At 35.3% G+C, this 142037-nt stretch overlaps 13 protein-coding genes, 1 non-coding gene and 1 pseudogene across 20 annotated transcripts; 9 read left to right on the top strand and 6 right to left on the bottom strand.

The window, feature by feature from the left end:
* Positions 1–4750: 4750 nt before the first annotated feature.
* On the top strand, positions 4751–10559 carry LOC133817138 (AUGMIN subunit 6). Its single transcript, XM_062249548.1, has 13 exons — positions 4751–5110; positions 5270–5326; positions 5445–5539; positions 6028–6178; positions 6584–6709; positions 6821–6977; positions 7172–7232; positions 7311–7632; positions 8067–8192; positions 8437–8595; positions 8720–8969; positions 9126–9617; positions 9863–10559. The coding sequence occupies exons 1-13, from the start codon at positions 4895–4897 to the stop codon at positions 9901–9903; spliced, it is 2253 nt and encodes a 750-aa protein (XP_062105532.1). The 5' UTR covers positions 4751–4894; the 3' UTR covers positions 9904–10559.
* Positions 10560–11952: 1393 nt separating this feature from the next.
* Positions 11953–16246, top strand: LOC133817139 (serine/threonine protein phosphatase 2A 57 kDa regulatory subunit B' theta isoform-like). Its single transcript, XM_062249549.1, has 4 exons — positions 11953–12203; positions 12854–14291; positions 15482–15882; positions 15984–16246. The coding sequence occupies exons 2-3, from the start codon at positions 13074–13076 to the stop codon at positions 15836–15838; spliced, it is 1575 nt and encodes a 524-aa protein (XP_062105533.1). The 5' UTR covers positions 11953–12203; positions 12854–13073; the 3' UTR covers positions 15839–15882; positions 15984–16246.
* An 8351-nt stretch (positions 16247–24597) lies between these two features.
* LOC133813876 (uncharacterized) lies at positions 24598–31886 on the top strand (annotated as a pseudogene).
* Positions 31887–34518: 2632 nt separating this feature from the next.
* LOC133817140 (sucrose synthase 7-like) lies at positions 34519–38993 on the top strand. The gene is made up of 14 exons (XM_062249550.1): positions 34519–34810; positions 34917–35071; positions 35179–35371; positions 35489–35607; positions 35687–35903; positions 35991–36260; positions 36361–36477; positions 36574–36740; positions 36881–37105; positions 37186–37752; positions 37883–38021; positions 38132–38214; positions 38522–38551; positions 38654–38993. Exons 1-14 carry the CDS (start codon positions 34577–34579, stop codon positions 38667–38669), a joined length of 2532 nt encoding a protein of 843 aa, XP_062105534.1. The 5' UTR covers positions 34519–34576; the 3' UTR covers positions 38670–38993.
* A 143-nt stretch (positions 38994–39136) lies between these two features.
* LOC133817141 (uncharacterized) lies at positions 39137–41607 on the bottom strand. Its single transcript, XM_062249551.1, has 10 exons — positions 41414–41607; positions 41261–41319; positions 41132–41172; positions 40993–41024; positions 40871–40899; positions 40538–40574; positions 40273–40329; positions 39950–40026; positions 39611–39684; positions 39137–39477 (listed from the first exon to the last, which is right to left on the bottom strand). Exons 1-10 carry the CDS (start codon positions 41495–41497, stop codon positions 39458–39460), a joined length of 510 nt encoding a protein of 169 aa, XP_062105535.1. The 5' UTR covers positions 41498–41607; the 3' UTR covers positions 39137–39457.
* Positions 41608–62775: 21168 nt separating this feature from the next.
* LOC133815814 (uncharacterized) lies at positions 62776–64134 on the bottom strand. Its single transcript, XM_062248607.1, has 2 exons — positions 63099–64134; positions 62776–63015 (listed from the first exon to the last, which is right to left on the bottom strand). Exons 1-2 carry the CDS (start codon positions 63593–63595, stop codon positions 62877–62879), a joined length of 636 nt encoding a protein of 211 aa, XP_062104591.1. The 5' UTR covers positions 63596–64134; the 3' UTR covers positions 62776–62876.
* A 4477-nt stretch (positions 64135–68611) lies between these two features.
* Positions 68612–71092, bottom strand: LOC133817143 (uncharacterized). Its single transcript, XM_062249552.1, has 5 exons — positions 70901–71092; positions 70354–70544; positions 70104–70226; positions 69547–69765; positions 68612–69249 (listed from the first exon to the last, which is right to left on the bottom strand). Exons 2-5 carry the CDS (start codon positions 70504–70506, stop codon positions 68830–68832), a joined length of 915 nt encoding a protein of 304 aa, XP_062105536.1. The 5' UTR covers positions 70507–70544; positions 70901–71092; the 3' UTR covers positions 68612–68829.
* A 9300-nt stretch (positions 71093–80392) lies between these two features.
* On the top strand, positions 80393–83072 carry LOC133817144 (probable carboxylesterase 11). The gene is made up of 2 exons (XM_062249553.1): positions 80393–81600; positions 82141–83072. The coding sequence occupies exons 1-2, from the start codon at positions 80687–80689 to the stop codon at positions 82676–82678; spliced, it is 1452 nt and encodes a 483-aa protein (XP_062105537.1). The 5' UTR covers positions 80393–80686; the 3' UTR covers positions 82679–83072.
* A 624-nt stretch (positions 83073–83696) lies between these two features.
* LOC133817145 (uncharacterized) lies at positions 83697–92833 on the top strand. Of its 3 annotated transcripts, none has more exons than XM_062249554.1 (19): positions 83697–83816; positions 84316–84688; positions 84880–85122; positions 85460–85650; positions 85737–85908; positions 86332–86469; positions 86554–86728; positions 87098–87243; positions 87487–87663; positions 87868–87978; positions 88339–88458; positions 88540–88690; positions 89273–89436; positions 89545–89631; positions 90209–90537; positions 90812–90893; positions 91060–91199; positions 91428–91695; positions 92126–92833. In XM_062249554.1, exons 2-19 carry the CDS (start codon positions 84398–84400, stop codon positions 92456–92458), a joined length of 3318 nt encoding a protein of 1105 aa, XP_062105538.1. In that variant the 5' UTR covers positions 83697–83816; positions 84316–84397; the 3' UTR covers positions 92459–92833. The 3 variants fall into 3 exon arrangements, with proteins under 3 accessions (XP_062105538.1, XP_062105540.1, XP_062105541.1); XM_062249556.1 differs by having other exon boundaries at positions 91452–91695; XM_062249557.1 differs by lacking the exons at positions 83697–83816; positions 84316–84688 and having other exon boundaries at positions 84966–85122; positions 85455–85650.
* Positions 92834–93387: 554 nt separating this feature from the next.
* On the top strand, positions 93388–95345 carry LOC133813877 (F-box protein At3g08750-like). The gene is made up of 3 exons (XM_062246911.1): positions 93388–93394; positions 93488–94595; positions 95183–95345. The coding sequence occupies exons 1-3, from the start codon at positions 93388–93390 to the stop codon at positions 95343–95345; spliced, it is 1278 nt and encodes a 425-aa protein (XP_062102895.1).
* Positions 95185–99267, top strand: LOC133817146 (mediator of RNA polymerase II transcription subunit 15a-like). Of its 4 annotated transcripts, none has more exons than XM_062249561.1 (7): positions 95192–95405; positions 96256–96325; positions 96573–96661; positions 97624–97745; positions 98189–98300; positions 98718–98835; positions 99144–99267. In XM_062249561.1, exons 4-7 carry the CDS (start codon positions 97636–97638, stop codon positions 99185–99187), a joined length of 384 nt encoding a protein of 127 aa, XP_062105545.1. In that variant the 5' UTR covers positions 95192–95405; positions 96256–96325; positions 96573–96661; positions 97624–97635; the 3' UTR covers positions 99188–99267. The 4 variants fall into 4 exon arrangements, with proteins under 4 accessions (XP_062105543.1, XP_062105545.1, XP_062105544.1 ...); XM_062249560.1 differs by lacking the exon at positions 95192–95405 and adding an exon at positions 95978–96111; XM_062249559.1 differs by lacking the exon at positions 96573–96661 and having other exon boundaries at positions 95185–95405.
* Positions 99268–106234: 6967 nt separating this feature from the next.
* On the bottom strand, positions 106235–106341 carry LOC133820596 (small nucleolar RNA R71). The gene has a single exon (XR_009887002.1). It is a non-coding gene; the product is annotated as a small nucleolar RNA R71 (small nucleolar RNA).
* A 6637-nt stretch (positions 106342–112978) lies between these two features.
* LOC133817149 (uncharacterized) lies at positions 112979–115196 on the bottom strand. The gene is made up of 6 exons (XM_062249564.1): positions 114804–115196; positions 114637–114716; positions 114381–114535; positions 114230–114279; positions 114023–114097; positions 112979–113938 (listed from the first exon to the last, which is right to left on the bottom strand). Exons 1-6 carry the CDS (start codon positions 115046–115048, stop codon positions 113245–113247), a joined length of 1299 nt encoding a protein of 432 aa, XP_062105548.1. The 5' UTR covers positions 115049–115196; the 3' UTR covers positions 112979–113244.
* A 3709-nt stretch (positions 115197–118905) lies between these two features.
* On the bottom strand, positions 118906–121193 carry LOC133817148 (glycosyltransferase family 92 protein RCOM_0530710-like). 2 transcript variants are annotated; one of them, XM_062249563.1, is made up of 2 exons: positions 120795–121193; positions 118906–120674 (listed from the first exon to the last, which is right to left on the bottom strand). In XM_062249563.1, exons 1-2 carry the CDS (start codon positions 120925–120927, stop codon positions 119074–119076), a joined length of 1734 nt encoding a protein of 577 aa, XP_062105547.1. In that variant the 5' UTR covers positions 120928–121193; the 3' UTR covers positions 118906–119073. The 2 variants fall into 2 exon arrangements, with proteins under 2 accessions (XP_062105547.1, XP_062105546.1); XM_062249562.1 differs by having other exon boundaries at positions 118906–120677.
* An 8571-nt stretch (positions 121194–129764) lies between these two features.
* On the top strand, positions 129765–131243 carry LOC133815815 (transcription factor MYB8). Its single transcript, XM_062248608.1, has 3 exons — positions 129765–130107; positions 130201–130330; positions 130435–131243. The coding sequence occupies exons 1-3, from the start codon at positions 129975–129977 to the stop codon at positions 131078–131080; spliced, it is 909 nt and encodes a 302-aa protein (XP_062104592.1). The 5' UTR covers positions 129765–129974; the 3' UTR covers positions 131081–131243.
* Positions 131244–142037: the final 10794 nt, after the last annotated feature.

Raw genomic sequence — 142037 nt, forward strand, 5'->3', positions numbered from 1 at the left:
AGTCTCAAACGACCATCGATTGATGAATGTTGAACATCTATATTATAACGGAGATTATCAAAAGTTATTTCTTTCATCGTGTCCCAGTTCGATACAATCTATATTGTATACGGTACCTCTATCTTTTTGTGTCGCTACACTTAACAATCTAGATAAACTGTTATGTCTTAAATAGAAGATAGACCATACTCATAATCTTTATTAAATAAAACCTCCACTTTATTTAGCGATTACAGACAATTTTTATATTATTACCTAGAATTAAATCCTTTTTTTTTTATATATGTATATATAAGAGCACTCTTAATGCTTACTAACCATGAATGATTGCTTTAATATTAACTATTAGATTTAGATCAATAATCCATATTTATAGTTATTAATTAATATTTCTAAAAATAAATTTTAATTTTTTTAAATTTTTGAAAAGGCTACCTGATTATGGCGGTCACATATTTATTAAATTAAAAAATTAAAAAAATTCTTATTTTAGCATTATATATGAAAATTCAGAATTAATGTAGAAAAAAAATATTTAGTAACCATTAAAAAATCTTCCATATATATATTATTATACATAATAATATTGGATCTTCATAATAAATGATATGTATAATTAAATATAAATATTAGTGTAAAATATTAACTTTATTTAATTAACAGTAATCATTCGACATGAACTCATTATCTAACTCTAAGGCTTTTCTTGCTAAATTATGAGCTAAAGCATTAATCTCTCTAGGAACATAAGATGAAGAAAGGCTAATAAAGACAATAAGGTATCAATATTCCTTAAAATGTTACAAAAATCAGACAAATAAATTTTTTACTCTTTAGCCTATCAATTACAACTTTACAATCCATTTCCACAACTGAAATAGGAAGTAGCACCATTGTACAACCAAGTAAAGAGCTTTTGCCCCCGTAATTAATGAACTACAATCTGACTTGCATTATTCCGAGCCACAACTCCAACACTCATTTTAAAATCAGAGCCAGACATAGCTGTATCTATATTAACCTTGAGACAGTGGAGGGGTCCAAGAGGCCACAATATATAATAATATTGAGGCTAAGGCCTTTAGACACAATTTTGGTCCCCTTATACCTACTATTCGACCTAATAGCACTTTCAATAGAGCATCAATTTGATGATGCACGGCTAAAATATAACACATTCTATAGAAAAAGTTACTTCAATAATATGCTAAAAGTTGTATCAATTCTTCTATATAATATAGATATATATTTAAAGTAACATTAATTAATTATTTTTATTTACTTTTATGTCATTTTTAATATTTACTATTACTTTTAGTGTAACATTAAATGTAAATGAAGATTATATATATAATTAGATTTTTAGAAAATAATAAACTAAAAAAAATAAAATTATTACTTTTTTTTATAATATTAATAAATTTAAACGAATATTAGTAAAATATTCAGCATCAACTTTTATAATTGTGTATTGAAATATATTTATAAAAATGGTTTATATCTTTTTGGACTCTATGTTTTTTCTTATTACTTGTTTGGACCCTGTGTTTTGACAAATTATTTTTTGGATCTTATGATTTGTAAAATGATTAAAATAGAACATTAAACTCGATTTTGATCAATGTTTTTTTTTAACTAAAATCACAAATAATTTACCAAACTAACAATTCAGAACAAAAATAAAATTATTTTGCTTAAAAACTGTGTTGTTATATTCAATTTTTTCTTCATCAAAATTGAGTTTAGGGTTCTATTTTAGCTATTTTACAAAACATAGGGTCCAAAAAATAATTTGTCAAAATACAGAATCCAAACAGATAATGAAAAAAATACAGGATTCAAAAAAGTATAAATCCTTATAAAAATTGTGCAAAATATATCACTTATTGACATTTTGTGTCAAATATATCACATTATTTGTATTTCTGATTAGAAATAGTCAGTACTCAGCATACCTAAGTCACTGTTGTAAATGTGAAGTATAATATAGAATAAAATTAAAATGGATAAATTACATAACAAATCTTTTGCTAATAATTTATTAAGAGACACAAATCTAAAAAGTTTTGCCATGTATTCACTAATTCACTTCAAAATAATATTAAAATAAGAAAATGATTGGTAAACACATGAATTAGGTTAAAAAAATAATACACTTCCCCACTGTCTTTCTTTTAACGGTAAATTTAAATACGATTAATTATGTAAATATATTACCTTATTGAGTATTTTTTCTTCAAAAAAAAAAGTATTGTGATTTGTTGTGTTCTATTAATCTTAAAGTGAACTATAAACAAAATTATCACTACCCCACCACAACAACAAGTGTGTCCTCTTACCATCATTTCCCTGCCCTCATCACTAGGTTATTATCACATCATTATAATAACTTCAAATAAACATAATAATAATAAAAAATTTATATTTTAAAAAAAATTCCAAAATTTGGACCCAAAAAAATAAATATTATTTGGCATGTGGCACCATCCTCACCAAACTTCCTTTTTTTCCTCTTATGTACAACATAATAGTCTACTATGATTTAGTGATGAGTTTACCTTTTTTAATGAGTTGGTTTGGCACTTAAGCTAAGCAAAACTACTATACTTATTAAGTCACTCATTGCCATTTCAAGCATCATATCCAACTCTCTCACTCATCAATATTATATATACAATACTCATTGGCACATTAATTAGTTTTTTTCAAAAAAAAAAAAACTTATTAATACATTTCCTTTAAAAACTCTTTTAAACTAACCAAATATATCGTAGTTTATTTCGACTATAAAATAATCCATTTTTTCATATTTTTCTAAAATAAAAATAACCCCAATGTTCATATTTTTATTTATTTCTCTATAATATATAATAACACAACATTTATTTTTAATTATTAGTATATTATATATGTTTTTTTTAATTTTTTTTTTATATTAATACAATTAGACTCACATGTCAATTGATAATATATAAAGGACATGTTATTTCAATTATTTTTCTTGACAATTTATAAAATACTAATAACCTACTGTTATACTCAAAAATTGGAGAATGCATCTTAGGAGGCTAATGAGAATGCATCTAGGAGACCCCAAGGAGGATGTGGTCCTAGGAGACCCCAAGGGTGTGTAGGAGGCAAGCCTCCCAAGGTTTTCTAAGTGTTGGCTCGAACGTGTCCAAGGTAAATAGCTAAGGAGGAGGAGTCTCATGCAAAAGAATGGAGACTTAGACTTTCATAAGGAAAGTCTATACAATGTTCGATCGGACATGTTTGGGAGATGCTAAAGAAGGTTGCCTCAATGTTGTCCAAGGTGAGGTTGCCTCAATGTTGTCCAAGGTGAGGTTCCCTCAGTGTTGTCTAAGGTGAGGTTGCCTCAATGTTGTTCAAGGTGAGGTGCCAAGGAGGTTGTCTCGGACCACCTTGGTCCGAGGAGAAGCCAAGGAGATTGGTTCAAGGAGGAACATGGCATGCTAGAGGAGAGTGCATGTTAGAGGAGAGAAGTGCATCTCCTACCACCATGCACGTTCAACCCACCAAAAAACATGTCCTACCACCATGCATGTTCAACCAGCACTTGCATGGGTAGTGAGTAGGAGGTGGACCAACTAGCTAGAGGAGACTAAGTCAGACACAACTTCAACAACATGCGCGAGAATCTCTCATTCTTCCCACAAATGGGGAGTTTGTTACATTTCGAATTTTGAATGTTTATTTGTAATATAAATGTAATAAATATAATAAAATATCCCTATTATAAGAGGATATCAGTTGAGGATACCAGGCCTATAAATAGAGAGCTTATGGGATGAGAGAATGGTCCTTCTGCTTCTTCTTTCTAGAGAGAGAAAATTGGGACTGTCTATTCTAGAGAGAGAAAGTGCTGAAATTAGAAAGAATTCTTGTATTTTCACAATCTGTACTGAAGAAACTCAGTTGGCACAATCCATCTGATCTTAAGTATAGATTTATAAATCACAACTCTAAGTGGATTAGGCTATTACCGACAATAGGGGCTGAACCACTATAAAAATCTCCTGTGTTATTTACTTTTCTTGTTTATACCGTCTGTTGTCGTTTTTATTTCTCTTGAAGGCTTGTCGTAATTGATATTCTCACGTCGTTGGCTAAAAACGCAGTCAACACCTACCATTTAATAAAACATTAAAATGAAAGTGTTCTTGTTGTAAAATTGTCAAATATTCAACCCTTAATTATCTTAATTATTTAAAAAATGTTTTCATTTTGATCTTAATATGACAAGGTTTGCCAAGAAGGTTATTAACCTCAAACAAACAACTAGATAGTGACACCCAACGACTCAAGCTCGATCAAAACAATGAAAATTCAATTATTTTTTTTTATAAATATTTTATTCTAATCAATTGTATTTATAATTATAAATTAATTTTTTTTTTAAAAAAAAAAGACAAGCTGGCCGGCGACGTCAAAACGGGGACACGTTTAGCGTCGTTTAGTTTTTAAGTCTTTTACTTTTCAAAAATCTTGAATCGGCTAAGTGGGCCAAATTCAAAGCCCTTTTATCATCCACGTGGGGGCCCACCAAACGAAACTAAAAACGGGAAATTTCAACTAAGCTACTCGTAGTTTTCAAAATTTCAAATTAAGCCCCAAATTGTTCAAATTTATGCCGTTTTCGTAATTTTAAAGAATCGTTTTTTTTTTAAAAATATTATATAAAAAATATCGGTATACAACCAGATAAAATTAAAAAATAATTTAAAAAAAATTAAAAAATAATTGAACGAACAACCGGAATAATCAGAGTCTCTCCGAGAGAAGCAAAGAGAGAAAGAAGAAAAGAACTCTATTACAGTAGAGAGAGAGAGAGAGAAAGAGAAGAGGCGAGAGAGAGAGAGAGCTCTGATTGGTGATGACGATGGACAGAGAGAAGGAGAGAGAGATAGAGCTCGAGAGTGCAATGTACACTAACTGTTTGCTCTTAGGGCTCGATCCGGCCGTAATCGGAGTCGGAGGTTCCAACGGTACACCTCGGGTCGGACTGTTTCGTCACTCTAACCCTAAGTTGGGAGAACAGCTTCTTTACTTCATTCTATCGTCTCTAAGAGGACCAATTCAATCTGCAAAAGTACAATCTCTATTCTGCTTTCTCTGTTTTCACTTTTCATATTAATATAATCGAAGCTCTATATGTACATTTCTATGGTTGTGCGGTTATATGTGTTTATGTTTGCTGTCTGCTTTGATCTGCTTCTTTCTGTTACCTAAATGTTTTGGGATCTTTCAGGATTTCGATAAGGTTTGGCCAATCTTCGATTCGGCGCAATCGCGGGATTTTCGTAAGGTATAATTTGATGTTGTATCATGATTTTACTTTTATTGATGAATAATGGAATGTTGGGATTGTGGTTGTGGGCTGAATTCTTTTTTTAGTTGAATTTACTTTGGAATTTGTTGATTAGGTCGTCCAAGGGATCATTAGTGAGCTTGAATCGCAAGGGGCGCTTCCGAGGAGCAATTCGAGGGTTTCATCCCTTGCTACGTGCTGTGGACCGAGGTTAGTGGATTGGATTCTGCCTTCTTCTCTTATGTTTTCATGATTTGGTTTTTTGACATAGAACTGCATTTGCTGGGAGAAATAGTTTTAGAAAATTTCATTTAAAGGAAATGCAGATTCTTATATAAGGTTGAATGTTTTAGTTTTTGGGTAGAGTTAATAATTTGCATTTCTGCTTAGTTAAGTGGGGTTTTTTCCTTCTTTTTTTTTTTTTTTTTTTTTCTTTTTGTGTTTAAAATAAGAAAATGCGGAATTGGATGCAAAAAAGTGTATAGTCAAAGTGAATTTTGAAAAACACAATTTCTAAGAAGTTTATTTTATTTTTATTAGAATATTTGAGTTGCTACATTATGCTTGGATTGTGATAACGTATGTTAATTATACAGTTTGTTTGTTGTACATTTATGTGTTTTCATAAAAACGGTGATTTTCTGTTCCAAGAATATTTGTAGTTGTGATGATTCATAAGCCCTGAGTGTTGACTGCAGGTTTGTAGAGCTCTTGTGGCAACTTTCCTTGCATGCTTTGAGAGAGGTCCATAGACGAACATTTTCATCTGATGTGGCTTCTAACCCACTACCGGCTTCGTTGACTGATGTGGCCTTTTCTCATGCTGCAACCCTACTTCCCGTGACAAAGGTGATATAGATTGTGCAGTTATTTTACCTGTGAATACTAATATCTAAACACATACTCAACGCAGTTGACATCAGTGTGTAATTTTGGCCAATTGTGCTAATTTGAGAAATTGCGAAAATCACCTTTGAGAGTGCCTTTTAGTAAAGGACTGAAAGACCTTAGTTTTGTAGCATTTGGTAAAATGGCATTTCTTAAAACTATATTTTGGCTCTTGAGTGTGGTCGAGTAATAACATAAAAAGACTATATTCTGCAGTGGATCTTTAAATGTTGGACCTTCTGTGTATTTAGGTGTTCTTTTTTTTTTTTAAATGTTAAGTTCATTATATATCTATATTTTTAAATTTAAAAAACTATTCGTTTTCGTCAACGCTTGTCAGTGATATGATACTCTTTTTATAAACAGGCTAGAATAGCCCTTGAACGAAGGAGGTTTCTTAAGAATGCAGAAACAGCAGTACAACGGCAGGCCATGTGGTCAAATTTGGCTCACGAAATGACTGCAGAGTTTCGTGGTCTCTGTGCTGAAGAGGTAATGAGGGCTACATTTAGATTCTATTGAATTTATTGGATTCTAGTAAATTTATTATGTTTGATACGTCTTTGGTAATAAAGCACTTTTTTTTGGAAACTTGTACTATAGGCTTATCTGCAGCAAGAACTGGAAAAATTACATGATTTAAGGAACAAAGTGAAGTTGGAAGGAGAACATTGGGATGATCTTGTATCTAGTTCCAGTCAAAATTCTCATTTAGTTTCGAAAGCTACTCGTTTGTGGGAGTCTATATTATCACGCAAAAGTGAGTAATGAGTTTTTTTTTTCTCCCTTCTTTTCTAATAGATTTTGATTAATATGGTGTGTATGTGTCTGTTGTAAATACAGGCTATAATCATGACAATAATGTTTATTGAAATTTTTTGTACTCATTTCTATATCACTATTTTTGTGATTAAAATTGGTTTATAACCTCGATAATATCACTAATATGTGCAGGTCAACATGAAGTTCTTGCTTCTGGCCCTATTGAGGACTTAATTGCTCACCGGGAGCATAGGTAATTCTGTATTCAATTTTATTATGACTTTCTATGGATGTTAGTGGCTGCCTATAATATTGTAATTTTTGTTTTTAGGTACCGCATATCTGGATCTTCTTTACTTGCAGCTATGGATCAGAGTTCTCAGGTTCCCTATCCAGATGGGTCAACTGCCCAATCTAGTGAGCTCACTTCATCACATTTGGATGAAGTAGACCAAAGTGATGGATCATATATCAATATGAATGGAGAAAGGATGAACAATGGTTTAGATTCACCTGCTTCACAAGTAAATGATGAAACACTTTCTCGAGCAGATGAGAGAAGTGGAAGAGTCCACACAACTGTTGATGTAGCAGAAATTATCAGGCGTTGGACACATGCCTTGCAGCGCATTCATAAACAATCACTTCATTTGGTACGTGATTGCGTTTGTGACTGTATTTATTATTTCTCACCTAATCTTAGATATGTATTGGACATTTTTTTCTTGCTTGTAGGTCTTGTAGTAAATAATAGTTCACTTTATTCTACTTTTTGGTCGAAAGGCAGTCTTACTGGATGTATGTCAACTAAATTTTCACTATAAATTTACAATTTTTTTTCCTTTTACATTGAGCTTACTCCTTGACTTGAGTTATTTGTGATTTTAGACCTCCTAAAGTTATTTAAATTTACTCCTTGACTGAAATGAATGTGGCTGAAGTGAATGACACTGAGTAGTTTGATGTTATTAGATAGACGTTTAGGACAAAGATTTGTTTCTATATTTCTATTTTTATGACCTAATGTGTCAGTTTTTGTTTGTGGTTTCTGACATAGTGTAGTGTTATTACAAAACAATTTTTTTAGGCAAAAGCTAATGAGGGAGAGGGTCCTGAAATTTTACGAAGTCCCCATGATGGTGGTTCGAGCGGCCATGCAGAATCTTTAGCTACGACTCTTGCTGAACATCAGCAACACTTGGCTAGCTTTCAGGTAATGCCTTCAATAGCTACTCACCTGGACTGGAGTTCTCTAATTGAGAACTGACCATTTAAATATCCACATTCCAAGTTGGGACCAGTTATTCAGTTCAATTTGTTTTTGTGGGAAACAATCATCAGTCAGAAGCTTTTTTTTATTTTTTATTTTGTTTTGATAAATGTTGTAATAATTATTTCTTCTTTGCCCAATTTCCAAATTTTCTATTGAAATGTTTTCTTGTTGTGTGTTCATGTAGGTTCTCATTAATCAACTAAAAGAAGTTGCTCCGACAATTCAGAATTCAATATCAGAGTGTACAGAGAAAGTAAATAGTATTTCCTCCAATCTGCCACCTATGGTTAAACGTCCTGGTCGTTCAACCTCACCTAGTCAAGCACATAGTAGCAGGACTATGGTAATTTGGTCTTTTTTCTACACCAAATGCTTACTTCTGGGATGTATATAGCAATGTTTACACATTATATGTTATGTTCGTCACTGCCTTTTCACGAAAAAAAAAAAATGTAAATTTTATGCAGGAAAGTACGGATGATATTGCTGAGGTGACTTCAAAAATGTCCAATGTTCAGATTGAGAAGATTTCGGCCAGTCCTCCTGCTTTAAAGCTCCCACAATTATTTACTTTGACACCAAATTCTTCTGGAAAGAGTGGATATACGCAAAAGCGTTTCACTTCAACTCCTCAAACTAACCAAGTAGAAAACCAGTCAGAAAGAAAATCTTTGGAGCAGCCTTTGTCAAACAATCATTTAGATAATTTACCACAAGGTTTTCTACTGGCATCCGTGCCCCCACTTCCTTTTTTTTGTAGGGTGATTGATTGCTTGAAAAAGGAAATTTATTTCTTCTCTAAAAAATTATGAATTCTTCTAACAACTTGCATTTTTTTTTGTTTTTTATTATTTCTTGTTTCATATTTTGCAGATAATGATAATTTTTATGTCCAAAATTTAAAAAGATCTGTTAGAGAAGCTGCTTTGTCAACTCAATCTTTCAATTCAGAAACACCAGGGGACAATCTTTCTGAAGAGAGTTCTGAGCACTTCTTTTTACCTCTATCATCATCTGGTTTTTCACGTATTAGCCCTGAATTAAAAGGACCTTCAATGAGGAGTCAAACAACCAGGAGCAAAAGGTTGTTTGCAACTCAGAAAGATTCTTCCTTGCATGAAAATCGTGTCTCTGATGCACATACGGAAAGCAATTATGACGAATTTTCGGACGTCTTAAGTGGTTTGGATTCACTTCGTGATTTTGACCAAGTAAATGGATTTTTCTCGGTTGCTGGCTCAAATGGTTCTGCTTCTGATGGACAAAGATCGTTTTATGACATTAATGAAGCTCACGATCAGGTCTTTTCACCTCCTCTGCTAATGGACTCATCACTGCTAGCAGATACTTATGAGGACTTACTTGGTATGTTGCCTTGGCCACAAAATTGTTTAACTAATGGGCATATATCTGTTAAGTTAGTACTAGATAACTATATAAATATACACGGTTGATGAATAAGTTTGTTTTAGGAGTTTATTTATCCATGTGGGTAAGATCATTAGATTAATCGTAATTACAAAGCGAGGATGATAAGAGAGCTTGGAATATAATATAATCGGAGATATTACTTCCAATGTCTGCTGACAGTTCTGTTGATTGTTTTGCAGCCCCACTCTCAGAAACTGAAACAGCCCTGATGGAGCATTGAAATAATATTTTTTTGAGCAAACTTGGTCAGGGTTTGTTGAAGAGATGATTTTGGTCACCTACATGATAGTCTCTCGGTTCCCCTTGCTCGGAATATTCACTTGTTACTCGTGTTTGTCAGCTGACATGGTCTGCCATCGGTGTGCGCCTTTTCTGATCCTTCTTGACATATGTACATTTGGTCCTCATACTTGCATGGTTGGTATGAGTAAATATGAACCAACTAGAAGTGACTTTACACATTCTTCATAGAATTTTTGGTAAACCCACTAGAGTATTCTGCATTTGCAAGTTGGACCCGAAGTCTTGGAAGTCAAAATTCAAACTCCAACCAGCACAGGCAGCCGAGCGCGGTAAGAGGAAAATTCCTTGGGATGTTTGTAGGTGTTATAAGTTAAAAGAATACGGTGATTGTAATTTCTTAGCTTTGATTGGTATCAGGTTAGCACATCTGGTTTCCCTAGCTCGCTCCTTGTTTTTATGAACTGCCCAATTTGATTATTGGACTGATTTTCATATTATATATCCCATAACTTGTGTATTACATATGCATCTGAACTGAAATTTCTTTTTGCTCATACGGAGAGAGTGATTTGAAAATTGTTGTTCTGCAAGGTTGAATTATCTGTATTTATTGATATTCCTTTATGTTGTGTATTTTTTTCCCAATCAATTGACCAACTCGCTAAGTTGATTCCTCACCAAGTCAATTTTTCGTGTCTTTGACTTTCACTCCCTACTTCATAATTAGAATTTCTGAGGTCAATCTGTCACAATTTTTAATACAACCCTTGAACAGCTGGTCAGTTTTAACTTTTCAATTTAGCTTGGTTGAAATAATTTCTAGTCAGATTGATGTGGCTGAAAGAATAGAGCCATGACTACGCTTCAAGTCTACAATTTCCACCATTTTTAGTGAAGTATTTTTTTCTTTTTGACCAAAGTTGTCAAAACTATAGTGACTTTCAGAATGTTTTGGTCTGAAACAAGTGAAATGTTATGCGAAATTTCCTTTCTGCACTTGGATTTTGTTTTAGAAAAATTTAATGCGAGAAATTACTCATTATAATTATGATTGTCTAGTTAGAATTCACAAGTTTTAAGATTGTTATGAGAACATTTTTGTGCCTTTAATATTAAAAGATTTTCCTTTTTTAAGAGCAAATTATATTTGTACACTTTCAATATCTTCTACTTCGTCTACACGGTACACCCAGTTTGACTTTCTTTGCTGACCAATCATTTTATTAAACCAAATAATAAATTACCCATTATAAATAAAAACAGTGGCCCTATGAAAAGAAAACGTAGAACACCATTAAATCTTTTTTTAAACCCAATTGGAAATTCATTTAATAATCTCATCGGTCTTGAATTTTAAAAATAAACTGAAAATGGATATATAAACTAATTATGTATTTTTTGGGGATAATTGTTTTTGAAAAAAAGTTTTTATGGTTAGTAGAGGCATCATTTGGTCACTATTCTTGCCAAAAAAAAATTGATTGCATTATCATCATTATTATCATTAGATTTTCATAATTTAGTGCTTTAATATTTATATTTTAGTTTTAAAAAAATATTATCGTGTCAGACACAGTTAATCCAATCTTATGAAACTTATCCAAAGTAACTGCTTAAGTAAAAAACAATTTTAATTATACTATTGTTAATTAATACAAATTATTGTCTTTACCTTTTCTTTAAAAAAAAAAATAGAAACCGTGCAATACACGCGCCGCAGAAAAGCGTTATGGGTTTTGAACTTTGTACTCTTTTAGCGCAAAATTGCAGAGAAAGGCAACCCCTTCTTCGGTGACTAAAATAATCCCACTCTCACTCAATGAGCGCGTGGAACCTCCATTTAATTTGTTAACACATTTCCGATTTTACCCTTTTCCTTTAATCACAGCAAAAAGAAAAAAAGCAATTGCTGAGGGCTAAAGTGAAATGAAAACATGTAAGGGTAGGTTGGTCATTTATCAAAAGGAACGGTTTTTGAGGGGCTGGAAATTGAAATGGGGAGAGAGTTGTAGAAAAGGAGAGTTCAGAAAGAAGAGGGCATATATGAAAAGAAATTATTAATTTTGGGGTTACAAATTCACAAAAAAATATAAATTACAATACACAATCATCAACAACAGCTACGGTTTGCTGTTCTTCAACACCCACCTTTTCTTTCTTTCTTTTTTATTTTTGTTTTATTTATTTATTTTTCTTCATTCTTCATCTTTTTGGCTACTTGGGTCGATTCAATCTCTCTCTTTCCCGTAGAAGAAGGAGCCAAGATTGTATTTTTATGTAAGTTATTTTTTATTTTTAGCATTTCTATTTGCTTTTCTTTGTCTTAATCTCCTTAATTGAGCCAATCCATTTCTTTCGCTATGTTTATTTGTTCCAAAATTTGAACTTGATATTGTAAGGTGGTTAATATTTGCTTGCATGTTACTGTTGGTGGAGAATGCTATCTGGGTTTTGTAGATCGTGCCCAGATCTTTTCATCTTTTGATCCAGTCGAATAGTTTATTAATCTTTATTTAGCAGGAAAAAGTGGATAAAAAGAGAGAGAGAAAGAAAGAGAGGAGGAAAATTTATCATGCTTGTATTTTTTTATTGCTAAGCACAAGTCAAACTTGTAAAGATTTATCTTTTTAAACGAATTTTGAATTTTTGTTTGGGGTCTTATTTGATTTGGGATGTTTTTGTTCAACTGGGTTTTGAAATATAAGTCAAAATGTCGAGGTTTTCTTTTTTACTTTAAAAAGTTTTAATACTATTATTTCCATTTTCTTTGTGGGAATAAGGGGAGGGGTGAGTAGACTATGGATTTTGTTGTAGTTAATTGATGTTGGTGGTTAGATATAAGATTTTAAATTCAAGTTTTAGCGTAGAATTATTTTGTATGGTATACTTCTTATCATTTAAAATGGGTTTGATGCCTCTTTTCTCAGATTTCCCATCTTGGGTTGCGACATTTGTTTTTCTTCTGGTAAAGGTGACTGGGAAGAAGATAAGAGATTTGAAGGGTGGTGATTCTTAAGTAATCTTAAGCTGGTTTGAGCTTTGCATTTAATGCTTCTAGATTTTCCTCCATTATTTATGCTTTGAAAGAGTTTGATAAGAGCTGGATTATTAACACAAGAAGGAGCTTTTGCTTTGCCGTTTTCAGTTATGATCAAACAATTTCTTAACAAACTTCCAAAGAAGCCTTCTAAGTCTTCTGAAAATCGTGAAGGAGGTGGAACTTCTACCTCTTCTTCAAATGCTAACAACAGTTCAAGAAGTGGTGAGTTAGCGAGCAATAGACATGGGAACCTGGGTAACGCACCTCTATCAGGCCCTAATTCTGCTCCAAATTATGGAGCCAGTTTTGGGAATAGGCTTAACCAGGCTGTGAATTCAAGGCTAAATGGAAATTCACTGGCTTCTTCATACGAGGCATTGCCTAGTTTTAGAGATGTTCCGAATTCGGAGAAGCAGAATTTATTCATAAAAAAGCTGAACATGTGTTGTGTTGTATTTGACTTCACTGACCCAACAAAGCACCTGAAAGAAAAGGACATTAAGCGACAGACATTGGTAGAACTTGTGGATTATGTTGCATCTGCTAATGGAAAATTCTCAGAAACTGTCTTGCAAGAGATTGTAAAAATGGTGTCTGCGAATTTGTTCAGAGTACTTACATCTCCTCCTCGTGAAAACAAAGTCTTAGAAGCCTTTGATGTAGAGGATGAGGAGCCCTCAATGGACCCGGCATGGCCACACCTGCAAGTTGTGTATGAATTCTTTCTAAGGTTCGTGGCATCAGCTGAGACAGATGCAAAATTGGCTAAGAGGTACATTGACCACTCCTTTGTTCTCAGGTTGTTAGACCTTTTTGATTCAGAAGATCCCAGGGAGAGGGATTACTTGAAAACAGTTCTTCACCGTATTTATGGAAAATTCATGGTGCACCGGCCATTCATCAGGAAATCAATCAATAATATCTTCTATCGTTTTATTTTTGAGACTGAGAAGCATAATGGGATTGCTGAATTATTGGAGATTTTGGGAAGTATCATTAATGGATTTGCTCTGCCATTGAAAGAAGAACATAAGCTTTTTCTTGTTCGAGCTCTTATTCCACTTCATAAGCCAAAATGTATACCCATGTACCACCAGCAGTTATCTTATTGTATCACACAATTCGTGGAGAAAGATTGCAAACTTGCTGATACAATTATTCGGGGTTTGCTAAAATATTGGCCTGTAACAAATAGTTCTAAGGAGGTCATGTTCTTAGGTGAGCTGGAGGAAGTCTTAGAAGCAACTCAGCCTGCCGAATTCCAGCGCTGTATGGTACCCTTGTTTCGCCAGATTGCTCGTTGCTTGAGCAGTTCACACTTTCAGGTGGGTAATTTTACTGGTTGCTTGCTAAAGTTTCTCCTTTCTTTTGTTTTTGTGATGATTTCTGAACTTCAGTCGAAATTGTTGCAACCTCAATAATTCATTTTAATACGAGGTTCTGTTATTCGTTTAGTTTCGCTTGTCAACCATAAAATAAAATTAGACAACTTTTGAATTTGAATTATGTTGAAAATATCTTGTACTGGGCATGACTATATCATATAATTCAGTAAATAAACATTCTGCTGACAAAATAAAGTGTGTATTTATCTATAAAATGACTGCTTTGTAGGAGTTTCCATTAACAGGTTGGCACCAAAAGGCCAAAGAAAACAATATATTTCATTGGGTCATTTCTGTGTGTTTGTCTGCGTATGCAACTTCCTCAAATTTTAAGTTGGTTTAGAGTTTGCCCCAAGAGTAAAATCAGATTCCATGGATTAATTAGATTCAGGTGTTTGTTCTAAGCTCTTTGGAAGCTTATTTCTGTTCTTTCTCTAATGCTGAGTTTGTTTGAATGAAATTGTGTAAGTTGGAATTTAAATTAGATCATTTGGATACATGTTCTTTTTCACCAAGATAGATTTAGAAAGGGGTCAGTATAACACAAATAGAAATCTTCTATCTCAAATTGTCTGTCTCATCTCTATCCTACCACAAAATGACACATCATCATTTATGCATAGAAGTGTGGATCTAAATAAATATGTGAGAGACTAGGTTTAAAGAAATAGATGATTTCCCAGTTCTATAGTCAAATCTGTAAGCACCTTTCACTTGATTCATCAGTTGTGCTCATCCAGAATTGAAATGTCTATTGTAATCGTTTTTTGAGAAAAACTAAAAATTAAAAGTGGAACAATTGGGTAGCTTTTGTGTTGGAAGTTGAATACACTTAGGTCATTTGATAACAAGGAGATTAGCTGAGACCAGTCGTCTCCTCTTTCAAAAGGTGCACTCAATGATTAGGCTGAGGGTCCAGCAGTTACTATTAGCTTTCATCTTTTCATACAAGCATCAGTTCTGAGATTCAATGTCTTAATCCAAATGAAATTATCACTCTCATTTTATCCGATATTGTGAACAAAACAAAACCTTTTGGCGATTTGGTTCGCATGATTCATTTCAAAACATCAAACTTTTTTTTTCTTTCTAATTTGAAGATAATGGGAAATTATTTCCTAATTTTGTAGGTGGCAGAGAGGGCTTTGTTTTTATGGAACAATGATCACATTGAGAACCTAATTAAACAGAACCGCAGAGTCATACTGCCAATTATATTCCCTGCATTAGAGAGAAATACAAGAAACCATTGGAACCAAGCTGTACAGAGCCTCACACTAAATGTCCGGAAGATATTTTCTGATGTGGACCCAGAACTTTTTCAGGAGTGCTTGCTCAAGTTTCAGGAAGATGAAGTGCAACAGAAGGACGTCAGTTCAAAACGTGAGTCTACATGGAAACGCTTAGAAGAGATTGCAGCAAAGAAAGCCACTAGTAACGAACCGGTTCTTGTTTCCTTCAAAATAGCTCGCGCACCTTCTAGCTAGCTAGTTGAAGATGGCCATCTAACAGCGGTTTCAGTATGCCAATGGTATGATAGCATATAACCATATAATTTATGAATTATGATTCATGAGATGAAGCTAGTTATTATTTTCTCTTGGTTGCTCACCTTCCAGATATTTCTTGCAGGTATTCAAGTCATGGTTTGAAGGATGCCACTGTTCGGGCACTCGCAGCCCCATTTTGATCATGTACTAGAGATTGTATATATATTTGATTGGTTGGAATAGAACAAATGGGTGTTGCACAGGCGTCCAATCAGAGATATGGTTAGTGTAATTGATCCGTTTGCCATCCATGTTTCTAAAGGTAACAGATAAGAATCGACTTTTGACATGATGGTGGTTACAATTTGAATTTGGTTTAATGGAAGTATGCTCAATCTTGATTTACGTGTATGTATCATTAATACTTTGTTTTCTTTTGTGAATCATTTCTATAAAGAATTCCCGGGGGAGCGAGATTAGAATATGCCAGTATGGCATAAACTGCTTATTGTTTCATGGTTTTAATTCTTGATCTTTTGCAGTATAGGTTATTAAGTTTTGCAAATAAGCTGTGCCATAATTCCCTTAAAATGTTAACTTTCCAAAGTTTCTTCTCAGGAGCCTTAGCTCTGCTCCCTGTTTTGGAATGATAGACAAAAAGAGCATTTTGGGATTAGTATGGATTTGAAGGTTTGAAATCCTCACAGTACAAGTAAAACCCTAAATTTGTGATAGTAGATTTGAGATTTGATATCTTTGTTATATAGCATATGAAGTAGTGAAGAATCCCAATCAAGCATTTCATCTGTCATGATATGGGATTTGGTTTTCTTCAAAAGTATTGGAACATGGGGGTTCATAGCCATGTGCAGACACAAAATAGTCTCAAACCATTTCATATTACCTAGTCTTGTTTGATTAAGCTTTCCATCAATGACAGCATCCTGGTGCTTACTCAATATGCTCTTTTAAATGTATCTATATTCTAATGCATTTAGTGTCAGTCAAGTTTTGCCTACTGTTCCTTTTCTTTATGGTATACTAATACTTGTTGGCCATATGATTGATTTCCATACCAGTTTCTTTAAGCTAGGCCAAAGAAAATAGGTTAATCATTTTTCTACTTCCCATGCCTGCATTTTTCTATGCCATCCCTGGTAGAATGATAAATAATAAAAAAATACTTGTAAAGAAGAGAAATTGGAGTTGGTGGGCAACTGTTATAAAAATCTATCTTTCTATATATTATATAAACAGTTTGACATAAGCATCAGTTGTCATGTCTTATCTTTTCAGTAGTTTTGGCCTCCACCTATTGCGGATAAGGATTTGCTAGTTTGTATAAACATTTATTTATGAAATGACTCTTAGCACATATAAACCTTACATTTACAAAAGTCCTTCACTCACACGCAAAATCTAAGAATTTTCAACCCTCTAACTTGCAAAATCCAAGTTATTTCTTCTACTACAAAATGACATGTGCAAATTAATTTTTATAAGTTAGAAATGATTGCCAATATAAAAAGTCAGAAGATTGATTGGTTATGAAGAAAATAGTTGTCAAAGGTTAGATGAATGGACTAACGATATATATTTCAATTTCATATGATTAGGGAGATTCTCTCATGCAGCATAATGGACACCCTCTAATGGAAATTACATTAAACAACTCAAATTGCTATTTTTAAAAATATAAAAGCATATCAACTACCATATAATATGGTCTAGTTTAGGTCAGAAAACAGAGTTTATAAAACCAGAGAACAAATTTCAATGACTCGGTTTGAACATTGGGCTTTGATAAACATTTCTGACACTCATTATCAACATCAACATAAGCCAATCCATTTTTAGTACCCATACCTATACTTATACTTATAACTATCCAATCCCTCCCCTAACTTCAAATCCAAATGTACCAAAGTACAATCTTACAATGCATCCTTCATGGTTTTTTTTTGTCCCACTATATCACTATTTAGATTTTAGATTATAAATTGGGGGAGGATTTATTCCGTCCAACTGTTTAACCAAAGGCATGCTTAGCCAATTTATGAGTTACAATGATGAATTGCGCCAACATGACAGAGATGCTCCTAGAAAGTTAGAAAATAAAGCTAAATATTAGAAAAGACAGCACTAAGTACATTAAGATAGACCAAGTTATTTTTTACGGCCAAAACAAGAGAAATAGAATATGAAAAAACAACATTAATCAAAAGATCGAGGGCTTGAGCCCAATAAAGTCCTGCTAGAAGCACAAGAGCTTTTACTTAAAATATTGATAAAATATATGTAACACAAACCAAGAAAGATAAGTGATAGATTTACTTAAGCATGAAGAAGAAGGCGTAATGAGACCGTTCAAATTCTAACCAAATGGGCTACCCTTTGGTTTGGCCTATCCTTTGGTTAGAACTTGATTTCTTGAGTTAAATTTTGCTCAGAATTGATAAAATAATAATAATAGTAATAATTATTATATATAAGTAAATTTTAAATTATAAATTTATAGGTTGCTGAAACTACATAGTTTAGGATTGAACCAATTTTCCTACTAAGGTACAAAAACATCCTTGTCTATGTTTTGACATGGCTGCCATTATTCGTGTATCAAGAGAAAAAAAAAATTGCTCCAAACCCTATTATGTTGCAGCATCTAAAAACAAAGCGAGGGGATGGCTTCCTGAATCTTGATCCTTCACTTCTTTGGTTGAACTTCTCATGTTAGGGAATGATTGTTTAAGTGGGTATTTGTGTTTGACTTATAAATTCACAATAATGAGATAACTATTAAATCACGTAATTGTCTCGACGATTATTGTAATGCCATACCAGAGCCGGCTATGTGGCTGTGCAACCTGGTCTATTGCCCAGGGCCCAATAAACTAAATGGCCCAATTCATTTACTTACCTTTTCAGTTTTTTTAAAAATAAATAAATGAAATGAAACGTTGTTCTCACTTTTAAAGGAACGATTACTAAGTTCCATTTCTAAAGGCTGTTTCTATTTCCAATCTCACTTTTAATGTTAAATTGTTAACTCATAAATATTTAGTCAAACCCTCAAACGGTCATGCTTTCATCATATATATATAATATTATATATTAAAAATCAAGAGTAAAATTCATGAATAGAAAGGGATAGGTAGGTTTTTGCAGACAAAAAAGAAAAAATAACAGTAAGTGAAAGGTTGATTCATTTTTATTTATTTTTGGTTGGCTCACCATCAATGCATCAACGTCAATTTGATCTCAAAGGCATCAACCTCTCCATCAAGGCGTCAAGATTAAAGTAAGGTATCTATATATTTTTTAATATATATGAAGAACAAAGAAGTGAAATATGAATTTGAATTTCTTTGTCATAGTATTTTATTCTTTCTTATTTCTTGATTTGTTTTTTTGCCGTTATTTTTTATATATGATATATATAATGCTAAAATTATTAGAGAAAAAAAAATGTAATATGTTGTTTAGTGTTCAATGTTCATTCTCCTTTAATACCGTTAATCCGTTCTATTATATTTTATTTTTAATTGCTATTTTTAATTGAGATTAATCACTAATTTTTATTTAATTATTAATTAACCACTACTTATTTGTACTACTTTTTTTTTTATTGTTGTAGAAATATCACTGCATAGATCAGAAAATTAATTGAAAAGGGTATTGAGCAATTGGTGACTCTAAGTTTTTGACAATGAATTTTTTCAATTTGAAGCTTTTAAACTTTGAAGATGGAATTAGCAGCGAATACCAGGTTCTTTGTTCCCTTTTTCACTTCTAAGTTAATAAATTATTACTATATTTGTAATGCCCCAAATTTCCTAATAAGGTTTAGGACCTTGATTAGGAGGCCGGGAGGGCCATAATTGATTTATTATAGTATTTAATGATTATATGCATGTTTACGTGAATTATATTATTATATGATGGTGAATGCATGCATATGGGCTCATATGTTAATTATGAGGGTAATTTGGTAATTTGGCCACTGTGGGCGTAATTGTATATTTTGGGTGCATGATTGTGATTAATTAATATAGCCACACTATAAGGTGGATTGGTTCGAGCTAATCGACATGAGACGATCATGAGATGTAAGTGTTCGGCTAGTCATAACGGGTTTAAGTTCGGGGCTCGGGGTGAGTCTCGGGGTGAATTTAATGATTAGAGCGTTACCGGGGATTTTAGGGTAACGGGATATGAATTATTGGAATTTGAGGATATTGAGAATAGCGGGAATTAGAGAGCGTTAATTATAATTAACGAGATAAACGGGAAATGACGGTTTTACCCTCGGAAGCTTTTAGAGGGGTTTATTTGGCTTAGGGGTATTTTGGTCTTTTGACCTTAAGGATTTATATCAGTTTTTGGGGGTTTGGAAGGCTGTGGAAACAGAGCAAAACAGAGCCTATCCTCTCTTTTTCCCTTCCATCCCGTACAAACTTCCTCCCTCACCTTTCTTTGAATTTTGAGAGCTCAAATGGAGGTGTTGAGCTAGGGGATTAAAGGTGGCAGCTAGGGAACCTATAACAACCATCAAAGGGGATTCAAAACCGTGTTTGAGGTGAGTTCTAGTTATGAATTTTAGGTGTGCTCTGTTTTTTTGAGTTAAGTTTTGAGTTTCTTAAGTTTTTAAGCTTAGGATTGGACTTTGTGAATTGTTGAGTTTTTGGTTGGTTTGAGCTTCAGGTTTTGGTGGTTTTGGACCATTGTGAAGTTTGGTAACATTGATTTGATGATTTGGAGATGTTTAGATGGGTTCTTGGAAGTTTTTAGAGGTGGAAAAACGAAGAAAAATGGCTGGTGCGAAGTTGGGCCGCGGCGCCCAAGAAGCTTGAAGAAGGTGGTGGAGGCTCTGTCAGGGGCGCGCGCCGCGGCATGGTCCATGTAGGGCCGCGACCCTTAAGGGAAAAAAAAATACTAAATGGTGGTTTTGTGATGGGAACTTAACTCTAAGGGCCTAAGATCGATCCTACTACTTAGTTGAGTGAGATTTGATATTCCGGAGGCTTGGGTTGGGTTTGGAAGTATTTAATTACTCATTTTGATGAGGTTTTATGTTTGGTTATGACTAGGTGACCGCTAATGGACTAGAAGTTGATCGTTCTCAAGGGTCGTTCTTTTAATCATTCTAGCTCGACTTTGAGGTAAGAAAACTGCACCCTGTGTATATGTGACATGCATGGCTGTTATTGGTGCGTGTTGGTTGATTATTGAGTATGACATGCATGACTATTATGATACATGTTGGTTGATTATTGAGTATGACATGCATAGCTATTCTTGATGCATGTTGGTTGGTTATTAAGCGTGGCATGCATGGCTGGCATTGATGCACGTTGATTGCAGGATATATTGCATATGATGCATGAGAAATATGTGATTAGGACATGCTTTGTATACTGGGTATGATATTGTTCAGAGCTTGAACCTCTGTGTTTATGCATAGTCCTAATTGTACTAATACCTGTTAAGTAAGCATGTTGAATACCTTGTTTATGGATAATAGACATGTGATATATGTTTGGCGGCATGGCTTACCTGTGTATGGCGCTGACTTATTAGTCAGAATCGAAAATGGTGTCAGATCCGTCTGTGAAGCTGTGACTTATTAGTTAAGTTCACCACGGGCTGAGCACTGGTCATGTTTCACCGACCCAAGGGTCAGAAGTGGCAGTGCGTTGTGAACGCCGGGCCAAATAAAGATTGGATCCAATCAAGGTCGGCATTGAATGACTCATATGGGGTATTAATGCTGGACCGACCGGAAGGTCAATGAGAACTATAAGCACTTGCCTGGTCTACAACCAGATGACTATAGCCAAGGTATATGACCCCGGTGACCGTTTGTCACATGGCTAAGGGACGTTGTCCATAGTTTCGACTCTAGAGTCGTGAGGAAGGTTATGTTGGTGACTAATCACCTTGCACCTGTCCTAATCAAACTTAAGAAAGAATCACTTATCAGTTAAGCCCTGGTGACCCTATCGTCACATGGCTAGAGGGAGCGATGCTCAATATTGTGACTTTTGGCTATTGTCACCTATATGTATGGACCGTTGGTTCCGAATGACAATTGTGGTTATTGTTGATACTATATCATGTTATACTGTGTTTTCTTGCTGGGCTTCGGCTCACGGGTGCTACGTGGTGCAGATAAAGGCAAAAGGAAGCTGGACCATCCTTGAGTTGGAGAGCTTAGGTGATGACGTGTACATATGCAGCTGCTCGTCCGCCACGGCCGAGGTTTAAAGTGGAACTAGGGTTGAACCCTGTTTTGTCGCTTAGAACGGCCTGTTGTAAATATTTTCTGTAATAGACTCTGAAATTATATTTTCGGGATCCCAATGTATATGTTAAACGTTACATCTTAACCAAAGTTTTTAATCCCTAAACCGCTAATCATACTTAGTTCACGATTTTGGCCAAATGACTTGATTAGCGAGTTTAGCACTGTTTACAAGGCACACCGCAACGGTCCCTGGAGTTTGGGGCGTTACAATATTGCTTGTTCTTTGAAACATTATATTAGTTCTTGTGTTTTTTTTTTCACTATGCCTCCTAAGATTAGAAAACATGAGTCTGGTATGAAAAACGGAAAAAAAAGAAAAAAATTGAGGAGTTAATGTTGGGGTTTTATGCCCTAATTAAAACCCAAATTCTTTGTAATCTCATTTTATTATCAATAAAAGAATAGAAATAATTTTTTGACTTGGTCAATCGCTTTGCTCACATGTTTTATTTTCATGATTATTTGTTTAATATAAACTTCTATTAAATCCCGAGCATATAGCTAATCTTATTTATAGTGACGTAATCACAGTGGAATATAAATATGATTATATGTTCAAAAATAAGTTAGTCCTAAGATTAGTCAGTGCACTGGATTTACACTGACTTGCCAATCTACGATATGATCTATTAAATCCCGAGCATATAGCTAATCTTATTTATAGTGACGTAATCACAGTGGAATATAAATATGATTATATGTTCAAAAATAAGTTAGTCCTAAGATTAGTCAGTGCACTGGATTTACACTGACTTGCCAATCTACGATATGATCTACTTACACATTACAGTGTTATGTTCTTTCCAGAACATTAGCAAAGTAGATAAGATCGGATGTATTTGTTACATCGGACATGACCAATATTGACAGTTGATAAGATAAGTAAACATACCGTTATTATCTATTCTAGTCATATCATATAGTTGACCATAGGTCAATTCAATCTCAATTCTGAGTGGTTAGTATTCTAACTGATTGTATTATTTGAGTTCTTTGACTTGTTCGTTACCAGCTTACCCTACGGACTAGCCCATACTTACATCTTGGGAACTCGGTAGTATAATTGAGTGGGAGTGTTAATCATAGATATGAACATCTATAGCTTCTGATGAAGAAGTGAAACGATGGTTTCCTTTTAGTTTGGTTCAAGGTGTTAAATGATAGAGATCTCATTTCAGTAATTAAATTAGTTTACTGAAATATCATTTACAAGGAACTAAGTGTTTTAAGGATAAAATACAATGAGGGGTAAAACGGTATTTTAGTCCTATATCATTGTAGACTGTCTATAGAGGATTGAGTGACAATTATGGTTGTAACAATGGATAATTAATAGCGTATCTATATTTGTTATAGAGCATTCTATGAATTCAAGAGTGCAATTCCAAGTCTATAATGGAGTCACGAGGAATTAATAAGTTAGTAAATTTATTTGTTAGATTTATGATAACTTATTGGAGCTTGATTTCATAGGCCCATGGTCCCCATTGTACCTTGGATAAAATCATCTAGATAGTCTCAATTAATTGATTTAATCATCAATTAGAATTATCAAAGTTGACCGGATCAATTTTAGATAGTTTCACAGAGTTGTGTAATTTTGAGAAGAAAAGAGAAATTATGGCATATTTATTAATTAAGATAAATTAGTATCTAAATTAATAAATAAGTTTAAATCAAGGTTCAAATTATAAATAATTAATTTGATAAAGGATTTAAATAATTATTTAATTAATTAAATCAATAGAAAATAATACATGCCTTGATTTTAAGTCCAATGGGCTTATAATCAAATGGAAAATTTCACGGGCCTATAGCCCATGATAATTTCGACCTAGGGCTTCAAAATGGCTGTTATTTTATTGATTTTTTATTTAAATTAAATGGCCTAATTGAGTCTATAAAATGAGTGCTTAGAGAGAAGTCAAAAAAAGAAGTTTGATAAGTCTCAAGTCAGATTTTCTGATAGTTTTATATTCTCTCTAAACACAAGTCCTTTTCTAAACATCTTTGTTATTTTCTTTTCTTCTCTCTATATCTACCTCATGTGTTGAGAATTGCACACACTAGTCTAGGTGGTTCTAAGGATACATTGGAAGATCGTGAAGAAAATAGAAGATCGGTTCAGTTTCTTGGTAATACTCTGCGACAGAGAGGATACAAGAGTTAGAGAAATTGAAGGAAGGACTCTTAATTCCGCTGCGTATACTGTAAGTATTATATTATTTGTTTCTCTTTGAATTCAATTTTTAGAAACATGTTTTAGACTATCTCGTATTAATTTGTTTAATATTAGATATACATGAAAATAAATAAAGATCCTGTATAAGCTTTTTTCCAACAATTAACTCAATCTCAAAGAGGAGCTCTTGATAAATTTATTATAAAAGAACCACAAGTTTCTTTAGAAAATCATAATTATGACATTGTTGATGTTAACATTCCTGAAAACATGGTTCCTAATGAGAATGTTAGTATTGAGAATCAAACTGAAAGTGTTGATGTGGAAAATAGAGGTGACGTGCCTATTGAAAATGATAATGTGAAAAATAATAGTGACGTGCCCATTGAAAATGATAATATGGAAAATAAAAATTCTAATACTAAAAATAGTGATGATGATCATTTGAATAATTCACTTGAAAATGAAGATGTTTTAGAGGATAATGATAATAACAATGCAGACATTTGAACATTTGCTTGATATATTTGATCCAAGAAATTGGGATGCTCTTGATTAAAAAATGATTGATTTATTAGTGATGAAGGGTCCAAAAAGAGATTGTTCTATTATGAGTGGTTCTAAAGCTAAATTTTCTAGACGATTCACTACTAATTTGTATACTAGAGTTTTATCAAATGGAGAGAAGTGTGATCGAGATTGGCTTGTTTATTCAAAAGAGTTAGATAGAGTATTTTGTTTTTGTTGCAAAGTTTTTAAAAGTGGGATTGGTAAAGGCATGTTAACAAATGAAGGCTTTAGTGATTGGGCACATATTGGTGAAAGACTTAAAGAGCATGAAATCAGTATGGAACATGTTAAAAATATGACCACTTGGTATGAATTGCGTCTAAGGCTCGAACAGAATCAAACGATTGATAAAGCTACTCAAAGACTAATTGAAAAAGAAAAAGATCATTGGAAAAAAGTTTTACTAAGAATTATTTTAATAGTGAAATTTCTTGCTAAACATAACTTGGCATTTCGTGGTTCTAATGAGAAATTGTATCAAAATAATAATGGAAATTTTTTGGGCTTAATTGAAATGTTGGCATAGTTTGACCCTATTATCCAAGAACATGTTAAACGCATTACAAATGATGATATTCATATTCATTATCTTGGACATAACATCCAAAACGAGTTAATACTTGTGCTTGCTTCTGCAATTAAAACTGAAATCATTAAAAAAGTTAAACAAGCAAAATATTTTTCTGTGATACTTGATTGTACTCCTGATGTTAGTCATCAAGAGCAGATGTCCTTGATATTGAGATATGTGGATGTTTCTTCACATTCTGTTAGCATTGAAGAATCATTTTTAGGATTTTTAAATGTGAATGATACAACTGGTCAATGAATTTTTGATGTTCTACAAAATGAGTTGAAAAAACTTAATCTTGACATATTTGATGTGCGGGGACAAGGTTATGATAATGGGTCAAATATGAAAGGAAAACATCAAGGTGTACAATGTTAGAATATTTTATATGGACTAACATAATTAAGTGATGCTCACACAGTGTCGGTATTAGCATGTAATGATAACTATATAATCGGTAATGCATGATATTACCATAGGGCCATAATGGGATGGACATAACTCACTAATATGCTCGGGGCCCATGGACACACTCTAAAACGTCTTTGGTCAGCCCATTGGGCCAAGACAAATAATTCTCTCACATTGGGCATGTAAGCCCAATTGGCCCATAATTCCTTATATAAAGGGTTGTGCTCTTGATTGATGATTAAGGTGGAATGAGTGTGGCTATGGTGTAGGGAGAATGATAGAGTAGTGTTCATTACTCCCAAGCTCTCATTTTCTCTATATGTGTAGATTAAAGAAGTATAATCAACATGATTATTAGAGATCAAGGCGATAATTGGAGGTACGTATATTAATATATTAATGCCCTAAATAAAATGTTTGATCATGGAAATTCATGAGCATGATTTGATATTGATTATTGTTTATTTAATGCTCATTGTGTATTAATTATAGCATACAAAAAAAAAAATTTAGACATAAATCCAAGAGCCTTTTATACTCCTTGTGGTTGTCATAGTCTTAATTTGACATTATGTGACATGGCTGAATCATGTAGTAATGCTAGAGATTTTTTTGGAGTTATTCAACGTATTTATACGTTTTTTGCCAATTCTACTAAGAGATGGCAAATTTTGAAAGATAATGTGAAAGGATTGACTCCACAATCATTGTCATCCACTCGTTGGGAGAGTCGTGTAGATAGTGTTAAAGCTATAAGATCTCAAATGTCAGATTTTAGAGAAGCTTTACTTGAAGTGTCAGAAAATGATGAACTTGATTCTAAAATAAGAAGTGAAGCAAAATCCTTAGCAACAAATGAGCTTGGTGATTTTGAGTTTTTAATAGCAATTATTATTTGGTTTGAAATATTATTTGCTATTAATTTAGTTAGCAAGATTTTACAATCAAAGGATATGCTTATTGATGTTGCTATGGAAAAAATAAAAGGGTTAATTTATTTTTTCGTGGGATATAGAGAAACATGTTTTTATAACGCCTTGAATAATGCTAAGGAAATTGCTATTGAAATGAATATTGATCCAGTTTTTCCTCAAAGGCGCACAATTCGAAGAAAAAGACAATTTGATGAGAATTTGAATACATTTGTTGAGTTATCTGGAGAGGAATCTTTTAGAGTTAATTATTTTCTTTACCTTGTTGATCAAGCCATTGTTTCTCTTACTAAGCGATTTGAAAAATATCAAGAATATGAAAATATTTTTGGTTTCTTGTTTGCTTCTGACAAGCTCCAATCGTTAGACAATGCAAGTTTGAAGTCTTGTTGTAGTCATTTTGAAAAGGCATTGAAACATAATGAACATTATGATATTGATGGGAATGAATTATATGTGGAGTTAAAGTTATTAAGAGAAATCTTGCCTAGGAAAAAAATGAGAGCTATTGATATATTAAAGTTTTTGAAAGGTTTAGATTGTTTTCCTAATACAGTTATTGCGTATAGAATTTTGTTGACTATTCCCGTGACAGTTGCTTCTGCAGAAAGAAGTTTTTCAAAATTGAAGTTGTTGAAGTCCTACTTGCGGTCTACCATGTTACAAGAAAGGCTTAATGGATTAGCATTGATCGCGATTGAAAATGATATTTTGGAGATTGTAAAATATGAAGAGTTGGTTGATGAATTTGCTTCAAAAAGTGTGCGAAGGATGACTCTTTTTAAGTAGAAGGTTGATATTAGCTTAAAGTTTGTAATGGGATAAATAACAATTTTAATAAAATAGTTTGAATTTTTGGTGCTTAATTTTGTAAAATATATAATCGTAACAATAATATTTGAAAATATTATTAGTTTTTAGTTAAACTTTTTTTGTTTGTTAGGGGCCCAAATTTTTAGATTAGAACAGGGCCTCCAAAATATTTAAGATGACCCTGTGCCCTACTACCCTATAGCCGTCACACTGTGTGTGTTTTTTTTAAGATAGTGTTTAACTCACTAACCGAGTTGTTTAGACTCAAAAGTATAATTAATTTAAAATAAGAACCACTCAATACAATTTTTGGATAAAAATGTTTAAACTATCATTAAGATTGTAAAAGAGTTTACACCAGAATCCAAAAAACATAGTTTAAAACATAATTACAACACATTCACAATACAGTCGACATAAGTGACAAAATTTTGGACTTCTATACCGAGTCTCTCAAAATACCCCAACCGTGGTGGCTGAGTAGGCCAAACATGTACGCGCCGCTCCTAAGATCTCCAACTGATGGCTGGTATGCTTTTCCTTTGCCCTTACCTGCACCATAGAGCACTCGTGAGCCAAAACCCACAAAAAAACTTTACAAGCATATCATATCTCATTTTAGATACAATTAACAATTAGCATGCTTTACAATTTTAAACAATTCCATTTCAATCAGATACAATTTATGCGGCCTATGTCGAGCAAGGTGCGATACAAGGGCACCGAGCTTACAACCTGCGACAGGCGAGTGTGTACAACACCCCCTAGGTGGCCCTACCATTATGGCCTGCATACTACATGCTTATTGTCGATTCCAACCCATGCCGATCAATTACAAATAATTATGATATAAATAAATACAATTATTCATATAAGGTTACCAACCTCCACACACATACATATATATATACCTAATCGGGCTATGCCCTGCTCTATGTGCAATCACAGTTTTCTTCCCTGAATTCCCACAAGCTATAAAGCAGCGGCCTAGATGCGATCCTCGTGAAGCACTCGGAATAGTCCTAAGTCACAGTTATTAAAACATTGGTTTAGTTTCCCATAACTCCACTTGACCAATACTTGTACAAGCATAACCAAACCCAAAATACACCTTAAACATGTCCCAACAACCTTGGCCTAAGAACCCTAGGTTTCCCCTTCAATTTCCCACGAAAAAGGGTCAAAACCCACTGTTGACGCTGTTTTTCGTCAACTTAAGAAAGAAGAGCAATTAAACAAGAATATACCAGAGGAAGTGAATAAAAAGAATGAAAACAAGATCTTTTTACGTGGTTCAGCAGTTAAAATATGCCTAGTCCACGAGTCTATATTATTAGCTCTTTGGAGTTTTCTAGAAACTTTCAGAGAATAATTGTCCAGAGTTTTTTCTCCAAATCTCAATATTTCGGTCCTCTACAAATGAATTATCCCTCTCTATTTATAGAGAGGTTTTCAGAATTGCTTCCCACATATTTCGGGAAGATATTCTGCAAATCAAATAATACAATGCCAATAAATGCATTAGTTACTATGTACGCGGTAATATCCCATAAAATGTGGGATTGAATAACAAATTACATCAGATCCCTTAAACATAAGGAATTTATAACAATAAATATGTTTACACACAGTCGACGAGCTCAGACACCAGATCCATGTGCCTTCGAGATCGTTTATCTATTACGAGCTCGTCATCTCACTTCGCCTATGCTCCCAACAAGTAACCATTGACGAAGCCATCACCTTCGAGCTTACACCTACTGAGCTCGAACCATCTTGTCTGAGGGCAAGAGATGCATCAAGAAACTTATACAAGTGTTGAAACCTTACTATCATGAGTTGTGAGTTCACCTTATAAGCTCGGACACTTTCGAGACTACATAATGTTCGAGCTCATAGGGTTATCACTTACAGCAAAACTGTCTCTGACTTGTAGATCACATGATGACTGTGCTTATTTCGAGCTCACACCTTACAATCCTGAATTTCGAGATCAATATTTCCATCCTTGAAATCTGGTGTAACACCCACTATGTCAGCACCAGTCGGTCGACCAACCCCCCCTAGGTCGGTCGACCGTTTGGCCAAAATGGCCAGCCCCATATAAAAGTAAGTCGGTCGACCGTTGCATTATAGAGGCTTACTCTTCTCGATTTTTCCAGCTTTCAAACTTGCCTAGTTCTACTCCAACCTATCCCAAACTCAAAAATCACACTCCAAAACATGTATACATGTCAATGTACACTCAATAACACCATTTAAATTTTGAATTACAACCCCAAACTCAAAATTCATAGTTTTAGGTCAAAAATCCTTATTTTCTTCAAAACTCAAGAACTCAAGACAATTTCTGGTTTTTAACTTGAATTTAATCCTTAAACCCTTAAAAAAACATGTTTCTAAGTTCCAATAACCACCCAATTCAGCTATGAACCCCAGAGTTTCAAAAATCTATCAAAGACCCCCAACTTGCACCATAAACATGAAGAACACTAAAGTAAAGTTGAGACAAGAATTCATACCTCACCAACTTTAGAATTCGTAGTTGATTGCAGAAAGCTTTGGTAGCTCTATACTCCTTTGATCACTTAAGTTTTCTCAGAATTCCTTAAAGCCTTAAGAATTTAGCCTCCTTGCTTTGGATAGTCTACTAAGAAGATGGATGAATACCTTAGACCAAATGAGAATGTCTTTGAACGTATAGTAAAAACAATTCAGCACTTATCCAATTTCTAACTAAATGGTAAAAAAGTATTGCTCCTTTTTCCAAATAGCTTAGCACACTAACTTCAAGGGTAGCCTATTAATTTCTACCACCTTTGTAATAATACCACAATTTCACTCTATTTCCATAAAACCCACTAAACATAAAAGTCCCCACTTATTACCACAAATTCAACTAAGCCCCAATTATCTCACTTTGTGACTTTCTGCTAATTCCGCTTGACGAGACCCACCAATGTCGAATTCACACAGCACATAATCACAAATATATTCAATTATAAACATATAATTTCACAAATATTCACTTATGCCTTCCCGACACACTAACCAAAGTACAGAACCTCAATAGCGATTTTCAGGACGCTACAATTATCCATGAGTTATCTGTTCCTTCCAAATCATATTGCCTACTATTTATTTTAAAGACTCTTTTTATAGAATTTTAGAGGGGTGGATTATTATAAGGGATTTTTACATAAAATGACTAAATGTGAGATTTTTTTACAATTTTACTACCAAATGACTATTTTTTATTTTGTACTGTTTTATTTTTTTTTTTACTTTCTTTATAATTTTTTATTTACAAAAATACTATATATTGAGTGACACACACATAACCCACAACACTTCACTTTTTATCTTTCTTCTTTTTCCTCCATTACATTTTTCTCTCTTCTTCCTTTTCTTCTTCTTTCTTCCTCCGCGACTTTTTCTCTCCTCTTCTTCTTCTTCTTCTTCCTCGATCACCCCCATCACCTCCATGCCCAAGCTCGTCCTCCTTAATTATGATCACCATGTCGTCGGCGTGCCAACAACAATGCTTTTTTCTTTTTCTTTTCGTTTGGTTGATTTTTTGTTAATTTGATTTTTTTATTCCTTTAGTTGTTAGTGTATTTTGTTGTTTTGCTCCTTCTTATGTTTATGTTACCTTTGTTTTTTAGTTTCTTTGTTCTATTTTTGTATGTATTAGTGCTATTTTTCCTTATGCACACAATGTGTTTGTGTAATGCTTGAATGATTGAGATATGTTGTTTAATATTAGTTTTTTGGTACGTTTATTTTTTTATTAAGTGTTATTTTAAGGTTTGTGTTGGTTTCTTTTAGCATTTAGGTTGTACTGGGGTGTTGTTTTAGGATTTTTGTGAGCAAGAAGCTAAGCAAGTATCTATTAAATTTTATTTATGTTTCAAGTTTTATACTGGTTTGTTGGTTTTTCATTTTTTGAATAGTTATAAGTTATTTCTATGTTGTTCTGCAGTGATTGCAGCGTTTTTGTACTGTTCTTTGCTGAGTACTTTTGTTGAAGAAGCGAGTGGTAATGTTAACAGTGATTGTGGTATTTTTATTTATTAGTTGTTTTGATGTTGCAGTCACACGTTGCGATAGGTATTAATGTTCCCGAGTTAGATGTTGTCCAATTAGTACCCGAGATTAAAGTTACTCCTGATATTCAAAAGAGGAGTGTCAAGCCTGGAATAGCTTTGAAGTCACCTTTCAGGAATGACTGTGCATCTTCAGATGTTGGAGTTGTTTTGTAGTTTGTCTGTTGTAGTGTAGTTGTTGTTATGATATTTGTTGAGTTTTGTTTTGTTGTGTGTATGTGTGTGTGTATTTCTTTTTTAATTTTGTTTATCTTTGATGTGCATCATATGGATGCATTTTTTGTTTTTGTTTTTAAAATTCTAGATTATGTAAGAATATATATATATAGGGGAATTCTCCTATAGGAACTTCACTTTAAGCCCTACCGGTAGGGCTTTCAGTGTTCTCAACCCGTGAACAGTTTTCGGCGCGATTTTTTTTTTTACGACCGTATATATTGTAGCTATTTAGAGCATCCTGCAAATTTTCAGAAAATTCCGAATAGTTTACAGTATCGAAAACTAGGTTCAAACATGTTGTTGCACGCGTGACTAATTTTTTTTATGCGCGTGGAAAACAACATGTTTGAACCTAGTTTTCGGTACTGTAAACTATTCGGAATTTTCTGAAAATTTGCAGGATGCTCTAAATAGCTACAATATACACGGTCATAAAAAAAAGTCGCGCTGAAAACTGTTCACGGGTCGAGAAACACTGAAAACCCTACCAGTAGGGCTTAAAGTAAAACCCCTATAGAAGAATTGTCATATATATATATATATATAAATAACACCAAAGTATCTTAAGAGCAACATAATAGAACGAATTGTAGTTGATGTTTATAAGTGACGAAAACAGTGCAACAACAAGGCATAAACTATATGACAAATTATTTAAAAAATTAACAACTAATTGTAAGTCTCGATGAGCACTTGCAAATAACTATAAATGATTGTAAAATAATAATATAATATTGAGGAAATGGAAGTGCATGGTAAAAATAAAGAGAGAGATAAAAGTTTTATTAAAAAAAAGTGGGAGATGAGTGAGACAGTTAAAAAAATATTATTAATATTTGTTTATTTCAATAAAAACAAACTGCATAAAGCTTGTTTGAAATTTTTGAGTTTTTGACAACTTAGTGGTGTTTTTTTTGACTTTATTCATTCTTATCTTTTTTTTCATGCTCAAGACTTAGGGCCCATTACCTCTTTCTCCATATCTTTCTTTCATTATTTTTTTATTTATTTTATTTGTCTTCTTCTTCTTCTTCTTCACCTTCAGATTTTATCAACAATACAATCATCCAAGACCACTGTTGATTTTGTGGTGATCTTGCAACACAAAAACAACACGACATCAGAGACCGCAACATAAAAATAACATGACATCAAAGGCCACAACACAAAAATAACACGACATCAGAGACCACTGTTGATTTATTGCTGCTTTTTGTGGTGAGCTTACGCTGATTGCACATCAACAAACAAATATAAGTGAAACCAGATCGAGATCGGCTGTAGCCGCCGTGTTGTTTCAGATCAAGATTGGCTGTAATCGGCGTTGTGGGTCGCCTGAGAAGGAGCAGTCTTGCCGCCTGCGAAGGAGAGAGCAAGTAGTTCGCACCCGCGTCCGTGGAGGTTTCTCGCAGCATTCGTGGAGTTCTCTCCTTGCTGGGTTTGTCGTGGCTGATTATGCAAGCAAAGCTTCTCGCCAGCGTCGTGGGTCGCCTAAGAAGGAGGGATCTTACCGCTTGCGAAGGCATGAGAGCAAGTAGTATTTTTGTAAAAAAATCTTTTGTGTCGTGCACAAGTTATTATTGCGGTGTAACACTAATTTTTTTTTTTTTTAATGGTATTTGTTTATTTCAGAAAAAATCCATTATTATAATTCTCATAAATTGTGATTATTTTAAAACTAGACAAAATAATCTAATTCCCAAAAAAATATACCCAAACATGGACTCTCAAATGAAAACTAAAAGCATATGCTTATATATTCAACATTTCCAAAGCTTTCTCATTGTAATTTTTGTACCAAAATCGTTTAATGAGTAGGTGTCCAACAATATTTTAAAAAAAGAATAATGATATGTGTACTAAAATTATACAAAAAAAATATTATACCAACTTACGTGTGAGTCTTTTTTAACCAAACACACTCATTTCAAACGAGACTCATTCTTTTTGACACATGAATTGGTATAATATTTTGGTTCTCGTATCGTTATAAAAAAGAAAGAAAAGTTTTCGTAGCGATACCATTAAAACGTGCACGTTTAGCCCATACTAACTTTGTCATTTTTCATGTTGTCTTTATTTCGATATTACAAAACAAAGAGGATCGATTAACCACACGTGGCAGATCATAAAACATCACTGTATATACCTAAAATTAAAAGGTAAAAGGAAACAAAAAAAGCACGAGAGATATAGGGCAATGAAGGCATTTTGAAATTGACTTGCCATAGAGAGATGGAAGATTCTTTAGATATAATGACAACCAATGGAGAATAAGAATGATGTGTATTACTACTACTACTACTACCTACGTGACATGGATTCTTTTTTCTTTCTTTCTTCCTAAACAAGAATCTTTCATGCCTTCACATAACTATAGATTCTATTATATTTCTTTTAAGGTAATTAAAAAATCTTAAGAATGTTCTTTCTCCTCTGATTGCACCTTCTTTGAGGGCCCATTTGTACCATGAAAAACAAAATTTAGAATACTAAATGCTTCACGAAACTTAAAAAATAAAGTATGATAAAGGCTTCCTTACCTATATAAATAGATACTTGAGCAATATAGTACAATAGACAAGAAAGAAGCATAAGTTTTTCTCTTTATTTCTTCTAAAACAATAATGGCTACTGCACCAACAGTCAAGAGATCAGAGTCGATTGCTGATAGCATGCCGGACGCTCTGAGGCAGAGCCGGTATCACATGAAAAGGTGCTTTGCTAAGTACATTGAAAAAGGAAAGAGGGTGATGAAACTTCATCATTTAATGGATGAAATGGAGAGAGTCATAGATGACAAGGTTGAAAGAACTCGTGTCTTGGAAGGTGTTTTGGGCTACATACTGTGCTCAACTCAGGTTTCTACTTTTCTTTTTATCTTCTTCACTTTTTTCATACCATTTACTTTTCTAATGCAGTGAGGTTTAAGTGTTTAAGTTGAATGAGGTTGTTTGAGTTTTGCAGGAAGCAGTGGTCATACCTCCTTATGTTTCTTTTGCCATAAGACCAAATCCTGGTTTCTGGGAATTTGTTAGGGTCAGCTCTGAGGATCTCTCAGTTGAGGCCATTACTACCACTGACTACTTAAAGTTCAAAGAGATGCTACATGATGAGAAATGGTACTCTCTTAGTTAAATTTACCTTAAAATGTCTGGAAATACTTGATAGCTAAGACCAAGATGTAATAGCTTTTTTCTTTTCAAATGATGATAATATCACTTTACAGGGCCAATGATGAAAATGCACTGGAAGTTGATTTTGGAGCTGTTAACTTCTCTGTTCCTAACTTAACACTTCCTTCCTCAATTGGAAATGGACTTGGTTTTATTTCCAAGTTCATAACTTCAAAACTAAGTGGGAAGTTGGACTATGCGCAGCCTCTTGTGGATTACTTACTGTCACTAAATCATCAAGGAGAGGTATATGGAAATGACAAGAACTTGATTTTTAATTCCAATATGCTAATTTCTTTGTCTTTTTCTCTTCTTATTTAGCTAATTTCTAATTAAATGAACCTGTTGATTCTAAACTTGCAGACTTTTATGCTAAATGAAACTCTGAACACTCCTGCAAAACTTCAGACCGCGCTGATTATAGCCGATGTTTCCCTCTCAGTACTGCCAAAGACCACACCATACCAAAATTTTGAAGCAAGGTGATGATGAATCTTATTTTCTCTTCCTTCGAGACCAATACATGTGATGTGTTAAATGACATGAAAGGCTTTTTTACAGGTTCAAGGAGTGGGGCTTTGAGAAGGGTTGGGGGGATACAGCAGAGAGTGTAAAAGAGACAATGAGAACACTTTCAGAGGTACTACAAGCACCAGACCCGGTCAACATGGAGAAGTTCTTTGGAAAGGTTCCAACAATCTTCAATGTTGTGATTTTCTCTCCTCATGGGTACTTTGGCCAAGCTGATGTTCTTGGGTTGCCAGACACTGGAGGACAGGTACAGTAGTGGTTTGAATGTTTTGTTATACATTCAATTCAACTGAATCAATGGAATAAAGTTTTTATAATGATTGTCTCAAAATAGGTAGTCTACATTCTGGATCAAGTTAGAGCACTTGAGGAAGAACTGGTTCTCAGAATCAAGCAGCAAGGACTTAGTGTTAAGCCACAAATCCTTGTGGTGACACGACTCATACCTGATGCAAAGGGAACTAAGTGCAACCAGGAGTGGGAAGAAATCATAGGCACCAAGTACTCTCACATCCTTAGAGTGCCATTTAGGACTGGAAAGGGTGTCCTTAACCAATGGGTTTCCCGATTTGAGGTGTATCCATATCTTGAGAGATTTGCCCAGGCAAGTTATTTTTCAATCTTTTTTGTCTTGTCATTTTCTTAATCAATCCTCATTGGGTTCTTGTTTTAATTACTGATATCCAAACATCTTGAATCATTAGGATGCGACGGCCAAGATCCTTGAACACTTCGAGGCGAAACCAGATCTTGTCATTGGAAACTATACTGATGGGAATTTGGTTTCATCCATTGTGGCTAACAAACTTGGGATAGCTCAGGTGTGTTGTGTAACAGGTCATGTTCATAAACATCCTATTTTTGTATTCTAGTTTATTTAACTGATTTTCCTTTCTAAACATCCTATGAATGGCCAGGGAACTATTGCACATGCTTTAGAGAAGACCAAATATGAAGATTCAGACCTCAAATGGAAGGAATTAGATCCCAAGTACCACTTCTCTTGCCAGTTTCTAGCTGATACAATTTCGATGAATGCAGCTGATTTCATCATAGCAAGCACATTTCAGGAAATTGCAGGAAGGTTAGGAATTCACTTTATTAATTTATAGAGTCAAATACTTCAATAGATCTGGTTTAACAATACAGGACACTATGACAACTTTATGTACTAATGAAAGAAAAAAGATGATAATACTGAAGTTGTGTTCTGATCTTCTGCAGCAAGGACAGACCTGGACAATATGAAAGTCACACTGCTTTTACACTCCCGGGGCTCTGCAGAGTTGTTTCAGGCATCAATGTATTCGATCCGAAGTTCAACATTGCTGCACCAGGCGCTGACCAATCTGTCTATTTCCCATATACAGAGAAACAAATACGATTTACTTCATTTCAACCTGCTATTGAAGAGCTACTTTTCACCAGAGAGGACAACAATGAACACATGTAAGAGATAGAACTCTACCTTTGTTTTGTCCTATGTATTGTTAGGATCATTAATTCATTTGACCTTGTTTGTCAAACAGTGGATATTTAGCAGACAAGAAGAAGCCTATCATTTTCTCAATGGCTAGATTTGACACTGTGAAGAACATAACTGGATTGACTGAGTGGTATGGGAAAAACACAAGGCTGAGAAATCTGGTCAACCTTGTCATAGTTGGAGGCTTCTTTGACCCTACAAAATCAAAAGACAGAGAAGAAATGGCTGAGATAAGGAAGATGCATTCGCTGATAGAAAAGTATCAACTCAAGGGTCAGATCAGATGGATAGCAGCACAAACTGATAGGAACAGGAATGGTGAACTCTACAGATGCATTGCAGACACAAAAGGTGCTTTTGTGCAGCCTGCATTGTATGAAGCATTTGGCCTCACTGTCATTGAAGCAATGAACTGTGGACTGCCTACTTTCGCCACTAATCAAGGAGGACCAGCTGAGATCATCGTCGATGGAGTCTCTGGCTTCCACATTGATCCAAACAATGGTGATGAGGCAAGCAACAAGATTGCTGATTTCTTCGAGATGTGCAAGCAGGATGCCACATATTGGAACAAGTTCTCCATTGCTGGTTTGCAGCGTATTAATGAATGGTATCCTTATTTCTTACTTGCTAGCTTCACTAATGGTTTAACACCACAAGTTCTACTTCTAGGGTACACAACTATATATATCTAGCCTATTATCTTGTGTTCCAATTAGTAATCTATTAACTTTTTTCAGCTACACTTGGAAGATATATGCAAACAAGGTGTTGAACATGGGATGCGTTTACAATTTCTGGAGGCAGTTGAATAAAGAGCAGAAACAAGCAAAGCAAAGATACCTCCAATTGTTTTATAGCCTTCTATTCAGAAAACTGGTAAGTTATCTCACTTATAATATTTAAAACATGTGATAGTTACGTTCATTTGATTATCTAATATACATAAATATATACATGTGCAAATTTATTTATGAATGTTGTTTCAGGTGAATAATGTACCTATCCCAACTGGAGAGCCTGAGCAGCCTGCTCCAAAGCCACCTGCCAAGCCTATACAGCCCGCACCAAGGCATGAATAAATAAATTGGTGATATATATATATAAGTATTATATGAACATCAAAATAAATGTATGAATAATATTAAGCACATCCACTAAAAGTTCACTATACCCAATATATGGAGGCCTACTATAATAATGTAACTCAATAGTGGAAATAAAAGACAGAAGAGGAAGAGAAGTACAATAAAAACAATATTTCTTTCTTTATATATAATCTCAAAAGGGTCTACTCTTTTTTTTTTTACTTTTCTAAAAAAGAAAAATAAATAATTTACATAAGAGCTAATTTAATTTGCACATTTTGAATTTTGTAGCACAAGACGCTCACCGTCAGGATTGAAAAGGTGAGATGAAAGGAGTAATTTAATACTTATTTGACTTGATTGTTTGGATATTTTAAGGTCTGAGGTTTTAACAACTGCAACAAATTTAACCATAACTCTCAGGTTGTTTCGAGGTTAACATAAAGAATAATCAAAGCAAAAACATCGCATCATAGCTCTTCACCTATATGTATGCGTGTTTATTTGAGTCCAATGTTTGCTACTTCTCATATCTTCTTGGAGCCTTTTCTTAAAATAAGGTATTAATAAGAGTGAAGGCTTTTCTTTGTAATAAGATATTCATCAGCTTACAATCGCTCGGTGGATTTTCTGCAAATTGTATCCAAGGGATTTTTATACATCATCAATTACATGTAATATTTTCGAATTTATATGTGTATGTTTATCATTAATTCACAAAAGAATAATATGGCAACAAAAATACCAATCCATTTTGGATTTTGATGTAATCAAGCAATAAACGAACTATATTTTAACCACCTTCTCTTCAACCACTATCAACTTGTGTGGTACATCTTTGTTATTATATGGTAAAATTATAATGTTTTTTTTTAAATTTATATATATATATTTCATGATGTCGTCTAAGAACAATAAGAACATGTCGTTTGTACTTTGAAATATCATAATTTGATGTCGTCTATACATTTAATCCACACATCTATATTTTAAGAAGTCCTTAACAGCAAACAACATTGTGTTTCTGAAAAATGTGATATATATATATATATGTATATATTTATATAGACATTAATCTTTTTGTAAATTGAAGACTTATATAAAAGAATATATAGTCTTTACGAAAACGAAAAGAATAACTTAACAGCAAACATATACTCCTCTCATACTACAATAATCTCCTCCGTTTCTGTGGAGAATGGAAGACAGCAATAAATGGTGATGATTTCATATCCTACAATTGGCAGCTGAACAGAAAAGAATGCTATCAACATGATGATTTATCTTCAATTCGTTTTTTTTTCATTAAACATAAATAAGCAATAAAATCCCATGTGTTATTTGGACTATACTGTTAAAAAAGATAAAAAAAATACTCACTGCAATATACAAATTGGTTGAGATCAAGAGTCACCCGGCCCTGCTTAGCAGTATCAAATGAATCAAACATATTACTGCAACGAGCAAAACAACGGCAGAAAATGAGTAAGCCTCCGTTATGAGCTTATGAGCATTTTGAACAGGTGTAGATGGTAAATTATACATGTTCAAGAGTTTCACTTGAAGCCAAATGCCTTTATATGATTAAGAGTGTGGAACAAAATATGTATACAATGCTGTGAGACATATCGATTGTGTGTGTAAAATTCATTCTAAGCACAGAAAACTTTTGTTCTTTATTCCGAGAAAAAACATGTATTTCTGTTGAGAAAAACTTACCGAGCTGACTGCAAAAATATACAAAGAGATATGAAATCATCTAATCTGAATCTTCCATTCTTCTTTTGATCAAAACTCTGCACCAATTATAAGAGAATGAGCTATGACAGCCATAAACTTATTATGTATAAACATCATTAGAAAATCCCAAGTAAATCTATAGCATCTACTGATCTCTTTAAGCAAATCCGCACTAAAAAATCATCCAAATTCTTGCACATGCATCAACATTTTGCCATGTACCACAAGTGAAAAATAGATCATTTCAACTGCTTCTTAAGAAAATTTAGAATCCATCCATGAAATGCAAGTAAATGATTTACCTCACAGACAGTGTAAAAAGCAGGAGAGTCCAGCGAGAATCCAATTTTTACCAATGCCTGCGACCAATATTTAGCAGTAATTGAGAATAGGAAATTAACAACACGAAAATCGTGAGAGAAAGAGAGAGTGAGAGAGAGAACATGAGCTAATAATAACTCTCATACCAGTAGCTACAAGTACTGGACAAATAAGTGCCACCACCAATCACTAGTCAACATACAATTACAACTTGGCTTTCATCGAAAGCAACTAAGTAAAAATTACCTCAAACACTTCATCAGTAACAAGATAACCACGATCCCTGTAAAAAACAACAGCAGCAAAGAATCAAGAGTTTGAGAAAACAGCTTTTTAGCCAAAGGATGCTACTGCTACAATTTAAGAGCAAACAAATACATACATAATCAAATATGTTGGCTGCCAATGACTTCTTAAACCAGCCATTTTTATTATAAACTAATACAATATAGAACTTAGTTAGATATTACATATGTTGGTAATTTCCACTGCGAAGGTTTGAACTAACTCAAACACCCATTAAAGAATAACACTAGCATGTTTACAAGATTCCTGTACCCAAAAAAGCACTGAAATTACCTCTCCAGGTCTGAAAAGGCTTGTTGAACCTGCAAATAGAAGAAGCAACAAACCGAGTGTATGTAGTTACAGCCTCGCAACTATTAATTGTACACAAATAAGTTTTAAAAAAAAAATCTAACCTTGAGAAGAAACTTGTTAAGCGCAACGAACTCTGAGAGAGAAAATTATGAGATTCATCAAAATAAACCATAACTAAATGCATAGAAAGATGATTCAGTTCCACACAAAAATCGAACACTAATGACTTCGAACACGTACCATCAAAGCTCATAGTTCCGTTCTTGTCAAAATCATACATCCTACAAAAAATGATAGTATATTTTTATATATGGGAAGGGAGAGAGAAGGGGGAATTGAATCGAGTATTGAGTGGAAAAAAAATTGGACCTGATCATTTGTTGAACAACGGAGACAGAGAACTCGAGATTTCCGACGGCAAGAGCTTTCTGATCCATACAAAATTGGGAACAAATTTATCAGTGAATTCCGAGAGCAAATATTATTCATACATATACAGAAGAGAGAAGAAGAAAAACGAACCTTGAGCTGAGAAGCTGTAATGAAACCGGACTTCTCCGAGTCAACTCGGTCGAACCATTCTCTGAGAATGGTGGTATTCTCCATTTTCAGAAAATCCAAATTAAAATCAAAGGCAGTCAACCCAAATGATCTCGAAACTTAATCTGTTTAATCGTTCCCTCAAATTTAATCTGTTTGTTTTTTTTTTTGTCCATTACACACATCACGAGGTTTTCGTTGTTCATAATTTATTTTTATTTTTATTAAAAAAAAAAAAAAAAGGTATTTTTGAGTTATTTTTTTCGGCAAAATACACGTAATGGTATGACAGTAGGAGTATTTTAAAAACAAAAGAGAAATTTGATAAATCATGCTTAGCTTAATAATTAAAATTTGAACCAAAATTAATCACCATATGATATCAATGCTCATCTTTCATTTAATATCAAAAATACCCCTCTCATAACACCTTTCCTCTCTATTCTCCCTCTTCCTCCCTATCTCTCTTCACCATACATTCTCTCTCACTCTCTCTTCACCATACGTTTTACACACAAGATTTTTATACTAAAATCTTACAAGAAAGATACACATTCGGACATTGTGGATTGTTTGAGGAGAAACACCAAGCTTTGTGTTATTTTTGCTCATAGTGAAGAGATTAAATGGGTAAGTGATTTTCTTTGATTCTTGTTGTTGTTGGTTGCTTTTATGATTCAGAATACTGTTTAGATGTTGGATCTGTAGTTTGTTGGTATTTTTTGCTGTTCTTTTGGGTGAAAATCGTGTTATGTGAAAATCTGCGTTTTCTTGGGTTCCCTGAGTTTTTTCTAAATGTCCGATAGTGTCCGATAGAGGCCCGATACAAGCACGATAATTGTTTAGTTTCAAGGTTAGGGATGAAGGTCCGATGGCAACCCGATAGTTGCCCGATAGTTTGTTTATTCGATGGTCATAAAGGTACGATGGCTACCCGATGGTTGCCCGATTATTATTTTAAATCTATACACCCTTTTAAGTACGATAATGGATCGATAGTAGTCCGATATATGCCTGATTGTTATTATTAAGTTACTGCAGACCTAATAGTACGATGGTACACGATGTTACCCGATACTTGCCCGATATTAGTGTTTTAAGTGATCAAAAACATAAATAAAACTTTGCCCGATACTGCCCGATATGGCCCGATACTGGTACGATGCCAAAACATTTGAACTAAATTTCGACATTTTGTTGCCATTTACTGATTTTTTTTTCTTTGTACATGATAGGGTCAACTTTGTTCGCGTACTTAATGTATAATGGTGTTTGGGAGCGTGAAGGTAGAGATTGAGTTTTTAATGGAGCCGAAAATTTAACGTTCGAGTTGGAGAAGGACATAACTTACTCACAACTTGTTGAACTTTTGTACTTAGAGCTGGAGGTTGACGAAGTGCAGTATGACCTAAAATTAGAAGTGAATTATAAGTACATGAAAGGGTTAATGTATCGGCCTGAACTTATAAGGAATGACAAGGGTGTAAGCTTATATTTGTCAATGCTTTTGAAGAAGCCAGATGAATTTGTTCCCCTTTTTGTGACTTTGGTGGAGAAGAATATCATTGTTGATCATAATCCTCCACCAAGTACTGTTAAGGATACTCGTAGTGAGGTTGGGACTTATGTTCCAGAAACAAATCCGAAGGTGTTGGTAGCCACTGCTGTACCTGAATCAAACCCTTTCATACCGACAGTTGATCATGTAGCACAGATGCCATTTCATGATGATTTTCCTGATTGTCCTGACCCTGAAAATGATTTTGAGGGCAATGACGATTTTCTTGATTATCCTGAACCTGATGCTGATTTTGATTGCAATGATGATGTAAGAGACAACCAAGAAACAGAGGTCCGTTCTCAAGCTTTGAGCCTGAGTCCACTGTCGTACCAAATACCGAGGCAAACAACATGTAGAAGTAGACCCCGTAGAGAAGATCGCCAAACACCTGGTACTAGTAGTAGTCGTCCAGACGGAACAAATGATGTTAGAGAATTTAGTGATCCACTCTTTTCTTCGACATATTATAGTAAATTCAAAGCTCAGATGTTTACAAGAGAAGACATTGAGGATAATAGTCACTATATATCTATGGGTGGCACATCGGGTGGGGAGATTCATTTAGGAAAGTTTTTCAGAGACAAGGAACATTTAAAGAAGGTTGCTGGCTTGTTTGCAACGAAGAAGGGATTCGACTTTATAGTTAAGAAGTCTGGTACTGATGTTTGGTACATTACATGCAAGGATCCTGATTGTGGGTGGAGGTTAAGAGGGAAGAAGAAGCAACTTTCTAACATGTTCGAGGTGACAGCATTTGAAAATGTACACACATGTTCCCTCGATGTTCGAAAAAAAGATAACCGTCAAGCATCACCTTTGGTAGTTGCCGAACTGATCAAGGATAAATTCTCAGTTAACGGTTCAGATTATTTAGCCTCCAAAATAAGAGAAGATATGAAGAATTCTTTCGAGATCGAAATGAGTTATGAGAAGGCTTGGAGATGCAGAGAGAAAGCACTTGTAACGACCCAAATTCACTAATAAGGCTTAAGGGCCTTGATTAGTGTGCCGGGAGGGCATGATGGGAGTTATGTGTGATTATTATGATTAAGATGTATGATTATGATTTTAAGCATGTTATATGACTATGTGAATTATATTATGTGATAATTATGATATGTGAATTGTACTGTGTGGGTGTTGTGATACAAACGTGATGCACGTGCCAAGACGGTCCTAGGAAACTAGATAAAGGTAACTGGTGGTTTGGTAACCTGTGTAACTATTAGTAACCTTAGAGAGTAACAAGTTTTAAGGGGAAAGTGGTAGAATTGCAAAACTGGTGAAAAGACAAGTATGGCCTTGAGGTTAAGTTTGGAAGGGGTATTAGTGGAAGGGTAGAGTAGACATTTTGGTAGGATGGATGATTATCAGCTGAAGAGGGAATATCATATACGTATAACACTTTGGGAGTTGGTTATGCTGAATTGTGGAGACCTAGAATTAGAGCAAAAAGGAGATAGAAAGGAGAAGCAGAAATCTAAGCTCTTGGAAGGAGAATCAAGGGATGTTTGAAGTTATCAACCAAGCTTAGGCCAAGAAAACTCAGAGGTAAGATTTTGATTATGCTATATCCAAGTTTTAAGTCTGAATTTTAGTTAAGGAAGGTGAATTAAGATAAGTTGGTGGCTGGTTTTATGTAATTTCAGAATTGGGAACCAAGGGGGAAGGAGGTCAAGAGCTGGAGGTTGAACCTATCACTTAAGGTAAGGTCTCTGTATGTTTATTAGGTTTGTTTTGTTAAGGTATAGGGAGTTTGAAGTGTGGGTTGTGCTTGAGTTCAAGCAGTTCATAATTTCTCTGGTTTGAGTTGTCAAGTGGGAAATTCAAGAGTGAATTTTAGGATTGAAGGTGTGAGTGAGCTTGGGCATGATGTCTTTGGGTTGTTGTGAGGTTTGTTAGAGGTTTAGAGTTGGTTTTGGGGCTTAGGATAGAGTTTGGGGTGATTTGGTGAGGTTGGGGCTCGGGAAAATGCGAAGGAAAACCCAGAAATCTGGGTCTGCGATGGTGTGCCGCGGCACAGCTTTTGCTTGCCGCGGCCTAGGGGTCTCTGGTGTTGGGTGCCGCGGCACAAGGAATGTGGTGCCGCGGCACAAGGCAAATTTCAGGGTGTTATATTTTGCAATTTTTGACCTTTGCTCCGGGGGTTCGGGGGATGTCTCCGGGGTGTTGTTCTAAGGTTTTGGGGGTTCCGAGAGTATGGATTAGGTACCGGGAAGGTAGTCTTGGATTGGTTAATGACAAAGAATATTATATTTGTGTTTTGATTAGGAATTTGGAGAGGCTCGGGGTAGAGAACCGTGCTTGTGGCTACGTGGCATCGGAAACCAGTAAATTGAAAGGTAAGAACACTGCACCCGAATGTATGATTGTGATGGGACTAAGTGCTCCCGAGAATTGTTTTGTGTCATCGTTGGTATTACGCCAAGGGACACGTGTAAGCGGTCTAAGAGTACCGTTCATGAATTTAGCGCATGGGACGCGAATTGGCCACTGGGAGCTAGAAACGAAAGGATAACAGAGGGAGCAGCTTGTGAGCGCTAGCCCTGGTTATCGTCTGTGCATTGTGTTATATGAGCTGAAATGCTTAGTATATGAAATACTTGACTGTTGATATGCTTGAGTTTATGAGATGCTATAAGTGAAACTGACTTGACAACTAGATGTGCATGTTCTATTATTGATGTGTGTTCTTGCTGGGCCTTGGCTCACGGGTGCTACGTGGTGCAGGTAAAGGCAAGGGCAAGCTGGACCAGGCCTGAGGTGGAGAGCTCCGAAGTGAAATGTACATAGCCAGCCGTTCGATCACCATGATCGAGGAGTGTGTCAGGACAGAGATCACCTAACTGCTCATTTTGCCTTAGTATGGCTGTTAATGTATATAAACTTTGTAACTTTTGTAAATGGCTTTTAAACTGTCATTTTTGGGATCCCATGTACATAAACAATGTTTAGTAATGAAAATGTATCTTTTGAGACCAAAACGCTTTTAACCCTAGTTCCTTTACTATTTGAGTAACACACTTTTACTTTAAATACTTGATTAGCAAGTCTGGCACTTTATAAACACACAGTGTAGCAGTCTTGGCTATCCAAGGCGTTACAGCACTCCACATAGTTAGGGGTACGCCTGAAGCTTCATATTCGAAGTTACCTGGGTACTTGCACATGCTGCAGTTAAACAATCCCGATTCCATTACTGATTTCAAGGTAGACGAGGGTCGCTTCAAGTATTGCTTTTTTTCTCTGGGTGCTTGTAGGCGAGGATTCAAGTTTTGTCGACCTGTTATATGTATTGATGGGTCCTTCTTGAAAACTAGGTATGGTGGCCAAATGTTGTGTGCCGTGGCATTGGATTCAGATAGCCACATATTTCCGATTGCTTTCGCAATAGTTGACAGTGAGAACCACGACTCTTGGACCTATTTCATGAGGAAGTTGAAACAAGCGATTGGTGATGTTGAGAACTTAGCATTCGTATCGGATAGGCATCAAAGCATTGTTCATGCTTTGGAACTTATCTTCCCTGATGCACCCCATGGCGCATGCTACCACCACATTATTATGAACGTGGCTAGCAAGTTCAAGATTGATTGCTTCACGGATCATATTTACAGTTGTGCATACTCGTATAAGAAGACAGATTTTGAAAGAGAATTTGAGAAGATAAAAGCAATGGATGTTCGAGTTGCACTATATCTTGAGGGCATTGGATTTGAAAGATGGGTTTGTGCGTACTTTCCAGGGGACCGTTACAATGTAATGACAAGTAATTGGGCTGAAAGTTTCAACAGCAAAACTAAGGACGCAAGAGCCTTCCCGATCACTGCTTTTGTTTAATTCATCAGGTTTACTATTCAAACATGGTTTGCTACTCGAAAGGAAAACGCTGAAAAGTGTAGCACGACTCTATCACCAGTTATGGAGGGGGACTTGTCATGTCAATTTGAGAAATCTCGGTTCTTAAGCGTCGACAGAGCTGGACCTTATACATTTAATGTCCACCCCGGAGGAACAGTTCAGAGCAGTAGTATAGTTGATTTGGAGGCACGAACATGCAGTTGCAGCCTATTCCAATTCATGAAGATTCCTTGTCCACATGCATGTGCTGCTGCTCAAGAACGAAATATTAGCATGTACGCATTGTGCTCTCAATATTACACAAGAGAGAGTTGGAAGAGCACATATGAGGGGACAATTATGCCAGTTGGTGATGAGGATGATTGGGAATTGCCTGAAGACATTAAGAACATCCAAGTTGGAGTACCGATTGAGAAGAAACCTGTAGGCCGACCGAAGAAGCAAAAGGTCGGACGAATTAGGAAAAATCGATATCCTTCTAATGGAGACAAGGTTGTGATACAACGATGTTGTAGCAAGTGTGGTGGTAAAGGGCACAACAAAGCGTCTTGCAAGTACCGAGGTTAAATTGTTTTGTTTGTATTCTAGTTGACCTATTATGTTTTATTTCTGCTTGAACTAGTAATATTTGTTATGTGCTGGATTTTGCAGGTTTTTTTTCTGTTTTTTTCTCCATTATGAAACTCTTAAATATGTAATAATCTAGTGTGTTATACCCAGATTTCGAGCCATGGTAAATGTGACCTCGAAAGTTGGATTCACAACAAATGATCTCGTAAGGATTAGAGTATGCTCCAGGGTTGTATATCGAGCCTGCAAAGTACGATATATGACCTCGAATATGGTGACCTCGAAACGATCGCGACATCGGAAGGTAGCTCCGAGAACACCTTCATCTTCAGGGACGACTTCGGATCAGGGGTCGCGAGCTCGATGAACGTGCGATCTCGAAAGCCACGTGAACTCGAGAGATATCTTCAGCTCGACAGATGACGGGAAACCTGGGAAGCTAAAGCCTTAGAGATACGCGATAACCATCCTGAATATCTACAAGTATTATAAATATGAGATGTAATCCTCATTCATTAATGTAAATCCCCTGGAATCGTGGGATATTATTTGATCAGTTATGCGTTTCCTGGTCTTCAGGGACGTTTCCTTTTATATCTGATTATAGGCATTTAAAACCATTTATTTTATTTACACAAAAAGAGTAACTACCCAAAATATGTGGGATAGTATTCTGCAGCATTCTCTATAAATAGAGAGGCCATGCACCATTGTAAAGGACCGAAATTCTGATCCTTGAGAGAAAACTCTGAAGAATTCATGCTTAAGAATTTTCAGAGATAATCTTGAGTTTAATAACAGAGACTCGTGGACTAGGCAGATTTAACTGCTGAACCACATAAAAATCGTGTGTTTGATCTATTTTATTGTATTTGGCCATTATCTATTGTTGTTTTTGTGCTCTTCTTTCACTGTTTGACGAAAAACGGCGTCAACAGTTTGGTGCTTTCGTTGAGAGCCTTAAGCATTCATCCCTGAGAGATTCATGGCCACGAACAATCAAAACACGCCTGATGAAAGTTACCCAAGGCGTCCTGGAAAACAACCAATGGAGAACCCGGATGCTGAGGAGAGAAGTGGGTCTTCTGATTCTCGGGGACCACCGCCTCCACCAAGGGATGAGGACATGTACTACAATCCAGAGCGTTACGTTCCTATTGTAGAACTGGAAAACCGGTAGTTGAAACAGCTGTTGGCAGAGGCCAACAAACGGAATGAGGAGCTGATTAGGATTGCCGCAGAGGCGCAGGTGGCTCAGCCCCCACCTCCGCGCGAAAACCAAGTCCCTCCTCCAAGGGACGTGCATGTTCCTCCCCGGAGGCCCCGTGGGCGTCCACGAAAGGATGCTGCCACAAGGAGGCCGACTCAACCTTTGGCGCCAGCAGAGCCATCTGCTCCTCCTAGGCCCCAGAGGAGTACCCGAGCTCGGGTTCCGCCTAACCCACCTGTGGAAGTGCCTGCAGGAACTGAGAATAACCGAGCCCCTGCAGAGGCTCGGACTCAGGTACCTGGGAGTGCACCGAATGCAACTAACCCATCTCGGGAAAATTCTGGCCCCTCTAGGCCACGACAAGGGCGACAGCCGCCGTCGCCTATACGGTTCCCTCCGTCTCCCATAAGATATCCTTCACCTCCCCGCAGAAACGCTCAACCTGTTCGAGATCAGGATCAAGGGCGTACAAGGGAAAGACAAGGAAACAGGGAGACATTCCAGGAGCGGAGAGGCGCACCATCTGAGAAAAGTCAGACGTCTCGGTCTCGCACTGCGGAGACGAGGCGACATGGGAAGAATACATCACGAAATGACTGATCAATGAGTTTCACCAGTGACGAGTCCGGAGAGACTAGGTCCGTCAGTAAACACGACCGAGGTCGTAAAAATACTGGAAATCGCAAGAATCGTCATGACCTGCGAAGTCATCTAAACCAGAGTAGGGGGAAGGAAGATCAGACAAACCCGGACCTGAGGGATCGCTTGAATAGGCGGAGAGATCCCTCACGGAGACGCGAGCCTGGAATCATGATCAATGACAGTCAATTCCAGGCAACACCTCCTACTGACCCAGTCCAAGCAAGGATCGATCAGCTCGAAAAAGCCTTTAGGCTTTTAAAGAATGAACGAGGAAATGGTCCATATGAGGACTCTGATGAGGAGCTCGAGCCGTTTGCTCCACATATTTCCAACACCCAATTTCCTCAAGGATTCCGGATTCCTCACGTCCCAGCGTTTGAAGGAAAAACTGACCCATGTAGTCACCTGAGTACATTCAACACTATTATGAGAGCTAGTAACATGGGTTACGAGCTCAGATGCATGTTGTTTCCAACATCATTGGCAGGACCTGCCAAAAGTTGGTTCAAAAAGTACAAGAAACACTCAATAACTTCATGGGAGCAGTTGTCTAGAGACTTCAAGAAGCAGTTCCGAGCTATGGTGGGAGTCAGGCCAGAGGCATCCACTCTGACTAACGTCCGACAACAGCCAGGCGAAACACTGAAAAGCTACCTGACAAGATTTAATCTAGAGGTCGCCCGAGCTCGAGATGTGGATGACAGTGGGCACCTTATGGCTATTCGAGCTGGTGTTTTACCCGGAAGTGCCCTTTGGGATGACATGCAAGGGAAACCGGTGAGGTCAATAACCGAGTTTAACAGACGAGCGCAGAGGTTTGTCAATGTAGAGGAGGCGAGGTCAACGCTCAAGGCGACCTTGCAGACCGAAACTACAACGGTAAACATTAACTCCGCCTCAACCTCGGCTGACCCAGCAGCTCCACAGCCTACCTCGGAGAATCCCTCCAAGTGGAAAAAGAGCGAGGGAAATAACCCCGAAGCTGAGGGAGGAAAGAAAAAGAAAGGAGAGAGGTATTTCTCCGTGTATAAAGTACACACCGAGCTCAACGAGTCTCGAAAAAACATATACCTGGCTAATGAAAACCAGGTTCCCTTCAGGCGTCCGAACCCAATGAGAAATCAAAAATCCAAGAGGGATTCCAGTAAGTATTGCCGGTTCCACAGAGACACCGGACACACAACTGATGAATGTCGACAGCTGAAGGACGAGATCGAAGGGTTGATCTCGAGAGGTTATTTCCGGCAGTATGTCAAAAACCAGAGTACTGGACAGACTACTGCGAGCCAGAGAGTAGCCGCGCCTTCGACGGCACAAAATAATAACTCCCGATCTCGGGAAGAAGACAGGCCCTCGCTGATAGATGGAGAGGATGTGATAACCATCTCGGGAGGGCCTCATCTCGCAGGAGGGGGCAGAAATGCTCAAAAAAGATATGTTAACGAGCTGAAGACAGGGGACGGGTCTCCGTATGAACCCGAACCTAGGGCACAGAAAACCCAGAGGATTGAAGCACAACCAATAACCTTCACTGAGGAGGACGCCTCCCATGTTCAGTTCCCTCATCATGATCCGTTGGTTATTACTCTTCAGCTTGCCAACAAAAGGGTGCGCCGAGTTCTCATAGATAACGGGAGCTCAGTCAACATTCTTTATAAAGCGACCCTCGAGAAAATGGGACTCTCCCTTCGCGACCTGAAGGCGTGTGCAACTACTTTGTACGGATTTTCAGGAGAAGGAACTGCCTGTATGGGATCCATTGAACTCCCTGTGACCTTGGGAGACTATCCGGTCTCGGTGACCAAGATAATGGAGTTCGTGGTAGTAGAGTTACCATCTGCCTACAATGTACTGCTCGGGAGACCCGCCCTGGTCGGGCTGGGGGCAGTTTCATCTGTGAGGCATCTGGCCCTTAAGTTCCCAACTCCAAGCGGGGTCGGGACATTAAAAGGAGATCAATTGGCAGGAAGGGAATGCTATAGCATTTCTTTGAGGGGAAAGAAACAAACGAGCGCTCAAACACTCGCTATCATACAAAATAAAGACGGAACAGTCTTAGAAATTGACGAGGAGATCAATCCGAGGATTGAGGAGAAAGTCGACCTCGAACCTTTAGAGGAGCTCGAAGAAATTCAGCTCGAGGAAGCTGATCCCTCGAAGAAGGTGAAGGTCGGAAAGCACCTCCAAGACGAGGCAAAATAGCAATTAATTTGCTTTCTGAAGAAAAACCAGGATGTCTTCGCATGGTCACACTCAGACATGGTGGGGATAAGCCCGAATGTAGTGAGCCACACATTGAACATAGATAAAAGCTTTCCCCCGAAGCGACAAAAACAAAGACAGCTGGACGAAGACAGAAAGAAAGCATTAAAGGAGGAAGTTGACAGGTTAAAAGCAAACCATTTCATTAGGGATGCCTTTTACCCTGACTGGGTAGCCAATCCAGTGTTGGTCCCAAAGCCCAATGGGACGTGGAGAACCTGTATTGACTACTCAGATCTCAACAAAGCTTGCCCAAAAGATTGTTTTCCGCTGCCAAGGATTGACCAGCTCGTGGACGCCACGGCGGGGCATGGCCTGATGTCATTCATGGATGCCTATTCTAGATATAACCAGATTCCCATGCATGCCCCCGACCAAGAACATACGAGCTTCATCACAGATAAAGGGCTCTACTGCTATAATGTCATGCCATTCGGACTTAAGAATGCTGGAGCCACGTACCAGCGGCTCGTAAACATGATGTTTTCAGAGCAGATAGGGAACAACATGGAGGTTTATGTTGATGACATGCTTGTCAAGTCTCAACTTAACAAGAACCATGTTGATGACCTTGAAGAGTGCTTTGGCGTGCTCAGGAAATACAACATGAAGCTAAATCCTCAGAAGTGCACTTTTGGGGTATCTTCGGGAAAATTTCTGGGTTTTATTATAAACTCTCGTGGAATCAAGGCTAACCCCGACAAGATCAAGGCCCTGATTGACATGCCTTCACCTCAGAAGCACAAAGATGTTCAAAGCTTAACCGGCAGGATGGCAGCCCTAAGCAGATTCATTTCGAAGTCAACGGATCGTGGCCTTCCATTCTTCAACTTATTGAGAGGAAGTAAGAAGTTTGACTGGATAGAGGAGTGCAAGCTGGCCTTTCAGGAGCTCAAAAAACACCTAGCTGAACCACCCGTCCTGTCAAAGCCTGAGACAGGAGAAGTATTGTACCTATACCTCTCAACCACCGAACACGCGATAAGCGCGGTGCTCATTCGAGAAGAAGAAAAAGTGCAAAAACCCGTCTACTACATCAGTAAAAGATTACTGGGGGCAGAGTCAAGGTATCCATTGATGGAAAAACTCGCCCTCAGTCTAATCCATTCATCTCGTAAGCTCCGCCCCTATTTTCAGGCACATCCCATCCATGTACTGACAGATCAACCACTTAGGCAGGTCTTGTCTAATCCAGAGGCTTCAGGTCGACTTCTTAAATGGGCTGTTGAGCTCGGACAGTTCGAGATCACCTACCATCCAAGAACGACCATTAAGGCACAGGCATTGGCGGACTTTATAGTGGAATGTACTGGTATAGCCGACGACGAAGTAATAACCACGGCCCACGAGCTGTGGAAACTTTACGTCGATGGCTCGTCAAATGAAAATGGAGCAGGGGCAAGGGTTATTCTGATCACCCCCGCAGGGAACAAATTTCACTCCGCTTTGAGATTCGGCTTTAAAGCATCGAATAATGAGGCCGAGTACGAGGCTCTACTTGCGGGACTACGAATAGCAAAGGAGCTCAAGGCTAAAGCCATTCATTGCTACAGTGACTCCCAGCTCGTGGTTAATCAAATCTTGGGAGAATACCAGGCTCGCGGCACAAGAATGGCAGCTTATCTGGAGAAGGCAAAATCTGCATTGGAGTATTTCAAATTTTATGCAATCGAACAGGTTCCCCGAGAACGAAACTCAAATGCAGATGCCTTAGCTCGACTCGCCACCTCCGTCGAAAATGAAGAGCTGAATGTTGTACCCATAGAACACCTGTTAACACCCAGCATTAATGAGCCAGATGAGGAAGATGTGTACATGATCGAGACGGAGCCGACCTGGATGAGTCCGATAGTTGACTATCTCGAGAATGGAATTCTTCCAAAAGATCGAAATCAGGCTCGAAAGTTGATGTATCAACTCCCTCGTTACACCATTTTGGACGGAAAGCTATACAGAAGAGGATATTCCATGCCGCTGCTCAGATGTGTAACCCCTCCCGAAGCAAATAAGATCATTAAAGAAATTCATGAAGGGTTCTGCGGAGACCACACCGGGGGGCATAGCCTGTCCAAGAAGATCATACGACAAGGATATTTCTGGCCAACCATTAAAACAAATTCTTTCGAGTATGTGAAGAAGTGCGACAAATGCCAGAGATTCACCACGATACCCCGAGCTCCACCATCCGAACTGACCATGTTGACATCCCCATGGCCTTTTGCAGTATGGGGCATCGACCTCATAGGCTCTCTCCCGACCGGCAAAGGCGGAGTAAAATATGCTGTAGTCGCCGTTGATTACTTCACGAAATGGATGGAGGCTGAACCATTAGCGACCATAACTTCGAAAAAGATCCTTGATTTCGTGGTAAAGAACATTGTATGCCGATACGGAGTGCCGAGAAAAATCGTAACCCAGTTCGATTGCGACTTGTTCACCAGCTTTTGCGAAAAGAACGGCATAATAAAAAGTTTTTCATCTGTGGCTCACCCTCAAGCGAATGGTCAGGTCGAGGCCATTAACAAAACTCTCAAGAGTTCTCTGAAGAAAAAGTTGGAAGAAGCAAAGGGACGATGGCCTGAGGAATTACCCCAAGTCTTTTGGGGGTATAGGACCATAGCGCGGACCTCAACAGGGCATACCCCGTTCTCTTTAGCATACGGATGCGAGGCAATGTTTCCCATCGAGGTCGAAATCCCAACGATTCGAACTCAGATTTACGACCAAAGTTCCAATCACATTCAGCTCGAAGAAACCCTAGACTTGATTGAAGAAAAAAGAGAAGAGGCTCAGCTGAGGAATGCTGCTTACCAGCAGCGAACTACAAGATATTTCAATAAGAGGGTTCGAGATCGAAAGTTCGGAATGGGAGATCTGGTCTTGAGACGCGTATTCTTGGCAACCCGAGATCTAGCAGTTGGAGTGCTCGAGCCGAACTGGGAAGGACCATACCAGATAGAGTCAGTCATTATAGCGCTCTGGTTACCCCAGAACAGTTACGGTGAACGGTGAACCGGAAATTTGACCCGCTACCCGAGTCCTTTGGTTAAAAACGTGATCTAAGTGTTATTATCAGGTTAAGGTGAAAACCAGTAAAAAGGAAAGGGTACGTTTCATTAAGTAAATAAACTGCTCATGAGCCTTTCAAAATGTTTACAAGTAGTTCGTAATACAAAAGAGTCGCTACAGTTTCAAATTTACAATCCCCGCCGGCCTAAGCGGCAAAAATAGGGTAAACCCCTAGTCCCTCTGAGAACTCCTTGACCGTGGCGGTCAAGCGGCCCTGTATGTACATCACATTGCCCAAGCTCTTCACTCAAGGCTGGTCAAGCTTTTCCTTTCCTTTACCTGCACCACGTAGCACCCATGAGCCAAGGCCCAGCAAGAAAACACAATAAAACATGATATAATATCAACAACAATCATAATAACCATTCAGGACTATCAGTCTGGCAAATAGGTGACAATAGCCAAAAGTCACAATAATGAGCATCGCTCCTTCTAGCCATGTGACGATAGGGTCACCAGGGCATAGCTGATAGGTGATTTCTTTCATAAGCATGTTCAGGACAGGTGCATGGTGATTGGTCACCAACATAACCTTCCTCACGACTCTAGGGTCGAAACTATGGACAACGTCCCTTAGCCACGTGACAAACGGTCACTGGGGTCATATACCTTGGCTACAGTCATCTGGTCGTAGACCAGACAAGCGCTTATAATTTCATCGACCTTAGGGCCGGTCCCGCATTAATGCCATAGAACCATTCAATGCGTGATCATCAACTTTAGAGTCGGTCCCTGACTAGTCAGTGTCTTAAACAGGTAATCGGTGTTCACTAGCATTTGATATGCAATTCATGTCCACATATATCAACCAACATGCCTCAATGTCAAACCATGCATGTCATATACCTGTACAGGGTGCAACTGTATTCATACACTGTTTTCTTACCTCAAGTTCGAGCGAGAAGTATGATAAAGACGACCCCTGAGAATGATCGGTCTTTTAGTTCCTTAGCGGTTACCTAATCACAACCAATTATAACCTCCATTAATGAGAATCCACAATAATAGGGTCTTAACCTAAGCACCACCCTCGGGACCTTGAAACATGCCCACACGGTGAGTAGATTCGATCCCGGGCCTTAAGGATTGAAACCCCAAGTCAAAAACCCTCAAAAACACTCAAAACGGGGTTTGGAAGGAACAGGGTAGCGCTACAGCGCTCAACCCCTAGCGCCACAGCGCTCTACACAGAACCTCCCAAGCACCAGAAAGCCTCCTGAGGAGCACTATAGCGCCCTAGGGTGGGCGCTGTAGCGCTACCTCCAGCCCAAAACATCCCTGAACCGACTTTCTTCATCTCTTTCGTTTCTAACTCGATCTCCAAGCTTCCAAAGCCTATTCTTGATGCCAAATAAACCCAAAAACCATCCCAACACATCCCAAACACCACAAGCATGGGAACCCTAGCCAAAACTCCCAACAAAACCATGAATTCATCCTAGTAAACTCAGCTGCAAAACAAAACTAAAACAGAGCAAACCAGAGAAAACCATGGTTAGAAACTTACCCAAAGCTTGGCTTGTGATGGTCTTCAATGGTGGAACACACTCCCAATCTCCCAAGGCTTACTTCCCAAGCTTGAATCCTCAAAATTGGTTCAAAAACCACAAAGAACAGTGAGGAGAAGAAGGTACGGGAGAACTCTAAAGCATACTCTGTTTTCCATCACCTTTCTCAGCTATCAAGTGTTATATCTATCCTAGGGGTGAAATGTCCATTTTACCCCTGGGTCATTTAATACTTTCTAAAGGCTCCCAAGGGCATTTTTGGTACTTCCCTCCTAACTCGTTAATCATAATTAACGCTCCCCAATTCCCGCTATTCTCAATAATCATAAACACCAATAATTCACATCCCGTTACCCTTTATCTCCCGGTAACACTCTAATCATCAAAATCACCCCGAGACTCAACCCAAGTCCCGACACTTAAACCTGTTGTGACTAAACCGCTAATCAATATTCTACGATCGTCTCATGTCGAAAAGCTCGAACCAACCCACATCATAATGTGGTCTCAACACATCACATCGAAATGCATACAACTAACATTATATTATAATATAATTCTCATAAACATGCATAAACACATTTAATGGCGTAATTAAGCAATTATGGCCCTCCCGGCCTACAAATCCAGCCGCTAAACCACATTAGGGAATCCGGGGCATTACAGTCATCCGACCTGGCGTATACAAACTCGCGAGATTGGACGGAAGCCTAGTACCCCGAGCATGGAATGGCGAACACCTTAGACCTTACTATCAATAGTGTAGGAAGCGTGTTGCCTGTAACCATGATTTTCTATCTGTATTAGCTTGTCTGTTTTTGGATTCCATCAAATAAAAGATCTATTTTGTTCAATATGTAATCTCTTTTTGTTTTTTATTTTTGCAATCTCTCTTAATTTAATAACCTATGGTCAAACCCATAGGATATTAAGGGGGCATCATTGGTATACATACCATTAGCTTGAAAATTAAAAAATAAAATATATATATATATCAAGTATTTGGATATAACCAAGTACGCGAGCTTAGATAGTTCGGACATAACCGAGTTGTCAAAAACATATAAAGTATTTGGATATAACCAAGTACGCGAGCTTAGATAGTTCGGACATAACCGAGTTATAAAAAAGTATTTGGATATAACTAAATGCGCGAGCTTAGATAGTTCGGACAAAACCGAAAAACCTAAAACGTTTGGAGTTAACCAGATGTGAAAACTTAACAGGTTTGGAACAAACCAGCTAAAAAACTAATCGATGATGAGTAGGAACCTAAACCTATTTCGAGACAAGTTGAGATCGAGGCTGGAATATCTTAAAGAAAATAGTTTCGAACTCTCAACCTCGGAGCAAAAACTGAGGATGAGGAAAAGTGACTAAGCAAAAAGATATAACCAAATCACTCACATTACATACCATATAAGTACTTTAGGGTTCATGGTTAAAGTAATATCCGACCTTGATAAACAACGAGGTCGGAAACGGATAATTCGAACAAACTATGCATGAATGCATCGAGTTTCGAGCCTAAAATCCAAACTATGTTTGTATGAATAAATAAAAATAACTGATTCATCAACATATAATGTGCAAAATATTTCGAGCCAAGAAATGTAAAGCATGTAAAAGAATAGTTAAAGAAATTGTATCAGCCCCGTGGGCATAAGTTAAAATAATTACAAAATAGGGGGACGCAGCCCCAATAAATGATCTTCCCGAGATCAGATTCAAGGAAGAGGAGTCTCCTTGGCCGTGTTAGCATCAGTAGCCCCGGACCCCTCAGGACGAATAGCATGACTATCCTCCTGAGCTCCCTCCGAAACGGTGTCCGGAGCAGCCTTCTCCTTCTCAAGCTGTTCAGCCTCTTCCTTCTCGAGCCGAGCATTCCACCGTTCAAGAAGCGGCGCCTCGTGCGGACCTAAGAAGCTGGTGTCCAGATCCTCATTGTAGGCCCACATTCGGTACATAGCAGAATCAACTGCTTGTTCTTTCTTCTCTTTGTATTCAGCAAGGAGGCGAGTTTTTTCATCCTCCATGATCTCGAAAGTGGAGGCCTTGTCCTCTTCAAGCTTCTTATTGGTCTCCCGAAGCTGGGTATTCTCTTTCTTTTGCTCCTCGAGCTCAGCTCTCAGCTTTCCAAGCTCAGTGGCCATCCTCTCACGCTCTTTAACTCCCGCATCGAGCTTCACGTTCGCCGCCTTCAGATCATCGCTCGCCTTGAGGTGAAGATCTTTCGCCTCTTGAGCATGAATCTTGCTCGAATGGATCTCGTGGTTTAACTGATAATTGAGCTGAGCAGTGAAGGCAAGAGCCTGAAAAAGAAATAAACTACCATTAGCTCCAAGTCAGTATGATTACAAGTGGAAAAGGAAGGAGTATAGAAGAATACTTACCGCGGCGGTGTGCTCGATACTCTTCTCATAAAGAGCAGTGCAATCTCAGGTACCAGTTAAGCACTGCCACTGGGGAGCTTCGAAACTCTCATAGCTCTGGCCGATCCGGGACATGACATCCGAGATCAGCGTGGATCCGTGGGGTCCAGCAGCATTGTCCACCGCATATGCGTCCATATGGGTGGAGATTGACAGCTTCTGGACTCGGGAAGCAGAAGGCCTTTTGGAAAGCGGAGCAGAGGATGATTGACCCACCACAGGAGGTTGGGCCTCAGCCATAGCGGAGGGGTCGACCAGCGAGGTCGGCGCCACTGCCGAGGCGACGACCTGTGAAGACGGCGCCATCGTGGAAGCGCTGGCTTGGGCAGTCGACGCAACAACGGAGCTCGAAACCGGCAGAACAAGGGGAGGTGTTTTCTTGGACCTCTTGGGGCCTTTGCCCAACTGGTCAGCCTTCTGTGCCCCCGCTCTGGGGTGCTTGCTCCTCTTGGCGCCGGCGCCGTCAATGATGCTGTCAAGGTCGGAGTCCATCTTGCCTGCACAAGTCATAACACAACGCGAATAAATAAAAGAGAAGCATACAAGTTATTTCAGTATCATAGACACGGAGTGATGATAGAAGAAACCTAACTGGAACTCTCCCCCGAGCTCGAGGTTGGGGACCATGAAATTCCCCCGTCTTCAGAGGAGGCGGGGGGAGTGCCTTCCCTATAAGTAGGCGATAACCTCGAAAGGTCCCTATAATCATTGGTCCCGTGCTGCACAGCTATCCCATTCCACACCTCGTCCGTGGTGTACATGGTATTGTATTTCCCGAGCCCACTATCGAACCTATGGACACAGTCATCTACCCAACTCCATATGTAGAAGTGGTATCTATCCTGTGGGCACGAGACTAACCTATTGGGCCTGTGTTTTAGTAATGTGGGGGACCACATCCTCGAAGTAGGGAGGACTTTACCTTCATCTGAGTCCAAGCTCGAGGCTTCATCATTGGCCTCATTCCCGGACCGCGGACTCCTCAGACGAACTGGGAGTGATGGCCTCCTTTCTCTTCTCGGAGGAAGGGCGCCTGTGGGCAGTGGCACCTCCTCCCAGTGTTCATATTTTTTGCTGGACCAGTCAGAGGTTGACTGGCCCTCTCCCAACATCCCACAAGCTCGGAGCTTTCCCTCATGTAATAGGTACGAGAGAGACCTCCTGCCATAAGGGAGTTGGAGCAAGGCCTCTCTGTGCCTCTTCATCGTTTCATTAGGGGTGGGACGTTGAAAGTTAGCTGAAAAACGAAACACATTTCAACTAAATGTGGATTTAAGAACTAAAGTCTCGAGCTCAGGAATAAAAATAACGAGAATACTTACGAATCCGCCTGAACGAATAATGTCGAGACGGGGACAGACCATCTGTCCAGAAGAAGGCCCTCTTGAAATCAGGCGGGTGGTTGGGAAGATCCCCAAAAACCTTCGTCTCTTTGGGTAGCTCGAGAGATAGTAAAAACCATCCCCTCCCCGAGCTCGGGAGAGGTTACTTTTCAAACAAAAGAGATATAAAATCTCTTGAGGTGAAGGTCCTTCCCACCCCAGCTCGTGGAACAAGGACCTCAGGGCAGACAACACCCTGTACGAATTGGTGTTGAGTTGGAACGGAGCCAACCCAACGAAATCAGTAAAGTCTTTGAAAAAAGACTTCAAGGGCAGCAGTGCTCCTGCCCTCATATGTTCTTGGCTCCATGCTGCATATTTCACTGTGGCATCACGGCCGCCAGGGGCGAAGCAGCTCCGTTCTTGACCAGTCGGAGCTCAAAACTTCAAGGTGCCTGACAAATGAAGGCCATGGAAGGCCAGTATTTCAGATATTTGGCTGGTTGTGGTAACCGTGCTCCAGTAGAGCTCGGCCTCGAACATCTCTCTCCTCGGCTGTGAGGAGGAAGGTTCCCCCATTAAGGAAAACTGGAGTTCCCCTGGATGATATGCAACAGTGACTCTTAGCGCAGGGTCGAGGGGAATTGGCCTAGGTCCTGAATTGAGCTCCGGATAGAGGGCCTCCCGAAGAACTCTTCTCTTCTTTTCAATGACCTCGTCTATCTGGCGGCGATAGTGGGCTCGAATGTCTTACTGCTCGCGTGCAAGCTCGTATTCTCTTATTCGACGTTGGTTCCGGGCGAAGAGCGATTCTGGGCTCGGAGATTTTGGCTCGTAAGGGATTGCCAGCAATGACCCCCACCGTCTTTCCAGATTCTGTGACATATAGCGAGAAAGAAAATATGGTGAGGGCCATGCATGCAAGAATCACGAGCTCGATGGAATGAGCTCGGAAATTTAGGAATGAGACACTAAATACTAAGATCCTTATTGAAGAGTCAGGGGCGTGTATTCCACGAAAAAGAAAAGGAGCGTGGATAATTTTTTGAAAATCCCGAAATTCAAGGGAAAGAAGAGTGGCGGTTAACCAGGAAAGGCGTCTTTGGGTTTCGTGCATTTATCAAGACCCACGTTTTTATCCGAAAACTTAGTGCACAAGAAACGTTGCCTAAAAATTTCAAAACCCAGAAAATGTGAACCACACTCAAACGTCAAAACTGGGTATAAACCAGAGACGAAAATCCAGAATGAAAGTCTAAAAGGCATGAAAACCTATCGGGTTAAAACTTCCTATCGTGGATGCAAACCAGTATAAACAGATACACAACAAGAACAGTTTAAATAAAAACTGGCAGAATGAAAAACAAAAATGGCATACTTATACAGTAATGGCGATTGCAGAGAGATTGTCGATTGAAGAAGAGGTTGCAGGAAAGAACTCACTGACTCGAACAGACTAGGATTCCTTTGTTTCTTTGGTCGAGAAAACATGCACAGAATAGGAACTTTGCAAAGAGGTCTCTGGGTTTGTTTTTCTTCTTTTCTTGCTTATGGCGAATGAAGGTAAAAGTGAAGAAGAAGATGAAGAGTGGGGTCTTGTATATATAGGTAGGGAAAAGGAATTAATCAGGAGCGTCGGATGAAATCCTCACTAGATTGAACGGATGGGGATCAATGACAAGAAGGCGCCGAAAAGTTGTCAGACGGACGATCGTGGACGTGTTTCCCAGGTACTCAAGTGCCTAAAGTGAGCAATACCCAGCTGACGCTTGTCCATTTTTAAGAGTGTATGACGGTACAGTTCTCAAGTAAAGTAGTTCAAAAGTTTCATTCTCTTAGGATTCGAACAAATACTTTTGAGGGGGCAAGATGTTATACCCAGATTTCGAGCCATGGTAAATGTGACCTCGAAAGTTGGATTCACAACAAATGATCTCGTAAGGATTAGAGTATGCTCCAGGGTTGTATATCGAGCCTGCAAAGTACGATATATGACCTCGAATATGGTGACCTCGAAACGATCGCGACATCGGAAGGTAGCTCCGAGAACACCTTCATCTTCAGGGACGACTTCGGATCAGGGGTCGCGAGCTCGATGAACGTGCGATCTCGAAAGCCACGTGAACTCGAGAGATATCTTCAGCTCGACAGATGACGGGAAACCTGGGAAGCTAAATCCTTAGAGATACGCGATAACCATCCTGAATATCTACAAGTATTATAAATATGAGATGTAATCCTCATTCATTAATGTAAATCCCCTGGAATCGTGGGATATTATTTGATCAGTTATGCGTTTCCTGGTCTTCAGGGACGTTTCCTTTTATATCTGATTATAGGCATTTAAAGCCATTTATTTTATTTACACAAAAAGAGTAACTACCCAAAATATGTGGGATAGTATTCTGCAGCCTTCTCTATAAATAGAGAGGCCATGCACCATTGTAAAGGACCGAAATTCTGATCCTTGAGAGAAAACTCTGAAGAATTCATGCTTAAGAATTTTCAGAGATAATCTTGAGTTTAATAACAGAGACTCGTGGACTAGGCAGATTTAACTGCTGAACCACGTAAAAATCGTGTGTTTGATCTGTTTTATTGTATTTGGCCATTATCTATTGTTGTTTTTGTGCTCTTCTTTCACTGTTTGACGAAAAACGGCGTCAACACAGTGTTGGTTCGATAGTGCACGATGCCAGTATGACAATGCACGATATCGTTTCTTGTATGATTATTTAAATGTTTCTTACAATATGGTATGACGTTGCTCGATGTAGTACGATAGTTAATGTACGACATTAGGGTACGATAATGTATGATATTGGTCCGATAATGGTACGATGGTATGGTTTCAGAACAGTTTCGTGAAATTTGTGAGCCATGTGAGGGTATGATAGAGTACGATAGTGATCGACGATAGTACGATGCAAAGATTAAGCACATTAAAATGTAGTAATTACAAAAAGAGCAATCAAAAAAATTATACAATTCAAAAAAATTAAGACCGTTCAACATAAGTTTTGGTAGAATAAGTCTACACACCACCTTTGCCTAAAAAGTTTCATATTATTGTCAGTTACATTATCAAATGGTAGTTGTAGAAGCTTATGTTCAATATGCTCAATTACGTAACATCCGCAATCGCCACTGCATTAGAAAATAAACAATAATTTAATAAAGTTTTGTAATTAAGAAATAATAATTAATATGTGATATTTAATAAAGTTCACCTGGATTTTGTTTGCGGTACGAATTCACGTGGAGTGAGTTTCCAATCGAAGGGTCTGACCTGGCTCTCTGATGCTGTCAACTGAGGCGCGAGTATAATGTCATGGTTCTCAAATAAACCGGACTGTCGCAAGACCGACGGGAAAATGGTACACCAATCAACCATCAAGCTGATCAAATCGTTTTCGGAAATTGATCCAATACTGGAGTCAAAGATGTTGAGCATCCACCCATTCAGGTCTGCCTCTACAGCTACCCAATGCAATTGGTCTTTCAAGAAGAGGGCAAAATAAATGAACTCCTTGTTCTGCCAACTCGGTAAGAACTGGACTGCATCACCCCTAACCAGGTCCAATATACTGTCATCCCAACTAAATCTAGAGTAGTCAGAACCTAGAAAAGCGTCCCACCGAGCCTTCAATGATTCGGGAAAAATTGTAAGCATAACAACACATTTCTGAGGGTATACGTTAGGATAAAATTCTAGACGCCTCCTCATGAGATGGAATGCTGCATCTAAATGCTACATTAAAGGAAAATTAAGTCAGTAACCACATTATCGTACCAAAATAAATAAACAAAAAACTATCAGACATGAATATAGTAACTATCGTACCCCAATCGTACCATAATCGTACCCCAATCGTACATGAATATAGTAACAAAATAACAACAATAAAACCTTCTATCGTACCCATATCGTGCTAATGTCGTACCATCATCGTACCTTTATGGCAAAAACTAGTATTATACACCATCGTACCCACTAGCGTCCCACTGTCGTACCATCATCGTACATTATCGTACTACCATCGTACCTATATCGTCCCACTACAAATTCTAAAATTACGATGGTAATAGTAACTACTTAACAAATTATATCGTACCCCTATCGTGCTAATGTCGTACCACCATCGTACCATTGACATATAAACAATTTATAATTTGACACTTATAATTATCGTACTACCATCGTACACCAATCGTACCTATATCGTACCACTACATATAGAAACATTTAAATAAATTTTCAACATTATTTAATTATGAAGTTATAGAAAACTTACAGAGTCAGAAAGCCATGTCCTCGGAGTATGCAATTTCAGGAACCAACCAGCATCGTGTGTCCCTGAGAAGCATTCCCTCGGATATTTATTCCCAATGGTGCCAAGCAACCACTTGTGAAAGGTCATAAGTAATTTACCATCAACAACCCTCAATGGATCCACATTCACTGCTGTCTTCGATTTCTTATTCCTTTTCCTCATTGCAGTGTACTCATCGAACCACCTAGGCCTCTTTCTTTCTCTCCTCTTCTCCGGTGCTGGTGGAGCTATGTTTAAGAATTGTACTTCAGAATCTTCAGTATCTCTGATTACAGTAATTTGCATATCCTTTGGTGTGCGAAAAATGTGATCATCTACATCATCAGGTCTGTAATCGTTAGGGAGAATGTCTTCATCTACAGGAGACTGAGGGCCTTCTTCAGTGGACTGAGGGTGTGGATCTGGAGCTGGCCTACTAAGATCTTCCATCATTGTCATCAGCTTCTGCAATTGACCCAAGATCTCGGACTGACCTTTAATAAGGGCACTTTGTTTCCCTTCAACCTTTTCCAACCTGGCCAAAATCATAGAGTAGCCTGGTTGCTCAGCTTGGGAGGAGGTGCTGGCATGAGGTGTTGATGGGGGAACCTCAGGTGCCTCAGGTTGAGGTGGTGGAACCTCCTTAAAAATATTTGCTGCTTCTGCTTGCTCAGCTAACTTTTCAGCAAGCTTTTCAGCCTGGCTCTGTAAGGCTTCCTGTGTAGGCTGTCCATCGGGACCCACCTCTAGTTCCTCTAACCCCATGTCCACATACAATGGCGCTTCATTGTCTGTAAGGGTCCTCACATACTGTTCTTCAGCAGGTCGGGCACACAGGTAGGGGTATATTGTCAACTGCCACAAAAAACAATGAATATTTAGATTGGAAAGTAAAACAATATAAAAAATAAGTAATTGTCATCGGTGAAAAATGGTACACTATCGTACCATATCGTACCCATATCATGCAATTATCGTACCCATAACATAACAATATCGTACCCGTAAGTGAGAATTACTTGCTAACTATCGTACCATCATCGTACCAATATCGTACCTCTACAACTACATTAATAAAGAATACATATCGTACCCCAATCGGACCATCATCGTACCAAATCGTACCCCTTAGCCAGTTTTCAAACAGTTGACAAAAAACCACAAAATAACCCCCAATCGTACTCAAATCGTACCCTATCGTATTCCTATTGTGCAGTACCCATAAAATTGCATATCTAGAAAAAAATATAGAACATTCAAAAGTAAAGTAAAAGCTCACCTTTTTGGCAAACAATTTAATAAGTTGCTCTTTGTGTATCTCTACTTTCTCCTTGCTCTGCCAGTTGATCATTCTTGGAATGCCTTGGCCCAATCTCACAGCATAATCTTGACCCAACTCAATGATGGACTCAAAAGCCCAATACTGCAATGCTGCAGCATACCCATAAATAGAGTACTTGGCCTCCTTCTGAGTCTTTCCTTTCTCAATCTTCTTCTGTAAATGCTTCTTCATTTCAACAAAGTCTTTTTGACAAGTTTGTAACAACTTCTGGTATGATATCTTCCCCCACAGGTACTGGACAAAGAAGTCAACGTCGTCTACCATCTTCAGCATGTCAGTCCAAACCATCAACTTCTCCTCACGACCTCTCAAAACACCCTTAACTAATAAGCACAAACCCATCTTGTACACATCATCAACTATTTGACAACTCTCAAAAGTTCTGCGCAGTTGCCCTATGCTCACTGGGGAATGACCATTGAAATACTCAAGAATCAACTGATCCGAAGTGGTCTTCGCTTTAATCTCAGCTTCAGACGGTCCGACCTCAAAATTTAAACCAGTAACTAAAGCGAACTCCAATTGGCTAATGGACTAAGGCACCAGAAAAATTTAATGGTTCCGCCATGAAGAACTGTTTGAAAGGGGATTCCTTCACCCTATCCAATAAACCACACTGTATAAATTTTGCTTTAATATTTGGAAAGTACTAACTGTCGCGCTAAGTGATACGTCCCGTAAAATGTTCCTCTACTGGAACTATCAGTTGTGGAGGTCTTAAGTTCTGCATAAAACAAATAAATACCCAATTAAATAGAATAACAAAAAAAAACATCAAATTTTATATTCTGCAATATATTATCGAGCAACTATCGGACACTATCGCACCATATCAGACACCAATGAAAAACTGGAACTATAACATTATCGTGCACAATCGTACCTCACATCGTACACCATCGGATTATAACAACACAACCATTTGTTCCCACTATCGGGCACACATCGTACCCAACATCGTACCCTATCGTACCTCCATCTTCAACCTCAAGTTATCAGAAAACACAAACCTATCGTACCAACGTCGAACCACTATCGTACCCCTATCGTACAATCATCTTCAACCTAAAGTTATGAGAAACACAAATACTATCGTACCCCTATCGACCCACTATCGTACCTCTAAAAAACCCATAATTTTTTTTCAAAATTTTACGGTTTATCAGATTTCACACAGTCAAATTCAACAATACATATTATAACATTTTCCAAAGGAAAAGAAATTGAAAAAAACACATACCCTAGACATTTTTGCGTAATGGGGTGTTGGTTTTTCTTCTTCGGTGAGGCTTGGTTTTTCTTCGTCTCCGGTGGGGGTTGGGGCTTGATTTTTCTTCGTCTCCGGTGGGGGTTTTTCCGACCGTCGGGTGAGGGAGAGAGAAGCGTCGGGTGAGGGTGGGTGAGGGAGAGAGAGGCGTCGGGTGAGGGTAGTTATGTTGCTCGATGGTTTTGTGGGAGTGAAGAGTTTTGGCAGAGAGAGGGAACGGGAAATGGGCAGGGGAAAATGTACGGTATTATTTAAGTTTTTTTTATCATTATTGTGTACCATCGTACTATCGGGCACTTATCAGGTACCATCGTGTACAATCGTACTAATAGGTCCGCATTAACTTAATAACAACAATCGGGCATATATCGGACTACTATCGATCCATTATCGTACTTAAAAGGGTGTGTAGATTGAAAATAATAATCGGGAAACCATCGGGTAGCCATCGAACCTTAATGACCATCGGGTAACCAAACATATCGGGCAAGCATCGGGTGGCCATCGGACCTCATCCCTAACCTTGAAACTCAACAACTATCGTGCCTACATCGGGCCTCTATCGGACACTATCGTGCATTTAGAAAAAAAACTCAAGGAACCCAAGAAAACGCAAATTTTCACCCAAAAAACAACAAAATATACCAACAAACTACAGATCAAACATCTAAATAGCATTCTAAATCATAAAAACAACCAACAACAACAAGAATCAAAGAAAATCACTTACCCATGTGTATCTTTCTTGTAATATTTTAGAGAGGAAATGTATGAGATTTTGTTATAAGAGAGGTATTTTTGGTATTAAATGAAAGATGAGCATTGATATCATATGGTGGTTAATTTTGGTTCAAATTTTAATTATTAAGCTAATATAAGCATGATTTATCAAATTTCCCAAACAAAAAGAATTGAAAGCATAAAAATCTTCTCCTCTATTTAGTTTGTGTTATATGCGTAGTTAATATTTGGTAAATATCAGTATTTTTTTTAATAAAAAAAAAATTTAAGACTAAAAAAAATATAAAAACATAAAAATAAGTAATTAATTTTTTTTTAAAAAAAAATAATGCTGTTTGGTAACACTACAAAAAATAGTTTTTTTATTTCTTTAATTAAAAATTTGACAATTAAAATTTTTATTTATCATTTTTAAAAATTTTAATTAAAATTTATTAAATTTTAAAAATAAAATTTTTTTACTTTCAAAATTTTTTTAGACTATTTTTTATTTTTTGGTTTATTTTTTATTCTTTCATTCAAATCATCAACTTATTTTATATTGGTAAACAACAAATACAAATAAAAGTTATCAATAGCATTTATTATTTTTTGTTTTTAAGAAAAAAAAATAGCTATCAAATATATTTTTATTTTTTAAAAATAAAGAAAGAAAAATAAAAAATAATATTTCTTTAAAATTTTTATTTATCATTTTTAAAAATTTTAATTAAAATTTATTAAATTTTAAAAATAAAATTTTTTTACTTTCAAAATTTTTTAAATTGTTTTTTAGTTTTTGGTTTATTTTTTATTCTTTCATTCAAATCATCAACTTATTTTATATTGGTAAACAACAAATACAAATAAAAGTTATCAATAGCATTTATTATTTTTTGTTTTTAAGAACAAAAAAAAATAGCTACCAAATATATTTTTATTTTTTAAAAATAAAGAAAGAAAAATAAAAAATAATATTTCTATTTTTGTGTTTAAAAAATAAAAAAACAAAAATTTTACCAAACAAAAATTTAGGATTGATTTTTCAATAAATTGTTACATTGTTAATATAGTAGATTTTATTTGGATTAATAACAAAACTTTCTAAAATCCTCCTTTAATCATTTTAGGATTAATACCAAACCTCAATACTCCGAATAAGGAAACAAGGCACGCCAGGACTAAACATCACAAGGGGATCAACATTTAATACTACACTATAATTCATAAATGAAATATTGACATCCCAGAATGGCCAAGGTAATACATAGTAACTTTGCACTAGAATTAACAAGTTCAGGTTCATCAGAGTAAAGGTTTTACAGCTGTTGCTGCTCCTTTGCTCTCTTTCGCGCTAGGAAGCGTTCTTTGGCTGCTGCCACAGCATCTTCACCCCTTTTATGATGGCCAGACTTTGGTTGCTCTGCTGCTGGTGGCTCAACTGAATTTTCCGGCACTGTTGTGTTTGAAACTGGCTTCACATCAGGAGACTTGGAATTTCTCTTTTCATGAGAGGCTTCCCTCTTCGCTGGAGATGATTCTGGTGACCGAGTTTTATCTAATGTTTCAGCAGCCACTCCTTCATGTTTGTCTGGATTCCTTAACTCCACTTGCTTCTCTGGTTTCCTTGTCTCCACCTGTTTCTCTGGTTTCCTTGTCTCGACAGCATCATTTGCGCCAAAAGCAACATTTTTTCCAAGATTGAAGTAAAAATCGGTCAAGTCGGTCTTCTTGGTAACCTTAACACAGCAAGATGAATAAAAGTTGCATTAATACCTGTTCTAAATATATCACATCACATTAACACCAAACCTATCCAGTGATGTATTTCCATTTAACTTCTATTCTGGTTAACATGATAACAAACCAAAAGCCTATTTAAGGTAACACCTCGAATCTTCTGTACTCATGTCATAGAATACCCTTTATTATCCATAAAATGGCACCAAACTTGCTTTCTTTTTATGCTTAAGTAAAAGGTAGGGCAATACTGTGGAGAAAAAAGAATATATAATTTCCACGAATTTTTTACTTACATCATCTTTTTCTTCCCGAAGTTGACGCAGTCGTTCTTCCTCCATCCATTTTGCCTGCTCAGCAAGCTTCTTCTTGTAAGCACTTGTGACAAATTTGTCCTTATCTGCATAGAGGTGGTCCTCTTTACTTCTCTCTTTTGAAAGTTTTCTTTCATATACTATCTCCTGCTCCTTCTGTCGTAGTTCTGCTTTCCTAAGAAGATTTTGAATATATTTTGGCTGCAACAGAAGAAAGTAAATTCATTTAGTATTGAACTCCACGAAGGAATTCTAACTGGAATCAGCTTCACCATATTCTCAAAATTACCGAGAATAAGAACCTAGAAAAAGATGTTGAAGCTAAATGGAAAACAGTATAGAATAAAAAATTAAACAAGAAAATTTAATCACAATAAATCCCAGGCACACTAATTCATTAGATTGCATATAAGAAAACTGACTAATAATGGCTGCTCTTGCATTCGACCACCGAAAAAAAATATAAATCATCATAGCATCTTCCCAAAAACACCACGAGAGCATGTTCTAAAACTTAGATTGTACAATATGTAGAATACCTTTCTCTCTTCGAGATCTTGTGTCTGAGGCTGGGTTGTTTTTGACTTCATTTCATCATAAACTCCATCATAATCGAATGCCAAAGGGTCCTCTTCAAGGGCTTTCCTCTTCTGCTCCTCAATCTTCATAACACAGAAAGAACAACAAAAAAATAAAAGCCATTAATCCACTGGGAAAAAAGAAAAAAAGCTTCTGCAAATTAAAAAAAAAAAAGTTCTACACAAAGGTGCTAAGTAAGTAAACACTAACATCCTTGAGAGACTTATTTTTTGAAGCCTGGCGAGAAATTTCTTTCTCAACATCATTGTCATCATCATCACCAAAACCTAAAACATTAGGGCGAGGAGGCCTTGGGGGCAGCTTCTTCTGCTGCGGCCTCAAGTTCAAACCGTACCTGCTCATATTTCCTGCACCCTCTTCACCTCACTTTAGCTTGCCTTCTGAAACATATCAATTTAGCTAAATAAGATTTGTATGCATTTCCAACAACGGATTGACAATAACATTTCTTAATTACAGTCCACTTCTGTTCAGAAAATTAATCGAATTGAATTGAATTCATAAAAAACTGCAAGCGAAACATATATGTAATAAGCTGAAGAAATAATTTAAGAACGAAAGAAAACTTCATTAAAATTCATATGAAGAAACTGTTTGCCTAATTGTTTTAAAATACATGTGAGGTTACATTTTTCCTATAGACATTGATTTTATTATCACTTACAGGGATCTAAGCTCAGTACTGAAATTTGTAATCGAAAGATGTATTAGAAATGAAAAATAATGAGTAAGATACCTGATAGCGATGAACAGGCGAAGTGAGTTGGTCGGAGGACCCGACTGGAGCGGCGGAAAAGAGAGAATTTAGGGTTTCTGAGAGAATTTGAGGGAGAAAGAGTAGTTTTGACGGAGGAAGTTACGGAGGCGAAGCCGTGAATCTGAGAGAGGGAGGGACGAGGGAGCTAGGGAAGGGAGGGTGAGAGAATTATTTGCAGAAATGACCATCACAAATGTACAAAATTTGCAAAATGTTGTCGTTTTCCTGAAATGTTTGTCGTTTTCTCAATGATGTCGTTTTGTAAAATTATTGTCGTTTTCTCAGTTATTTCAATGTTAGTTGGAAGCTGGTATGCAATATAACTTGAGGAACATATGTGGAAACAAACATATAAATGGGAAATGCTTCCTCAATGAACTAGGTCTGTGACCACCTTTTGTTTGCATTTATTGAATATTATATTCTCCAAATTCTGAGTTTTTGAGTAAATTTTTATTGAGAATTGCCAAGGGGATCATTAGTGTCAAACATCACAAAAATGTGATTTACCACTATTAGTGTAATTTAATATCGGGCGTCACTTATTTGAATTTAATAAGTATTATAGTTTATCGTTAACCAATCATGAAGTACTACCACATGTGTTGTTGGACACCTTAATGTGTTAAATAACAACCCTCAATTTTATTGATGCCCTTTTGACATATGTTAATGCTTTTCCTATTTCTCCATGTATTATTTGAAGATGGATAATGTAATGCCCCGAATTCTCTGATGCATTTAACGGCATGAATAGTAGGCCGGGCTATACTTGCCTAATTATGTTATTAATTGATAAAATGCATGTATATATTGATTATATTATAATATGATGTGAAATGCATGCATGTGAGTCCATATTTTTATTACAGGGGTGTGATGATAATTTGGCCCGTTGAGGGTAATTTGTGTATTTGGGTGCATGATGTGATTTGTGAATGAGATTCCATTATTATGGAGATATATTCGAGCTATTCGGCATGAGACGGTTATTTTTAGTGGATTAGCGGTTTTGTCATAACGAGGTCAATTTGGGGGTAATAGAAATGTTCATTTGGTGATAAATTGGGAATATTTGAGATCAGGGTGAAATTCTGGAGGTTTTGACTATAATGTCCCCGGGGGTGTTTTCGGGACCCCGAGCATTAGGTTTTATTTGAGGTTACTTAAGGTTGAAGTAGCTTATCAGATAGAACGTACGATAAGAAAACTTCCTGTTCTCCCTTTTCAAAGTCCGTTTTATCGTTTAAGCCTTTTTGACGAAATCTTGAGTTCTAGGAGTCGGAGTGAGGATCGAGGCATAGCGATCCTAGGAAAGATTAGAAGCTTCTTGACCAAAGGATTTGACAGAAAACAACCCAATCGAAGGTAATCGAAGTTTAAGTTTTGAGTTTTTCCGAGTTTCTAAGCTTTGAATTGATTTTGTGAATTGTTGAGTTTCCGATTCGTTTAAACCTTGGGTTTTGAGGGTTTTGATGCATGGGGAAGCTTGGGAACTTTGTGTTGATGATTGGGTAATGTTTAGGTATGATTTTGGAGGTTTTGGAGTGTTAAAAACGCGGTTGGGAATGGCCCAGGGTGAAGGGTCGCGGCCCTGCCTTGAAGAATCAGGTGGAGAGCTTGTGCTTGCTGGGCGCCCCGACCCTTGATGGAGGGCGCTGCGGCCCTTGCCTCAGAGAACCCTGGGGGCCGCGACCCAAGGTGCTAGGGCCGCGGCCCAAGGTGCTAGGGCCGCAGCCCTGCCCTGTTTTCGCCCCGTTTGCTCGTTTTGACCCCGGGAACCTAGTTTTGGGCCTTGGGAGTGTCCTTACTACTTGGATTAGTTTGGATTGATCTCTTGGAGGCTAGATAATGGTTTGATAACCCTTGATTATCTTGATTATTGATGGTGTCCTATATGTGTTATGATTAGGTAACCGCTAAAGGACTAAAAGCTAAACCGTTCTCAAGGGTCGTTCTTTTGTTCATTCTAGCTCGAATCAAAGGTAAGAAAACTGCACCCCAAGTGTGACATGCATGGATATTCGTGAGGCATGTTGGTTATGTAATATGGACATGGATTGAATATAGAATGCTTAGCATAAGTTGCTCACTTGTGCATAGTACTGACTCATTAGTCAGGTTTGACAAAGGTACTAGTATCAACTGTGAAGCTGTGACCTATTAGCCAGGTTCGGCAGTGGTACTGGGCACTGGTCACGTTGCACTGACTCATTAGTCAGAATTGGCAAAGGTGTTAGTGTTAACTGTGAAGCTGGGACTTATTAGTCAGGTTCGGCAGTGATACTGGACACTGGTCACGTAGCGCTGACTCATTAGTCAGAACGGCCTTAGCGTGTATCACGCAAGCCAACAGAGATTAGATCTAATCGACTATTAGCATTGAATGACTCAAAGAGCATTAATGCAAGACCGACCCCGAGGGTCGATGATTGAGATAAGCACTTGGAGGCTAGTGGCTTACCTAGCAGCCACTCTCTCTCTTGAAGCATGTGATGTTCACTCATTGGTTTGAAAGCGTTATGTTCAGTGTGATTATAATGAAAATCATGTGATAATGTTTATGAAAAGTATTATGTTTTCTTGCTGGGCTTTGGCTCATGGGTGCTATGTGGTGCAGGTAAAGGGAAAGAAAATCTCACCTAGCCTTGAGTGGAGAGCTGATGTGGTGATGTGTACATATGCGGCCGCTTGACCACCACGGCCAAGGAGTTCTCAGAGGAACTAGGGGGTTTACCCTATTTTTGCTGCTTAGGTCGGCGGGATTGTAAATTTAAAACAGTAGTGACCATTTTGTACTGAGGACAACTTGTAAACGTTTTGTTTAGCTCTGCAGAGCGGTTTGTAATGAAAATATCTATTTCCTTTTTATTGGTTTTATACATTAACCTGTTAGTTACACTTAGAGCACGTTTTTGACCAAATAACTCGGGTAGAGAGTCAAATTTCCGGTCCACCGTTCACCGTAACTGTTCTGGGGTAACCAGGGCGTTACAGATAACCTTTACATGATTACATCACATGTCTTCCGGGGCCAACTCCTTTTCATGCATATATTTGATGTTCATTATGTTATAATATTTTATATGGACTAACATAATTATACGTTGCTCAGGCAGTGTCGTGATTAACATGTAAGGATAACTATATAATAAATATTACATGCTATTACCATCGGGCCATAATGGGATGGACATAACGTACTAACATGCTCGGGGTCCATTGACACGCTCTCAACGTCTATAGGCCAGCCCATTGGGCCAAGGCAACTAATCCTCACATTGGGTATCTAAGCCCAATAAGCCCATTATAGTTTATAAAAAGAGTTACACCATTTTATTAAATGTGTGTGGACAATGAGTGTTTTAAGAGGAGAATGAGAGAGTAGTGTTCATCTACACCCCAAGCACCCATTTAATCTTTGATGTGTAGGTGAGTGAATTGTGATGAGCATAATGATAGAGAATGATAGTTCATAGACTTGATCACAAAGGTATGTAAAGCTTCCTTTTATTTATATTGTGTTTGATACCTTAAATAAGATGATTTCATTGTGTAATATTGAGCATGAATATGTTTGATCAATTATTGATTATTGTTTGATACTCAATTACTTTCAACACATTAAGGATTTTAGGAGAATTCAATATAAGGAAAAGTGGGTTTCCGTACACTCTTAATATTTCGGTATTGTAAACTATTCGGAATTTTCTGAAAAGTTGCAAGATGCTCTAAATAACTACAATATACACGGTTATAAAAAAAATCACACCGAAAACTGTTCACGGGTCGAGAATACTGAAAGCCCTACCAGTAGGGGGCTTAAAGTGAACCCTCTATAAAAATTGTCCAATAAATATATATATATATACATATATCATTTTTCTTAGTTATTATTTGTTCTAAGTTCTTCGAAAGCTTGTCCACTCTTTCTCAGATGCTATATAGATTTCAGACTAAGTGAAAATAATATTTGTTTGATTGAAATTATGTAAGATGGAATTTAAATTAGATCATTAGGATACATGTTTTTTTTTACCATGGTAGATTTAGAATAGGGTCCTAATGACACAACATTCCTTTTTCTAATGATATAATTATTGTTAGTTGCTCATTCCATGGAAAAAGGTCGCTGGCAGTGGCATTTTTGACCTCTTTCCCAGTATTTGTTCACCTGTTGTGCTAATTATCCAGAATTGAATTGAAAGCCTGTTCTAATATTTCTTTGAATCATAAAATAAAAGAGGAATAATTGGGTAGCTTTTTGTGTTGGAAGTTGAATATACTTAGGTCCATATGATTAGTAATAACAAGGAGACTAGCCGAGACCAGTTCATTTCCTCTTGCAAAAGTTCATCTTTCCATATAAGCATCAGTTCTGATATTCAATATATCTTTATCCAAAAGAAATTAGCACTCTCATTTTATCTGATATTGTGAACAAATCAAAACCTTTTACTGCCAATTATATTCCCTGCATTATAGAGAAATATAAGAAACCATTGGTGTTAGACTTATTAAAGGAGGAGTAGAAAACATTAACATTCATAATCCTCAACTTTATTCACAATATATCTAATCTCATAGAATATTGAAGCATGTCTTTAATGGAATTTGGGTTAGAAAATTCCCTCCAACAACATCATTCATGGGATGATTCATGGCTGGATGCTATCTGCCAAGAGAAGCCAAAAACAACAAAAGGAGCAAAGAGTGTCTATGAACACTACTTTCTTCTATTTCTCTCAACTGATACGCACACTACCACACCATATGCAAAAGTGTATCTCTCTCATTTTGTAAGAACCTCAATGGGTTTAGTGGGTCTTGATACATAAAGAGAGGGGAGTTAGATGTCTTGACCTAATGGGTTGGCCGAAAATGTTGAGAGCGTGTCCATGAGATCCGAGTATATTATGTCAATCCCATTGTAGTTCGATTATAATAACATGCATATAAATATACATTTATCGTAATATGATAATGACACTGAATTGAAACGAGACGGACACTAGCTTGACACTAAATGTCCTGAAGATATTTTCTGACGTCGACCCTACATGGAAATGCTTAGAAGAGATTGCAGCAAAGAAAGCCACTAGTAATGAACCGGTTCTTGTTTCCTCCAAAATAGCTCGTGCACCTTCTAGCTAGCTAGTTGAAGATGGTCGTAAAATAGCGGTTTCAGTATTGCGAATGGTATGATGGCACATAACCATGTAATCTATGAATCATGAGATGAAGCTAGTCATTATTTTCTCTTGATTGCTCACCTTCAAGATTTTTGTTTCAGGTATTCAAGTCATGGTTTGAAAAATACCACTGTTTGGGCACTCGCAGCCCCATTCTGATCATGTACTGATTGTATATTTGTAAATGTAAGAAATTAGATTCGACTTTTGACATGATGGTGGTCACATTTTGAATTTGGTTTGATGAAGTATGCTCAATCTTGATTCATGTGTGTGTATCACTAAACTTTGTTTTCTTTTGTGAATAATTTCTATAAAGAATTCGATGGGGCAGAGCGAGATTAAGGCATCTCCAATCCATAACACTATATATATATATATATATGTTGTTGCACCAACATTAAACTAAAGAATCTTATCACCATTTTTTTTTTCTATTTTAAGCATAACACCAAAAAGTATATTTTTTAAAAGAGATATGATATATATATATTAAAATAAGAAGAAAAAAATTTGCCCTGTGAATAATGCACATCATATATGTTGTGGCACTGTTCACGTACAGCTTAATGGTGTAATATATGCAGTTGGGTTGGAGACCATTTAAGGAATTATCAGCATATATTTTTAAGGTTGGGTTGGAGCCTTAGAATATGCCAATATAGCATAAACTGCTTATTGTTTAGTGGTTTTGCAATTTTGCAAATAAGCTGCTTAAATTTACTTAACATATTAGCTTTCCAAAGTTTCTTCTCAGGAGCCTTAGTTATGCTTTCTGTTTTGGAATAATAGACAAAAATAGCATTTTGGGATTAGTATGGATTTGAAGACAAATAAATCCTTACAATCCAAGTAAAACCCTGAATTTGTGCATTGTTGATCTGAGATTTGTCATCTTTGTTATAGCATATGAAGTTGTGAACGATTCCAACCAAGCATTTCATCTGTTAGTCAAAGTATTGGAATATGGGGGTGAAGGTAGGGTCTTTATCTTCATAGCCATCTGCATACACAAAATAGTTTCAAACCATATTATATCACTTTATTACGTTTGATGAAGCTTTCCATCAATGACAGCATCCTGGTAATTGCTCAATATGCTCATTTTGTAGTTAGCTCAAATGTATCTAATGCATTTAGTGATAGTCAAGTTTTACCCCTTTTCCTTTTCCTTTTCCTTTTGGTATCGAGTATTGATCAAGTTAGTTGGCCATATCATTATGTTACATACAAGTTTCCTTAGGCTAGGCCCAAAAAAATAGGTTAATCTCTTTTACTTTTCTTCCTATAAATATTGCATTCATTTTTGGGATAATTACAAAATGTACGGTGTTTAAACAAAAATATCTAAATATACGGTTATATAAAATAATTATAAATTTACAGTATTAACTTTCAAATTTACGGTATTAACTTTCAGGCTAAAACACCTTTACAATTATGCATATTATATATATATAAATAGATATTTACATATATATATATTTATACAATTATAATTATAAATCTTAGACACACAATTTTTAAACTGAAAAAAGAATATTTATATATATATATGATAATATTTTACTATTTTCTTTCTATTCTCTGTACTTTAGTTTTATTTTTTTTTATCTTTTTCTCTTCATTAATTAATTCATACATATTTTTAGTGTGCTAATAATAATAATATCAACTATCTTCTACTTTTTTTATTTTATTATCTTAGTATCATACATAAAATTTCTAATTAAATATGTCATTTTTCACTTTTTTTTCTCCCTTAATATTACTTTTTATATTTAATTTTTTTATAGTCCTATTTTTATTTAAATTGATATAAATGATCTTTCAATTTTATTATATATATATTCATAAATTTTTGTAACATATATTAATAGTAGTAGGAGAAATAGTGATAAAAAATGTTATATTATTTTGAAAATCATAGCAAGTCAAATCTCAACACTCAATGTTAAACTAAAATCTTAATCTAGTCAAAGTTTAAGCTTTGTTGTAAAAATATATTTTAAAGTTAAAAAATTAATTTTCTAAATTTTTGTAACAATCATGTTTAATAAATTTATAAATATTTATGTAAATGTTAGTTACAAAAATAAACTTCTTGATTGTGAAATTAATTTTGCAAATTGTTGTTACAAAAATGTAAAATTTGTATATAAAATTATTGTAATTCATTACTCTCTAACTGTATTTTTATATAAATATATATATAATAAAGTGTTTTATAAATAATGAATATCTTAAATTTATTTTTTTAAGTTGTATAATATAAATTTAATGTTTACTGTAATTTTTTGGTACAATATTGTAACATATGGAAAATTATAATATTTTTATGTAAATTTTGGTTACGATTTCTTAACTATAAATTATTTTTGTAAATGTTAGTTACAAAAATATATTTCCAGTTATGAAACTAAATTTGTAAACTATTGTTACAAAAATAAAAAAATTAGTTATGATTTTGTTCGTAAGTTTTATGTACAAAATAATATAATTATAAAACTAATTTTTGTAAATATTATTTACAAACACGTAAAAGATATTTACAATTTTGTAACAGATATTTACAAGTTTGTAAACGTTGATCACAAAAAATTGTATTTTACTGCTTTTATTTAAGATTTAAAAGCCATTCCGTATTTACACTTTTGCCACTCCGTGTTTTTATCCAAAAATTCCGTATTTTTGTAATATACCGTATTTTTCATATTTTTTTTAACTTTTAGTGTATTTTTGTAGATTTCCCTTCATTTTTCTAAGTTAGTAACTTTAAGTTTTTTTTTCTTTGGGATCATAAGTGTGTAAGATTCAAACTATCAAAGAAAAGAAATTAGAGTTGGTGGGCATTTATTTATGTTCTAGGTACAAGTATCATCCAATTTATATTTAATTAGTTTTATTTAAAAAGTTTATTAATTATTTTTATTAATATTTTATGATTTTCATATAAATCTTAAATAAATAAATAATAATATACATACAAAATGGCATAAAAAATTAACCAAAACACTATTTTGTTTAAATATATATATAATATGAAAATATTTCCAAACATAAATATAATTTTTTTTAAGAAAAATTAAGCATATGTATTATATATTATTATAATAATATTTTATAATATTTAAATTTATATTAATATAATTATTATATATGTAATTTTTTTTATTAAATATAATTAATTATTATTAATAATTTATAATATTTGAATTTATATTAATATAATTGATAAATATCTATTTTTAAGTTAGTTATAAATGTATATTGAGTTAAATATTTAGAATATTATGTTAAAGTTAACAAAAATAAATTAAGAATTTTTTTTAACTACACATTTTTTTATATAGAAGATATATGTATTTATATATTATGGAACAGTTTGGCATACTGTTGACATGAGTTGCCTTTTCAATATTTTTGGCCTAAACCTATTGCGGATAAGGATTAGCTAGTTTGTATTGACATTTATGTATCAATTTACTTCTACAACTAAAAACCTTACATTTACAAAGGCTTCACTTACACGCAAATCCTAAGAATGTTCAACATTTCAACCTTCAAAATCCAAGTTATATCTTCTACAAAATGACATGCCAAGAAAAAGAGAACGAAGTTAATTTTTGAAGTTAGAAGATGATTGAAGATGATGGGACTAACTATACATCTTCTAATCTCATATGATAAATAAGTAGATTCTCTCATGTAGCATAATTGACAGTTTGACACCCTTAATGGAAATTACATTAAACAATTCAAAATGCTATTTTTAAAAGTACAAAAGCACATCATTAATCTTATTATATTGTCTAGCTATATGGGCTTAGCTCAAAAAACAGTATAGAAAACATTGAACACAGTTCTATGACTCTTGGTTTGTGGACAACATTGCGCTTTGTAAACATTTCTGACACTCATCATCAACATCAACATGTTCATAAGCCTATGCTCTGTACATTTTTACCTAATACCTATTCTATTCTATTTCTCCACTAAACTAACCTAAAAATCCAAATGTAACAAAGTACAACCTTACAATGCATCATATTCATGAATTTAAAGTGAAACAGTCACAGATGATAATTTGTACCCGTCACAAAGAGATAGATACCAGGTCACCCAACACACTCGATGCTCCAAACCCAATCACCAATAAATAAATATATTAAAAAAATATTTAAAGAAAGAAAAGAAAAAAGCAAATCAAAATCATGGTAATTCATTTTTTAAAAAAAATTAATTTTGTAGAAAATAAAAAGAGGAGTATTTGTGAAAAAGCCAAAAAATAACAACAGCGTAAAGGTTTCAGCATGTATATGTTGCTTATGTTTATTTCTCTCTCTACCGCTATATCTGTCTCCCTCATCTCTTTCGCCATTGATTGAAGAAAAGCTTTGAGATTTCAAGCAAATCTCAAATCTTAATCGCAAAACCCCAACACCCATGTGATTCATTTTCTGGGTAACTCTGGGAATTGGATTCTGAATTCGATTTCTGGTTAAAGACATGATTTTTAATTTGTTTGAATCTCTGTACATATAGAAGAAGTTTGAGAGAGAGAGAGAGAGAAATGCCAAGCGTAGCTGTGAAGCTCTATAGCGTGTTCTTCAAGTTTCTCTTGAAGCACCGTTTGCAGAATCGGATCCAAACCCAACCAGACGATTCCAACCCGTTTGGTGTCACATCTCGACCCGAAGAAACCATTGCTGCAGCTAACCCAGTATTCACCGATGGTATAGCCACCAAGGATATCCACATCGACCCATTTACTTCTCTTTCGATCCGAATCTTCCTTCCCGAATCCGCACTCACTCCGCCCGAACCTGATTCCAAGCCCTCTCACAGACCTAGGGTTAGGACTGGCCCTGCCCCAAGAAGATCTGATCTCGATTCCGGATCCCCACCAGCACAAACTGATTCGGCTCACCAGACTCACGGCATTTCACAGCCTTATTCTTCTCGACGCAATAGCTATGGCAATATCGGAACCCCCGCAACCGACGATGCCAAGAGAGAGCCTAGAAGGTTTAGCTATGGCTGTAGCAATGACATGGAGAGTTTGAATTTGATCTCAGGCGGCGGCGGAGGAGTGTACAGAGGCTACTCACCTTCGACCGAGAATCGGCGAAGATTGCCTGTGATTTTGCAATTTCACGGTGGTGGTTGGGTCAGTGGGAGCAATGATTCGGTGGCTAACGATTACTTCTGTCGGCGGATCGCGAAATTGTGTGACGTCATCGTTGTAGCTGTCGGTTACAGGCTTGCGCCAGAGAATCGTTTCCCGGCTGCGTTTGAGGACGGGTTGAAGGTGTTGAATTGGCTTGGGAAGCAGGCCAATTTGGCTGAGTGTAATAAATCAATGGGGAGTGTACGGTCCGCCGGCGGCGGCGGCCTGGAATCGAAAAAGTCCGATACGCGCATTGTTGACACATTTGGTGCCTCAATGGTGGAGCCATGGTTGGCTGCTCATGGAGATCCATCAAGGTTCAATCTTTTTTGTGATTTAGCTCAAATGGTCAGGCATTAATCGAGTCCCATCAAAGTTCATGCATTATTAGGATAGCATAGTATTAGTGCGTTATAGCTCCTCAAATGGTCAAGAAAAATGTGCTGATAATTCCTATAATGTTAATGTCATAACTTGTGGATTGCTTTGCTAAGGTAGAGAATTTAGCTCTGTTCAGATTTAAGGTGGTGGTACTTGGGGTTAGCAGTGCATATCTTTGAGCTCTTTGCTATTTTGATAATTTGGGTTTGGACAGGAGTTTGCAAAACTACAATTGCAGATTGCACAGTCTCAAATAGATTTATAAGATTGATACTTTTTCTACAAAAGCTTAGTTGAATGTTTTAAGTTTCTAAAGTCATTTAGTTCAAGCTTTCTTTCATTTATCTGAGTTCTGTTATGAAGGTATAGTATGCCGAATAGTAATTAGTGATGGTTTTTTGTTTTGTAACATCTTTAGACAAGAAGATTATGTTACCTAAACTCTAAATCCTAACTTGGTTTTGTTGATGGAACAGATGCGTTCTTCTTGGGGTGAGTTGTGGTGCTAACATTGCAGACTATGTGGCTCGGAAAGCTGTCGAGGCAGGCAGGCTTTTGGACCCTGTGAAGGTTGTAGCACAGGTTCTGATGTATCCCTTCTTCATTGGAAGCATTCCAACTCATTCGGAGATTAAGCTCGCAAACTCTTATTTTTATGACAAGGCAATGTGTGTACTTGCATGGAAACTGTTTCTCCCAGAGGAAGAGTTTAGCTTGGATCACCTGGCTGCCAACCCCCTTGTCCCAAACAGAGGGCCGCCTCTAAAACTCATGCCGCCAACCCTGACAGTGGTGGCAGAACATGACTGGATGAGAGACCGAGCCATCGCCTACTCAGAGGAGCTACGGAAGGTAAACGTTGACGCTCCAGTCCTGGAATACAAGGATGCAGTTCATGAATTCGCAACACTTGACATGCTTCTCAAGACCCCTCAGGCACAGGCTTGTGCAGAGGACATTTCCATCTGGGTCAAGAAATACATCTCACTTAGAGGCCATGAATTCTCATACTGAGCTCAATGTGAGTAGTAAAACCCAAGTGGTGTTTTCAACCAGAGAACAAAGCCAACTGTTGCCTTGCCTCTGTGTTCTGCAGCCATCGTCGATCGAAAGAGCTCGGATTTGCAGCCACTACAGGGATCTCTATTACTGTTCTTGTTGGGTGGTTTGATGCCTTCTTGAGCTCTTCCTAGTCTACCTCTTTTGTTTATTTGATGCTATTTTTGTAAGATAGAGAGATAGAGAGGCAGAGAGACAGAGAGAGATGGTTTTGAGTGTAGGATTTAGATGAGCCTTTGAGATGGTTTTATACCCTCTTTTGTAGTAAAATTCGGATATTCCCTCTTCATTTTTCCTTGTGTATTACAATGTATTATTCAATTTAATGAAATTCTTATACTTTATTTTATATTATTTGAAAACCACTTAAAAGTGAGCATTTACACCTTCCACAAAAGAAAATTAATAGATAAATAAATGATTAGTGTGCTAAACTTAATTAATGACTTCTTTAATTACTAATCATCTAGTTAGTCTCTTAAAATTGATTGGTGAAACCTGTATTTGTTTTTGGTTAGTGGCACCAATTTCCACAAAATGAAATTTAATAGTTCTTATATTATCAATCCTAAATGAGCTAAATTGACTTCTTAAATCATCATAAATTAGATCTTTTAAAAGCTAAATCTAAATAAAAATGTCAATATTTTTAAGATTTAAAAATCAACACATATTCTTGCCATCAATTTTTTAATTTTATGAAGTTTTACATTTCAAAGAGCCAAATAGTCAAAACAATTGAGATTATAAAACAACCTCAAAATTAACGAACAATGGTCGCCACGTCACGTACCTTAAACGGACATTAATGCCTCTTCGACCAAATACAAATGATTAAAGACACGTGGACCAATACTACATGTTAGATTCCCAAACGAATTTACGCCCTCGTAGTAGCGTAAAATTCCCCATTTAAAAAAAAAAAAAAAATTTGAAACCGTATATATAAGGGTCCGACCCGTATAGTTGACCCGTAATATATTTTCTTCTTCTCGGGTAGAGTTTCAGATTCCGGAATCGTTGTCATTGCTCTGCGTTTTTGAGTTCTGTGCTCTTCGGCTAATGTTTCGGTACATGTCCAAATTCGGATCCGGTGAGCTCTTATCTGCATCTTTCGTGAACTTTCATTGTTACTGTTTTTGCATTTGAATCTCTTCATTCAGATCTACTTCGCTATTGTTTCTCTCTGTTAGTTCAATCACTCATATTACTTTCAACTTCAGTTCAGCTTAATTTAGCTTTTACCCAATTGATCGCATTTCTTTTTAGGGTATTTTTAACGTTTTTAGTATAAGTTTTGCTCTTGTTCTAATGTGTTGGCAGCTCATTTACTTTAATCTTCGATTAATTCTTCTTGGGTTCTTGCTATACTTAGATGATTCACGTTACAGTTGAAAGTTTGCTTTTAAGCTTATATTTAAGTGTTAGGTTACTATAGAGCTTCTTATCGATCTAATTATCATATTTAGTAGTTCCCAACTTATTACCTAAACTGTAAATGGAAATTTATTTCATGGATTTTAATGGGGTGATAAGATTTCTCTCTTTCTCTCTCTCTCTCTTAGATTCTGAGTTTATTGTTCTTTATGCAGGAAGGGATTTTTGTTGAATGAGGAAAAACTTAGTAATTCTGGACTAGTAAGACGTGGGTGGGGTGAGAGAGTTTTCGGCAGAATGCAAGGTTTTAGAGCCAAATCTAGGATAGTGGGTGTTGTTACATTAGTCATTTGGATTGGTGTAGCAGCTTTGTATGGTTTGTTAAGACCCATTATAAATGGTTGTGTTATGACTTACATGTATCCCACATATATACCTATTTCATCCACCGGAGACGTTTCCTCCTCGAAGTACGGTTTATACTTGTATCATGAGGGATGGAAGAAAATAGATTACAAGGAGCATCTTCAGAAGCTTAGTGGTGTTCCAGTTCTATTTATTCCAGGAAATGGCGGTAGCTACAAACAGGCAAGATTTTCTTTATTATTTTTGTATTTAATTTAGTTGGTTCACAACTTAATTTCTGTAGTCTTGCAATTTTCTTTCTATTGTAGCTTTATCCTACCTAAAAAGAAATTGGTAGTTTAAAACTGTCTATACTTTGTGGATTGAATTCATCTGTTGATAAATTTCTTTCTGTCATTTTCCTGTCAATGTAGGTACGATCGATGGCTGCTGAATCAGACAGGGCATATCAAGGAGGACCGCTTGAGCGCACATTTTACCACGAGGCTTCCTTAACTCCTGAAGAGGGAGGCCTAGATGCAGATGTAGTTAAACTACCCAATCAGTATACCAGCAGGTTGGATTGGTTTGCCGTGGATCTAGAAGGAGAGCATTCTGCAATGGATGGTGGTATACTTGAAGAACACACAGAATATGTGGTGTATGCCATTCACCGGGTATGGATCTTAACTTTTTTTGCCCCTTCATTTGCAGGGATATTGTGCAGGTAATTAAGCGCTTTTCTTTTCCAAATTGACATCCTTTTTTACTGCATTGTAAAGCCCTCTTAATTATAAAATCTTCGCCTCATAAATAATAAATATAGTATTGAGCATCTTAGTTTTTAAGTTGGAAGAGCATTGAATGTACTGTCTTTTATTTTTATAAATATATTTGTTAATTTAAATTTCAGTGCTCACACGATTCATTGTGCAAATACTTGTTTTCATGTCTTTGTGTTTTATAGCCCTAAGTCACTGTTAATGACACTGATGTTGTGTAACCATAGTTCAGATATTAGATCAATACAAAGAATCTTATGATGCTAGAAAAAAAGAAGGCGCTGCAGCCTCTGGTTCATTGCCAAAAAGTGTGATATTAGTTGGGCATTCTATGGGTGGTTTTGTCGCTAGAGCTGCAATTATCCATCCTCGTTTAAGAAGATCAGCTGTTGAAACTGTTCTCACACTTTCAAGTCCACACCAGTGAGTTTTGTGGTTCTTAGAATCATCATTACTTTTAAAATTTGTTACATAAATTAGCATTTAATGAGTTTATTTATTTCATTCAGATCACCTCCTCTGGCCTTGCAGCCGTCATTGGGTTACTACTTTGCACGTGTAAATAATGAATGGAGAAAGGGATATGAGGTCCAAATGACTCGGACAGGACATTATGCATCTGATCCAGTACTTTCTCATGTGGTTGTTATATCAATTACTGGTGGTTATAATGATTACCAGGTAATTTTTTTTATTATTTATCTATTACTTTCATTTATACAGGATTAAAGTAAGCTTTAGCAGTACTTGTGGATTTGTCCGTGTGCTACTTCGATGTGTCATTGATATGTCTTTTTATGGATATGGAATATAATTAGGCAATGTCTCAAATCCCAAGTGCTTACCATCTTTAAAAGTAGCATTTCTGGTAATTTCTAGGGGAAAAATGTGACATTTCAATTGAGTCAGAAGATATTGCCTGCTTACTATCTTTAGGTAGAGTTTCAGAGATAATCCTTAAAGAAATGGACTTCTTCAAAATAATAATAATAATAGCATGATAATGAATGTATGACTGAGGTTTATTTACTTATGAATATATCAATATTGATCTTTAACTCTTCTTTGTGAGGATGCATGTTTACTTTTGTTTCCTGTCTTCAGGTTCGCTCCAAGTTGGAATCTCTTGATGGTATAGTGCCTCCTACCCATGGTCTTGTGATCAGTAGTACAGGCATGAAAAATGTTTGGTTGTCAATGGAACATCAGGCAATTTTATGGTGTAATCAACTAGTTGTCCAAGTGAGTGTTTTTATTTTTATTTTTTATTAAAGAACCCAAATGTGATTGATTTAAATGGTTATGAAATCATATGTTCTCATATAGGTGTCGCACACTCTACTAAGTTTGGTAGACTCAAGAACAGGTCAACCATTAGCTGAAACTCCGAAAAGGTTGTCAATATTTTCCAGAATGCTGCGAAGTGCCATACCACACAGTTTCAAGTGGAAGATGCAATCACACTTACCTGTTCCCTTAAAGGATGTAAAAGATTCAATTGGTAAAGTGCAGCATATCTATTTGTTTTAGCAGCACCTATCATAGAACAGAAGAGAATATAATATTTTGTTTTAAATCATTTGAAAAATGGAATAAATGCAGAACTTTAAATGTTGAAAAAGGGGTATGCTTTCACTTCTAGGTTGAAACACACAATAAATTGATTTATCTTGTAAATAAACTACATCCAGTTTGTTGTACTTATAGATGCTCCACTGGACATTTGCATAAAAAAAAAACATGTAAGGCTCCTTTCCAAATAGTATAAGCATGACACCATTACCCATAGTCAATATGCCTCTATCAAGTGTACATGTCTCATATATTACCTTCAGTTATTTAAATACTCGAAACCATGTCATGGTTGCAGGATCTATAGTGCATTCTTTAACTTCTTGTCCAAGCAATATTCACTGGGGTGATGCTGGACTTGAGAGAGACCTATACATTCAGACCCCCACTGTCTCTGTTTTAGCCATGGATGGTCGAAAGCGGTGGTTGGACATACAGAAATTGGTTAGTGTCATTACTATTCCATCTATGATATATCTTTTTTTTTACTCACTTGCTGCAACTTCAAACACCAATATTGTAATTTATTTTTACTCTGCACTTTCTTTACTTCTATGCTCTTAATTCTTGGTCAAATAGAAAATACTTAAAAGAAAATTCTGGGGGTGCTGTAATTTGATTGAATTTTTATTTGAATTCTTTACTACTATTGTACATAGAGCCTTAGCCATCCATCTGTTTTTGTAGGGATCCAATGGGAAAAGCCATTTCATGTTTGTCACAAACCTTGCTCCTTGTACTGGAGTTAGAATTCATCTTTGGCCTGAAAAAGGAAACTCTGCCTCAAATTTACCAGGTAGTAAAAGAGTTCTTGAGGTGACATCAAAGATGGTACACGTTCCATCAGGACCAGCGCCAAGACAGGTACTAGATGTGCTATATCCACTAATGTTTATCGACCTGTTGGTTTCACGTTACTCCAGAAAATAAGCATACCCTGTGTCTCTTGCGGGTGAAGTTTGTAAACTAGGATGCTTAGCTTCTTGTCGATAATCAGACTAGTTGGACTATCACACCTATGGTGCTGATACTGTTTGCATTATCTTGTTTCTGAATCTACCTTGACAGATTGAACCTGGCAGTCAGACTGAGCAACCTCCACCTTCTGCTGTATTTTTGTTGAGACCTGAGGATATGCGTGGTTTCAGATTTTTAACCATTTCAGTTGCACCACGTCCAGTATGTTGCTATAAATTTTTTCTTTTAAAGATTTTCCTCTCTTAAGTTAATAGCTTGTGTTTTAGTTTTTCTTTTCTTTTTATACAAATTCCATGATAGTAAGAGTTTGATGGCATGGGTATCAATAGATTCTGATGAGCAATATAATGCTACTCTCTCTATTCATGACTTCTAGGTTATTTTAAGCAGATTGCTAAGTATATCAAATTATGCATGGAACTTTTGGGATTTTTTTTTTTAAAATGGTATATGAGATAAACTGGTTAAAAATTGTTAGTCTTTTGTACATGAGTTAAAAATGATATTTAATTTTAAGATGATTTGTATATTGTACATGAGTGGTAAAATTTCAGTGCTCAGACCGTTTCAGGTAGACCTCCACCAGCAGCTTCCATGGCAGTTGGACAGTTTTTCAATCCAGACGATGGAAAGCTGGATGTCTCTCCTTGGTTCATGCTTCAATCTTCTTATTCTCACAAGGTTAAGATTTTTCTGGAACTGCTTCTAGAATTGAGCTGTCACGTAGATGACTAACTTCTTCTGTTGCTTAATGGTATGTAGGAAATGTTTGTGAAAGAGGACCATCCTCTTGCTTTAAATTTGTCTTTCAGCATTAGCTTAGGCCTTCTCCCTGCTACCTTGTCTTTGAAGACTGCGGGTTGTGGAATAAAAAATTATGGCCTTCCAGATGAAGAGGCTAAAGATGTTGAAAGTAATACTTTTGATTTATTTCGTTTAAAAGACTAATGATTTTTTTTTTCCTGAAGTTCCTCATGTAGGTGTAGCATTTTGAATCCATTCTTGTGCATCATGCTAATGGCTTAAAAGATGAAAATGTCCTACTATGTTGCAAAAGCAAAGCAATTAACTGTTATTATTATTATTTACATACCAAAATTGATTTAAAGTTTTCTAACAGTTTCTACTAGAAGACTGTCAGCTGCATATAAACTATTTTGGGTTTTATAAAATCAGATGATTTTTTGGAGAGGCTGAAAATGCAGATGAAGGTCAAGCATCTTAGCTTAGTGCACCTTAAGTTTATGCAGACACCATGAACACTTCTGAGATTAGACCAGTTACAGGCGTAGATGCTTTTGATGGTAGCTCAGAATTTCAGCTGTCATTGTTAGATTTTTCATAATTATTTCCTACATACATAATTCAAATGGTTGTATGTGTAAAGGTTAATTATACGATATTTCCTTAGTTTTCATTAATTTTATGACAGTATGATTGTTTACCACTTATATTATTGTGGTTTGGCTAAGCTAGAAATTTCTTGGTATTATAGGGCTGTGTAAATTACGGTGTTTCCCACCTATAGCATTTGCTTGGGATGATACATCTGGTCTTCACGTATTTCCAAATTTATTCAGTGAGAGAATTGTTGTTGATTCTTCACCAGCACTGTGGAGTTCAGCTTCTAGTTCTGAGAAAACAAATGTTCTGTTGCTGGTGAGTGTTACTGTCATTTTCTCCCTAGAAGATTCTCTCTGTTAAGTTAATTTTTTTATAAGTTACATACTTGATAAACTCTTCTGCATACTCTACTGCCTCTTGCAGGTAGACCCACATTGTGAATATAAAATTACCGTTGCAGTTTCTTTCACACAAGTTGCAAGTAGATTTTTACTTGTATATAATTCACAAGTGAGTTTTGAACTTAGAAACAGAATGATTTTTTGCATTGACTGATATATTTGATATTAATGTTTATCCCTTTCAATTTATTCTATAGGTGTCACTGTCATGCTTAACAAATACTCATGCTTAACATCTTTTGCTCATTTTGTTTTCATATTAAATGTTATGTTTTCCCATTTATCATGTTTCTTTTAAATTAGTTATAAGAATAAAAATGCTCGAGGTGAAATATGCCCATAATCCATAAATCAGCATGATCAAAGAGCACTCTGAAATTAATGTCAAGCTTACAAAACACATGTCTACATAAATAAGAAATTGTAATTGTGGAAGGTTCATCTCTCTCTCGATAGTTGATACAAGTTAAAAGACAGAAATAATTAATGCAAAATGATTTTCCTATTTGGTTGTATACGTATTTTGTCTATTGTTAATATCATAAAACAGAAGAGAAAAGTCATAACTAATTTTTTATGTATTAATATGAATATATGATCTTGTTGTTGAACTCCTCTTTTTTATCAGTTATTGGATTTCTTTATGTGAGTTACATTAATCATGTCACGGGGATTGTTTTCTGCAGATAGTTGGTTTCTCTGTCGCAGTTATCCTTTTTGCTCTGATGCGACAAGCACATGCATGGGATCTTAATCTGCCTATACCTTCAATGCTGACGGCAGTGGAATCAAATTTGAGACTTCCATTGCCATTTTTATGCTTGGGAATCGCCCCCATTTTGCTTTCCTTGTTAATCTCCTTTCTAATGTCTCAACCACTTCCAATGTTTTCCAGCTTCACCTTTGTCTCCGTGATTTGTTATTTACTTGCAAATGGGTCTATAATACTTTTGATATTCATATCCCAACTGGTCTTCTATGTAGCCGCTGTCATACATATTTTCATCAAAACAAGGTTAGTAAGGTTACTGTACCAGCATATTTAGAGATAATTTACCTCAATTGTAGACATTTCTCGTACTAATGAGTGATAATACAGCAATTTTTCTTGTTGTTGAGTTATTAAAAATAATTCTGAATTCTAAAATATTGTGCTAAAAATCTGTAGATTCTGCGCTATAAATTTTTTTAGAACAAGATAAATGTTAATGTATAGTCATAAAGCTGTGGATGCAAATTAAATATTCATAAAACTAAGTTACAATGATGGAGAATTTAATTTGTTGTAGGTGGCAATTATGGGAAGGAAACACCTGCTTTGGATTTGGTCAATGGTTTTTATGTCTGTCTTCTAGCTTCTCTTCATTAAAGGTAAAACAATTAGCCACTATCTACTAGAGCAAGTTCTGACTTGAGGTTAAGATTCAGCTCATTTATTAACGTACCTATAATAAGTGTTTTTATGTAAAGTACTTAAAATTGTGGTCAAGGTTTACAGGTTAGCTTATTCACTTTATTTTTGTTTTCGACGTAACAGGTGGTGAGGATTTTAAGAGTCAATCCAACCCTTGTCACAGCACTTGCTGCAATTACCTTGGCTTGCTTGCTTCATCCAGCTTTAGGTCTATTTGTTATCCTTTTCTTTCATGCTCTGTGCTGTCATACTGCACTTTGCAGGTATGCTTTGAACTTGTTCGCCTTATTGCTTTCGTGCTGTTGTATTTTGTACAGTTTGATAATTCTGGTATTACACATGCTTCGTACACAAATTTACAAAATAAATTATTGTTCACAGTAAATTCCTCAGCACTTATGACTTAATATTGATAGATGAAGTTAAGATGTTTCATTCTATAAAGTTGCGTGACTGGTAATTCCAAGTGTTGCTTCATCTTTTTGTAGCAGATTTTTGACGGCTTCGTTTTGCAGCCATGTACGAAAAAATGAACCATTTGATTATAAAAAAGGAGACGGTGCAGAGCAACTCAGCTTCACATTTGAGGGTACATTTGACCAGAATTCCCCTTCAAAAGAGGGCTTCTCCAACAGTCCTGACTCTTCAAAAAGTTATGGTGAAACACAAATAGAATTATTCCATCATCGACATGGATTGCTAATTTTACATCTTGTCGCAACAATTATGTTTCTCCCATCTCTTGCAGCTTGGTTGCAGGTAAATTACAGTAAAATCAATAACCTTTCTTGTTTTATTCGAATATTTGACTTTTATTATCTTGAAGGCTTAAGTTTTTTTTAGTTATTGTTTGGATAATGGATATTCTATTTAAAAAGGGATTAAATTGGAAATTTCAAAATTTTATCAAAACTTAAAGTAACTTAATAAACTGGTGAAGACTTTTGTCTTTAGGAAATTTCAAAAATACACCCAAACACTCTCCAAAGTAACTTTTAAATTCTAGAAGTGCTTTTAAAACTATACCAAACGAGCCCATATGAATTTTACCACCACCTTTTCAAGATTAGTCAGATTTCTGTACTTCATTGGCTCTGCATATGAATTTTGGATTCAGTTCCTTTCAAAAATAGTATCTCTTGTTCTAGTAGTTGGATTTTTCATTGATGCACTTCTTTTGTGATTACAGAGAATAGGGATGGGAGAGAGTCTCCCTTGGCTTTTGGATTCAGTTCTTTGCACAGGCGTGATCCTTCATGGCATCTGCAATTCAAAGCCTGAGTACAATTCCTACATGTTCTCATTCCCTGGAATCCCGATCCGGGAAGTGAGGCTAAACGTTATCTACCTCATTGCTGGATACTATTCCTATCTTTCTGGCCTGGCCTTGGCCCCATATAGAGTTTTTTATGTTTTGGCTGCTATTGGTGCCATTTCCTTTGTTTTGAGAATGTTACAAAGAAGATACAGGGACAAGGGTGAGACACATTTCGGGACCCGAAAACATTCTCATAGGCACTGAGCAAGGTTCTTCGTAAACTTAACATTTGATCCAGGATGCTTCTTCTCCTTAAAGTATTTCTGGGATACACCAACTTGATGGAGGTGGGAAGTTGAATTGACATTAAACAAACAGCACTCAAAAGATTTCTAATCAGATTTGTGACTTGTGAGACAAGAAATCATCCTGGATTCGATTGGTGACGGTGCACTTCGTGATGGGGTGGAATTTTTTCTTTCTTTTTTCCTTTTCTTTCTCCCCTGTAAATTTATGGGATGATTGGAGTATTCTTTAGCAGAAAAAAGAAAAGAAAAAGCCTTAGTTTGTAACATTTTGTGTTCAGGACCAAATAGTTGATATTTTAGAAATTTAACAAGCCATCATTTTGAAGGGTTCTCTGATTTTTGTAAACTGTTTAAAATTTGTGTTATAATTCTTAAGCATCAAACTTAGAGGTCTAGTGGAATAACCATACCATACCATAACAGTAGAAAGAAGAAAAATTATAATACAAATAAAACGGATATTTACTGATAATTTTTCGAGATTCAAAATTTGAAATTAATGTATTATGATGTCTTCAAAATTATTCATTTATTTAATTATACAATATCTTTTAAATTTAAATGATATACACTAAAGTCTAACAACCCCTCTATATTTAAAAGAAACTAAATTAAATTTTGAAAATAATTTTACAACGAATTTCATAATATTTAAAATATCTCCAAATATTATTTATTTATAATTAAATAAAGATATTTTTCAGAATTATTCATACATATATATATTCTTTTAAAATTTAAATTATGTAGTCACATTCTAATCAGAATACCAACATTCCCTATATATATGATACACATTCTCCCTACTTGTCTTTATTGAGGTTTGCTTTTATATATATATAAAAATCGGAATACATAAGGTTATTTTCTCAATATCTGCAACTCATGGCTGGTTAGTTTCCCAAGTCTCTTTTCTTTCTCTATTTCTTTAACTACGTAAAAATAATTGCTGAATTAATGTTTCGATTTATTTCTTTTTGTACAGAAGCTGTGAAATTTCACAATAGCATCCAACCATATCTCCCAGAAGAAATCATAGAGAAAATCCTATTGAGATTGCCCCACGAGTCTGTCATAACATCCAAACTTGTCTGCAAATCATGGTACACATTCATCAAAAGTGACTATTTTGTATGGAACCACCTTCATCATCATCATTCTCCTTCACACAACACCACTACTGCTAAAGCATTAATCTTGGCACAGTCTCCGAAGATTGTGTCAAAGTTGTTGAAATCACTTGTTATCCCTGTCTCTTGGGACGATGATAATAACGATGATCAAAGTGACCACATTCGAGTTCATAATTTAGAAAAACTCAATGTGATTCCATATCCAAGGCTACTGTTAAAAGGGCTCCATTGTAATGGGGTCGTTTGTTTCTCATCACGCACAATCGATCAAAAGATCAAGATCGTCTTCTATAATCCAACATTGAGACAATGCAAGATTTTGGACATACCACTTGTGCCCGGGTTTTGGTTTTTGACAGAAGGATTTGGCCACGACCAAAGAAGAAACCTCTACAAGTATCTCAGAATCTTACAATCTAAAGATCTTCACAGTCGAACGTGTAGAGTTCTGATCTGTACTCTGAGCAGTAGTAGCAGCAGTTGGAAAGAGATTGACTTGGATACTAAGCTATATAGAGATGAGTCGATGCCACACATATATGTGCCAGCACTCCATCCTGATGGTGTGTACCTTAAGTCTTTTTACTATTGGCTCACTTGGGCAGACAAAATCAATGGAAAAATTCTCTCATTTGATATGTGGAGTGAGAAATTTGATTTGATATCACTGCCGTTTGAGACCCAAGATGAAAAGTATTCGATAAGCAGACTCTCAGTGTGGAAAGCAGAATTTCTTGTACTATTTATGATGAAAATGGATACCCTTTCTACTCTTGAAATGTGGGTTTTGGTTAGTGGCGTTGGATGGAGGAAGCATCTTACGATCGACACGTGTTACCATGCACATCCTTTAGGGTTTTGGAGTCATGAAGAACTCTTGATAAAATCTCCAAATCAACACATTGTGTCTTATAACATTCGAACCAAGAAGACTAGGAAACTTGATATTCCTAAGAAATTGTCCTCTTTCACTTTTTACTCGAAAAGCCTAGGGGGGGTGTTTGGCACCTTAATTAAAAAACTGTTTTTTGTTTTTAAAAGCTAAAAACTGTTTTCTGAAAACAAGTAGGGGTGTTTGGCATTGTTTTCAGAAAACAATTTTTAAAAACAAAGTTACAAAAAACAGAAAATTTTGAGAACAACAAAAAGTTGTTTTCTGTTGTTCTCAAATTTTTTTTCATAACTTTACTTCTTATTTTTCATCATTTTTTCTTTCAAATTATTTTATCTCATTATTTATTACAAACTTTTAAAATATTTTTCTCTTTGTAAATATATTTGTTAATTTTTTTATTTAAGATTTAAAAAAAAATAAAACTAAAAAATTGTTTTTAGAAAACATTAACCAAACACCTCTTATTTTTTGAAAACTACAAAAATAATTTTCTGTTATCATTTCTGAGAACAAAATTTTGAAAACAAAAAACAGAAAACAATGCCAAACAGCCCTAGTTTCTTTCAGCAATTAGATTTTTATAGCTATCAGTTAACAAAATAGCTAGAGTAATAAAACAAAACCTAATGTTTCTAATGTGTTCTTTTTCAAGAGAAGTGAGCAGCCTTCGAAAATTCCCTAAGAACCCTAGAAACTCAAAATATTGGGTCAGAAAAGTAAAAGCAAGTGCAGATCAAAACAATTCAGAGAAAGAGGGAAGGATCAAGACAGTGATTATCGAGGTTCACCACCAAGATTGGGGCTACATCCGTTGAGCTTGCCTCAGAGAAGAGCTTAGCCATTCCACTATTTCAAGATCAAAGTTACAAAGCCAGGTATGATTCCAAGTCACAATCTTGACTGGTAATCTCTAAATGTTTTTCACTCTGTTTTTCTTTCTCACTTTCTCTCAGTTTATTCCCAAAAAAATTCCCCCCTATTCTCTTTTCTTTCTCCGTAAGGTACACTCTCCAAAAAGAAACCCCAGCAAACTCTCTCAGATCACAAGCAAAAGAATGTGGACTTCTCTCAAAAAATTGCTCCGTAAGTATGTTAGGATCTTTCAATCTAAAGATAAAGCTAGTCGAAGATGTAGAGCTATGTTTTGTACTCTGAGTAGTAGTAGCAGTAGCAATAGTTGGAGAGAGAACAATGTCGATACTAAACTATATAGTGATGTGTTAGTGCCACCATATACCTCAAATCTTTTTATTATTGGTTCACTAGGGCAGAGAAAATCAAAGGAGACTACAACAAAAACCCATTTCCATATAAGTGTATATGTATATAGCGGGACTTTTTGGCGCCTAATTATCCGCAGCCCCCCAAATTTTTCCACACGGCCCCAATTGACCAACAAAAAAAAAAGAAAAAAACCCATTTTCACACGGTCTCAGTCGGTCTCCGATTCCCCTCTCTCTCTCTCTCTTGTTTCTCTGTGTCCCCCCCCCCCCCCCCCCCCCCCCCCCCTTCTCTCTCTCTCTCTCGCTCTCTCTTTTCGTTTCTTGACCAATCTACCCGTGCCAAAAAAACCTCGGCAAGGTTAGTGTTTTAATATCATCTCATCAATTCTGTTTACTTTATTTTGTTGTTATTGAATTTGCCTTTTGGATTCATTTAAAATGATTTTGATGATTCGCGTTAGGGTTTGATCCTCTGTAATTTTGATTTAATTTGTTCTGTTAGGTCTTCGCTTTGGACATGATAACTAAATTTTGAGGAAGCTTCTACACCAAACTCGAAGAAATCGTTAGAGGTTGCTTCTACTCTCTCAACAATATATACGACTCTTTTTCTTTTCCAAGCTGAGATGTTTGAGTAGATTTTCATTCACTTAAATACTTATCTGGGGTTTTTATTTTTATTTGGGTTTTTTATTATTATTAACTTTTTATATTAACATGCATAATTTGGGAATTGATTTATGAAATTCGGGTTACTAATCCTAGATATCTTCATATTATTTTTCCCCGAAATCAAATCCATCTCACGGCCCTCACCAGCCTTCTTTGTCCCCTCGTTCGTCGTTTGTCAGCGTCCATCTCGACGCTGCTCTACTCATAATTTTTTTCTTCTGCCCTTTGCAAATCAGGTGGGCTATGGATTTTTCTTTCTCTTCTTAGTTTATTTTCATTTTTCTGTCCCATTTTTGTGTCAAAATTGGCTTTAGGGAAATCTTAGTTTCTTTCTCTCCCTCAAATCAATTCACGATCAAACATATCCATAAAATTTGGGTCTATTGCTCTCTTCATTTTTGGAAGGCTCAAACTTTTTATTATTGCCAGCTCCATTTTGGGAGATTGCGTTTATAGTTCAGTTTTCCTTATATGAGTTTATGTACTGATACCTCCATAAATATGTGAGCTACTTTCATACCTCATCGTTGATCTTTCTTGTATGGCCGAGAAGAGATTTCAATATGAAGTCGTAAGAGTTTCGAAGAATTGTGGGATGGTCAAATTTGAGACATGATGTTGTTGCTTGGATAGTAGCTTTTGGGATTTTAGATTTTCCATTTTGCTTTGTGCTCTTTAATTTTTAATTTTTTAAATATATTTGATGTTATTAGCCCCTGGGACTTTATTTGAGGTGTTTGGAAAAGTACATTATGATTTGTGATGATTCGGAATTTTGTGGTCAACTTTTGAGATAAATTTTGTCATTTTTCTTATTTTGAGATTTCAATATGTATTTGTTAAAATGACTCACAGACTGTGATCTAAGAAAATGTATAGTTTCAAATCTGAAATGATCATATGTTACGTGGCAGGAAAACCAACAATGTAAGATATTTTTATTTGCCTTTCAAGTGTTTGTTAACATGTTTATACGAGAATGTGGTTGTTTTTCCATTTCCCCTGTGTTATTATATATTTATTACTTTTCAACTGCTGCATATTGCCATGTTGCATTATTAGGTCAAGAGTTGCATGGATAACAATAAAAGTTCATGTTTTTGGATTAGTATTAATTGACTTGCATTATACAATTGTACTTTATTTCAAATCCAGTCCAACATAATCTAAACTAATTCTCCGTGCCAAACAAACTCAGAGTATTTTCAGCATGGACAACAATAATTGGAGACCTATTCAAGGTGGTGAACCCATGATAGACAATACTGATTGGAGAACTCAGCTGCAACACGATTCGAGACAACGAATTGTCAACAAGATGTAAGTGTCTTTTGAAAAAAGAGATGCCTTGTTAATGGAAAATATTCAGTTGTACCTTAACGACTTAGGGCTTGATTGGATTGATTAAATAAAATAAAAATAAAAATCTTGTGTTCATTTTCAATTTTAAAAGATAGGAAACATGATTGGAAATCTTTATTTACTATGCGTATAGTAACATGTTTATCTCTTTTTGGAAATTATTCTAATAATTTTCATAAATACAAAAGACCAAACAAGATATCAAAGTAAACTTTCAAGGAAAACTTCCACTTTTTAGTATTTTTATTTTTAAGAAAAACAAAACAAAAACAAAAATCAAGCCCTTAATAGTTTGATTTTATTCTTTATGAAGTTTCCATCTTCAAAATTTATCCTATTGTAAAAAATATATGAAAGGGTCATTTTCACTGACATATGTAATCTGATGTATTTACCGCAAGAATGGGTACTTTGAAAACGCATCTCCCGTTCTCGGGTCAAGATGGATTGCTTGAACTAGAGAAAATTGCTGAAAGGTTTGAGGAAAAGATTTACAGTACTGCCACAAGCCAGGTACTTCCATATTTCTGATCACCTTCCTTTTCCTTTTTTTTCCTCAGTCACCTATATGTATTACTTGCATTGAATGCTGACATGATGTTATAGATGGATAAAGGCTGATTTATTGCTTAATATCATGATAATCGCAGAATAGGATTTATCTATATATATAGAGAGAGACACACACACATAGGCTGACATTAGGTTACACGTACTATCAAACAACCAGTTAGATATCTGAGGCTAACAACCCTAAAATATAGGAAACAGATTAATTAGGGATTTAAACTTAAATTCCCTTATCTGAAAAATATCCAATCTGCAACAGATGTACTTATGTTTACATGTTAATGTTTTGTGTCCTTGTACATGAACGATTTTTATGTATGTTGCTCCCTCCTAATTGGCATTTGTTTGTGATTGTTACAGTCTGATTATTTACGGAAAATTTCACTGAAGATGCTGACAATGGAGAATGGGTCTCAGAACAATAATGTACCCAACCCTTTGCCATCCAACCCCACTAATAGCAGAACCACAGATCCAGGTATAACAATGTGTTGTTAAATGGAAGCCAAAAAAATGTGTTTCTTAAGGGATACAAAATGCATATTTCAATCAAATTCTATTTTGTTCCATCCTCTTCCAAATTTTATGCTTTACTTTGGCATGTGGAGTAGTTATATAATAGCTCTTAGGAGCTTAATTTGGTAGTTAGAGGATCATGACTCATTCTCGTGGGGTCAGCTATCAGAAAAATATAATTTTTTTACATTTGCATTGGTAGGGATGTAATGGGGGAACATAAATGCTCATTATTTCAAATTATCCCTGATAGAAGTTTTGCTTGGACAGGATCTGTTGTCATGCCACCTCAAGTACACAATCAAGGGCAATAATCACTTGTAATGCCACAATCAAGGGCTAACGAAAACTGCAGTGAAATTTGAAAACAAGAAAACAGAAATTATTGTTCACAGTAAATTCCTCAGCACTTATGACTTGATATTTTAGTGCATATATCATTACTCTTTTTAGTTTTTGTTATTATTTTGGATTTATGTTTGGAATAAAGTAATTAGAGATTTTTATTTTTGGCATTGAAGAATTTGCAATTATATATAATAGTTCCATTATAATGCTTCTTTCAATTTGCTAATTTGATATAGTAGTAATAAAATTTGATCGAATGTTTTGCCAAAAAAATAAAAAACTTATTTGTTCAGCACAAACATTTGATTTTGAAGAGATACTTCTTGATAGTTTTTCAAGACAGATTCAAATTTTCAAAATAATTCTATTATAATACTTTCAAAATAATTCAGGTAGCATTTTCATGCACTAGAGCTTTTCTTACACATGGGATTTGGTTATTTTTGTTACTTTAGGAACGAGTTGTTTTGCTTGGAGTACTACTTAGCAGAAAAAAGAAATATTTAGTTTGTAACATTTTGTATTCAGAACAAACAGTTGATAGTTTAGAAATTTAACAAGCCATCATTTTGAAGGGTTCCCTAATTTTTGTAAATTGTTTAAATTTTGTGTTATAATTCTTAAGCATCAAACTTAGAGGTCTTGTGAAATAACCATACTATTACAAAAGAAGAAAGATTATAATATAAATATCGTGATAGTTCAGTTATTAATATTAAAATTTTATAGAAATTTTTTTTATTAAAAAGTTAATTTAATTTATAAAACTATTAAATATTTTTCAAAATGTCATGATTTTTTTTTCAATATCATGTTTAGTATTATTATAAATTAAGTGGTCCAATTTTTTTTTTAAGATTGATTCATTATTTTTTTTTATATTTTAGTTATGTATTTTAAAAGAAAAAATAAATAAAAATAATATTTAAGGATCTAAATAATACGATTTGAAAGTATTAAAAACCTAACTGATACAAAATAGACATAAGTATTACAAAATGTAAAGAATAAGAATTACACCTGAAAAACCTAAAAAACCTAAAAAATATATGGAAGTAATGTGGAGATGCAGTTTGCATAGTTTTGTTTAAAAATTTATTATTTCATTATTATTATTATTGTTATAATCCTCTAAAAAATCAAGACAGATTGAAGTAACAATGTTTGCATAATGATTGGTCAAGCGATGTTACTTCTTCTCCAAAAACGTTGTTGAAAGTTAAACTCTCTAAACAAAAGCTGAAGAGTAAAAAATCTAAAACCCTCCTATCTCTTAAGACTCAAAAGAGCCATAAAGCATTATTATAAGGTTACAAAATTAATTATTTGGCATTTTAAAAAAGTTCACCATTAGAAAAATTCTAAATTTTTCATATTTTTAATTTAAATGAATATATTATCCATTTTTTTTTTTGTGTAAATATCACTAAAATTATATCGAAATCTCTCGCAACTCTTTCAGTTCCCAATTTCAAAGACTAAAATTATATCGAAATCTCTCGCAACTCTTTCAGTTCCCAATTTCAAAGAGTGAGACCATGATATAGATGAGTGCACCACCAATATAAATTGAATTATGTGAATCGGTTGCATTAACTTATATGGATATTTGAAAATTAATATTTAAGATATTTGATTTGATAAGTGAAGAGTTTGATCTAAAAATTAATTGGCAATTAGTGGAGTTACACATATGCTTATTAATGGTTCAATATTCTTAAATTTATTCTATGTAGCACACCATAGTCTAATATCCCCTCAAGATGGTGACAATTTTTCGTTCACCAAATCTTGAATCACCTGATTACAAGTAACTTATTTTTTAAAAAAATTACTAAAAATACAGAATTTGTAAAAAATTACAAAAATGCGGAGTAACATAATCGTAAATATAATTTTTTTTTTAAATTTACAGTACTAGGTGTAATTTTTAAGATTTAAAATATCTACCATATACATTGTTAAAAGAAATATCTACAAATATATTTTGTCAAAAAAAATACTCCAAATATTATTTATTTATAATTAAATAAAGATAATTTTCAAAATTATTCATATTATATATATTATAATTGGCATACCAACTTTCGCTATAAATACACATTGAAAAAGAAAAAGAAAATAATCTACAACTCTCTCTCTACTCGTTTATTGAGGTTTGCTTAGTATATATATCGGAATACATAAGGTTAATCTCAATATCAGCAAATTATGAGTGGTTAGTTTCCCAATTCTCTTTCTCTATTTCTTTAATTGTATGAAAATAATTGCTAATTTAATATTTTGATTTTGATTTTTTTTATACAGAATAACAGGAAAAAGAAAAGACTTTGTTTTTATTGAATGAAAAACTGTGTTACAATCTGAACATTAGCTCTGTTTATATATAGGTACAGAGAATAAAAATAGCTGTTACTAACAGCTAACTAAAACCAAAACTAACAGCTTTTGCCTAATGTAATACTCCCCCTCAAGGTGAGTGGTACAGATTAGTGACACTTATCTTGGACAGTAAGCCATTAAAATGAGAAGGAAACAAAGGCTTTGTAAAAATGTCAGCTATATTATTGTTGGAAGAGCCATGAACTAATTTGAGCTGACTAGTTTGGACTTTTTCCCGAACAATATGGCAATCGATGTCCACATGTTTTGTGCGCTCATGGAATACAGGATTCTCTGAATTGTGTATAGCAGCGTTGTTATCACAGTATAAGATAGCTGGTTGCGGATGAGGAATACCAAGATCTTGGAGAAGAGCAAGTAACCATAGTATTTCACAAGTGGTGTTAGCCATTGCTCTATATTCTGCTTCGGCAGAGGAACGAGATACAGTATTTTGTTTCTTGGATTTCCATGAAACCAGGGATCGGCCCAAAAAAATGCAAAAGCCAGTAATGGATCGTCTTGTGTCCGGGCAAGTGCCCCAATCAGCGTCAGAAAAGACTTTGAGCTGTAAATCTGAAGGAGACATGTTAGTTTCAGCATAAGCAGTGAGTTGAGTTTGTGATTTGGAAGGGAAAAACAAGCCTTGGCCTGGAGTGCCTTTGAGATATTGTAGAACTCTTTGAGCAGCTTGCATATGAGGTTGACGTGGCTCACTAAGATATTGACTTAACCTATTGACATCATAAGAAATGTCAGGTCGAGTTATGGTTAAGAAAATTAACTTACCAATGAGACTTCTATAAGAAGTAGGATCAGTTAGAACATCTCCGTTTGTGGCACTAAGCTTTACATTTGGTTCCATCGGTGTTGAGGAAGCTTTAGCACCTAGATATCCTGTATCACTTAAAACTTGGAGAGTAAAAGGACGTTGTGAAATAGAAATACCATTTGTAGAGTGACCAATCTCTAGACCAAGAAAAAAACGTAAAAGACCGAGATCCTTAAGTTGAAAGCTAGAGTTTAACTTAGCTTTAAAAGTAGCTGCATCTAGGTCATTGTTACTAGCAATGACAATGTCGTCAACATATATTAAAACAGCTAAAAAATTAGTAGAAGTTGTTCTTATGAATAGAGAATGGTCAGATGGAGATTGTTTGAAGCCATCATTGATAAGAGTTTTACTTAGTTTAGCATACCATTGGCGTGAAGCTTGCTTCAAACCATACAAGCTTTTATTTAATTTACAAACAACATTGGAGGGAAACTCCCCCTTAGGTGTGAAACCTTGAAGAAGTTTCATATAAACTTCTTCATTTAAATCACCATGCAAAAAAGCATTATTGATATCCATTTGGTGTAATTTCCAGTTTTTAATGGCAGCTAGAGCAAGTAAAAGTTTTAAGGTGTTAAACTTCGCTACAGGAGCAAAAGTTTCAAGGTAATTGATTCCTTGTTGTTATGTATAACCCTTTGCTACTAGACGTGCCTTGTACCTGTCTATATCACCATTGGATTTGTATTTTATTTTATACACCCATTTATTGCCAATAGCATGTTGGCCTTGGGGAAGAGGGACTATGGTCCATGTGTTATTAGCTATGAGAGCATCAATCTCAGCAGTCATTGCTGATTGCCATTTGGGATCTTTTGATACTTCAGTAAAAGAAGTAGGCTCAATAATGGAATGTGCAGCTAGAATAGCATTACGAAAATGTGGCTTAAATTTATCATAAGAGAGGAAATTAGATAGAGGATGGGCAGTAGAAGACTCACAAATATAGTCCTTCAACTAGGCTGGTCGATGAATAGAATGACCAGATTTAGTGGAATGATTAGTAGAAACATGGGGCTGTGAACACTCTGTAGGAGTTTGCTGTTGCTGAGAATTACGGTTCAGATTTGGAACCGGTTGTATTTCCTTGATTAAATCGGTTGTTTAGTTCGACCCACATAGCAGCGGCAGAGTTCAAGAACATAATACTACTCTTGATATCTGGGGAGACCGAATGAATGATCCAAGACATGATCATTTGATTGCAGCGTTGCCAGGAATTGAAATGGGGATCATTGGGGGAAGGCTGGGGAAGAGATCCATTGAGGAAATCAGATTTATTCTTTGCTCCAATCGATATCATGAAGTTCCGACGCCATTGTTGAAAGTTCTTGTCTGTTAATGGAGGTGAGGCAAGAATGAGTCCCGGATGATCACCATTACCCAAGAAATACGGATTGTTGGCATCTTCAAGGGGAGAATGATCAAGATTGTCCAGAGGAGTGAATCGATTTGAAGCTGAGTTGTGTCCGCCATTGGTGTTGGAGTTCGGAGCTTCAAGTATTTGGGATTGATGTTGAGCATCTTCAATTGGTGCTTGAGGACCATTTCTGAGGCTAGCAGAAGTGTTGTTTCGAGTGCGAGCCATGAGGATGAGGTGTATTCTCTGATACCATAACAGGAAAAAGAAAAGACTTTGTTTTTATTGAATGAAAAACTTTGTTACAATCTGAACATTAGCTCTGTTTATATATAGGTACAGAGGATAAAAAGAGCTGTAACTAACAGCTAACTAAAACCAAAACTAACTAACAACTTTTGCCTAATGTAATACAGAAGTTGTGAAATTTCCCAAGAGTATACATCCATACCTCCCAGAAGAAATCAAAGAGAAAATATTATTGAGATTGCCTCATGAGTCTGTCATAACATTCAACTTGGTGTGCAATGGTACAACTTCATTAAAAGTGGCTATTTTGTTTGTAAGCACCTTCATCATCACAATGACCACATTCGAGTTCATAACTCAAAAAAACTCAATGCAATTCTATATCCAAGCATATTTTTAAAAGGGTTCCATTGTAATGGTGTCGTTTGTTTCTCATCATTGTCTTCCATAATCCAACACTGAGACAATGCAAGATTTTGGACATACCACTTCTACCCAAGTTTTTGTTTATCACACATGGATTTGGCTACGACCAAATAGCAAACCTTTACAAGTATGTTAGGATCTTTCAATCTAAAGATAAAGCTAGTCGAAGATGTAGAGCTCTGATTTGTACTCTGAGTAGTAGTAGCAGTAGTTGGACAGAGATCAATGTCAATACTAAACTATATAATGATGTGTCAATGCCACCATATAAAGATATATGTGTGCCAGTACTTGATCATGGAGGTGTGTACCTCAAAACTTTTTATTATTGGTTCACTAGAGCAGAGAAAATCAAAGGAATTGCTTCATTTGATATGTGCAGTGAGAAATTTGATATGATATCACTGCCATTTGAGACTCAAGATGAAAAGTATCATCCACGCACACTCTCGGAGTGGAAAGAAGAATTTGTTGTGTTGTTTATTGTAAACGAGTTTTAGATTCGTTTATTTGTGTGTTTTTAGGTAGAGTTTTAGGTGTTTATGCTTGTTTTGTTCTATTTTACGCTTGTTTCAGTGTGTTTTCAGGTGTCGAAGGACTTGGGGGGTTTTGGTATGGAAACTAGGAGGAAATCCCGACAAAAAGACGAAAAAATGGCAAAACGAGCATTTCAGAGAAAAAGCTACAACCGCAAGAATGCCATCCTGCGACCGTAGGGTATGATTAGAAATGTGAAAAACACATTTTTAATGAAGGGTGTTTTGGTCATTTCATGTTTACGAGAAGCGCTAATCAGGTTTAAATCACGATTTTGGAGAGTAAGAATAATAAAAATTGTATTGATGATATAATAGAGTGGACAAATGATGAAATTAAATACCTAGATTTTTCATCCATTTAATTATTTGTTTCTTTTAATTTTCAATTGTCAATTTAGTTATTTTGTTCTTTTCCTTTTTATTTTTGAAATCCAATTTTTAGTAACCAAATAGAACTAAGAAATTAATTCATTGATAATTAATATGCATTACTCGTGAGAACGATACTCTATTGATCACTTTATTACTTGTCTATGATTATGTGCACTTGCGTAGAACATGATTTCCGAAACAAGTTTTTGGCATCGTTGCCGGGGACCGAAATATTATCAATATCAAAATAGTTAATTTTCTTTCTAATTTGGTTTGGTTTTTGATCAATTTTCTAACTTGGTTTAGTACTTCTTGCTATCTCTATTTCATGTAGTATTGTTTTACGCAGAAGAAGAGGGGTTGACAATTTAGTGCCTCTTAATCTTGAGATAGAGAAGGTGCCATTATGGGTGAAAACACACTTAATAGTGGTGGAAATGTTATACCACCGAATCAAAATGCAGCAGCTGAGAACCAAAATGCATGCACACTCAGAGATTATGTGCTCCCTATAGTCACAGGAGTACAAACGTGCATTAAACAGCCGGCTATCATTGTCAATAATTTTGAAATCAAGCCAGCTATTCTTCAAATGGTTCAGTCCACAGTTCAGTTTGGTGGACTCCCCACAGAAGATCATAATATGCACTTAGCTAGTTTTCTGGAGCTACGTGCCACTTTCAAATACAATGGGTTGAGTGACGACGTCATTCGACTGAGGTTATTCCTATTCTCGCTGTGAGATAGAGAAAATAGCTGGTTGAACTCCCTTCAATCCAATTCTATCAATACATGGGAAGAGCTAGCTCAGAAATTCCTTGAAAAGTTCTTTCCCCCAGCAAAAGCTACAAAACTAAGGGGTGAGATCAATAATTTCTATTAGAATGGCGGAGAATCATTGTATGATGCGTGGAAAAATTTCAAGGAACTGCTGAGAAAATGTCCTCATCATGGTATAGAAAATTGGATGTTGGTCCACAACTTTTACAATGGACTGTATTGCACTACTCACACCATTATAGATGTTGCAGCAGGGGGTGCTTTTATGAGTAAGAGCGCTAATTATGCGTATGTACTGTTGAAGGAAATGGCCATGAACAACTATCAATGGCCTACTGAACGGAAAAATACTAAGAAAGTGGCTGGGGTACATGAATTAGATGCCATCACCGCATTGACTGCTCAGGTTTGCTTCATTGACCAAGCAATTGCAACAGACCATTCTCTCAGCCAATGCTATTTAGAGGTAAACATAATTTGAACTTTGTGGGGGGACCGGACTCTTATGATCAGTGTCAAGCAGTTGTAACAGATTCTCAAAGCAGTATTCTCATGGTGCAAGCTCAAGTTCAAGCCATTGGGAACTTTCAGAGGCCCTACAATAACCCCTACTCCAACTCATTTAATCATAGGTGGAGAAATCATCCTAATTTTTTCTGGAGAAATAATCAAGGCCAACAACAACAGTTTCAACCACAGTATCAACACCCTATGTCTCAAGCTTCACCACAAGCATCAACCTCTAAGCAACCTAGGCCACCAGCTCCTACAGAACAGCCTAGTGAACTGCAAGCAGCGTTATTGACTCTCACTGACACCCAAACTCAGTTTATGACAGAGACTAAATCATCTATTCGGAATCTAGAAATGCAAGTGGGTCAATCGGCAAATTTGTTACAAAGCAGACCTCAAGGAAATTTTCCAAGTAATACTGAGGTGAATCCTAAGGAGCAGTGCAATGCGATCTCCTTGAGGGGCGGTAAGGAGTTGGAAGAGTCAGTTGAGAAGTCTACTAGTCTTCCACCGAAAATGGATTCTCCAATGCAATATGTAAATTTTGTGTCAAATTTAGCACAAAAAATGAGTTAATGATATGTTTAGCCCAATATTTGCAATTGTGCTTCAATGCACAAGATGCAAATTAACACAAAAATTAATTTTTTTATTATTCAAATTATGTACTCCAAAAAATTTGTCATTAAAAAAATAAATAAAAAATAATATATCGTTGATCATTAATTGTCAACCACTCAATTATAATAATTAGTGGCAATATGTTAAATACAAAATGAGCATTTATTGATGTGCCAAATTTGACCCGTGTTATATTTTTTGCCAAATTTGGCACAACTTTTAGCATGTGCCAAATTTGGCACACTTTTAGGAACACCATTGGATTTATAATTTTTGTAAGACGTGCTAAATATAACATTGCATCATCTTTTTGACTCTCCATTAGAGATGCTCTTACAAGTGTGCCAAGATTTTACTTTCCAAAGATAGTTCTTATATGATATGTAGAGTTCAGATTTGCACTCTGAGTATAAGTGGTAGTTGCACTTGGAGAGAGATTGATACTGAAATAATGAATAATTGTAATAATTGGAGTGAGAGGTCAGTGAAATCTGTTCCCGTTTGCGTTAGATTACCGGGTCTTGGGCTGCAATACTGGGTACTAAGTGTTTGAGTGCCCTAGTGAGTACCATAGGGAATCCTATATTAGTAGATAAAGTTACAAAAGATCGATCCATGATACAATTTGCTAGGGTGTTTGTGGAGGTTGAAATAATAGAGGAGGTTCCTAAATCCATTCAATTTTTATATGAGAGAGGACAGCTGATGGAACAATTACTGGAGTTTGAATGGCTGCCAACTCAATGTAAAAGATGCAGGGTATATGGTCATACTGAGACTTTGTGTAACAGGAAACAAGGTGAGGTCTGGAGAAAGAAAGTTAGAAATGCTGATGAAGGGTCTAAGCAAAAACCCACTGATCTGAACTCCTTAGCTGAGACTACAGAGTTAGCTAGTGAGGTTATTGCAGATGATAAAAGGAAGGCAGATGCTAAAGAGAGATCTGAGTCCCATACTATATCAGAACGTCCTGGCAAAGTTAATGGAATAGACTCAAAAGTTTCAAAGCAAACTAAAGATAAGGTAAGCAGTGAATCAAGAGAGGGGCTTCATTCTGATTGGATCACTCCTAAACGGGTGGGGGGTGTCAAGAGTTTGGCTCCAAATACTCAGAATAAATTGAAGAACTCTTATAGTGCCTTACAAGATAAGATAATGGAGGTCACAAACTTGGGACTATCTACAACATATATGTTTAATGGAGAATCACGAAATTCTTAGCTGGAATGCCTGGGGCATTAATAAAAGGGAGAAGCAGAAGTCCTTGAGTACTTTTTGCTATATGAATAAAATTGGTTTAGGAGCGTTTTTAGAAACCAAGTTGCGAGGTAAAAAAATTGAGGAGATGATGACTACTCATTTCAGTGGCTGGAATTATTACACAGGGGCAGCTACTGAAGGAAGAATTCTTCTGATTTGGCAAGGTCACAATGTTTCTGTTGAGGTTTTGAAAGAAAGTGATCAATTAATTCATGTCTATGTTCAGGAAGTGGGGTCAAATAAAAAGTTTTGTGTGACTTTTGTTTATGGAAGGAACTCGATTGAGGAGAGATTACAACTTTGGCTTGATCTTGCTGGTCTGTCTTTTCCAGCCAATCCTTGGCTTGTGGCTGGAGACTTTAATGCTGTTTTTTTATTTTAATGATCGACTTGGTGGCCGTGATGTTACTGCTCTGGAAATGGTGGATGCTCAAAGATGGAGAGCTCTAGGGTTGGTTGATGAGATGCGCACTAGTGGTTCACATTACACTTGGACAAATAAGCATGCTAATGAGGCAATAATCTATTCTAAATTGGATCGAATATTTAAAAATGAAGCCTGGTTGGACTTATTCCCTCAAGCTGAAGCCTATGTAAATTGGGAAATGATTTCTGACCATTGTTTTTTCATCATTAAAACTGGAGCAGCCCTGAATGTTGGTATTAAACCGTTTAGATTTTTTAATATGTGGGCTAACCATGAAGACTTTAGAGAGATAGTGTTGCAGAACTAGAGTAAACCAATTAAGGTTCATGGCTTAGAGAGAATAATAAGGAAATTGATGAGACTCAAGCATGTCCTTCGCAAGTTTAACAGATGGACTATGGGTGATGTTGTGCATAACTATACAGTGGCTAAGGAGAGCTACCAAGCTGCCCAAAATCAACTCCAACAGGATCCTCATTCAGCTGTTCTTCAAAGAGAGGAAAGATTAGCTTGAGAGAATTTCTCTAGCCAATCTAGATTCTATGATAGCTACCTTCGACAGAAAAGTAAAATTAACTAGCTTCGATATGGTGATGATAATACGACCTACTTTCATGCTTGTTTAAAACAGAGGAGGGCTACAAATCGTATTACTTCTTTTATTAATGAGGCAGGTCAGTTAAATGAGAAGTTTGAGGATGTAGTGGCTCATTTTGTGAATCACTCTCGTAGCATTATGGGTAGTAAGAGCACAACTTCGGTTCATATTCAGAGGACTTATTTTAGTCATGGTAACATCTTGTCTTTGGATCAGCAGCTGAGTTTGATAAAACCTTTCACCAAGAAGGAAGTGGAAGCAGCTTTGTTCAGTATTAATCCAATTAAAAGCTCGGGTCCTGTTGGTTATGGATCGGGTTTTTTCAAAGCTATGTGGAAGGATGTGGGAGAAGAAATTTCTGATGCCATATTGGATTTTTTTGATAATGGTCTGCTGCCTGATGAGATTAATAGTGCAACAATTTCTCTGATTCCAAAGATAGACACCCCCACTAAGGCAGTTGAGTATAGACCCATAGCTTGTTGTAATACACTCTATAAATGTATTTCAAAAATGCTATGTGGTAGATTGACTAAGGCTCTTCCTATTCTAGTTAATCAAAATCAAGGAGCTTTTGTTAAGGACAGACTATTGGCGCATAATATTCTTATTCTTTAGGATATTATAAAAGGTTACAAGAGGAAAAACATCCCTCCTAGATGTGTGATGAAGATTGACCTTAGCAAAGCTTATGACACTATAGATTGGCAATTTTTGGAGGATATTCTCACTGCCTTCTGCTTTCCCAACAAATTTATTAGGTGGGTGATGATATGTTTGAAGGGTACCTTTTACTCTATTTTGATGAATGGTAGGATTCAAGGGAGCTTTAGAGGTAAAAAAGGTCTTAGACAAGGGGACCCTATATCTCCCTTGTTATTTGTTCTAGTCATGGAGTACTTTACTCGGCTACTCATTCAAGCTTCTCTAAGCAAGGGATTTAGATTTCATCCGAAGTGTAAGAATCTGAAATTAGTTAACCTCTGCTTTGCTGATGATCTAGTGATATTTTGTAAGGGAGTTAACAATTCGGTTCAGATTATTAAAGAGTGTTTTACTGCCTTTAGTTTGGCTTCTGGTCTATCAGCCAACTTGGATAAATCTCGGGTGTATTTTGGGGGTTTGGCTAAGGGAGAGACTAAACAGATATTGAATAGGCTCCAATTCGTAGAAGGGTCTTTTCCTCTAAAGTATCTTGGAGTTCCTCTTTGGACTACTAAATGGAGGGCTGGCGACTGTGCTGCTATTATCAAAAAGGTTCACCTGAAGCTTCACACTTGGTCTAGTCATCATCTTTCATTTGCTGGGCGGGCTCAACTTATTAATTCTGTTCTATTGGGTATTAGATCTTTCTGGATGAGTATATTCCTCCTTCCCAAGAGTGTTATTAAGGAGATAGATCATTTATGCAGAATCTTTCTCTGGGGGACTAATGACAGTAGTAGATACAGAAGTAAAATGCATCTCACTGCTTGGGAGCAAGTCTGCCTGCCTAAGAGTCTGGGCGGTATTGGGTTTAAGGAAGGGTCCAAATGGAATAAAGTGTTACTAGCTAAATTTGTTTGGGCTATATCCTCTAAACAAGACATCCTTTGGGTGAAATGGGTCGATTCCATCTATCTTAAAGGGCAGAATTTTTGGGAGTATAAGATCAAGTCGGATGTGAGCTAGTACTGGAGAAAACTTACCAATCTGAGCTCTGTTTTTTTCTTATAAAAATCTGGAGGAGACAGCTAAGAATAGTAAGGTTAATCTGAGAAAACTTTATATTCAGATGCTTAATAAGGATAGAGTGCATTATGCTAATGTGGTCTGGTGTACTATAGCTGTGCCTAAGCATAGATTTATATTGTGGCAAGCTACTCTGGGGCACCTTCTCACCCGAGACAAGCTAGCTCACTGTCAGTTGAGTATAGCTTCCTTACTTTGTCCGATTTGTGAATTGCAGCAGGAATCGCATTCCCACCTGTTTTTTGATTGTCAATTTTCTCAACAAGTTAGATCAAATGTGGTTGCTTGGCTGGGAGTGGATATATGGCCGATTAGGTATGTGGAGTGGATCTCTTGGATGTTTGGGAAACCTAAAGGCCTGAAGCAAAAATTGGCAGCTGCTGCACTGGCTGCTTCAGTTTACTTGATTTGGTGAAACCGTAATATGTGTATGTTTAGATCTTGCTCTATGACAGTAGGGAATGTAGATCATTTGATCAAGTTTTATTTGAAAGCTAGATTGGTTAGGCTTCCTAGACTGAAAGTAAAGAAAAATGACTTAGTATTTGTTGAGAAGTTTGTCCAGATGTAGCTTCTGTTTGGGTGCTCGGTTTGAGCCTGTTTTATATCTGGTTTGTTGAGTTTCAATAAATTCCTTTTTCATCAAAAAAAAATAAATAATTGTAACTAGTAAATACTTTAGCATTATTTCAAACTAATCATTTCTTGTAATTTATAATCAACATACTATAACATGAATACAAAATAGAGACAACATAACACAATCGAACTCAAGGTCCATGATTTTGAGTATTAATAGTAAAAGACAGAAAGACACACAGGCAATAAGAAAGCAAAGGAAGAGAACATGGTTGTGATGAACAGACTAGGAGTCCAACCAACGGCACCAGAGTCTCCCGACCCAGCGCCCGTTTCCGGAGATGGAGTTGGCTCAGAGGTGAGTAAATGCGCATGAGAGGGCCAAGTAGAGTCAGCCAAGCCAACAGCCACAAACATGGAAAAAGCTATACAAAACAAGGCAAATGGAACCCATTTTGGCGTTCTAGTAGTAGTAATTCTGGCCATTTCAAAATTGGGACAAAGATTATGCCTAGTCCCCAGATTATTAGCTTTATTTATAGAAAGAGTTTGGTTGAGAGACGTCATAACTTGCATGGTTAAAACTATAGAAAACTTCTTTATTTTTTATTCTTCAAATATAAATTTTCTTATCATGTCATCAAGCTTTGAATAGTTTGATTAAAATGATGCCATTGTATATTTGTTTAATGGTTTATGTTAACATAAGAAAATCTTGGTCATGAACTCGTGCATTTATACCTTATAATAATAGCATAGTAGCATAGAAGACAAAGTCCAACCGAGGCTTCTCGAACCACAGAAGCAGTAGAATATAGTTGTGGTGAGAAAATGTCAAGATTTGCTGCTGTCTTAGCTTGGTAGTTTGTAATGGTATGTAGATGTTATAATCATAGCTGACCTTTTAACAAAAAACTTAGTTAAAAATACTGGATATGATCATAATTGTGATGACTTTTTATGATTGTTTAAAACTTGTTTCTTGTAAACTCAAAACTTGAACCAGTCTGGGGTGACGTTCCTGGTTTGACTTTTAGAAACCAAATATTCTATAAACAAACAGAAACGAACTATGTTGCTCAAACAAACATAACACCAACCTCATTTCTTAATAATAATAAAAAGACCCCTGATTTTGTTACAATTCTCACTCAATAGGATTGAGTAAGTAATAATATTCATGCAAGAAAAAAGACCCCTAAAAAAGTGACACCAACATTAAGAGGAAATGTTATTTTTGAGCAAGTTATTAGTCTCATATGACTAGTGTGAACTACCTTGAATTTGTTATAAAAACTCACTCAATAGGATTGATTGAGCGGCTATTAAGAAACACCCATGACAGACTAAATTAACTGTTTTGTCGGCCCCTAACTCGAAGGGTAATGGCTCTAGATGCCATGGCTCTCAAGTTGGCTCTAGCCAAGGAAAAAGAATTAGTACTAGATTGGTTCTCTCTAGCAGAAGAAAGAGAGCTACCAGTAGTACTAGTTTGGTTTGGTCTAGCTAGAGAGCTACTAGTAGTACTAGATTGGTTTGGTCTAGTTAAGGAAATAGAACTATTTGCACTAGGCTGTTGGCTGCTTGTTCCTCTAACTGCCAAAGAAAAAGAACTAAAAGCACTAGATTGGTTAATAGTTCCCCTAACAGCCCCCAAAAACTCCTCCCTTTGTAACCTGAGAGCTAAGGCAGCATCCTCATCTTGACTTGGTATCCCTCTGCTGCTACTTCGGGAACTTCTATCTCTGGTTGAAACCCTGGTAGCCCGGTTTGAAGTGGCCCCATCTCCTGAGCTCAATGTAGGGCTCTCGTTTTGTATTTGTCTCATTCTTCTTCTCCTTGCGGTTTCTGCTCTGGTTGATGTTAATGGTGAATCTTGTGGACTTTCATTCCTCAAACTGTTATAAAAGGCCGTTTCAGGGACTCGACGCTCTGATTCTCTACTGTTCAAGGCTCCAGCTGCCTTTCTGGCTGCAACTTCTTGTGGAAAAAGAAGTTGTATAGTGTTCCAAAGAACAGTATTCACTGTGCAGGACCTTCCATTGCTGAATTCAAAACAATGGTATTAGTCTAAAAAAGAATTTGACCTCAAAATTTTGTATGTGAATGGTTTACAGAAGAGAAATTACCTTATAAGCTGTCTGCACTTGGGACACTTCTTCCCACATTTGCTTGCAGAAGATCGCAAACATTTAAGACAGAAACTACACACAAGGAAAAAAGACAACAATTTTACTAAGAAACCCAAATTAAAGATTCCTAATCCACTATGAATTTGGTCATCTAGAAATTCAAATAGCTAGAAAATGAAGCAGCTAGTTGAGTTTTCAATATACCTGTGTCCACAAGGAGTTGTAGTAGGTTCAAAGCAAATGTCCAAACAAATCTGTCAAGTTTGCAGATACATATAATGACTAGTTAGCTTTTGCATTGATCGAAAATAGAACTAAAAAAGAACAACATTACAGACAATCAAAAGTATCTTACAGCGCAAGAAAGCTCTTCCCTGAGCTTATCCATGCAAGGAAGTCCTGAGCTCGAGGCACCAACACTAGAGTTCTGTTCAACCAAAATTGCTTCTCCTGTTTTTCCCTTCTCTTCAGCCACAGAAGCTTTCGGTTCTGAATTTTCTTTATTAGTCTCTGTCAATGAACAATTTATTTAAAACACTTAAAAAACCTTGCTTTAATGCTCAACTACTGATAAAAATTTAAGAAACAAAATAGAAAAATCATTACAATACCATCTTTTTTAGTTTCTTCATCATCAAGATCAAGAGTGACAATAGGAATCGTAACAGGACTACTTTGAACCCTTCGTTTTCTGTAACATAAAACAGTAAAGTAAGAAATTTTCTCAATGGCCCATCATGAGAAAATTAAAAGTAAAAATAAAAATTTGGGTCGGCACCTTCTTGAACTACTCGCCGGAGAGGTCTTGAATTGGAGCTCAGAGCGTTTCTTGTGCTTGAAGATGCGATCAGGCGTGTCGTCAACGATGAGGCTTGCACTCAAAAGGGTTTCTTCATCCCAGCCAGCCATGGCGGCCACTGATTTGAATCTGGGACTGAAGACAGCATTGGTGGTGGTGGTGGTGGATTCGCCCGGTGCGTTCTTCGGGTTTCTTGGACTCAGTAATCTGCCTTCGCTCCCCATCTCTGGGATTCTTCTCGACGAAAGAAGAGGAGAGAAAGAACAGTGCTCCTGGTTTAAAGGCTAAATTTTAATGGCTTTGAATGAAAGGAGACGATTGGAAAGGAAAGATACGATCTTTAACGGTCGAATTTTTTTGAATTAACCAGTTGTTTCGGCAATTCTAACGGCTATAATCTGGGATCGGCACGTGCGAGTGAGAGTATTTTTTGTTAAAAAAAATAAAAAGAAGAAATAAAACGCATGTCGTTCATTCTGTGAACACTATAAAGTTATAAACTACATAAAGTTGATCGAATCAATTGATAAAGGCGGGGACCGAAAGCAAAATGAAAATGTGCTTAAATGAACGTCGTTTCTTCAAATAATGATAACTCATATTAGTCATAAAAGAAATAGTTTTATACGTTATATTAAATTAATTACAAAAATACAGTTCACTCCAACCGTATATATGCTGAGCTTTTTTTTTTCCTGCGTGATTGATGTATAATTTCAAATAAAATTATAATTATATATTTATAACTATAGGCTTTTATTATAAGGGATAATTTATATATATATATATAAATAATAATTATAGCTAATATCTTCAATAAAATAGATTAATTTATTTTTATTTAAAATGAATATATTTATTAATATTAAAATAAATATTTATACAATTACTCAATAAAAAATTATTTATACAATTTACAATATGCAGTTAATTGACATTAATATTAATAACCCTATATTACAATATACAAAGACAATCACAATATTATTATTCTTTAAAAAAAATAGCATAAATTTATAAATCTTTGTTACAATTATGTTAATTGAAATTATATAATATTTTTGCATAGTTACAAAATATATTTCTTAATTTCTAGTTTTAAAAACTTTTGTTACAAAAAAGAATTTTTTAGTTACAAGGTGGTCTATAATTTTTTTGTTGACAAAAAATATATTTTCCTACTCATTTTTCTATAAATTATTCACAAAAATGTAAAAGTTATTTACTAAAATGTAACATATGTTTAACTGTGTGTTATAATATAATTGTTGATAGTCACATTACTATATTATTTGAATTTTTTTTAGATTAGATTTATAAATCTGTATTACAATCGTTTTGATGTTAAAATTATAAATTATTTTTGTAAATGTTAGTTACAAAAATATACTTTTTAGTTATAAAACTAGTTTTGTAAAATTTTGTTACAAAAATAAATTTACTTAGTTAAGAATTTCTCAATAACTTTTGTTTACAAAATTGCATTTTTGTAACTGATTTTAGTAACAGATATTTACAAAAATGTAACAAATGTTTACAAATTTGTAGCTTATGTTTACAAGTTTGTAAACATTGTTTGCAAAAATACTATATTTTACCAGTTTTTATTTATAATTTTACCACTTTTTATTTACACATACATCCCTCAGTATTTTCTTCAAAAACTCTGTACTTTTGTAATAAACAGTATTTTTCATATATATTTCTTTAAGTTTTAGTTCGTTTTTGTAGATTTTCCCATATTTTATTAATTCTCTGTATATTTAGAAAATATATATTATGAATTTTGATGGATTACTTTTAAATAAAAACACAAAATTTAAAATAATTTAAGTTAAAAAAAAATTAGGACACTACTCTCTCCCAAGCCAAATGCTCAACTCTTATATAAGTAGTATTAAAAAATTAAATGAAAAATCATATAAAATCCAAAAATTAATAAAACAAAATTATTTAAAATTCATAATGGATATATATGCACAAATATTCGATAATGATATTCCTTTTCACAAGAAAGTTTAAATATTTTTTTAAAACACAAAATTTTGATTAATTTTGTTACAGCATTTCATATTTGTTTAAATATTAAATATAAGCAACGTGCATATTGCACATTTGCTTAGTTTTATTTATAGAATTTATTAATTATTTTTATTAAATTTATATTAATGTCATATAAATATTATATTTTAATTAAATAATTTATTTATTTTTGTTTAAGTTTATGTTTGTTCTAGTTTTTGAATTTGGAAGTGACAACAATAGATTACATTATATATTTAATGTAATATGAAATAGTATACGTGGATTTTAAATTTAAGTTTATTGCTAGTTTAAAAAAAAAAACAATTTGTTGCTAATTTAAAATAGATTGTATTATATGTTTAATATAATATTATTATAATAAGTGAGTTTAAGTTAAATTAAATTTTATTTAAGTATAAAATATATTATTTTATTATTTTTAAATAATTATCATTGTAAAATATCTAAAAAATATCATACTTTAATATTTTTAATTATTTATTTTATTTTATTTAAGTTTAAGTGTTTACAAACTACAATTAAATATAAGAATATTATGCTAAATATAAGAATATTCCGTTAAAGTTAACTTTTAAAAAATAAAAAACCGTTAAAACCAAGAATTTCCTTTATTTATTAAATATAGAGATTTTATATATTTAAATTTCAAATTTAAAAATTCTATTATATATCGTAACTAAATCGATTTAAATTAAATAATTCTGTTACATATAATATCTCATAAAAATTCAAATTAGAAAAAAGAAATCATGAAAATATCAAGAATATAGGGATTTTAGTTTTCTTTATAAGGAGTGTTTAAACTAACTCAAACTACTCCTTATAGTAGTGTGGTTTTTTCGTGGAGAGACATGGGTGGTGGTAATAGGTCAGAAAAGAAGTGCAATTTTATAAGTTGTTCTATGGTAGTTAGTGTGATATCTTGGTGTATTGCCTTTTACCATGCAACTATTTTTGCTGATATTTGTATGCATGGCAGCTTATTCCAGAATCCTGAAGAAACATATCTTGGTGTTATCACCATAATATTCGTGATTGGAGTAATTAGTTTTACTGTGGTGAAACTGAAGAAAATCATAGAGATTAGAAGAATGATCATCGAAGATAAAGATGTAGTGGAAGAAAATATTATTATTGCAAAAGAAAACAAACTGAGATTCATCCATTCAGAAATTACTACACTTGCTTTTATATGCGTTTGTTATTGCTGGTTTTTTGTACAGTATTTTGGTGGTGGCACATATCTCTTATTCGCTGTCTTTCACCTTTATTTGACCATTCTTTTCATTTATGGCGGTGTGCTGGCTATGGAGCTCAGTCGTACGATGATGACGGAGAAGAAGACCAATCAAGGGGAATTTAAGTCCATGGTTTAACTATTTGATTATTATTATTATTATTATTTTTAATTTAGTTTTAGTTGTGTACTTGAATACTTCGAATATTGTAGTTTTAGAGTATATTTTTCCTTCAACAATGTAACTTTTTTTCTTTAATTTGTTAGTATATCTACTACTATAGAGATAATTGCGGCCAAAAGTTAGTTTCAAAAGTTTTAAATCGGGAAAAGTTACTGAAGTCACCCAACGGTATGCCACCTAAATGAGAAATTAATAATTCAATAAGTAGGACCAATTAGATGATTATAGATGTTTCTTTTTCAAGAAAATAGACAATCGTTGATAAATTAAGAAATTAAAGTTTTTGACTTGCAAAAGTGATCGTAAAATGACTACTAATTAAATGATTAGTGAATCTCTCCAATATCAACATAAATACAAAAAGATCTTATTTTTCTCTCAAGAATTCTTTTTCAATTGAAAACCATCTCATGATCTCAATAAATCTTAGTCTTAATCATATTTTTGTCACAACAATGTATGTCGAATAAACGACCTAATTAGCTACAAAGGAGGAGTGTAATTAATAACAACATGCTATACCATTAATTAATTCCCATTTAACAACGCCATTACAAAAACAGGCTGTATCATATATATATGGCTACACAAAAATTAACTTAAAAACCATGCAATAAATAACATAAATATATATATATACTGTAAAGTTTGCAAGCATTTATAATTTCATTTAACTGTGTTATTATATCTACAAAAAAATAATCAATCTATACACATAACTTCATATCATGAGAACAAAACTACCTCACTCTCTCCCTCTCAAAGTATCAATTTCACAAAAATCATAAGAACCCTCTTCTACGTATCTTCCTCCTGGTCTTCTGATTATTATTACTGTTATGAGCCTTTTGTTTTTGCCATGGCAAAATATGTGTTAAAGGGTCAGAAAAACTCTGAAGAACCCGATCCCTGAGCCCAGTGTCTGTTACCTCACAAAATCTATCTGACCAATCAGGTGGCTCCACAGCTCGAGTCCCCAGCCCTGGGGCCCTATCCTTGGACCCCACATTCTGGTCATCTTGCCAATCAGCCACATAAGTAGCCACTCTTCTATAAAACTTATCCTTAAACACTTCCCATACTTGGTACTTATAGTGATTAATCACCATAACTCCTCTATCCACGTTCACGTACTCAAACCCATCCCTTAGATGAAAATGGTGCACCACGTTGATCAGCGAAGAATTCAGTGCTTCCGGTTTCACGATACTCTTGTGTCTCTCGGCTATCGCCAGTCGACACGTGTACCCCACCGTCACTCCTTTCGACGGCACGCGTTTGAGCCCCGATGGCCCGAAACTGTGGCACGACGTACGCAGTTCCGCCACGTGTCTGTTGTGCTCCGTCTGATTGGTCAGCACATCGTGAAGGAGTAAATCCGTGGGCAGGTGAATAAACTCGTCCACGTCTATGAACCCGACCCACTCACACGTGTCCCGTGCCCGAACCGCGCAGTGAGCGAACCCGGCTTCCTGGGTCTTCACCCACGGCCACACGTGCCGCGTGATGTTGTAGTTATGAGCGTACAGAGACTCGATCACTCGATCGAGATCGTCGTTGCTGTTGTTGTCGTAGATGAACCAGCGTTGTACTCCGATCACGGAGTGGTACATGACCCATTCCTTCAAGAACCGGGCTTGGTTTCGGACCATAGTGCAGACGCACATCTCGTGGACCTTCCGGGTCGATGGTTCGGATTCGGGTCTGGGTTTCGGGCGGGCTATGGTGTTAATAGTTCCCCTGCCTTTCATCCGAACAGAGACCTTGATTACTGAGTTGTTCAGTCTCATCGAGCCACTCAACAAGCTCAGAGGCGTTTTGCACCGTACGATCTCCTGTGCGATTGAGATGACCTCTGATCGGAGCAGGAACTTTGGGCTCTTGAAATCCCAGCCGTAGACGCACTCGAATTTCGAGGCGTTGGAGACTCGTTCTGGCCGTAGATTGAACCCTTTGACGAACACGATTGTGGTGTTGTCCCGATCGATCAGAGCTTCGTACGCGAGCGAGTCCCACCGGTTATTCACTGGAAGTTCGGCGGGAGTGTCGTCTTCCAATTTCAATCCGGCCGTCACCGCGAAGCCACGTGGCGGGAGACGACACCGTACGATCTGACTACTGGGCTCGTTTCGGTCCACGGAGATGGGCGACTTCTTGACCAGCTTTTGTTTGGTGGAGGTGTTCAAAGAGGAATAAACGCAGGCTATGTCCTCTTTTGTAAATAACTGGGCCGAAGGAGGGTAATTTAGGAAAACCAAAGCTTGATCCGGCAGAACGATTACTTCTCTGATAGAAATCGAGGCAGCGGTAACGGAAGAGTCGCCGGAGATTGATTCCACCGGCATAGCTTTCCATCTTAAAATTAATACTGGTTCGATTTTTTCTGCTTAAATTTTTTCAATAAAAAAATAAAATAAGTCATGACAATTTTTTAAAAAAAGAGCGGAAAAATAAAAAGAGATTAGGGTTTGTAAACTTGTATTAGCAGGGGTAGTAGCAGTACCTTGGAAGAGAATACGAAAAGTTGAGAAGGTGAAGCCGGAGATGAAGACGCAAGTGAATACGACGACGAGGGTGCACCAGAAGAATCTGCTCCACGAAACGACAACGTCGCTTCTCTTTCTACGATCCTTCATTTGTTAAAGAAGCCACGAAACAGAGTACAAACAAAATCGATTCTTCTCCTTCAATCTGTCTTTGTTTTCCATTCATTTAATAAATTATTGTTACTTTTCAATATTTATATAAAATTTTACGAATTGTATATTTGAAGCTCCATATATGAATCTGATAGAGATTGAAAAGGAAAAATATAATTTAAAAAAAAAAAATTTAAATTGGGATTTGAGAGATTTTTGGGACTGTTACGGAGAGAAGTAGAGAGAGAAAAAGGCCAGTTCTAGTTGTTTCGACCGTTCGAATCGGTTTATATGCGGTCGTTAACAAATTTTCCACGCAACGATCCCCTGCGCGTGCGGTTTTTTATATCGAACTCTGCGTCAACCAATCATATCATGACACGTAAGACTATGTTAACTGAGAAACGTTTTGATTGGGTGTGTATTGGAGAAGTCTAAAGCGGTTAGTGTAGAGGATGTCGGCATACGTTTCGTGTTAATTTGTTTAAGCCTCAACACCACGATAGGATCTTTATGCTATCACGTCAATGATGGGGGCCCACTTTCGGGAGACACGTGGGCCCACTAAAAATCCACAATCGGCATTGATTTGCCACGTCATACTATGGGCCCCAGAAAGGAATGTTTTCCGGAAAGGAAAGGATAATCGTGGCTTCTTCAATGATACTCAACGCACCGTATCGATTAAAGTTTCATATAATTATTTATTTCTTTTTTGAAGAGGAACTAGTGGGAACAGATTAATGGTTTGAGATTGAGATGTAAAGAAACTACAAGTCCCAAGTCAAATTCATAGTGATTATGATTAGAGAAAAAGACTCATTATTATCATTATAGGTCACTTATGCTTTCATTATTTTTTGTTGATTCATCTGTAATGCTTATATTCATGTTAATTGATTATACATTAGTTGAAAACTAGTATTTGATGGCTTCACTCTTTTCTTTATAAGAAGTAGGTTTTAACTGAGTGAGGTATTATTAAGCTTAATCACATGAGCAACAACAAATGTTATTCATACGAATAAATTATCATTAAAAAGAAGGATAAATTGGTTTATTAATTTCCCAATTTGGCTATTGTAAAATTTTAAGCTCTCAAAAATTTTACTCGACAAAAATTTACCAAACTATAGTGATGTTTTGTTTATTTATTCTTTTGAATAGTTTGTTAATGTTGTCACTAACATAATTATAATATGATAGTCTATTAATGTTGAGTGATTTTTTGGTCAACTAATGCGAAGTTAAATTAATTAATTAGAGAGTTTTTAATTAGATAATCAATGAACCACAAATAAACAAAAAAAAACTAATAACTATAAACAATAAATGACAAACAACACCAGAATTATAGAGGTTCGATCCCAAGAAATAGTAATGACCTACTTCTTCTTAGATTTGTATTGATCTTAAGGGTTTACACAAGATAACCAATGAATAGAAGTAAATTTCTAGGTGTAAAAGATAATAGAGAATGACAGAATCGCTGCTAAGTATCAAGACAGGCTGCTCGGTATGTTTCTGGTGCTGGTTAGTAGGCTATTTTTCGTGAACCCCCTCCACTGTGGTGGAGAGTTTGTATTTATACTGTCCCTCTCGCCCAATGGTCGCTTCTGAGCGTAACTGATGGAGAAATATCCCTACCTTCTCACAAGTGGCTGCTATCCTGTTTTTCAAGAGCCTTGACCAAGTTTTTAAGGCTGTTAGGCGCTGGACAAGTGTAACTGTCTTCGTCCAAGCATGTATGTCTGTTCATCATACTAAGCGTACCGAGCAGTGACTGTTATTCATTTGTCAAGTGTATTCTGACTAGCTTGTAGCACCTGTTGGATGTCATACCATGTGTCAAAAATATGATGTCATGTGTCCAAACTTAGTGTCACGACATATGTGCAAATTTTTGGAATAACAATTTAACTAACCGGTCAAAATCAAGTATATAAACACTAAATATCAAAACATTAGCTCTAAAAATATATATACCTATTCCTAACATTTATCATTAAACTATTATTTATGTATGTATTGTTTGCTTATATTCTGGAATCATGACACATACGTACTACATTAACAAACTATTTAAAAGCTGAATAGAATGCAATAAAAGGGAATAGAATTCAAAAAAAAAAAAAATTAACACGTAAAAAAGTTCAAGAGGCAAGAGCTTACAAAAATTATAATTAATGTATTATCTGTTAATATTATTAATATTCCTGAGTTACTTGAAGTCATGGTCATAACTCAGACGTAAGGGTTTTGAATGTTCATTATCTTCGTGGATTTATAGTGGACCAATTGTTTGGTATTTTCCCATAAAACATTTCAAAATTAATGAAAAATAATGTTAAAGTTATGGCCATTCTTCATTCGTAAATATTAATACTTATCAATGTTAATCATTACACACATGTAGTGATTTTCATTTACCTAAATATGTTGCGAAACAACAAGAGGTAAATATGTAATTTAGTTTAAATGAAAATAAAACTTACATTAAAGTTCTCTCGTGCCACGACATAGTAGTGTACAAGTTTGCAAGGTACAAAATTAATAGCTTTTCAATCCCAAATTGTTGTTAAAGATATTTTGAGAAATAATAGATATTAATTGGTGAATAAAAGTAGGTACAATACAACTGTGTTAGCTATTTTGATGGGAGGAGTATTCCTTGATTCAAATTAAAATATAATCTCAAATAATCACTCTACTATTTTATTTAGAATGCAATTTTGGTATTCTCCCAAATTTTAATTGCTTTCCATAAATAATAAGGGCTGGTGTAAAATTATCCTTGTGTGAAATTAAGTCATTTTTTTAATTTTATAGTATAATAGCATAACCAATTTTTTAATATTATATATTATTAAATATATCGTATAATAAATTATTATTTTTTTCTAAATATTTTAATATTATAGCATAGGTATATTAATTTTGTTTAATTAGTTTTTATTTTAATGTTATTTTGATTTTTTTTTTCTATTTTTAATAGGTTGTTGAATGATATATTATACCCTAAAATACATATACTGAGTTGAAAAATAATATACCAACAAAAATTACAAAATTATATACTACCATTAAAATGTATACATGATACAAAATTATATACTACCATCATGTATATAATAAGACATAAACTAAATATCATCTAAAAAAATGATATACCATACCTCAAAAAACATATAAACTAGTTAGAAAATAATATACCAACAACACATAAAAAACTTAAAAAATTAATATAACTCTAAAATAAAAACTAATATATATATATCACTATATTAAAGTCATACGCTTCTAAATAAATAAATAAATTATAAAAAATAACAATTTAGGTAATCAACAATGTAAAATGGTCATTTTTCTACAACTTTAAAAATGAGGATATTAGCTTCTTGATTTAGTATAAGTTCTCTAAATAATATTATATCGTAGATTTTATTAACAGCCAACACCAAAGTATTTTTTTTAGGAAAATTCACAAAAATACATTAATATTAAAAAAAATATATCAAAAATACGGTAGATTACAAAAATACGGAATTTTTATGAAAAACACGGAGGGACAAAAGTGTAAATACGGAGTGACAGTTAAATACAATTTTTTATAACAGTTGCTACAGATTTGTAAACATGTGTTTGAGATTCGTAAAAAAAAATTTTGTAAACAACATTTACAAATATATAACAAAATTTTACAAATTTGTAAACAAGTTTTACATTTTTGTAAATAATATTTGTTGACTGCGTTTTTAGCCAACGACGTGAGAACGTCAAATACGACGAACCTTCAAGAGAATGTAAACGACAACAGACGGTATAAACAAGAAAAGTAAATAACACAGAATTTTTATAGTGGTTCAGCCCCGATTGTCGGTAATAGCCTAATCCACTTAGAGTTGTGATTTATAAATCTATACTCAAGATCAGATGGACTATGCCAACTGAGTTTCTTCAGTATAAATTGTGAAAATACAAGAATTCTCTCTAATTTCAGCACTTTCTCTCTCTAGAATAGACAGACCCAATTTTATCTCTCTAGAAAGAATCAGCAGAAGGGACCCCTCTCTCATCTCATAAGCTCTCTATTTATAGAGATGGGATCCTCAACTGATATCCCCTTATAATAGGGATATTTTACTATATTTATTACATTTATATTACAAATAAACATTCAAAATTCAAAATGTAACAAATTCCCCATTTGTGGGAAGAATGAGAGATTCCCGCGCATGTTGTTGAAGTTGTGTCTGACTTAGTCTCCTCTAGCTAGTTGGTCCACCTCCTACTCACTACCCATGCAAGTGCTGGTTAAACATGCATGGTGGTAGGATATGCATGGTGGTAGGACATGCTTTGGGTGGGTTGAACGTGCATGGTTCTCCTCGAACATGTACTCTCCTCTAGCATGCCATGTTCCTCCTTGAACCAATCTCCTTGGCTTCTCCTCGGACCAAGGTGGTTCGAGGCAACTTCCTTGGCACCTCACCTTGAACGACATTGAGGCAACCTCACCTTGGACAACATTGAGGGAACCTCACCTTGGACAACATTGAGGGAACCTCACCTTGGACAACATTGAGGGAACCTCACCTTGGACAACATTGAGGGAACCCCACCTTGGACAACATTGAGGCAACCTCCTTTAGCATCTCCCAAACATGTCCGATCGAACATTGTATAGACTTTCCTTATGAAAGTCTAAGTCTCCATTCTCTTGCATGAGACTCCTCCTCCTTAGCTATTTACCTTGGGCACGTTCGAGCCAACACTTAGAAAACCTTGGGAGGCTTACCTCCTACACACCCTTGGGGTCTCCTAGGACCATACCCTCCTTGGGGTCTCCTAGGACCACCCTCTTAGCCCTCCTAGGAGGCACTCTCCTAGATGCATTCTCCTTAGCCTCCTAGGATGCATTCTCCAATTTTTGGGTATAACAATATTTATTAAATAATTATTATTATTATTTTTTTGTAATAAAGGTTTATAGAACTAATTTTAATATTTATAAAAATAAGTTGTGAATTTAGTTAATATATTTGTAACAAAAATATATAAAACTAAGTTTATAACTAAAAGATATAATTTTATTTTTGTAACTAATATATACAAAAATATTAAATTGCATTAAACAAGTATCATATATATATATATTTTAAATTGTAACTACTTAAAAGGAAAATTATATTTTTTAAATATATAATAATTTTTATAAGCATAAATATTTATTTCATATTAATAATTATATTCATTTTAAATATTTATAAGTAAAATAAATAAATAAATTTATAATTATTATTATTAACATACAAAAAGTATGGATGAAGTAAAACTAGTGACGAGAAAAAGACAGAAGAAAAAAAAACAGAAATGTAAAGAATAGAAAGAGAAGAGTGAGATATTATCATATATGTATAAATATATATTTATTTATTTTGCAGTTTATAAGTGGCCAGTTAGCAAACAAAAATTATTTAGCTATAGATATTATATAAATATATAGACATCTATTTACATATAGATAATATATTAGTTTGAAGATTGTAATTTATTTTTTTTTATGAAGAAATTACATTTTATATGAGTTTTTTAATAAAGTTTGCAAAAATATGGCTTTTTTTTAAAAAAAAAATTAGTCAATAACTTTTTTTTAAGAATTTTATCTTTTATGGGTTTAGTTTCCCATATTTTTGTATAAAAATTGGTTTATGCCATAGTTTTACCCTTAATCAAGTTTTCCATATTTAGTTAGTTAACTATTGTGTTTCCCATAGTTTGTTTTTTTTCTTTAATAAATTTTCTCTTACAAATTATGAAAAGTATAATCCCATATTTTTACACAATAACAGCATAAAAGCCATATTTATGAAAAAACCCATTTTTTAATTGATTTATACTATAAACATAAACTTGTAAGAATATCTATTAAGATTCATTATCTGAGGCAAATAAATGGCACTCGTAAAATTTGAACCAAATGTAGGCCCAAAATAGAGCCCATGACCATTGAGAACTTGGGCTTAGTTCATAAGCCGAGCTCAATTGGGCCGGACTGAAGATCAAGCCCTGAAAGCGATACAAGTGAAGCTAAAAGAAAAGATTCCGAGGCTTGGAATTTTGTCCCATAAAATATCGAAAGCTGAAATTCCTCTACTTACGAATTAAGTAATAAGTACCCTTTTGGAGTTACTTGAGTATTGTTTCATCGAGATTCTTAGATACCTCGAAAAGTGAATTATTTTGAGCTCTTTATATGTCTTTTTGAGTGGAATTTTACAACCAAAGCTTGTTCTCATTAGCATCATTACAACTCAGTCAATCTTTTTATTATGACCAGCCAATGAATCTTTGTCCTAGACTTCTTTCACCAAACATGATGTCACGCATGTCGCAAGTGGTATTTTTAAAAAATAAAAAAAAGACCTTAATTTTATCAACATAGATTTCATGTTTCTTTTATTTATTTAAAGTTAAAGACCTCAGAGGCTGCATTGACTATATATATGAGCTCTACCAAGTATAATTTTACAGCTGGTATGAACACAAATGAGATTGAAAAAATCACACCTTTTGCTTGGTTTTTAATTTTTTTTACACATTTCACTATATATAATTGTAATAAAAATTAAAAATTGGGTAATTTTACACATGTTATTGGTGTTTGTTGAATAGTATTTTTTTAATACGAAACAGCCAAAAGGGTACCAACTAGGGAAATCACTAGCTATAAGTTGGTCTATAATATTGCATATGATATTAGGATCTTTCTATGCTGAGGTATGCATCGGTGCATACTTTTTGTATTTCCAGCACGTGAACAATTTTCAGTGCGGTTTTTTTATGACCGTATTTATTGTAATTATTTAGAGCATCTGCAAATTTTTAGAAAATTCCGAATAACTTTTAGTGCTGGAAGCTAAATTCAAACAGGTTGTTGCACGCGTGACAAATTTTTTGTATGCGCGTGAAAAACAGTCTATTTGAACATAATTTTCGACACTGTAAATTATTCAGAATTTTCTGAAAAGTTGCAGGACGCTCTAAATAATTATAATATACACAGTCATAAAAAAAATCGCACTGAAACTGTTCACGAACCGGAAAACACAAAAAATATGCACACCAGTGCATACCTAAACATAAAATTATCAAATGATATTATATAAAGGGCATGGAGCACGAAACCAGTTATGTGTTTTCTGCATTATGTTATGGCACATTTTTTATATGATGCCCAAAATGACATCGATTAAAGTAGTCATCATCTTAGGAGATTAAAGAAGAAGAAGAAGAAAATAAATGTTTTATTTTTCCAGCTAAGAGAGCCAACTAAATGAATAGAATTAATGTTATACTTTTCCAGTCCGGACCCAAATGTTTGTGTCTGAGATGACCGTGCATCCCAAAAAGATTGTTGGGAATATTCTAATTCATGAACCAATAAATTATCATCATTGTTCATTGACTCACAACCAATTAATTGTTTTTATATCTTAATTATATATTATATAGCATTGTATTGTACGTATATATGTATGTATAAATAAATAAATAATACTTAATATAGATGTACTTTGAACTAAACATATTCCATTTTCAAATCCTAATATCATAGTTAGTTAAGTTCACAGATCTGTTTGCATGAAAGGAGACATTTTTTTTTAATTCAATCATGTCAAGAGCTGAATATATAACCAAAATTATAAAAAATTATCATAAAAAATTAATTTAAATCAGAAAATTAGACGATAAAACTTTAAAATTAAAAAAATATTCCTAAATAAGTTCCCCACTCATATCAATAAGTAGGAAAACTATTAATTTGCATAACAAAGCTATAAATCACCAAAATCATGTTGAATATATTGGCATCTTTTGACAAAGTTTTTAATTTTGCTTCATGAGATAAGTAAAAGTTTAAGTTTTTTTTTTAAAGTGTTTGGATATAAATTAAAAATATATTTTTATAAGTAAACTAGGAATAATAAAATAATTCTAATTTAGAAAATAATTTTTAAAAAAGTTACAAATACTAACTTCTCAAAAAAAGACATTTTATATTAAAAAAAATATATATTTATTTTTTTACCCAAATACTTCCAAAAGTGATTTTTTTTTATTTCTAGAAGCTTAGTAGCCTAAAAAAAACTAATAAGCCAAACGGGGATATTAATAATAAAAAAATTGAAGGGTTAATAAGAAAAAGGTAATTAACAATAATTAAGAATCTGGTCTACCATTTGATAGATGAAGATTCGAAGAAAACGAGTTTTGTTTGGTACAAACTAATTAACAGCAATAAAAAAGTACATGTATTAACTAGGGATCAATTAATAAATGCCAATGTTATGAACTAATAAACAATATATTACAAGTGGATAGTTCCAAAAGTATATCCACGTTTTGATAAAAATGGTAAAGAAGGGCATCTCATCTTAATTATATGTATATATATTTTTCTCTTAATAATATATATATATATATATAATAAACTTTCTAAGAAGCCAAAAAAGAGTTGCCTCCAACGACAAAAGTGGCCAGCCTTAAGGGGCCAAAGAATCCTACCAATTCATCATTATAATTATTATTACTATTTTCTTTTAGTGATGACCAATTAGGATATTAGATTAGAGAGGCTGCAAAAATTTGTTATAATTAAAATATACAAAGTAATAATAATAAGTTTTGTCAACCTATACGACTCACGTAGTTCTCTCTCTCTCTTTGTAAAAATTTTCTAATAAATAGGACTTTTCCCATTGTCCTTATTAATTTATATATATATGGGTGTGGTACCAATATTTATATAATGAAACAAACTGAAATAAAAATTGGTTTTTCTCAATCAATGATTAATCTCCCCTCAAAAACAACATCTTGCTTTATTATAATGCTTGAAATTAGCTGTGAGAATCTTTTGCTCGGACTATAAGGAGAGCTTAATAAACACCCCTTTTTCTTTTCTTAAAGTTAATTTAATTACCCAATTGATAAATTCTCATCTTGTTATCGATTATTTTGGGTTTTGGGAAGAAGAAAATATGGGAAGGCAACCTTGTTGTGATAAGATTGGCCTAAAACGAGGTCCATGGACTATTGAAGAAGATCACAAGCTCATGAACTTTATTCTCAATAATGGTATTCATTGCTGGCGAATGGTACCTAAGCTTGCAGGTACACACACACACATATATATATGATCTCTCTTATTAAATTCTATATATATATATGTATATATATTAAGTTTGTGTATGTATGTGTGCATAGGTTTGCTAAGATGTGGGAAGAGTTGTAGATTAAGATGGATCAATTATCTGAGACCTGATCTTAAGAGAGGAGGGTTTACAGAAGTGGAAGAGAATCAAATCATTCAACTACATTCACGTCTTGGTAACAGGTAATAATAACTAGTACTATATACTTGTATATATATATATCTCTACACATATATAACTACTATATATATATCTAATATATATACATGTTAATTTTGGTGTGAAGGTGGTCTAAGATTGCAGCCCACTTCCCTGGTCGAACAGACAACGAAATCAAGAACCATTGGAACACTCGAATCAAGAAGAGACTGAAGATACTTGGTTTGGACCCAGTAACACACCAGCCTATTAATCAAGATCAGAAAAAGATCATATCAGAAACAACTACTACTACTACTACAACTTCTAATGATGATCATGATCAGGATCAGGATCAGGGTCAGTCTAAAGTAGAAGAAGAAACTAGCTTAGATGACCAGGCTGCAAAATCGAATAATAATACTGATAATGATGATCGACAAATCAGTACTAGTAGTGATCAAGAGGAGATTACTGCTTCTGCTGCTACTACTACTACTGATGAAACCAAATATAATGATGTTTTGGACAATTTCGATGATGAATTATTGGAGTTTCAAAAGCTGGATTTTAGTACATGGATGGACCAAGAAATCAACAACAGTATTAGTGGTTCTTCGTCTTCATACAGTACTAGTTCGTCCTTGTTGTCTTTGGATGAATCTAATAATATTATTAATAATCCTTCTTTAGTAGAAGCTGATCAGACGTACTTGGACAATTCATTTTTCTCATGGGAAGTCTTCAATTATCACCATCAGCTCGACCAAGACCTTCTCTTCTTCAAAAATTAATTCCCAATAATATTAATATTGATTACATATATATATATATGTATGTATATGTTTTTATGTTAAAAATTACTTCATGATCATGATATATAATTATATCATTGTGAGTGTAATATATGATCGTATATGTTTCATCAAAAACTTGATCGTATATATAGATCATATAGTTTTGTTTAATTATCGAGCATATTGAGATTTTTTTTTATTGAAAGCAGTTTTACTAGAGTAAATATTAATAATATTAATATTTACTATATGAAGTGAATATATTGTAATATTTTCTCGTTATTCTTTCACTATCACCCGTACGGATTTATATAATTTTATTTATTTATATATATATATATTTATATTATGAGATTGACCAAGCTCTCGTCAATAAGCGGGGTATAGTAGTAAATTAAAGCTTGAAGTAATACTGTGATTATACTAACTTAATGATATCATTTGCATAATATTGTTTTAATGTATAATATAACACACTGAGGTCACTTTTTCTCGTCCGTATATATATGTCTATAATAATTTATATATATAGTAGAACAATCATGTTGTTTAATTAATTATTAGTACTGTCAAATTACTTCACACACACTTAAAATAACCTCATATATATACATTTGTATATAAATACAATAGTGAAACCTTATTACTCAAGGTTAATACATATTTAAGCAAACATTCCCGTGATGATTTTATATCAAATCTCACATTTTTTAATTTAAAATAAAATATGTAAGATTGACATTGAATTGTACAATCCACCATAATATATAAAGTAACAATACTCATTTAAACCCCTCTTGTTTAAAAAAAATGCAAGTAAATATATTAAGGGCAAGCAATGTGTAATGCACCTTGCTTAGTTTTATTTAAAAAAAATTATTAAATATATTTATTAAGTTCTTATAATTATCATATAAATTTTAAATAAATAAAAAATATTATATATATAATAATGACATAAGTATGTTTAAAAAAAAAAGTTAAACCAAAACATTATTTATGATTTTTTTTTTAAATATATGATAACACATTTTAGATCATAAATTATGTACACTATTTAATGTATAAAATATTTATGATATTATTCAAATCACACATTTATGATTATTGGAGAAAAAAATTATTTATTTTGTTATAGAAAATAAATATTATTATAATTTTCTTATGTAGTTATATATTTATAATATTTGTTGTTATTTAATATGAATATATATTTAGTTAAGTTAATAAAAAAATATATGTTTTCTTTATAAATATAAATGATAAAATTTTTAATAAAAATTAAAATTATGTATTACATCTATTATAATTATAATATTTAAATTTATATTAATATATAATTATTAAATATCTAAGTTTGTATTAAATATTATTATAATAATGATATTTTATAATATTTAAATTTATATTAATATAATTAATAAATATTTATTTTTTAAAAAATATACTCAATTAAAATTAATAAAAAATAGTTAAAATCAGGAATTTTATATAAAAAAATGTCGTAAAGGACTGCTGATTATTGTCTTCTAGACTGTACAAAAACAACCATATATATATTATATAATAATAATCAGTTACGTCTCAAACTAGCTTAATCAATTATTCTTAGCTCCTAATTTCAACGTCTGCACCCCTAAAAAAGAAAAAAAAAAAGAATTCAACTTCTGGTGCAGCCCCTACTCTATATATGAAATCAAAAAAGGCAAAAAGGAAGAAAAAAAAACTTCCCTTATTATCATTATTCCTTCTAACATCGATCAGTTTAGTTATCTTTATCAATATAATTCGCTGAACTAAGATGATTCTCGTCGTGCTAAGCACTGGAATTAATATATAATTAATAAGAGAGGAATCTTTATATATTGTAACTTAGTACATTTTTTCTTCTCTATACATATATTATTAATATTATAATTATTATATAAATATTTATATATATATATACGTGCATGCATCTGCAGACAAAACGGCCGGGAAAGTAATCCAACATGGAACCGCACTAAATGAATCATATCTCAAATAATTGACAAATTTAAGAGGAATTAATTATTAATTAGTTTTCTCACTATTTATAAATTCTAAATTATAAATATAAAAATGTATATTATATATGGATAGCTAGTTAGGTTTATAATAATAATTGTTCATCGACGTCGACCTATATAACGTACTCTACATAGCTATATCATTTGTCGATATATGACATATATATTATTTATTATTATATATACATAATATCGTGGAAATTAAACAAGCATTCATATATATAGTTACATCAAAATATCAATATATTTGGCATTATTATTCGATACATCTATAGACTATAGGCTATACCTATAACAATAATAATTCAAATTGAAATAACTTGAAGTAAGGAAACACTTTTGCTTCGCACATATATATGTTTTTTTTAATTATTTATTATTAATTTGTACTCATGTAGTATAAATATGAATCAATCGTGTGACGTGGGGAATTTTGGAGACATTTTTTTGGCCTTATTTAAGTCAAATATTTTGTAAATGAAATTTTAATAATGTGTGGTACCATATATATATATATATATTCATGTTATTATGTAACAAGTATGTATACTTACTTACTTGTTATTGGCTATTATCCTAGTGGTCGTTGAGATATAGTTACTCTCACTTGTAAAGTTTCTATATCTATCACTACAACAAATATTACTATTACAGGATTCCGCCAGTAATAAATGGTGCGTCCGTTGGTAAAGACCCGCCGGTAAAAATCGGTCGGTATTACCACAATTTCCGACCGACCGACACACCCGCCGGTATTGTATTAATACCGGCGGATTATTAGAAGCGGGACTCCGCCGGTAATGTGTAACGCTGTCAACCTCGTTTGACTCATTTATTACCAGCGGGTTCCGCCTCTATTAATCCGCCAGTAATAAAATACTAATATTAAAATATAATAATTAATTTTATTTTATTTCTTAATAAATATACATATAATACTTATTTAAAAATAATAATATTTAACATAAATTATAATTAATAACACAATTAATATTCATCAAACAAAAATAAAATTGTAATTAATCATAAAATTAACTTAATAAAATACCAATTGTCTCATTTTAATTACATATAAACTAATTATAAAACAAACATAATAAAATTTCAATTGTCTTAATATAATTAAAAAAACATAATCTAATTATTATTGTTTTGATCGGGCCAACTAGGTGTAAAATATTCATTAAGGTCTTGATCACTAGTATTAGGGCGCGGCAACGGTGGTGAAGCAAACTGTGGTGCTTGTGGAGAGTGCTGCTGCGAAGATGATCTAAATTGTCGAGTATGTGGTCGCGGCGAGGGAGACTGATGCAAAAAACTCTCAAACTGACTATACCTCTGCTGCTGCGACGAACTCACAAATTGACCATACATCTGCTGTGGATGCTGCTGCTGCGATGAATCCCCGAAGTCACGACGCCTAGGATGTGACGTCTGAGATCCTGCAGGGACGTCGGGGTAATAAAAAGGAGGGGACTGGGAGGAGCATCCATACATGTTTGGATAATTCTGTTGAGGTGGATACAAATGTTGTTGTTGTTGTGGCATCGACCAAGGAGGTGGACTTTGAGAAGATATACCACCTTCAGGTTGTGATGGTAAATATCGCTGGAGAAGGCTTTCAAACCGCGACTCAGTTTCTGTACTGGTATGATGAGGATTGCCAGATGGACCTTGTTGAGATTTCAACATCCGGATCTCTTCACGCATTGACTTCATCATTTCCGCCATAGTAGCCATGTCTTCCTGAGGTGTATGAGCAGGTTGGGCCTGTGACTGACTTTGACTTGTGGAGCTGGAAGCTGATTTTTTCCCTTTGCCTTTGCTGTAACCTACTCCTCTTTGAAAGTCAGACCTCTCCCCAAGTACTTTACTCATAATCTCGTACTGATCGATCGACGAGGATTCAGCAGCAGATCCAATTTCAGATCCCTCCGTCGGTCCTTGAGACTGGCTTTGAAGTCGTGCCCTCTCAAGCTCTTCCGTCATTTTTTCCTGTTCATAAAAAGTGTTAGAAACACATCAGTAACATAGTTTAATGAAAATAATAACACAAAAGTTTCTCGAGCTGTGTCGTTGACAAAAACTTTTGTCGATTTTCTCAAATGGCTATCTTTCCAAGTATCAATAACATGTTCATCAGGGTTCGCCTATACAAATTTAGAGATAGGAAGTTAGAATGTAAAATTTTGTTAAATTAAATTAATATTTTTACTTACAAATTGGTGACGCTTAGCTGCCATCGATTTTGTGCCTTGCGTCGATGTATACTTCATTTCTTTTCTGTTTTTCTTGTTTTGGTTGGATCGCACGATAAATTTTGGGCTAAAAAACAACTGAACAATATCTTTCCAACTCTCCTTGGAGCAATGGTCAGGTGGGGCAACTAAAACACTCTGCAAATCTTTCGGATTAGAGTAATATTTTTTGAAGTGAGTATGTTTGATGTTCTTTCTCTCAGAATATCTTTTGCGCATCTCTGTGTAGATAGTTTTCATAACTCTCTCGGGTTCTGGATGACCATCAACATTATAAAAATGCTACATTAAAAATAACACGTTAGTTTAATTAAATAATGTTGAATCAAACTTTTATTATTTAATTAATTAAAAAATTAAAAAATAAATCATTATAAGATATGTAGTAATTTTTAATTAATCATTATTAATTGTAAAAACTTTTATTAAATAAGATTTTCAATTTCTATATTCAAATAATTTAATATTAGTTAATATTAGATAATAATATTTAATAAACAAATTAAAATAATTTCTTATAATAATTTATTATTTATTTAATTAATCATTATTAATTTTAAAGACTTATTAAATTAAATTATTTAATTAAATAATGTTGAATCAAAATTTTATTATTTAATTAATTAAAAAATTAAAAAATAAATTATTATAAGATATGTAGTAATTTTTAATTAATCATTATTAATTGTAAAAAATTTTATTAAATAAAATTTTCAATTTCTATATTCAAATAATTTAATATTAGTTAATATTAGATAATAATATTTATTAAACAAATTAAAATAATTTCTTAAAATAATTTATTATTTATTTAATTAATCATTATTAATTTTTAAGACTTATTAAATTAAATTATTTAATTAAATAATGTTGAATTAAACTTTTATTATTTAATTAATTAAAAAATTAAATAATAAATTATTATAAAGCATAATAACAAACAAAGAGAACTATATTATGAGACAAATTTTTAAATAACAAACAATTATTTCCAAAATATAAAGCATAAATTAACCCATTGTAAAATGAAAAATAAAGTTCAATACAAAGAGAACTATAGTCTATAACCCATTTCAGCATTCAATTAATTTAATGATACAAATTTATTCAGCTTTCAATCAATTCAATAATGTGAACATTTGATATTGAAATAAACCTTCAAGAAATACCATGAAAGATTGGAGAGGAATTTGATAAACACCTTCAAGAAAGATCAAGACACACCTGCAGATTCATTGAAACCAATGCACCACAATCACAAATACATAAAAAAAAATGACATAATAACAAAAAAAAAGTAGATGTAGATTTATAAAAATGACATAATGAAAATAATATAATACATTGTCCATGAGCCAAAAACCAATGGGCATGTATTGCACCAAATACATAACAGCTAGTACAGGCTGCAAACAAATCCACAATCATAAATATAAACAGAACCAGGCAAAAACTAATGCAAGAGAATATCTATCTGCAAATGCATCACCTGGTTTGATATCCAAGCTTCCTTCAGTCCATGGCTGGCAGCAATTATTGTAAGCTCAGCACACCTTTCTGAAGAATTAATAGTTCGAAATGTGTGAACTTCACCGAATTATTGTTCTATACCTAAAAAACACTTTTCATGAGTAAATTATGCAGCACAAAAGGCAAAGACACTAATTGTTGACTGCGTTTTTAGCCAACGACGTGAGAACGTCAATAACGACAAGCCTTCAAGAGAAATAAAAACGACAACAGACGGTATAAACAAGAAAAGTAAATAACACAAGAGATTTTTATAGTGGTTCAGCCCCGATTGTCGGTAATAGCCTAATCCACTTAGAGTTGTGATTTATAGATCCGTACTCAAGATCAGATGGACTGAGCCAACTGAGTTTCTTCAGTACAGATTGCAAAAATACAAGAATTCTCTCTTATTTCAGCACTTTCTCTCTCTAGAATAGACAGTCCCAATTTTCTCTCTCTAGAAAGAAACAGCTCAAGGACCTCTCTCTCATCCCATAAGCTCTCTATTTATAGGCCTGGGATCCTCAACTGATATCCCTTTATGATAGGGATATTTTATTATATTTATTACATTTAAACATTCAAAATTCGAAATGTAACAAACCCCCCATTTGTGGGAAGAATGAGAGATTCCCGCGTATGTTGTTGAAGCTGTCTCTGGGAATCTTGACTTAGTCTCCTCTAGCTAGTTGATCCACCTCCTACTGACCACTCATGCAGGTGTTGGTCGGACGTGCATGGTGGTAGGACATGCATGGTGGTAGGACATGTTTTCGTGGGTTGAACGTGCATGTTGGTAGGACATACACTTCTCTCCTCTAACATGGCACTCTCCTCTAGCATGCCATGTTCCTCCTTGAACCAATCTCCTTGGCTTCTCCTCGGACCAAGGTGGTCCAAGGCAACCTCCTTGGCACCTCACCTTGGACAACATTGAGGCAACCTCCTCCATGACATCTCACCTTGGACAATATTGAGGCAACCTCCTCCATGACATCTCACCTTGGACAAGTTCAAGGCATCCTCCTTTAGCATCTCCCAAACATGTCCGATCGAACATTGTATAGGCACTCCTTATCAAAATCTAAGTCTCCATCCTCTTGCATGAGACTCCTCCTCCTTAGCTACTTACCTTGGACACGTTCGAGCCAACACTTAGGAAACCTTGGGAGGCTTGCCTCCTACACACCCTTGGGGTCTCTTAGGACCACATCCTCCTTGGGGTCTCCTAAGACCACTTTCTCCTTGGGGTCTCCTAAGACCACTCCCTTGGGGTCTCCTAGGACCACATCCTCCTTGGGGTCTCCTAGGACCACTCCCCTTAGCTCTTCTAGAATGCATTCTCCTTAGCCTCCTAGAATGCATTCTCCAATTTTTGGGTATAACACTAATGAATATAGGCATGATGAAGAGGGGCATAAAGGTGGGGGATAATAACCTCTGAAACACCTTTACTTTCTGAAGTTGATGCTGCTAAGCTAGTTGATGTTTCTATTGGCACTGGCGACGATGACTGTGGGTGTAGTGTAGCCGCTGGTCGGGGGCGGCGCGTTGATGAACAACGACGGAGGAGCGTTGAAGAAGAAGAAGAAGAAGGCTCTCAAAAAATGTTAGAAGACGAAGAACAAACAGAGATCTGCCAAGAAGAAGGCTCTATATAATATTATTACCGTCGGGTCTCTGCCGGTAATACAACATCACCGGCGGGTCCCGCCGCATTTAATCCGCCGGTAATGTACTATTACCGGCGGGTCCGCCGCTATTAACCCGCCGCTATCACCATAACCCCGCCGGTAATAAATTTGAAACTGTTCCTGAGCATTGTATTAGCGGCGGACAATCCGCCTCTAATAATGGGAAAGTCCGCTGCTAATAAAAAAAATTAATTTTTTATTTTGATTTCCCCATGATTAGCGGCGGACCCAGTACTCCGCCGCTAATATACTATACATAACCAGCGGACTTAGTCCGCCGGTAATATTTCCGCCTCTAAAAACTCTTTTTCTTGTAGTGTATATAAATAGTGTCTTGACACTATTACTTTATAATTTAGCTGTATCATTTTAGATAAGAGTAATAAAGCTAAGAGATTGGTTTTCCTCCATGGAGTAGAGTAGGGCCTGCCTTAGTCTCTATTTGAACCACGTAATTGACTAGTGTTCTTGAGTGAGTGTGTGTGTTTTCTCGATTGTTCTTGGAAGTGTGTTGGTGTTATTGTGTTCTGTTAGTGTTCTCAATGAGTGGTATCAAGAGCTGGGCTGTTTAGGGATCTTGATTTCAGTTCAAGATTGAAGGTGAACGATCCAAGAAGATGGGAAACGCTAAGTTTGATCTTGAAAAAATTTCTGGCAAGAATGATTTTGGTTTGTGGCGTGTGAAGATGCGGGCTCTTCTGGTTCAACAGGGTCTTCAAGTTGATTTGTTAAGGGAAAAAGATTTACCAGCTGGGCTAACTGTAATGCCCCGAAATCCCTAATGCGGTTTAATGGTTGGATTAGTAGGCCGGGAGGGCCATAATTGTTTAAATATACCATTAACTAATAATAGGCATGTTTATGTGAATTATATTATAATATGATGTTATATGCATGCATGTGGGTCCACATTTGATTATTATGATATTTTGGTAATTTGGCACGTTGAGGGCATAATTGTGTATTTTGGTGCATATTGTGAGTTATAGATGAGATCTCATTATTATGGTCTTATATTCAAGCTATTCGGCATGAGACGGTCTTATATTATAAATTAGCGGTTTTGTCATAACGGGGTCATTTATTGGGATAATGAAAGTGTTTATTTGATGATAAATTGAGAGTTATTGAGATCATAAGGAAATTCTGGGAGTTTTGACTATTATGTTCCCGAGGGTGTTTTTGGGACCCCGAGCACTATGTTTTATTTGAGGTTACTTAAGCTTGAAGTAGCTCGTCAGATAGAACCGTACGTTAGAAAACACTTTCTCTCTTCCCGTTAGTTCATTTTACCGTTTGAGGCAATTTCGGATAAATCTCGAGTTCTAGAAGTTAGAATCAAGCGAGGATCGAGGCATAGCGATCCTAGGAAAGATTAGAAGCTTCTTGACCGAAGGATTTGACGAGAAACAACCCAATCAAAGGTAATCTAAGTTTTAAGTTTTGAGTTTTTAGAGCTTCTAAGCTTAGAATTGGTTTTTGTGAATCGTTGAGTTTTTGGTTCGTTTAAGCCTCGGGATTTGATGGTTTTGGATAATTGGGAAGTTTGGGAACTTTTATTTTTGGATTTGAGGGTGTTTAGGTATGTTTTTGGAAGGTTTGGGATGAAGAAAATCAGGTTCATAGCTGGTTTTGGGTGGGGAGCCGCAGCCCTGTTCTTGGGCGCCGTGGCCCAAGCTCGAAGAAGCAGCTGGAAGCTTTTGGGCGTGCTGGGTGCCGCGGCCCTTGCTCCTGGTGTGGCTGGGGGCCGCGGCTCAAGGTGCTAAGGCCACGGCTCTTGAGTGGTTTTGAGGCCGTTTGAGTGTTTTGACCTCGGGAACTTGGTTTTAGGCCTCGGGAATGTTCCTACTACCCAGATTAGTGGGGATTGATGTCCCGGAGGCTAGATCTTGGTTCGGAAACCTTTGTTATTCATTTTATTGATGGTGTCCCATATTTGGTTTTGACTAGGTGATCGCTAAAGGGCTAAAAGTCAGATCGTTCTCAAGGGTCGTTCTTTTATTCATTCTCACTCAAATCAAAGGTAAGAAAACTGCACCCTGTGTATATGACATGCATGATTGATGTTGAGGCATGTTGGTTGTTAATGTGGACATTGATTACATATTAAATGCTTAGCAGAGCTTGCTTACTTGTGTATGGCACTGATTAGTCAGGGACGGCACTGGTCGCATATTACTGACCTAAGAGCCAGAAACGACATAAGCGTCCTCAACGCAAAGCCGATAAAAGATTAGATCTAATCGATATCAGCGTTGAATGCCTCTAGGGACATTAATGCTGGACCGACCCTAAGGTCGATGAAACTTATAAGCGCTTGTCTAGTCTATGACTAGTTACTTAGAGCCAAGGCCTAAGGCCTAGGTGACTGCTTGTCACATGGCTAAGGAGCGGAATCCCATGGTTATGACTCTATGGTCATGCGATAGGTTATATTGGTGACTAGTTCATTAAGCACTTATCTTGATAAGCTAGTGAAAGGATAACTTATTTGTAAAGCCCGGTGACCCTATCGTCACATGGCTAGAGGGAACGGAACCCACCTTGGTGACTTTTGCGACTGTCACTCATTTGTTTTGGACTGAAAGTCCTGAATGATTATTATGATCATTGTTGATATTATATTCATGCTATATTGTGTTTTCTTGCTGGGCTTTGGCTCATGGGTGCTATGTGGCGCAGGTTGTAATGCCCCAAATTTCCTAATAAGGTTTAGGACCTTGATTAGGAGGCCGGGATGGCCATAATTGATTTATTATAGTATTTAATGATTATATGCATGTTTACGTGACTTATATTATTATATGATGGTGAATGCATGCATATGGGAGAATTTATTATTGTGAGGGTATTCTGGTAATTTGGCCGCTGTGGGTGTAATTGCGTATTTTGGGTACATGATTGTGATTAATTAATATAGCCACATTATAAGGTGGGTTGGTTCGAGCTAATCGACATGAGACGATCATGAGATGCGAGTGTTCGGTCTAGTCATAACGGGTTTAAGTTCGGGGCCCGGGGTGAGTCTCGGGGTGAATTTAATGATTAGAGCATTACCGGGAATTAAAGGGTAATGGGATATGGATTATCGGTGTTTAAGGTTATTGAGAATAGCGGGAATTGGAGGGTGTTAATTGTGATTAATGAAATAGGTGCGGAAGGACGGTTTTGCCCTTGGTGGCTGTTAAGGTTTTATTTTAGACCTAAGGGTATTTAGGTCTTTTTACCCTAAGAGATATATATCAGCCATTGAGGCTGTAGAAGAGTAACAAAAACAGAGTTTTTCCTCCTTCTCTCCCGATAGATTTTCTTCCTCTTTTCTCTTTGGATTTTCGAGCTCAGTTTGAGGAATCGAGGCAAGGAACCAAGCTTAGCCAAGCCAGGGTTGCGCTCCACCATTGAAGAGGGTGTTTTGCCAAGATTAAGGTGAGTTTCTAGCCAC

This window comes from Humulus lupulus, chromosome 2, assembly GCF_963169125.1.
Source record: "Humulus lupulus chromosome 2, drHumLupu1.1, whole genome shotgun sequence".
NCBI classification, from domain to species: domain Eukaryota; kingdom Viridiplantae; phylum Streptophyta; class Magnoliopsida; order Rosales; family Cannabaceae; genus Humulus; species Humulus lupulus.

Coding starts and splice junctions, on each gene's coding strand:
- LOC133817138 (XM_062249548.1), top strand. CDS start 4,895: ATGACGATGGACAGAGAGAAGGAGAGAGAGATAGAGCTCGAGAGTGCA. Junction 6,179..6,583: donor CCCTACTTCCCGTGACAAAG/GTGATATAGATT, acceptor TTTTATAAACAG/GCTAGAATAGCCCTTGAACG. Junction 6,710..6,820: donor GTGGTCTCTGTGCTGAAGAG/GTAATGAGGGCT, acceptor CTTGTACTATAG/GCTTATCTGCAGCAAGAACT.
- LOC133817140 (XM_062249550.1), top strand. CDS start 34,577: ATGGCTACTGCACCAACAGTCAAGAGATCAGAGTCGATTGCTGATAGC. Junction 37,106..37,185: donor GAGGACAACAATGAACACAT/GTAAGAGATAGA, acceptor TTTGTCAAACAG/TGGATATTTAGCAGACAAGA. Junction 37,753..37,882: donor TTGCAGCGTATTAATGAATG/GTATCCTTATTT, acceptor AACTTTTTTCAG/CTACACTTGGAAGATATATG.
- LOC133815814 (XM_062248607.1), bottom strand. CDS start 63,595: ATGAGGAGGCGTCTAGAATTTTATCCTAACGTATACCCTCAGAAATGT. Junction 63,016..63,098: donor GTACCGCAAACAAAATCCAG/GTGAACTTTATT, acceptor TTTCTAATGCAG/TGGCGATTGCGGATGTTACG.
- LOC133817144 (XM_062249553.1), top strand. CDS start 80,687: ATGCCAAGCGTAGCTGTGAAGCTCTATAGCGTGTTCTTCAAGTTTCTC. Junction 81,601..82,140: donor GCTCATGGAGATCCATCAAG/GTTCAATCTTTT, acceptor TTGATGGAACAG/ATGCGTTCTTCTTGGGGTGA.
- LOC133817141 (XM_062249551.1), bottom strand. CDS start 41,497: ATGGAGAATACCACCATTCTCAGAGAATGGTTCGACCGAGTTGACTCG. Junction 40,027..40,272: donor CTTTTTACACTGTCTGTGAG/GTAAATCATTTA, acceptor TAATTGGTGCAG/AGTTTTGATCAAAAGAAGAA. Junction 39,478..39,610: donor CAACCAATTTGTATATTGCA/GTGAGTATTTTT, acceptor TTTTCTGTTCAG/CTGCCAATTGTAGGATATGA.
- LOC133817145 (XM_062249554.1), top strand. CDS start 84,398: ATGCAAGGTTTTAGAGCCAAATCTAGGATAGTGGGTGTTGTTACATTA. Junction 87,979..88,338: donor TTTCAGTTGCACCACGTCCA/GTATGTTGCTAT, acceptor TTCAGTGCTCAG/ACCGTTTCAGGTAGACCTCC. Junction 88,691..89,272: donor AGAGGCTAAAGATGTTGAAA/GTAATACTTTTG, acceptor TTGGTATTATAG/GGCTGTGTAAATTACGGTGT.
- LOC133817143 (XM_062249552.1), bottom strand. CDS start 70,506: ATGAGCAGGTACGGTTTGAACTTGAGGCCGCAGCAGAAGAAGCTGCCC. Junction 70,227..70,353: donor AAAATAAGTCTCTCAAGGAT/GTTAGTGTTTAC, acceptor TGTGTTATGAAG/ATTGAGGAGCAGAAGAGGAA. Junction 69,250..69,546: donor TTCGGGAAGAAAAAGATGAT/GTAAGTAAAAAA, acceptor TGCTGTGTTAAG/GTTACCAAGAAGACCGACTT.
- LOC133813877 (XM_062246911.1), top strand. Junction 94,596..95,182: donor CTTGATATTCCTAAGAAATT/GTCCTCTTTCAC, acceptor TTCTTTTTCAAG/AGAAGTGAGCAGCCTTCGAA.
- LOC133817139 (XM_062249549.1), top strand. CDS start 13,074: ATGATCAAACAATTTCTTAACAAACTTCCAAAGAAGCCTTCTAAGTCT. Junction 14,292..15,481: donor TGAGCAGTTCACACTTTCAG/GTGGGTAATTTT, acceptor CTAATTTTGTAG/GTGGCAGAGAGGGCTTTGTT.
- LOC133817149 (XM_062249564.1), bottom strand. CDS start 115,048: ATGGGGAGCGAAGGCAGATTACTGAGTCCAAGAAACCCGAAGAACGCA. Junction 114,717..114,803: donor CCGGCGAGTAGTTCAAGAAG/GTGCCGACCCAA, acceptor TTTATGTTACAG/AAAACGAAGGGTTCAAAGTA. Junction 114,536..114,636: donor TGAAGAAACTAAAAAAGATG/GTATTGTAATGA, acceptor GTTCATTGACAG/AGACTAATAAAGAAAATTCA.
- LOC133817146 (XM_062249559.1), top strand. CDS start 97,636: ATGGACAACAATAATTGGAGACCTATTCAAGGTGGTGAACCCATGATA. Junction 97,746..98,188: donor CAACGAATTGTCAACAAGAT/GTAAGTGTCTTT, acceptor ATTTACCGCAAG/AATGGGTACTTTGAAAACGC. Junction 98,301..98,717: donor ACAGTACTGCCACAAGCCAG/GTACTTCCATAT, acceptor TGATTGTTACAG/TCTGATTATTTACGGAAAAT.
- LOC133817148 (XM_062249562.1), bottom strand. CDS start 120,927: ATGAAGGATCGTAGAAAGAGAAGCGACGTTGTCGTTTCGTGGAGCAGA. Junction 120,678..120,794: donor TTTTCGTATTCTCTTCCAAG/GTACTGCTACTA, acceptor AAAAAATTTAAG/CAGAAAAAATCGAACCAGTA.
- LOC133815815 (XM_062248608.1), top strand. CDS start 129,975: ATGGGAAGGCAACCTTGTTGTGATAAGATTGGCCTAAAACGAGGTCCA. Junction 130,108..130,200: donor AATGGTACCTAAGCTTGCAG/GTACACACACAC, acceptor ATGTGTGCATAG/GTTTGCTAAGATGTGGGAAG. Junction 130,331..130,434: donor CATTCACGTCTTGGTAACAG/GTAATAATAACT, acceptor TTTGGTGTGAAG/GTGGTCTAAGATTGCAGCCC.